Genomic DNA, 123,886 nt, shown 5'->3' on the forward strand with positions numbered 1-123,886 from the left:
TTCAATAAATCATTGATAATTCACCGAAAGCATTGCTCAGGATTATCTCGCTAACTCAAACCTCAATATCTCAATAAATCCTCGAAAGCATAAATCAAATACTCAGTAAATCAATAATTGCTTCCGGAAAGAAATCTGAGCCTAATTTCAAAGCTGATAGGTGCGGAGCTCAAAACTCAAGAAATCTCAATAATTTAATCATACTCAAATATTCGATTAAACTTTCGTACTCGTAAATCCTCATATAAACCGCTATTCGAAATCAATAATTCTCATAATATTTTCTTAATCAGTCACTTCCCGAAAATCATTTCCCAACTCAATAACTCATAAATAAATAGCTTAAAAATCTAATGAAAGCCCTCAGGAAGGAAATCCACTAAAAATCCTGCAACTCATAGAGCATAGTAAATCTCAAGAAATCAAGCTCAGAAAATCATAACACTCAATAATTCAAATAATAAATTAAATCTCAATTAGAAAATAATAATATACTGCATGCACATTTAATTTAAAATAAATGTCCACTCACTGTACTATTTAGGCGACCACGCTACCAATTTCTTACGTCGAGTAGTATCTCGGCACGTCGCCCTGTATATAATTATAATTCGTGAATAACAATCCGGAAATTAAATACAATTCCCACATCAAATCCTCATAAATTAACATTTCTATTTCTTCTATGATTAAACCAAGACTTATCATTTGCACCAATTCTTTAATTGAAGGTTTCTAGGGCAAAATTGAGAGAAATCCGATAGTAGAATTCTCATAAATCAATAGCCAAACTATTGAACTTCGGAAATTCCGATTAATATCCAAACCTCCTCCAATTTCCACCAAACAGCTATCCATAAATTCGTAACAATATATGCTATTCAATAGATCAAAACAACTCACCAGGAACGGCTGGACGGGCCCTCACGCACCCCCACAGGCGGCTGCCCTTGGGCCCCACGCGCCGCTGGTCAACCACCATATATGGCTACCAAATTTTACCAGCATCATCAACTTAACATTTCTAACAACTTTCTCAATTGTGACAAAATCAGAAAATGAGTAGAAGTACTTCAACAATTAAGGAGAAGTTTGAACCCGATTTGTGAATAGTGACCCCAAACTTCAAACCGTCGATTCTTTCTCCACACTTCAAATCGTTGCAAAATACTTGGGGAGCATCATCTACGTCTCAAGGCGCTCCCAAGGATTAAGATTTGTCGTCTGTGGTGGCCGGAATCGTCTGTTTCTACCTCAATCTGCTATAGTGACCGTCCTCTTCTTCTCGTTGCTGCACCTTCCACAGTTCAAATTAAGCTACCAAACGGACCCAGAAATGAAGAGAAGGAAGAGAGCTTTCCAACGACATCTTAAACGTCAAAATCCGTCGCCGGATGAAAGAGTTATGGCCGAAAATGGTGAAGAGGTCGGAGAAGAAGAGAGAATCGGGGAGGGAGAAGAGAGAGAGCTCGGTAAGTTTCCGAAAAATGGAAACTTACTACAGTAACTCGGCTATTTATAGACAAATTACTATAAACAGTAACTTCCATTTTTCGCTTATAACTTTCGCATACGAATTCCGATTTTTACGTACCATATATGCACGTGCTCGGTTTAACGTCCTCTACAACTTTCATGAAGGAAATTTCCTCAAATTTTAACCCAAACAAAAAATAAGCTTTTAGGGCCCCCTAAAAGATCGAAACGGAATCAAAAGTAAATGTGAATGTTGTTTACCGATCGAAAGACTAGTAAACTGGTAAATTTTAGTTCGGGACGTTACAAGGGGCATGATTGCGGTTCCCATCATGTTTAACCTTATTTGATCTCTCTTTTGGGTGGCCAGGTGGGTACCCAATTAGTTTGTAGCATGTCTCAACGAAATGTCCCATATCAGCACAGTAGGAACAGCTTGGACGCCCTCTATAAGAACCAGAACGACGATGATCTTGATCATTGCGTCATCTTTCTTGTGAACGTTTAGGTTTGGTTGATCGGGCTTGGTTGAACTGATTGTTTCTGACTGCCATGGCTACACTTGTATTGGAGTCTGTGGAACCATGTGTAACACTGAGAAGCCTTTGTTTTTCTTCTTGAGAAACAGAAGAATAAGCTTGATGGACAGAAGGAAGGGGATTCATCAAGAGTATCTTTCCACGAGTAGCACTATAAGATTCATTTAGTCCCATTAAGAATTGCATCAATTTTTGTCGATCTTGTTGTGCTTCACATGTACAAGACGATGCATCCGTATAAGAAGCCAATTCATCCCACAAACTTTTCAGTTTGGTGTAATAGGCCGAAACAAAGAGTTGTTCCTATCGGTGATAAGCAATCTCTCGCTGAATTTCAAATATGCAAGGAGCATTGCTTTGAGAGAAGTGCTCAGGGAGATCTTCCCAAACCTCATGAGCGGTGTAGTAGATGACACCATCAGAAATTTCCGGAGTAATGGAATTGATGATCCATGAGTGAACCATATCATTACATCGGGACCATGTAGCATGGTCATTTGGATGAGTCACTGCCGAGGGCGCCTTGATGGTTCCATTGACGAAGCCCAGCTTATTCTTGGCATTCAAGGCAATAGTCATTGCTCTTAGCCAAGTCGAATAATTGTCTCCATTTATGGCAAGTTTACTTACTTGGAATGGAAATAATCATGAATCGGAGACAATTAGAATGAGAGAAGAAAGGAATCGGTATTGATTCAGGAGAAGTTGATTCCTAAACCGATCTCCCCCCTTCGGAATCAAATTCCTGAGTATTCAGGAATCGATTCCTTATAAAGAAGTGGGACCTACACTCATTCTGATTCCTTCATGTATTAGTAAACGCATGAATACTTTTACCCGGAATCATTTCAATTGTTTTATGTGTTAGTAAACGCACGAATAAATTTACCCCGTAATCATTCCCTCCCATTCCAAGTAAGTAAACATGCCCTTAGTGGTTTAGAGATCAAGACCAAACTGGGATGATCTAAATGGTGGATGAAAAAGGGATTGGAACTGTCATTTGGAGCGTCAGATGAAGAGGAGTTCTTTTCATCTACCATGGTGACCAAACGTTGGGAAGAAATCGCTACACGAAAAAGTAAGGTGTGGCGGCTATGGAGTCAGGGTCTTCAGTCCTGCTCTGATACCATGAAAGAAAGAAGATTGGCTGGAATATCTTTGCATGAAGGTACAAACCTCATTCACAAAGTAACTAATCTCTCTGATCCTATAATCATGCTACAATAGTACAATTAAGGAGGTACAAATACAACAGGTATCTACATATCACATATTAATATGGAGGATATTTAGGATTAGTTTCCTAACACAAAAGAATCAGCAAGACGCTGAATGTCTTTAACCAGCATCTTCATTTTCCAAGGAGGGTCGCAAAACTTGTTGATACAATCAATAACAAACTTGAAATCGCCTTCCACCAACCACCTGTTACAGTTGCATTGCAGTGCATGGATTAAACCATATTTGAGGGCACTACATTAGGCAACTGTAATAGTAGTTGTCCCAAGCTTTTTAGCCCCAGCAATAATTGTATCTCCCAAATGATTACAGATAACAAAGCCAATAGCAGCCATCTTGGAATTGTTGATTGAACCATTGAAGTTAAGCTTCAAGCAATTTTCAGGTGGCGGAATCCTCTTTATCAAGCCATAATCCTTTTAAAAACCTTGGCTGTTGGGCTGATTGTGAGTTTTGTAGTTTCTCCAAGTTGCAATGGCATTATAAAGCATAGAGCTTTCAGAAGTATCAGTGTTCCTGAACACCCGATTATTCCTGGCATCCCATAATTTCTAGCGAATCATTAGAGGGATTTCAATCCACATAGAATCTTTAGAAATATTAACCATAAACTCCAACCAATTTGTAATCCTAGTAAAGATAGTTCGGACCACGGTACACCCATTAGTTCAGAACTATAAAATAAATTTTCAAATGATTGTATGTGACATTTTTTTTTTCAATTAGTAAAAGAAATTACAAATAAAATCTCCTAATATGATCTAAACCATGAAAATCAAAATTAAAGGCTTAAGCAGCAGATAGAGGTATAACGAGAGATTATTCAGAGCACCGCCGTGCACTTGCACCAACATAAATGAATGGTTAGATTGCATTAAATACACTTTTTATTTATTAAAAATAAAGTTGATAATAAATATCAAGGGTTGAGATTATTTTATAAGGGTTGGGTCACTTACACCGTCGGTGCATAGAATAATTTCCATTGTAACAAAGTTCGCCTCTCTCCCAACATGCTTGAATTCAATGAATTGAAATTGATTTGCCAAGTAATTAATGTCATGTACAAATAACTTGATACGTCAAGGGACTGATATAGCATCATTTATACAATCAATAAGGATCTTTGAATTTCCTTCTACCTAAATTTTAGAATGAACATGAATATGGGTAACATGAAGGCCTACTCTAAGGGCCAAGGCTTTTGTATGAAGGGCATTTGAGTGACCAATCTTTTTAGAAAAAGTTAATATAGGAAATCCGTGATCATCTCTTATAACAAATCCAACAAAATTTTGAGGTTGAAGATTCCGTTGAATGATATTAGTAGAAGAGAGCTTCCTTATATGTCTATCTATATAAGAATCATGAGATGAATTCATATTTGAATGATGATTATGTGAGTGATTTCATAAAAAGGTAAATTTTCACCACATTTCTACAAACCTTAATCAATTTAGGTTTGTAGAAATGCGGTGAAAATTTAAGAGGACATCAAGGCTGTTAAAGGTTGTTGTGTCAGGTATGGGTTGTGCTACTGTATTAAATGTGTCGAAATATGCACAATTAAGTACGATTCAATTTAAACACGTTGGGGAAATTCAACCTGTCCATTAACGGGTTACCCACTTGCTCCACACTATCCCGACATTGAAAAGTTGTACCAATATAAATTACAGTCGACCAGCATCACACATATAAATGATTAATGCATTGACTACTTTATCATAAAATTACATGAGAAAAGACTTCTCAAAAAGTAATAGGTACTAGTAGTTAAAAAAAAATCCATACAAAAATAAAGGGCTAATCGAGTCATTTTCAAGTTGGGGGTAAACCCAACCGTTTATAGTCTTGGAGGTTTGACACGCAAATAACATATTCTTTAAGAGTTGTTCTATTCATACCTCTAAATTTAATATTTAGACCTCCTCTAATTTTTGAACTATTTTATTTCTATTTTCACCATTTTGCAAAAAAAAAAAAAAACCATTTGCTATAATTCTATCCCTTTCTCTCTCTATGGCATGCAACACCCCGTGACTTCCTCTCTCCCTCCCTCCATCACCATTTGATCTGATCTAAAGACAAAAAAAAAAAAAAAAGAAGAAGAAGAAGGAAGAAACAAACTTTGATATGAAATTGAAAAGAAAAACGAATCATCTGGACTCTAACAGTTGGGCAATAATCATAAATGCTGATATTCTCAAGACCTCTATATTAACTAATTTGCTGTAGAAAAAAAATTCAAAATTCAACTTCAATTGTGTCAACTAATTTCAAAATTCTTGAGGAAAAACACAAAATTAGTTTTGAAACTGAGAGTTTAAAATCTCATCTGATCGTGAAATTGTTTAAATTTAATTTCCCTTTCATTTTTGTTGTTGTTTTTCATTGTAGAGATTTAATTTTTTTCTTTGAACAACCATTACAGAGATTGATATATAGAAGAAAGAGGTTAAGAGGTATAAACATATAAAAATTGGTAAAATAAGAAGTTTAATGAAGAAAAAAATGTAAGAACATCTTTAGCAGACTCTATTGTGGCTCCTTAGCTATTTTGGAGAGCATGTTTAGCTTTTAATCTATTTTAGCAGCTGCACCAGACTCCTAAGAGTATCTTTAGCAATACTAGCCATTTTTGAGTCAAATTTTAACTAAAGTAGCTAAAAAGTCATTTTAGCTAGTCACTTTAGAATTACGTCTGCATCAATGCTCTCTATTTTAGCTAGTTTTGAATTTATATTATTTTTAAATGAATATTAAATAGTTTAAATATATTTATGAATTACATAAAATAACTTAAAAGAAATGTTTTAAATTATAGAGAGCCTCATCCCGCTCTCTATATTTAAGAGCGAGATAGCTAAAAGTTATAATAAAGAGCCATTTAGGAGTCTGGTGCAGCTGTTAAAATAGATAAAAAACTAAACATGTTCTCTAAAATAACTAAGGAGCCACAATAGAGAGTATGCTAAAGATGCTCTAAGTAGCTTTCTATTATAACTTTTAGCTATCTCGCTCCTAAATATAGAGAGTGAGATGATGCTCTCTATAATTTAAAACATTCATTTTAAAATATTTTATATAATTTATAAATATATTTAAACTATTTAGTGTTCATTTAAAAAATAATATAAATTCAAAACTAGCTAAAATAGAGAGCGTTGATGCAGACGTAATTCTAGAGTGGTTTTAGCTAAAAAGTTATTTTAGCTAAAATTTAACTAAAAAATGACTAGCATTGCTAAAGATGCTCTAAAGAGGTCTAAATATTAAATTTGAAGATATGAATAGAACCACCAATTCTTTATTCGTGCAGATCCAATCATTTTAATTTTGTGAGAGGTCTGAATCATTATTAGGTCATATCAACATTCTAGTTGTCAGATGGGTTGTCACATTTACTACTCAGGTTTATGCACAGTGAAATCTCACCACCTGGAAAATACCCAACAGTAACATCACTTGAGAAACCCACACGAACAGTAACATCTCTTGACTAGTTCCTTCCCTAATTAAACCATCTTAAAACCCTAACAATCCCATTCCAACCCCTTCTAAAACCCTCCACCATTCTCCAGCCACCGAATCTCAACTTTCTTCTCTCTCTCTCTCTCTCTCTCTCTCACTCACTTCCATGGCCGCCTCTGTTAACAACATCGCAGCAACATTCGCCACCGTCCCAGTTACGTCGTCTTCATCTTCCTCAAATCCTCACCAAACAAACTTCTCAATTTCAACTTCTCACAAATCCATCTCCGCCTCTTGTAACCTCCGCAAACCCAATTTCAGGGCCCAATCGTCCCCCCTTCTCAGCCTTTATCCCATTCTCAGCAGGCGATAAGCTCCCGAATGCATCCCTCTCGTACCTCAACCGAAACGACGTCGTTAAATCCGTCACTCTCTCCAGCCTCTGCAAGGGAAAGAGAGTCGTTTTTGGTGGGCGTAACGGCGCCGTTCTCGCCGGGTTGCACTCGGTTCGTCAAACGACTTAAATCGGCGAGGGAGAAAACTGCGGAGGTGATCGCCTGCTTCGCGGTCAGCGACGTTTTCGTGATGCGCGCCTGGGGAGAGATCCTGGCCGTTGGTGAGAGAGTGATGATGTTGTGCGACGGTCTAGGAGAGCTGACCAGGGCACTTGGCGTCTCTCTCAACGGAGCCGTTAAAGCTTGTCTCGGCTTAGGTGTGCGGTCCAGGAGGTTTTGCCTGGCTTCTTTCAACGGGGTGATCACAAACGTTGACTTTGACGAAGAATCTGATTTCTTCCCAGTAATTGTTCATTGAGTCCAGTGGGCCTGAGCCCAAACCATTAAATTGCCATGGTATCACCCATTCGTTTGCATCCCCTTGATTTAAATAATTTTGTTTTCTTGTTTTGTCAGAGGATTTAATTCTATTGTTGTATAAATAATGTTCACATATTCAGTAAACTAAGCAAGATAATTATGCTTAATTATCATTAGATGTAAATTGAAGGGTGGAAATAAAACAACTCAACTTAAAATTAATTTTTTGCACCATTAAATTTATATCCATAGATAATTGAGCATAATTTTCTTCGTCAGTTACTGACGTGGTGAAAACCACCGATTGTTGTATTGAGATATTATACATGCTATTTTAGTTTATATTCTTGTAATGAAATTTTTTTTACAAATGTTAAAGTACGTTCTAAGTTCAAATTTTCTTCTCTAAAAATTGAAAAATGTATTTAAATATGGAATTGAGAGCTTGTTGAATAATGTAGCGCATTGCACTAGCAGATCATTGTATATAATATATCTTCATAATTATAATAATATATCTTCAATCTTTATGCCAATTTGCTACGAGAGTCTCGAGACTCTGAGCAATGTTCTTCAATCTTATTGCTACTCCTAAGACCAATGGGATATCCCAACTCGTTATTCAGTTCTAAACGAGGTTTTACTTGGGCCGGACAGAAAAAACGAAACATGGTATGGTCGTATGTATCCAAGTTGTCATAGCAACGAGATTAGTTTCCGGGAGGTGAATCTGCATCATCGTCTCCGCCCATATCTCTGAAAAAAGAAGAAGAGTGAAACAAGGGTAGACGTGATTAGTTGTCAGTATAATAATGCGATTAGGCGTAAATACTTGAATATAATGTTGCACCAAAAGAGTAGGGAAGCAATTAACTTACGAGAATTTGCCTTTAAACCAATCAGCCCATGATGAACCGGTTTCCCTAGCTTCTTGGGCGGCATTGGAAGCCTTGTGTCCAAAATTCTCCGCTGCATTCTTTGCCTTTCCCGCAGCGTCGCTTGCTTTGTCAATCATGTCTTTGTCTTCATCACCAAATACCGAATGAATGTGAACCGATATGATCAGCACCAATGCGAAAATGAACACGAACGAGGTCTTTGCCATCTTTTCTGATATTTGATTAGAGTTTCTTCCCAAATACAATACACAAGGCAATTAAGTTATCTGAACTACTTTCTACGGTAGAAATGGTGCATGATTTATAGTCTTCGGGTTACTAATCCTGGGGTTATAATTAGTCAATGGCTGGTGTGGAGGTGATAACAAATAGGGAGTTGAGAGGCCATCTTCACTTGCCCATCTCTCGCAAATATTTGTGTCAACAGGAATGTTCCCGTTTTAGAAGTAAAAATTGTAAGAAAAACGAAAAGTTGGGCGTGCAAATGTGATGGGAAGAAATTATACCAAATAATTTTTTAAAGAAATTATTTAAAATAATTTAGGACTACTACATGTTCATAATTTCTAACAATTTGATTGGTTCATGTGGTATTATCTTGATGATGATCGGTTATTTTTTTTTTTTTAGTTTTTCTTTTTTTCCCTGATACACGTGGTCATGACTTTATGATCGGGACTATGGAACGTGGTTGTTTCAAACCGCACAATAGTTACTCTCCGGTAGAGACCCTATGATTTGGTTATTGTCACATATTAACCTAAATAGGTTAGTTAAAGTAATTTGACACTGTTCATTGTCAGGGGATGTAGCTCAGATGGTAGAGCGCTCGCTTAGCATGCGAGAGGTACGGGGATCGATACCCCGCATCTCCATAGTTTTGTTCCATCTTTTTGTAAGTGTTTTTATTTTTATTTTTTTTGTTCCCGCCTTTCCTGATTCCTCACTCTTCTCTTCCAATTCAAAAGAAAAACCAGTTGGAGGTTCAGATCTAAATATTGTGGCCCTTAAATCTACAAATTTCAAAGTTTCCATCTCCAGGTAGATGATGATGACCCCAGTGACTGATTCATCCCAATGGAACAATTTGATTTTCTTGATGCTTCTGTGTCACCTTTCCAAAGGTCAGTGGATGGAGGAGAAACCACTTAATTTAATACTGTTTAATTGCCAATTACACTTTTGATAGTGAATCTGATGCGTTCTAATTACCTGTTTAATTATATGCTTTATCAGATTCAATGTATTAGTTGTCGATGAATTGCCTACAAGGTGATCGACGACGCGTACTTTTTCAGTGGATATGTTGGTATATTTACTGGATTTTTGTTTTAGTCCATGTAGGATTTCGTTTTATAACAGAAAAAAAAAAAAAAAACTTCAGACTACACAGAGAGACAGAAACACATAATATATTGCTTAATTTCTTGTAGAAATTCATAACCATAGATATAATAAGCACAGTGGTTAGTCCTTGAAACTGGTAACACATTCACACTTGGTACTTGGTAGGAAGCAGGAGAAACTAATAGGCAGCATGACAGGGCAATATTGCATATGGTTTTTACATTTCTTCATCAGATCTTCAGATTTTTCATAAGCCTGTATAGATTAGAAGGAATTAACATTATAAAAAACTTTAGAACTTTAAGTACGCATAAAAGAAGCTTGTAGAGTAATATATAAACTCCTAGTTGTCTTAGCTGACTTAACTAACATTATCTTAAACACATCCCATTAATTAGCTAAGGAGACACAAGTAGCCAGTTTCTTCTGGGAGCTTCCTTTTGAAGTAAGCTGTCCAATTTAAAAATGATTTGCCCGACTCGATCGTGGTTATTGTATTGTGTGTGATTCTTTAAATCTCTTGAACTACAAAAGCTGCAGAGTGCCTTAGCTAAGATCCAACAATCAGTGTCGCTAGCAAGCCTCTGGGGATCAATGAAGGAATGTGATAAGTAATTTAAAAGGTCGTGTATGGCGTCACACGACGATCCTCATCATCTGTTTTAGAAGAACCGGCTGAGCTCTATATAAAACTAGTTTACTCATAGGAAACCATTTGCATTGAGATCTAAAATAAGTGGATTAGATTTCATGTGGCGTTTTTCTTAGAAGCGGAAGTTAAATATAGTATGGAGTGTGGATAGACTATAAAAAATTATTAGGGAAAACATATAAAAATTAAAGAGATCAATATTGAACTGTCGCTGCCAGAATGGGGATGACATAATTGGGAGGGATTACGTGGAAGGGTTATGCTCCCCTAGAGTTTTCTCACTTAAAAAGTAAGTCCACGTGTTGAGATTAGCAGGTCAATAGACTCAATACTGTTCATTGTTTTTTGCCTTTCATTTCCACCATTTAGGTTGGCTGGTGAGATACTATTCACAAAAGGTCACTCTAGGCCTAGATGGTGGAAATGAAAGACAAAAAGCAGTGAATAGTATTGACCAGCCACAGGGCCGGTCCTGACATTTTGATGGCGTGAGGCAAATAATTTAAATGTGGCCTCACATAAAAAAATTCATATAATCGAACAAATTTATATATATATATATATATACACACACACACATATACATATATAAATTAAACCCCTACATTAATGTTAATGCAAGGAAAAGAAAAAAAAGGTGTTCAATTCCAAAATAATTTTTCACTTAGAAGTTGAAAAAAATAAAAAAGAACAAAATATATTTAACTACAAAAGAAACCAATGAAAAACAAAGGGGCAAGTACATTAATATTCAATTTCAAAATATTCTTTCCATAAAAGTTAGAAAAAAAAAAGACAAAAAAGTGCAATTAAACTAATTAAGACAAAAAATAGGCCACTGTGTTTTGAACCTTGATGTTGCAGACAACAACACATCTATATTACCACTGCGCTAGCGTGGCTGCATTGTAGTAGATACGCGAAAAAAATTATATAATCATAAACGAATATATGTAAAATAAAATAAATAAATTAAAAAAAAACTTGGCTGAGGCCCGTCGGAGAGTGGTGGCCTGAGGCGGCTGCCTCAGGCAGCAGCCCTCAGGGCCGGCTCTGACCAGCCAATCTCAACAGGTGAACTTACTCTAATAATGCTGGAAAGTTACCGAAACCCTGTTCATTTTCTTATGATTTGTTAACGAGTTAAGCCGCACGTGTCTTGAATAGACAAGGTAGGGTGTCCTATACCTAATGACTATTCTTGATGTAGAAGCTAGATCCTATTCTTAATGTAGAAGCTAGATCCTATTGTACGTGCACCATCTTAATTAGAAATTCTCGATCAAATTACACTGGATACTTTCAAACCTTCTGAACTTGGTTTGAAATTTTCATGCATTTCCATACTCGGAAATCCCAAGCCAGAACATCCCCATGACAAAGTTCATATACAGGGGTACCTATTGTGAACTCCTACTTTATCAAGTCGTTTTTGGATCCATATATAACTTGGTAGATCGATGACATAAAGGCACTTAAAAGAAGATTCTGACACATGCACTAGCTTCTATGCTTAGACACAAAGGGTTCGATATCATTACCATGGTTGCTTAAGAAATGAACAAATATATATACCATAAAATGAAGGAGTTATTAAAGTAGAACTCGATACCTCTGTTCATAATCAGCAATTCCTCTAGAGCTGCTTCCAGTGGCCCTGTAATTGGGTATAGCGACTTGACCAGATTCTATATGCATGAGATCCTGCACCAGAATCTCATAGTGCCTCTTGACTTCCTCAGCTGATTTTCCACCCACAGCCTTGGCCACATTGTGCCACCGGTCCTGCGTGTCCTTGTCGTACACAGCCAGGGCCTTCTCGAACCGCTTGTTCTGCTTCGGCGTCCAGGAGGAGTTGGAATTCCGCGACGAACTCAGGGATGCCATAACTTGATTAGGCAAAGAAATTAAGCAAAAATGAGAGGAGCTGGGATGATGCTGTGGAGTTTGAGAGTGGGGAAGTGAAGGAATGCAGAAAAGGGCTTTGGCTAGAGTCAATGAGTTAGAAGACTGAAGTCAAGGGGAGATGATGGTATGCGAAAGAGGTTGCCATGCTGGCTTTATAAGCAGGAGGAAAAGGGCCGTGGGATTGTGCAAGTTGGCGAATATTTTAGGACACAAACAAGATGTGATTCGCTTCCCTTGTAGATCAACGCTATGAAGGACAATAAGCAAAAAGTAGATAGATAGCAATAGCTTGTATATTTTCAAACCTCATTTGCCTTACTGCAAGTGGGATTTTGAGAATTTACAGCCTGGTTGGATTAGATCCCAATTAGTGTAGGTACGTAAGAGCTAGCTTCTAAGTTCCTTACCATTTGGACATCTTGTTATCTTTAATGTACCGTATTTAGACATGGCTAGATGCTATGCACGTAGGTATGATGAAAATCTTGAATGTGCATTATGGCTACGTCATATGTCCGCTCCACTAGTTACGTTTCAGAAACATAAAACTCTGTACACCCAAAATACATATTTTGTACGTGAATTACTTTTGTTTTCTATTAACTTATTACACAGATTTTGATTCTTAGACAAATCTATTGGTTGGACCAATTAAGTCTCTTGTAAGCATGACATATAGATAAGTGCTAGGACTTGAGAGTTTGAAGATAGATAAGATACACAATTTAGATGATGATGATTTGAATGAAACGCAAGAAGAAGAAAATGTTGTCTTGCATTCATCATCATTCAGACCATGTACTGCGTGCATGAAGGAAATTTATGACGTTTTGTTTTTCTCAATTGCTTGTTCCATTTACTCTTCCATATCTTTTATCATGTCAGAGTCGAACAGCAAGTTTCAAAAATGCTGCAGATCAGTGGGACCTCATAGTCATAGGGAAAGAAAGACAGTAAAGGATGTATAGATTTGGACGTAATTGTAAACATTGGTACTTGGAGATAGTTGTGATGAGCAACATTCCAAAATGGTTAATTACTTGCGGGATGGTCAATCTGAATTACCAAGTGTAAAGTGTTTGCCCTCTAGATTCTGTGTCAGTTTGCTTGCTGCAGTAGTCAAATGAAGCACATCGATGCATGCATGAAATCTTTTTGTTTGCTAGGGAAGATTAATTAATTATTTGCCTTGCCCACAGTAATTACCCAGTCTACCATTTACTGTCGGCAAAACAAAAGAACAACCTTTGCCAACATGCGCGAACGCTAGCCAGCAACACAGACAATCGAGTGGAGACAAACCCGCCCCGTTAAACACGACAAGAAACCCACGGAATCAACTACTTTCGACCTAGGATCAAATTTCTGAACGTATTAGCTAATTACTTTTCTCGACTACTTGGTAATATATGTTTGGCCATAATACTTGTGTACAGGGGGATCCACTTGAGAGGCTAGCTCAACCCAAAATTCTTAAAGTATTTTACCTACTATCTGTAGAAGTATCCACAGGTGTAGGTTTGGTTCAGCTGGCAAAATGTAGTGTTGTTTTGTCTCTGTCTTCAGGCTTTCCTTGGTTCAAATCTCTATGGATGTAAATCCTGCCACTCTTTCCCCCTTAACTTCTCTCTTTTTTTACCCTTTAGTTATTAGCATTTCTGCAAGTATATATCTTTAATATTTCTCCCCTTTAAAGGCAAATCTAATATTTTTTTTATCTCTCCCAGATTTTTATTGCCTTACCCGTAATTTATTATTTTTTTCTTTTTGCTCTTTCTTCATTTTCTTTTTCCTTCCTTTTTTAGTTATAATATTATATATTAATAAAAATTCCTTCTAAAATCTAATCTCAACATTCTTCGAAACTCTTTCCCCATTAACTTCTCTTTCTTTTTTCCCCTTTAGTTAACAGCATTTGTACAAGTATATATCTTTAATATTTCTTCCCTTTAAAGGTAAATCTAATCTTTTTTTTTTTTTTTTGAAAGAGCAGTTTTAAATACACACCTCACACTCAATACACCACCTATTTAATTTTTCATTTTAATATTAGACTAGATACACCACCCAAATGGCCTAAAATACCCTTAATCTCTAAAACCATGAAATATCATATTATTTGACTATATTAAGATTATTATTTAATATGATTATTGTATATTAGTATATTGAGATTTCATAATTTTCTTTAACATATTTTCTTCTATTTTTTGCTAGAAATTTTGGCACATCCCAACTGCATTATGACATCAATCAATTGGAATTTGAAAATATAAAATTTCGAGCATTTGCAAGTCCTTCAAAATTTAAACTTTCAATATAGTCTGCAAAATTTACACTTTCATGCACTACATGTTCAATATGTTACGCAAGATGAAAACTAAAAACTGATAGAAAAAAAAAACCCAAATGCTTTGCTTTCTCACTTTACTCACTCTACAATTTACTGGCTACCACCTCCAAAACGACGGTGGATCTCAATGAGATAGCTCTCGACACTACAAAAAAAATTCAATTGGCCACGGCGCAAGGCCGTCGTCGAAAGCCAAATTGTCGTCGCCAATGACCAACGACGACAGCTAGGTGACGGCAATGTTGCCGATGTCGTTGGTGGCGTCGCCATTGCTATTTGCGACAGCAATTTGGCCGTCGCATGAACTTTGGCGACGGTATTTACGCCGTCGCAAATAGCAATGGCGACACCACCAACGACATCGGCGACATTGTCGTCGCCTAGCTGTCGCCGTTGGTCATTGGCGACGGCAACAGTGCCGTCGCAAAATGCATATCATTGATTAAAAAAAAACCCGGCATGCAATTTTGCATACCAGATTTTTATTTTTGGAGCAAAAGAAGCCAAATAATAAATTTTATATAAAATGCACCAAAACATGAATACCATATTCAAATACATATATAGCTGATAACCCTGTTTGATCAATTGAACAACACTTGTCATCAACCAGAGAACAAAAGAAAATAGGGAATGCTTTCTAAGTACTTGGCAAAACAAAGTACAACACCTTCCCTAATATTAGTGATGATTTCTGCACATTTCCAATGAGAGATATTATTGATCGGTGCTGAAGATTGACAACAACAATTTTCTCCAGTTCTTCCACAACATGGTCAAGTTCCTGCCAACGTGCTTTACCAATGGTTGTAGCTGTCAAATCACTACCATCTCTACCCAGTGTGGTCACTGCACATGATCTCCGCCCCTGCAACAAGAAAAATTAAGGGATGCGTTAACAACTAGACCCTTTTTAGGAAGAAAATACATGTAAAATTTGGTCTGTTTCAGAAAGACCTTGATCAGATCCATGACCTCTAGGATAATAGAATTAGCCCTGCTCCACCTCATGGAAATAAACATCTTATTATTGATCCCATTAGTCATTCATAGTTACAATTATTGAATATAAAATCTAGACTTCAAAATCTAATTAAAGACTAAGTTGCTGAAGAGGTATTTTCACTCTGTTAAACATATGGACACATTATTATACCTGCACAGCTGCTACTGAGGCCAGCAATGCTTCACATTTATCAAGCATGACTTTCTCCATTCATTCTAACCATCTGCTGATATAAATATAAAGTTTCAAACTATGAGGTACATTCTTTTGTGAAACTTAAAGCTCACACAAATGAATTAGTCACTTGTAGATAGGTAAGCAGGAGTCATTACCCACAGAAGATGGAATAACAACTAACCTAATAAACACAAAGCAGAGTAACTACGACTCTGACTAGAAGCCAAAACAAAAATAAAAACTTAACCTAAACTACTCCGATTTCAATGAAATTTCATAGACACTAAGCGAATACACTAAACTGGACACTGGTAAATTTTTAGGAATTTTGGAGATCATTTGCTATGCTAAATAATTAAAAGAAAAAAAAAGACGGAAACCTGCGAAAACATAAATTAAAGAAATAAACAAGAAAACGATTTTAGGGTTTTTGGTTTTGAGAAAACAATCAAAATAAACAAGCTAGAGACAACCTATCCACTCCAAAAACAATCAAACAACAAAGCTTCACAACTTAGTGAACTTAACATATACACACATTGAAATAGATATGTAAATATGTTATAATAGATTTAAACCATATACTAAACATTAATCTAAGGCAAGAGATTAGCCCCAGATTAAGCTAATAGAGAGCAACAATATGAAACCCCAAAATGCAGAAAGAGGGAGAATATATAGTAGCTGAGAGAGTGCAGAAGTGAAATTAGTATACAAAACCTGCAATTTCAGAAGAAACTGACTAGCGACAAAACCTAACAAGAAATTACACAAAAGCAAACAAGAAATTGATTGCATTTAATTCATGCTCAATGCAAAGGAATACCAACACAAGCCAAGCCAAAGTGACATTACATAAAGTTTTAAAAATTTGTTTGCATTTAATTATGGATATGCTAAATTTGATAACTAGCTTACCTGCAGAATAGGAGTTGGAAGAAAGCGTATGTTGGTATTTGACATGTAAGACCTCTTTTGTCATGTCCTAATCCCAAAATATGAGATTAAGAACTATGACTACAAGATAGCAAAAAGAAAGCTGAAAGAAAGAAAAGAAAAGGAAGTCAAAGAAACTCATTTTCAAACTAACATTACTTTCTATGAAAGTTCAAATACGTTTCTAATTACAAGTATACAAGATCTAGTTGTTGACCTGTTGCCAAATATACAAGATCTAATTACAAATATACGTTTCTAATTCAAGTAAGTTCAACTACACAAGCTGTTGACCTGTTGCCAAATGAGTATTTAGAAAGAAAGACAAGCTTATAACAACCTGGTGGCACAAAATTTGGCTGTTTGGCTCCAGTTTTGTTGTAGCTGGTCAACAGTCTCTTTTCTGCGCAGGCGTGCCAGCACCGTTCGGGTGCAGTCGTTGGGGGTGTCCCTTGACTTGACTTCTTTTGAGCAACTGTAGACGAGGAGAGCACCAACCTCGTCGTGGGGGTCTTCTCTGCCTCGTGGTGAGGACTTTATCGTGTATCACCAAGTCGATACTCAACGTTATACGTGGAGCAGAGCGAAATCACCAGGAAGTAGAGGGAACTTGCCAAAGCGTGGCTTTAGCTTAGCTGGTTTGTGAGGGCGTTACCCTTGCTTGGCTGGTTTCGTAACCGTTGTGGTCGCGGTACTACAGTCGGCTCCCGAGGAGACTAGGACCGGAGCACTTTGACAGAGGGTTTGGTGGCACTGACAGTCGGCTCTTGAGAAGACTATGACTGGAGTGTGATCACCGGTAAGAGAATGAGAGGAGTTGCTCTTAGAGAGGGGTTGCTCTAGAGAGGCTTGGATAATCTTAGAGATTGTTGTTGAATTGTGTTGTTTTGGTTACTTGTTGTAGCCTCTATATATATAGGCTACCAAGCCATAGTGGTTAGCCTTAAACAAATCATGATAGGTTAGGTTTGAGCACTTAAAACACTAATGGAATGTTAGGTTTAAGCACTTAAACACTAATGGAATGTTAGGTTTAAGCACTTACTGCTCCAATTTTTCTGCAGCTATATCTCCACCAAGAACTCAAAATGGGCCTTCCACTTCTTCATATCAAATAATCCGCAATGAGTGTAGATCATTGTGGAAAATTTTCAGAGCTTTATTCCATGTGGTTAGGCCGGAAATGCTACTGGCCTCCTTACAGGTCCAGTTTTCCAGTTTTGCTTATGCAGAAAATTGGACTGATTATTTGAAAGCTTTCCACTCATAACTAGCTCTGGAACTCTTCATAAGAAATGATCCTTGGGATGTCTAGAAATAATCTGGAAATATTTAGCTCATTTGGGTTTCATTTGGTTAGTCTTCCGCCCCTCCTTTCTTGTTTAGCTCGGTTTCTCCTAGCCGAAGTAGGAAAATGTGTTAAAGTTGACTTTTCATTTCCATGCTTCTATCATTTCCTTTTCTTACAGCTCGCATAATCTTCCATAGTAGGCTTTATTTAGCCTCTAAATAATATATTTCAAATTTGTCGATAATATATAGCTTGAGCCACTAACTTTGACTCAATTTCTCCAAGACACACCTTATCAGGCCAAAATGCTCATTTTGGGTCTAAACACTGGCCTTTGAAAGCATGTGTATATATCCACACACAGATATTCACTTCCCAAATTGCTACCCAATTCCCCAAACTTCAGCCTCATACATGACACATCAAATCAAAATATCACAAATTATCACTACCAAAAACAAAACTGAAGCTTACCCAACCAAATTTTCATACAGTTACACAATTTTGTTCCCATACAAAATAAATCACCACATATTCATACAGATTCAACCATAGAATTAAGCGTTGGAGAATTAAATTGGAAGAGGGACTTACCATAGCAGCTGATGCAGGTCACTCTTGTTGTTGTTGTTGTCGGCCTGACACGATATGCTTCGAGTCTTGAATACAAGTGATATGAAATAGAGAATCTTATTCTGGGTTCTAGATTCTTTTCGCAACAATTTACAAAATTGTCTTTCGGCTCCACTCCTATACAATCTGCAGTCCCCAAACACAAAGTTACAGAAAATTCTTCTTCACCATACTTCCCGACAATACCAGCCTTCTTGGTTCTCTTTGTGTGAATAGCAAATCAGGAATCAAGGCATCAGACCCACGATCATCTTAATGGTTTAGAAAAATAAAAGCAAAAATAATAGCAGCATTAATAAAAGCTGCTCCTATCCAGGATTCAGTTCAATTGAGATGTCATAATCACAGAAACAAAAACTGCAGATTGTAAAAAATAGAGGTCCGCCTCCACTGTCTTTGAAGTTTCCGAATAATAGAAAGACAAGCCACTAATCACATAAACTACATGATAATTTGAATATGACAACCGAAAACAATATGCTCACAAATAATACGGCACACACTGAATAACAATAAAATTACATCGAATTTCCCTTTTCAATTCCCCTGTGAACTTAGCATGAAACTACATAAAACTGAGAAAAGAACGAAAACCCTGTGTAACCCACATGAAGTTACATTTCTTAAGGATTATAGTAACCCAATACTTGTTTTTGCTGTAATGAGGAGAACCATGTATGCTGTAATGAGCCCTTTGGACTAACAATTCATGTATTATGCATGTCGAGATTGTGCTATCTATTCATCTTATTATTGATCCAATTAGTCATTCATAGTTTCAACTGATGAATATATATATACAAGCTAGAATTCAAAAACTAATTAAAGACTGAGTTACTAAAGAAACTAAAGTATTTTCACAGTTTGTTAATACATATGGCCAATTTATTATACCTGCATAGCTGCTGCTGAAGCCAGCAATCCTTCACATTGGTCAAGCATGACTTTCTCTTACACTGCTACAACAAGTTCTAAAACCAAAACAAAGATTGAATAACAACTAAACTAATGAACATAAAACAGATTAACTACTCTGACCAGAAACCAAAACGATAATAAAAACCTAATCTAAACAACTCAGATATCAATGAAATTTTATAGACACTAAGCTAACATACTAAACTAGATACCGGTAAATTTTTAGGGATTTTGGAGATCATTTGTTATGCTAATTAATTAAAAGAAAACAGAGGACATAAACCTGCGAAAACAGAAACCAGACCCATAAAAGTGAGTCATGCCCGCAAACTCAACACTAACCCTAGAACCAATTCTGCCACCACCTGTATTCCCAGTAATTCACTTTCAGATAGGTCAACAATTAAAACCAAACCAGACCCATTTTAGCTATTTAAATCTGCATTCCTAATCCTACAGTGATTGGAGGTCCTGAAAACTCTTCCTCCATAATCTTCAACTATCAACTTATCTGTAACCAAATGAAACCAATCTAAAAAACAATCTGACTATCAATCACAATGAAACCCTACAATTATTGTTCTGAAATTCAATTTCATATATCTATTTGTTTATATTGGGAATTTAGGGGCTTACACTAAACAGTTGATTAAGCGGCATGAGAGAGAATTAGAACTCCGAAGATGCCGACCAAGAATCCTAAACTGAAACCCATCTTAGCTCTGGTCTCTAGCCAGCTAGAGCTCCCCGAAAACGGACTCACCGACGTCGTTTACGATATGCGACCCAATTGACTCTTTTGCAGGTGAGGGATCTAGATCTGAATGATACCCCCAAAAAATTTCCCCAATCTGGGTTTGTCGATAAGGAAGAGCTTAGACAGAAGTATTGGCGGAAGATAGGATTTGCGATGACGGAGAGATAGGGAGACAAGAGAGACGAAGAGATCGACCTCCGTTTTGAGAGAGTTTTTTTTTTTCTTTTTGAGCAGAGGGCGACTGTCGTGGTTTTCATACCACGGGAAGAATTGAAGAAACGCGACGGCATGTCTTTTACAGTTGCAAACTCTTAGTATTTTACTACGGCTAACTCTTGCCGAAGTAAACCATTGGGTTTGCCACGCCCAGTGGCGACGGCAGTTGTTACCGTCGCAAATATTTTGCACAATCGCAACCCCTCAGTTTTTGCCATCGCAAAAGAGGAGGCATTGGCGACGGCAATTGAAGGCCAACGCAAATTGGTGAAGCTAACACAATTCTGTAGTGCGAGATTACGTTGAATTGTATTCAATACAAGATGAAGAATACATATCTCAACTGAAGATTGTTGAACGAGGTCTTCAAATTCATGTCCATAATAGAAATTCAGGTGATGAAATGCGGAGAAGAAAGATATATTACAACGTATAGGGTTTAGAAAAAGAGACATAGAAATGCGCGATTCAATTTTTTTCTTCTTCTAATACAAATATGTCTATTTTGGTCATTTAACCTACTTATAAAATCTAATTTGAAATATAAAATAATAGGGATGTGTATTAAGTAGTTAGGGGTGTGTATTTAAAATTTCTCTTTTTGAAAAGGGGTTTGGATCTAATCTCTGTTTTATCTCTCCCAGATTTTTATTGCATTTCCCGTAATTTATTATTTTTTTCTTTTTGCTCTTTCTTCATTTTCTTCTTCCTTCTTTTTTTAGTTATAACATTATATATTAATAAAAATTCCTTCTAAAATCTAATCTCAACATTTTTCGAAGTATTATCAATAATTTTTTTTTTCCTCTAAGCCCTTTAGTTAATAACATTTCTACAAGTATATATCTTTAATATTTCTCCCCTTTAACGGAAAATCTAATCTCTTTTTTTATCTCTCCCATATTTTTATTGCATTGCCCGTGATTTTTTCTTTTTTCTTTTTGCTCTTTCCTCATTTTCTTCTTCCTTCTTTTTTTAGTTATAACATTATACAGATTTGCTCACTTAAGGGACAATTTTAAGGGATTGTAAGGACAAATGCATCTCAACCACATGTATTAAATATAAAAGCAGAAATTATAACAACTTAAAACTGTGCATTTATTTTCAGCCATCAGATTCACTTGTCCCTCACAATCCCTCAAAAACTGTCACTTAGGTGAGCAGGCCTTTAACATTATATATTAAAAAAAATTTCCTCTAGCAAGTGCTAAATTAGCCACCCCAACTTCACATCCTGAATCCACCACTGCTTGTGTAACCATTACACATTATCTGTTATAACTGTATTTCTTCATACACATTAGTAGATGAAAAGCATCTGATTGATTTGCATTATGAACAGAAATGCGCAACAATCAGCAGGAGTCCAATGCATGAGCGTTGTTCCATTTAGGCAAGTTGCATGGATTCTTGGCTTGAGATGCTGCAAGCATGAAGAAGGGTCGGTTGAGGCGATAACAATTATATGTGCTTAAAATCTTTAATAAAATAACCACCAAATCGATCTCTCTGGAATTTTTAGTCTCCAGTCTACTAATTCAGGAAAAGTTTGTAATATATAGTTGGTTCCTCTTAATTAGTTGTTATGGAATCTCTGTTCTTAATTCATTCGACTTCTATAGTAGTCCTCTGTATCTAGCTGGACCAATATGTATTTAGTCTAAAGATGGGCACTAGCAGAACAAGAACCTAAAGCTTTTGATGAACGGGGTCCAATCATATGCCCCAAAAAGCTGTGAGCTTTGAGGAATTGAGGAGGACCACTCTATGAGGGGAATTTCTGAATAAAGGGATCATATCTAGAATGAGTGAGTATTCTTTTGATTGCTGAATCTACTTGGAGAAAGAATCCTTTGGTGGTAGAATGTTCGAAAAGATAAGGAGGAGAAGGATGATCTCACTTCGAACCCATGGGAATTATGAAATCTTTATGCTTAAAAGAGGTGATATACGGTTAGTTGAATATGATGCTGGCATTGAAGAATTGAAATTGAATCTACAACTAATCTTTGGTTGAATTCCATGATAGAGTATATATGTTGCTTTCTACTTTGGAGGCAAAGAGTATAACGTATAGTTTGCTTGATACTCGTTATTTTTATTTTTCGATGGAACTTGATACTCGCTAATTACGACCATATGATCTAGACATTTTCTTTTGCTTGAACAGTGACTACAAGTTGCATGCAGGTTCTTCAGAACCATTCGGCTGATTTGCAGAGATTGGATTGGGCGCTTTGAAATGTGGTCTGGAAAATGAAAAACAAGGTGAGCCCATCACATAATTGCTGGAAACCATTTTTCCTATTCTGCACTTCACTATCTAAAATAGAAGTCCACTGTATGTGTTGAACTAGAAAACTTTATGTGGGAAGTAGCTTCCAAGTTTGTGCTTATGTTTTATTACAGTGATTTTGGTGAACATAAAATGAAATTGCTATGAGCTTCAATAGTAATTTCCTCTAATGTACTCATTTAGTTGCTTCAATTCCCCGCTTTGCTGCTCCACTACTGCTCGAACAACATCTTTGATCGAAATCATGCCAACTAGCTTGCCATCTATGACCGGTACATGCCGAATTTGATTCTCTGTTAGAGTTAAGAGATCATCATTTATTTTCCTTCAAAATTTTCTTATATTCAACCAAATGCTAGGTGACTCTAATTTATGTGGTAATTACAGAATAGAAATACCTGTCATAAGTTGCATTGCCTGAAGAATGTTTGTGTCAGATGTCACTGTTATTAATTTGTTCTGTCAAAAGAAAAGACTTTCTTGAACTTATTGGTAAAAAATGATTCTATATAGAATAGTGTGTAGAAGGTAAACTTCAAATATACCTCATTAGTCATAATCTCTCCAACCCTAGTGTACATGGGTGATCTGTCCTGTGCAACTATTTTCCTCACATAATCTGCTCAGTTATGCCACCATCAATAGGATCAGTAAAAATTCAATATCAGGTTGGATTCGACAAATTGATAAAACTATATGAAGTTAGTTCTGTAACTAATTTACCTCTTTCTGTGATGATTCCTGCAATATATTGTTGCTCTCCAGGCTTTAGTACAACTAATGACCCGATATTGTTTTTAGCCATCTGTAATTTCATTCTCGTCGATATATAAATTAGAAAAGGGTTCAGATTTTCCTACTACAGAATACAATACATTGACAGGAGACTCGAACGTACATTTTTTATAGCATCAATAACAGTGTCATTTGTGTGGCACCAGAGCCAAGGTCCAGTTTCTTCGCTCTTTTTCATCAGTACATCTTCCACAGTCACATTCTCCAATCCTTTTAAGGCTGGAGTGGTAACCCATTTACAACTTGAACCTAACCTTTCTACCCAAGCAATTCGTCTCCCGCGGGAATGCTCCAAAGCTGCAGCTTTGAGTATCTCATGGCATGATCTCACAGCCCTAGCAATTCCTTGCATTTTTATTCCTGATTTACAGAAGTGTTATGGAACTAAATCTTGCTCATTATGATAAACAGACTTTGCATATGTACAAGTTTATGAATTGAACTCGAAGAAAAATACAAATAAAAACTGCTGGAAATTTTTTGGTAAAACAGACCTTTTGGCAAACAAGAAAGCTGCTGAAAAATGATTGAAGCTTCCCCGATGAAGGATGATGGGGTAAGGTTATGAAGCAGAGGATGTAGCAGCAAGCCATGCTATCATACGGTCATCTCTTACTTGACAAAACCTACTTTCCTCATATTCTTTTCTTGAATAACTTCAGGAAGGAAATTTCATTTCTTTCGAGATTAGTTTCTTCTTTGCATCAGATTACTTGTTCAGGTGGGGACTGGATTTGATGTGCCTAAGTTTACTTCTTGCTTGATGAGGAAGGTGAAGTATTCTGATGACTTCAATTTTCAATTTCATAACAATGGGAATCATTTGTTGAAATAGTAGCAACCCATCTTAACACGTGCACTAAGCCGATGCTTTTGAAGGCAGCGTTCCGGCAAGTATATATACTTTGCATGCCTTTTGGAGATCTGCTAAAACAAGGTGGAGAAGCAGAATAAAATGCAAACATGAAGTAATTGAAGCCAAGAGATGCTAGACCTATTAGATAAGGAAACTCTGGCTTAAGCAATTGCTTAATTTCCCATTTAAGTCATAAACGATGCGTTAGGAAATACTTAATTGTAAGAGAGAGTAATGAAGCAGAAAGACCAAGAAAAGGTAAGGTATCAGATTCAACTTTAATATATACCAGACTTTACATGGTAAGCATCCATCAACTTCTTAAACAAAGCCAACCTTTTCATATCTCATTCCAAACAATTCATGGCAGACAAAAGGCTATCCTTTCGCTTCCGGTTCCCTTGGCGTAATAGTCCCCGTTCTAAAGAAGAACCAGAGCCACGCCCAACACCTAAAACCCAAAACCCTGCCCAGTCAACCACCACAGTAGCCCCTGAGAGGCCACCATTTCGGCCAGCAGGAAAAACTCCGGCAAAGGGCTCTCCTTCGCAAGCTCAGAGGCCACAAAAAACTGATCTTCCACCATCTCGTGCAGCCATTGAGTCCCCAAAGACTCAATTCCCGTCTCGTTTATCTCCATCAAAGAACTCACATCCCACCACTCAACAAAGCTCTCCCCCATCAGCTACCTCGTCTCAATCTCAACTATTACAAGAGGAAGCAATATCTCAGCCACAGAAACCTCGACGAAAAATACAAATCATATCTGAAACTGATTCCAGTGCTGAGGACAGTACTCCTAAAGAAACAACCTCTCATACTCATGAAACTTCCCCTAAGCGTGTAAAGGTATTTGCTTCATCTGATAAATCAGATTCTGATACCCTCAATGGAGATCACAAGCAGCTTTCGGAATCAGAGGCAGAGTCAAAAGAGCACAAAGAAGCAGAGAAAGTAGTGCAGGTACCAGCAGTAGAAGAAAAGACCAATGATCCAGGTTACACAGAACCATTGCAAGAAAGGGTCACTCAACTTCCTGCTGCAGCAAGAGACTCGGGAAATCAGGCCAAAGACCCACTTGGAGATGCATTGCAAGCAGTCCAGCGAAAGGAGAAGCAAGAACAGGTCACTGAACTTCATGCTGGAGCAACAGACCCAGGAAATCACACCAAAGACCCGCTTGGAGTTGCATTGCAAGAAGATCAGCAACACGAGAAGCAAGAAAGGGTCGCTGAACTTAATGCTGCAGCAACAGACTCAGGAAATAACACCAAAGACCAACTTGGAGTTGCATCACAAGCAGATCAGCAACACGAGAAGCAAGAAATGGTCGCTGAACTTCATACTGCAGCAACAGACTCAGGAAATCACACCAAAGACCAACTTGGAGACGCATCGCAAGCAGATCAGCAACACGAGAAGCAAGAAAGGGTCGCTGAACTTCATGCTGCAGCAAAAGGCTCAGGAAATCACACCAAAGACCCACCTGGAGCTGCATTGCAAGCAGATCAGCAACAGGAGAAGAAAGAAAATTTTGACAGAAAGGAGATGCTGGCCACCACCAGCTCTGATAAGAAACCTATCAAAACTGAGAGGAGCTCCTCAAGGGTGTATATTCGAAAGATGGTTGCATCGACTGGGGAACGACCTCCCCCAAATAAAGAAATCAGGGAAGTTGATAACCTGGCCATCGGGCAGCAAATGCTTGATAAGCCAGTTGGTGTTGTGACCTTAACTGGCAAAAACAGAGGAGCAGTAATGCTCTTAAGCTCAGAACCAGAAAAACGAGAAGAACCAGTCCACATATGCCACGGTTACAAGCTCAATCCAGATGATAATGAAGCTACTACTGATGGAGAGGTAAGCAATGAGGAAGAAATTTTCGAGGACCAGATATTCGAAGGATATCAACAATACATCAACAGCAATGTCCAGAGCATCAATAACTCTATTGTGTGCAGTAGTTCTGTCACGGAAAGGAATCCAGGTGTTGCTGTTTTTTCTTCAAACCCACCAGAATCCATCGATTCAAATAAAGAATCAGATTCCCTCCAAACACACAAGGCTCAAGTCATCCAAACTCCTGCTGATAAGCTTACTCATGAATCCACTGTAAGACGGCGATGCCTTGGAGGGTTATTCATGGAATCCAGTGACTCAGAACCAGATAATCCCGCCAAGCCTCGACGTCATGGCTGCCGCTATATTTGCAGGAAGGAAAGCAAGGAAACAGAGATTGGTGTTGTCTAATTAGGTACTATCTGGGCTCATAAGATCTACCAGAGAGATGTAAAAAGAAATGGCAGACATAACAGCAACCATGTTTGTACAAATTGAAAATAATAAGTTTATTGTGTCATCCTCCAGGCATACTATGATGAATCCATGCTAATGATCATAAGAAACATGCATTTGAGTATCAAGATTCACTCATACGAAGTTTCAAATATATAGCTTAACAGGGTTATTATATATAGTCTCTGGAAACAGGGTCATTATATAGTCTCTAAGAAGTGAAACACTGGAAGTGGTCGAACAACTAACTGCTTTCATTTAAACAAACAAATTGGCAACTTACATTATTATGCTTTATTGCCATTACACAACCTCGTGCGACTTCAGGTAACGCACTAGCTAATCACCAAAAAGGCATAGCCTACAGTGCTTCGATCCAAAAGAATATTTACAGTTCAGGTTAAGGGAAGATGAACATGATAGTCACATGATGAGAATTAATAGACAGTAATCATTCACAGGCTGGTTTTGTGTCAAAGCAGCTTAAGCAAATTGCGAAGGCTTGGAAAGTAGAGAGAGGGTATCGATAATCCATTGTGAAAATGTCTTTACCAATTTTCCCGAATTGCAGTATTACTTTCTCTTGTTCAGCCGCTGAGACATTCTGGGAAGGCTCTGCAGCAGCCACCAATTGGAAATTCTTTACCGAAGCCACTGTAACACGGCCCCTAAAATTTAGACACCAACACTGCAGCTGCTCATGCCATCTAGGAGCTTTGTTTTTCAAAATGAGCGGGTCACTCATGTCATCATGCTCCAGATCCAGTCTGGGGCTACCACAGCTCAAATTATCAAGCAGCTTCTTTCCTTGTGAAACTGGCGACAGGGAGGTTTGCTGATTTAGACAATCTTTTAAATCAGTTGGAGTAGGCGCAACACCCCCTTCCTGAACTGCTGAGATGGGGATTGATTGCATGATGCACTGCATTCTTCTTGGTCCCCTTGTTCGAAGGATATTGAGCTCATAAGATACCGTAGCAACATTATAACTACCGGTAGGTATCCTTGAAATTGCATGCTTTGAATTCATTTTTTTATGTGACTTCTGATTAGTTTGGATTGGAGCGCCATGTGGAGGCTGACTATCATAGATGGTAAACTTGGATCCCAGAAAATTAGACCTGTTCATCATTTACCAATCAATCACATAAAAAGAACAAAAGAATGAGTCCTGTCAGTAAAAAAAGAATCAATCATGGCAATAATAAAGATGCATTGAGCTTGCCTTAGTTTTCCGACATAAGTATTGCTTGCTCGAGAGAAATCATCTGCAGCCAAGGAAATCACAAACTCTGTACTTGTTGCCCGTCTAATTTTCCTTGCTGTCAACAGTAGCTTACTCATGTCCCCGGAGAGAGCTGTAGGTTTATACAGACGGTAAGTCACATGGATTTTAACAGCTAGAGGCCTAGATAACCTTTTAAAAAGAGCAATCAAAAGTAACTAAATTATTAATATCACGAATCATAGGAGAAGAAGCATTGAAACATTTACCAGGGCTTAGACCAAGAAACAGGCGATATGTGGAAGTTTCTCTTTCCCTCTGAATAAAGCACTGGATCAGAGAATCTCTCGGCCCCGGCTAGAAGATTATATGCAATGCAAGTAAAGAGTAAAGAGGAAAGTGAATAATCTTCAGTAGGTACATGGCAGACCTAAACAAGAAACTAATACTACTACTAGGGGATATATATATATATATATATATATATATATATATATATATATATATATATATACCTGCTTCAGTGAGATGGGGAAGGTAAGCAAGCCACATTGCTCCGGAGTCTTGACAATGTCCTTTGTAATCTCCCTCCATGATCTGCAAACCGAAGCACAAGCAACGACATCCCTCCGAGCAGGCCAGGAGATCTCGGCTTCTTCCACGCGTTGGATTATGTCATGAAGCAACTCAGGAGGCATGTCTGCCCATTGACTCTGCGGCACAGTTGATGGCAATGAAAATGGCTGTTCAGGTGCAATATATGCTTTGGTTCGGCGACGACGCATCTGCTTTCTCTCTGCCCCTCCAGGCTTGGGCTTCTTCTTCTTCCTCATCTCATCTCTTATGATCCAGAGATCGCGGATTATGCTTTTCAATGACATTTATGACGACCGCTTAACAGTTGCACGGCAATGTTGTAATTTTGGCCGATCTAGTTTAACACACACATCAATTGTTTCTCTTTCGAGCTTAAGAAATTCCAATTCACCGGGTAAGAAATCGGCATTTATTTACTGAAACTCCGGTCTGTCCACGCTGCAACAAGTATGAAACTTTTTTCAGATTTCAGCACAACACTGAATCTGCTCATCATACGAATGAAATTAGATCAGAACCATGAAGAATTGGACAATGTTCATCACGACAATGATACAACACTAGATCCGATGCCAAAATCTAACACATTGCTACAAATCGCAGAGAAAAATGTACCCGGGCAAATGAGTCTGGAGGCTTTTGGGAAATGTGACAAGGATGAGAGAGAGAGCGAGAGAGAGAGAGAGTATGTGAAATCTTGTTATGAATGCGAGAAATGAAAATGAGGGAATGGATCTCTGAGCAACTCTCCTTCTTCTTTCTCCCTCTGTGTCAAAAACAAAGCCTCCTTTTATGGTTATGGAGCGAAACAGTTGCGCCGCATCGGCGGTCAGGCCCTCACCACCTGAGCCACCACCGCCGCTGTGACGTTCCTCACCGCTGCAAACAAAAAAAAAAAATGCAAAAGGCCCTCTCTCTCTCTCTCTCGCTCTGTATCTCAATCCCAAAGCCTCTGTCTTTCTATTAAAACGCCATTTTCTTAACGACCTCTATTTTCGCCGGTTAGATTCCGCGGCTCCACTTCCGTGATTGCGCTTCCACTATTCCTAATTTGCGCCCCCGTTGTGATTTCTGTGACCCCTCTATTTATAGCCGTGGGTTTACACGGCTGTACCAGGCATACAAATTATCTGAAATTCAAATGGATATGAAAGATAAATAAGGATTTTTAATTAATAAAATAACTTGCATTCCTGCGTGCGCTCGCGCGTGTGTATTTTGTTTTTGAAAATATATATTTTGCATATGCATATTATTCTTCCTCCGTTGCTATGGATTTTGAAATGTCGATCACTCATGAGTGCAATATAATTTCCAAGTTGCATATTACAACATACGAATATTATAAAATATTTTATATACCTTTAGCAATCCTGTAAACCCACTCAATTTCAAGATGCCAACCAAGTTATACCCATTGTTAGGTTTGGTGGAAAAACTCTTTTGTAAGAGTAACATTTAAACGCTCCACATTTTTGAAAGCTCCATATTGTTGCCACTGCATATAGTGTGCGATCATGGATTGCAATGCTAGTACATTTTTCAAATTCATGCTTTCTTGCAATGAATGAAACATAAGTCATTCTGAACAACATTACACTATCCTTATCTGTCATTGAATCTAGTAGGTTCCTCTAAACTTTCATTAAACATAACATCACATCTTCTTGATAATGCGATCCCAAATCATGTGATTGTTTTCCTTGACCACTGAGATTATTTTTCTTCACCTGTATAGGAAACAAAATTAATGAAAACAAATTAAGGAATCAGACATATAAAAAGAAAGAAACAGAACCGAAGACAAAAGAGTCATGGGAGATATCTCTAACAAATCAGATGGATGCACATAATCACAAACAATCCCAATTTTTTTTTAAAGTCTTTTCGCAATAGAAAATAAGGATTCACATGAATGTATATAGTAACTGAAGAAGCATAGATTGTAACTTGCATATCAAAATAAGTAAAAAAGGATTTGTAGATCTCATAGTCTCTGTAGACCTTATGTCTAAGTATCTGCAAACAAATACAAAGGAAAAATTGAGGTTTTTATAACCTTAAATAGAGCAAACAAAGAAAACCTCAAAGCTGCACTAAAATAAAGTTATCCGAACCTCAATTCAGATAACAGTATTAAGAACACCTAAATTAATAAATCGCAAAATGCAAATAGATGGAGATAAGATCACAATCTAAATGGAAGAACAGAGGGAAGGAAAATAACCAAACCTCAATCTAATAATCTGTAATACATAAACCCAGGGAGAGAATTGTTACCAGACCATGAGGAGCTAGAAACAAATCAAACTGAAAAAAGGGCCAATCAAGAACTTTAGTGAGATCTATCTCTAACCAAGAGGAAAAATCAGCAACATCAACATGACATGAATGTGTAAACGTACAAATATGAAGGTAAAGCCAAAGGAACATCAGAATCGCTACCAAAACAGTAAACAAAATAAAAGGAAGACCAATATCGATATCTATGAATATCTAACATATCTAACACACAAAATGAAGAACCTCACCAATTTTGTTGGAAGCTCTTATCAGATACACCATGGAAGCCCAACTATAGATAGCCACTTCCCTTTCCTTGTTTTCTTCCTGGATAAGATTTTAGACGACTACCCTGTTCAGGAACAAATAAAAACAAGAAAAAGAAAGAAATGCTAAAATCATCGCACACAATTATAGTATCATCAATTACTAACCCGAACCAAAGTAAACAAAGAAGAAGAATATAAAATCTTTCTGCAAAAAACAATCTAATGAAAAAAAAAAATTATGCATACATTAGCCCCTCGACATGAAAAAAGAGAATTAAATTTAAAAAAAAAAAAAACTGTGCAATTGGGAAACCAAATGAGTTCAATAGAGAAGAACGAAGGGGTTACCCGGAACCGTAACTGATTCAATACCTCCAAGATTTAAAGAAAACCACATTAAATAAATCAGTTAGGAAATTCCAAAAGGAAAAAAAAAAACGAAACATGAACGGATTGATCATTCGACTGCAAGTCTCTAATGAAAACCAAACCTCAAAAGTTACCCAATGACAATTATCAAGTCTGACCTCAAGTGAATCTACAAACTGTCAGCTAATTTGATAATAATTTTCTCCTTTTTTTTAGGTTTGATTATGCTTTGCTTTTCTTTCTGTGTTTGTTTTTTACTTTTGCAAGAACTGTAAATTGGGGTGAGCACTGATGTAGCCATATGTACTTCCATAAACTTCCACGTCATTTTGAGTCTTCGCCTGCGTTGAGATCGTGCCCTGGTAGTTCCCCTGAAGTCTGGAGATCGTGTGAGACTGCGGCCATTTTTTTTTTCTCTTCTCTGCCGCAACATTCTCTTCCAGTGGTTTTTGTTTTGCCTTTGATTTTCAAAATTACCATCATATCCTTCATACAATATTTACATGTATGTGGAGTTTTAATAAACTGTGGGCATTACAGGTACTTCAAAATTTTAACCATTCTGCTAGAAATTGGCTTAATTAATAAAGATGTAATTTTTTTTTATTTTTTGATAAAAAAGATAATGTAATGTTAAAAAAAAAACAAAATTAATACAATAATGTTGATTGGCCAGAAATATCCCCATGCATCTCCATTTTTTCTTGAAATTATTTTTGTATTACACGATAATTTTTTCTCAGTGAGTCATTTGTGATTGAACTCATGACTTTTCACTTACAAATAAAACTTGTGACACTATCTAATGTGAGCTACTTTCTTCTCGTTTTTAAATGAGCTACTATCAAAGGAAAAAGTTGCCAAGTATGAGGCGCTATGAAATGTAAAGTTACAAAAAAAACTATAAATTGAGACGGTGTGTGATTTTAAATTTGTAAATTTTAAGTATGATAAGGGTTTATATTTGTTATGAAAAGTTATCAAAAAAATAATAATAATAATAATGACACAATCAAATAATATTTAATTTAATAATAAGATAATTTCCTACAATGTATGGGCCAAATTTTAAATTCGATGAAACTATTATGATAAATAGATTAAAAAAAAATAAAAAATAAAGGAGAGATAAAGAATTGGTTACAATTTAATTTTTTTTTATCATTATTTTCGAGTTTGGGTGGAAAGTGATTCTAAGATATTTATCAATAGTTACTTGGACAAAATAGTAACTCTATGAAGGATCAAAATTATAGTCAACGATATAAAACTATTTGCCCTTAATTTTGATTTTATTCATTTTCGTCGTGTTTTTTGAGAGGTTAATCTTGTAAATAATAAGTAAGCAAGTTTAGATAAAAATAGAGATGTTTTTATATGATTTTATTGTCTCTCGTTTTCTATGTTCTCAGAGTTCCATTTCAATCAACTGAAAGAAGGTTGTTGTAGGGGTGTTATTTTGAAAGTTACTTATTTATTTTTTACTTTTCTTGATTAAGAGTTCTGTAATGTTTATTTATTTATTTATTTTATTTAAAATATAAAATAAATAAATAATTTTTTTGCATAAAACCATTTAAGGGGAAAAAGGAAAGAAAAGAAAAGAAATGCTAGAACTGGGCCCAACGTTACTGATAAAGTAACTGGATCAACATCGTCCGGTCCACGAAGAGGTTGACAGGGAGCCGAAATATCCTCTCGAGTCCAACACGTGCGAGCAGATCACGTGGGGAGTCACTACCCTCGTTTTGTAAATTTCAAATATTTTAAAAATAACAAATTATTTATTCATTTTGCACCCCGAAACAAAAAAAGAAAAAGAAAAAATTGGCATTTGATCGTGTTGGGAAACCCAGGCGAGGAATATTTCTAGACTCTAGAGAGGCGAGTTCGTGTGAGCCAAATCGCCGGCAACAGTCATGCTTACACGTGTGGACGTCTTTTATCTCCGAGCTTTCCTCAAATCAAAGTGTTTCGCATACAGTGGAAGGGACATATGCATGCATGGCCGAAGCTGTGGAGGTTTATCAAATTAAAAGAGCAATCATTGGACCAGATTAGGTCACTAATTGTGCGGAAACACCGTTTGATAATCTCTTTCACATTCGGTCTTTTGGATTAGATGAAAACTACCAGTAATATAAAAAATGACTAGAGATGGTTTTCATTATTAAATTGCATGACGGAAGATAAACATCTCATCTTTCTTTATTTTTTCTTTTAATTTGCGAAAGATAGAGAGATCTATAAAATAAGCGATTAAGCATACATGTTTGTTGATTAGACATGTGGTAGTGGTTCCTATCTTTTTCTTTGGTTTTAATTCCCTTGAATTGATTGGAATGAATCGATTTTATGGGGATTGCTTGGAAGCTTATCAAACACAAGGGTCCACTCACCAGCTGAATTATAAGTCATATCTCATCAGTTGGTTGCAACATGGGGTGGGCATGAATTGGTAGAAGGAAGTATGTGTTTGTATGTTTAGGTTACTAGAGCGTCTCTCATTATATCAAACCAAATCTGCATGTCATTTCAAATTATGAAATGGAAACAAGTAGGAGTAACCAAAACACTAAGTCTACGTAGACGCATGTATGCCATATATGTACAAATGAGTATTCAACTGTCAATCTAATTCATATCTTGTTGCAAGTTGTTTTTGAGTCAAACTCGATTCTCTTATTTTTAAGAATGAAACTTAAGTTATCAGATCAAACGATGATGATAATATAATTAAAGATCTGCAGTCGAAAACTAAAGTATAAATTTTAAGTTAAAAGTTAACTAAAATTATTACGAGTGAAGTTTTGCCTACGAGTTTAGTGGAAAAAGGTTGTATACTACATATATATGTAGTTGATTTGTGTCTCGAGATAGATTAGGTTGGGTACCCATGACCCAATTAGAGTTTCCTCCGACATAGACAGATGACAGATCTCTGTCCCTTTCTCTAATTATATTCGTCGGCACCTTTAGAATCATAAACAATGCCAGCTACATGCGTACGCTTTATGTTAATGGATTTTTGTTAGGTCCTACTAAATAACTACATGCATGGATTATATGTTCAGGATCCAACTTCATGTCCCCCATTAGATCTTGCCTCTCTCCTTTTATCTGCCTTGAAGATAAAAAGAGACCGATCGATTGGGAAGCCACAGACATTTAACAAGAAATTTCGTTCAAATTAAAGTTAATTTTCATTCTCAATTGTTCTTAATTGTCTTTAGATTTAGATTCAAGGGCAAAGAATAACAAGCATTGTTTGCCTCTGTTATTCTCTGTCCTTGAATTGTCAAGTATGAAATCAGTTAACCACAACATGACTCATCGGACTAGTCCCGCTCATCCTTACCCTTCACAGGCACTATAGTCATGGGCCTAGCGCATCTTTGTACCCATGAGACCTGAAATCACCGCCTCGTAAGTCTCTCATTCAGATAGTTTTTGTTATTTGGTCTGATCTCATTCAGATAGTTAACTAATTTCGTACTCGTACTCTGATAAAAACTAATTTCATACTCAGTTGTACTTATCTGCAACGACGCCGGTATTGACATCACGTAGCAGATCACTATGAACGAGTTATCAGTCCTAATGGACTCGTGTCACATGCAAAAACAAGACTAGTGGACTATATATTGGTCACAGGCCCATCTTTTCCATTTGGGCCTTTGGACCTATCCCAATTATAGAGATAAAAAGAAAAATGAAACAAAAATCCAAATATCATGCATGGTTTTAGCTGTGCCGACATAAATCTAAAAACTGTGGGCTAAGCTACTTGCTATAGCTTTCATTCATACAGTGGAATTGTGGAAACATTTAAAAATTTGATCAGAGATAAGACCAAAGTGGAAAAAGATAAAGATATTGAGATAAGACCAGGCCAAACTTATCATATATAAAAGCTTAGTTTGTAAACAAAGTATACAGTGAACGCCTGTGTTTGCTTGAGGCAATAGATTGGAGGAGGAAATGGGTTCACTAATGCCAGGATGGAAATCAAAGTCAGGTAATTGTTAATCTTAAATCTTTGCTTGCTTCCCCAGCTAGCATGTACATATTTGCTTAGTTATTACGAAACTAATTGGTTTTCAGATATATACAAGAGGAATCATTCACTTACAAATGAGGAGATTGAAGCCTTCTGGAGATCAAATAAGAAACCAAACGAGAAACAACATATCATCGATGGTGATACCATCATCTGTGAGGTATACATATACTTGTGTTACGTGTGCTTAGTTAGTACTTGTACGTGCATCTTTTAATTCGTAAGAACATCTCCAAGTTCTCCAACGGCTTTATTAAACCAACGACAGGAAAAGGCCGCTACGGTTAGTAAGTCCGGCAAAAAATTTGAAAAATCAAGCTCTATGCCTCTGGCTAGAACCAAACTTGAGCAGGATCAGAAATACTTCATGCACGGTGAGACTGAAACCATGGCCAGCACCACTGACAAACTCGTAGATAACAACGGCTGGTAACCCTCTTTTATTGATTTTCTTTTTCATTATTTTTTTTTTCAATTTATTTGATTACTCGTGCATAATCCGGCGATGATCCGGTCAATTAATTTGCTCAGGTGGACTAGGAGCAACTGGGCATTTCTGAATGAACCGCCTCCATCTGAAGGCGCTTCTAAAACTAGTTACGCATCACAGTTTCACGTAGCCAGCTCCTCCGGCGGGGTCGACGGAATTAGTACTTAATTCATCAGTCCTCCTCCATAGCCTCATCCCCAAAACCATGGGTTAGTTCGTATGATCAAGATAATGAATTGTATAAACGTACTATACGTAGTAGTGATGAACTGATTATCGACATTGTCTGTATATATAGTATAGTACGTAGTGAATACTAAATACTAATATATGTATAAGAAATAGTAGGTACGAGCTGTGTCCGATTTAGTGCTTCACCACCAGCTTCTTTCTTGATTTCGAGGTTTTGTTGGGACTAATCATCTTACTAGCTACTCTGCATATGAGGGTTGTGTCAATTAAGTGCTCTGTCCTTTCTTCTTCATGCACATATGTATATATCGTGGAAAATAATAAGGGGTATGGTGTTTTCACTACAATATATATAGTTCATGTTAATTTTGGTAATATGAACTATTTAAGTCGTTGATGAGCACTCACGACCGATTTTTTTTAATTTTTTTTTTAATGAAGAATACAAATAATGGTTAAATACAACATCTCTGAAGACAACTAAAATTTAAAAGATCATGATATAAGGTATTAGAAACTAAGAGGCACGAGAGTTTGTAACATTTTGTGTGTGTCCAATATTTATAATTGCATTTATTAGGAAGTTTGTTTTTCTCCAAAAATGCTTGTAAGTAATGTGGTGGAAATAAGAGGAGAGCTTCGAACGTATCTTGAAGGAGCTTTTTAATTCTCCATGGTGAAGAAATTATATTATTTATGTTGTTAATGAAGATTTTGGAATCACTCTTAACTTGGATAAATTTGTATCTATGAATTAGCTAGAGCTGCATGATAACCTGCTCTAGAGGCTAGAATTTATGCAATAAGAATATTAAATTGACCAGTATGTTCTGAAGAAGCCAGAATCTGTTTATCGATTATATCCATCTCTAATAACAAATGCACCATTATGAACTGAACCATCAAAATACATTTACATAGTTAGATGAAGGAGGGATACATCTAATAAGGTTATGAGCTTTTTAGCACTTAGGTCTTTGATTGGTTGTTATCCACGGTGATTTTGTTCTATGTTAAACAAAATCTTGAGGTAAAGTTCCACGCTGTCAGTTTAGAAGTGGACTCGGTTCTTGTTTTTTTATTTCTTCATTTTCTTTACTTGGTACCTTGGCAGCTACGAATTTAGTGGCATAATTGTTTGCATTGTATCTCTCAGATGCATTTCCGTTCTTCACACATCTATCGTAAAGGAAACTAAACTGTAGATGCTCTTGCTAATATGGGTCTCTATTCTAATAGTTTAATGTGGTGGGATATATCCCCAGATCTTATTTGCTCTTATTGTTGGAAGGATTACTTGGGGTTGCCCAATTTTCGATTTTGTTAGTTTCACTTTCTTCTTGTATTTATCATTTGTTTTCTTTTCTGATTTATTTCTTTTGAGGAGTTTGGTTTTATGTCCTCTCCTCTCTCTTGTACTTTTTTGTTTTCTTTTCGTCGGAATAAAATTCAATAGGGGATGAGTCGTCTAAGCTACTTTTCTGTTTATTAAAAAAAAAAAAATCCTCATTGTCAATAGCACTCGAGTTAAAGGAATTGTATACAATGCAATGACTAAAATATCAAATATCGAGTCTAAAAAATAGAAATTTTGATGGAAATATTGAGGAAATTTCGATCTAAGTAAATTTTCGAAAAAAATGATAGAAACTGAGAAAGTAACATGGAAATCATTAATGAATTTTCATGAAATATTTACATGATCAATTACCTATAATATTTATAAAAAAAAGTGTTTGATAAAATTAATTGTATAATTATTATAGTAATTTGGAGTATAATAAGATACACTGACATGACAAAGGTATGAGATTTTTTTTTTTTTTGGAGTAAATGTGAATTTCATTAAACACATGTCAAGATGACCATTACATATCCTTCTGCTGCCTTTAACTAGACAGATCAAGAAATTGTAGTAAGAGAACTACTGCGATACATAGAGATAGACCACCTATATTCGAACTAACCGCTCTCTTATTAAAGCGAGCCTATGACTATGGAGACACTATGACATAGTACATAAGCCTAGCACCACACAAAATTAGATTTTTCCTTTGCCCTGCAAGCTAGGGCTAGGAGATTTTCTTGAGCACAAATACTACCCGATGCATTTAGAGAAAGTGAAGTGGGCCCCACAGCTGGCCCAACTCTTGATGACCCGCATTACTGCTTCACTAATGAAGGGCCCAAACCCATCTCTTCTTTCAATTGTAATTTCTGGCCCACAGCAGCAAAGTCCAAGCCATAGAGATATTTGGCCCAATCCCCATAGCTCTGAACCAGTGGTAGTAACACCACCGCTGTCATATCCCGGGCCACCGGCTTCGTGCACAAACCCACAGCTAGCCAAGTAACCGCCGTCAGGGAGAACATCAAGGGTCTTCTCCGATGCTACATCCTCCATGGAAGTCATTGAGAACCCAGTTCAGATTGGAGGCCAAAATCGGTCCAGCCACATTGATCTGGACACCCAGATCCAGCTACGCTCCCCCCAATCTGGCAGCAATCGCAGTTCCAGCCAAAACCAGCCCACCGTCAATGAAGCATGGTGACGGTTTGCAAACTCTGGACTATACCTATGTGCAGTTATGATTCTAGACGAAGCCAACCCAATTGTAAGAAACTCGCCGCCATAGTACAGACCATCACTGCCATTATCATATGCAGGGATCTGAAAATGCAACCCCCTAGGATCAGGCCACCACCACTGGAAACTGCTATCCCAGGAGGACAATTCTATTCTTGACAAATCGAAGACCATCGATGGGAGAAAGAGGATTGTACCCAAATGTGCTGGGTTTGGAGGCTGGTCAGAGGCGCTGTAAGTGTCACCGCCATGCTTTGGGGTTGGAAGTAGGCCGGAGCCACCATGTTCCTCATTGCCACACGAAGGCAGCGTTAGTGTTAGCACAAGGAGAAGCGATGCTGGGAAGGCTAGGGTTTTCATGGTTCTAGAGTCCACATACATTAGTAGTTTTGTTTTGCCTCTTATCAGGATGTCTTGGAGGAGGTATAGTTTTCCTTTCATCAAGATTATTTTTAAAATGGTATGAGATTCTACATGAGAAATCTCAAATATGATTTAAATAGGAGATTGAGAGAGTTAATTATTAATTATAATAATATTTTACAAAATATATATGTACGATAAAAAAAATCAGACTTCAAATAAATAGAAAAAGAAGTAGAAAATGGTCCTTAGAAATGCATAGAAAAGTTTTATTTTTATTTTTAATAGAGCCAAATGTTTACTAGTTAGCAAATTAGATAATTATAAGAATTATAAGCATGGAGGGAAAAGACTCAAAGAGCGATACATGACCCTATAAATTTTTAAAGTTTTCCTCTTAATTGTTATTCTGTTGAAGGAAAATCAGTTTTGTGTGCCTATTCAAACTAGGAGTAGTTACATGATTGTAATATGAGAGAATGTTCTAGAATTCCTAGTCCTATTCGGAATAGTTTTCTTTGTATTATTAGAACATATACTTTGTAATCCCTATATATAGGGCTCCTATTCTCAATAATAAAATACAATTCTCTCATCAATCTCTCTCGAATTCTCTCTTCCTTAAACACGTTATCAGCACGAGTTCTAACCACACAACAAAACAACCAAAAACCCTAAAAATTCTTCTTCACCACCACCGTTGCACCTAGCCCCTTCAAGCACCCGCTGCAGTTGCAGCTGCCCCACGTCACGGGCCCCTGCGCTAGTTGCTCTCACTCGCACCTGCGCCTCGCTGCCCCTGCAGCATCACAGCAGCTCCTGCTGCCCGTGTACTCTACTGCCCCTGCAGCATCCGAGTCTACCAGCTAGCTTTGCTAGCTTCTGCTATGTGTTACCAACCGGTAGCAACTACAAGGCTATAGCCCGCCCACCTGCTGCACACCACCAAGCCATCCAAGGCCTCCCCACCGAAGCTACATCAACCACAAGTCCAAGATCTCAAGGTTTCAAGCCCCAAACAAACAAGTAAGTTTTAAATTAAAGTTACCGCTTTTGAAATTTAATTTCTCCTTCTTTTTCTTCGGGGACTTGCAACCTCCCTTCTTCTACATCCCACATTTCTTATAATGTGGGTTCGATTCTTGAAAAACGGAATCGTGGGGATTCACGTTATTAACGAATTAAGAGCGTTCGTAAGACTTCGGACTAAGAGTGTCCGTAAGCATCGATTTATGACCATATAAACATCATTGTTTCGGTCTAATCCAATCATTCTTGGAAATCGATTTCTTGGTAGCATAGCTCGGAAATCTTATTATTTAGTTGTCGTGGAAGTTATTAACTCCAAAACTAATATATTTCTTCTTCTTGATTTCAAGATGTCGAAGCCGAAGCTTGACTTTCCTATGCTTGACTCAGCTGGCTCAGAATATCATAGTTGGGTCACGGACTTTGAGAACCATCTCACTTCAAAAGGGATCCTACCCGTAATTCAAACACCAAATCCTGCGCTTATTTTTTAGCGTACGGCTACAAATAATGCCACTGCTCTCATCTTGATGAGACGCCACATGGATAAATCACTCCGATTGGAGTACATGGTAATCAAGGATGCTAGAGAATTATGGGTTGCACTAGAAGAGTGTTTTGGCAATGTCAAGCACTCCCTCCTCCCCGACTTGAAAGTTCAATGGAGCAATCTACGATTCGCCGACTTCAAGTCTGTAGCTGAATTTAATTCAGAAGCTCTATGCCTCAAAACCATGTTGGGGTTCTGTGGACAACCTGTCACGGAGCAAGAGCTAATTGAGAAAACTCTCTCCACCTTCCCCGTCTTAGCAATCTTGGTATCAAAGCAATATCGAACCGAATACAATACTGGACAGATCATGAGGTTTCATTAGCTAATTAATGTTATGTCTGTGTCTGAAAAACATGATAATATCCTCGTGAAGAATTATAATTCAAGGCCTATTGGAACTAAGAGCGTTCAAGAGGCGAATTATAATAATGCACCCAAAGGAGGGCGCAAGGAGCGGAACCCTAAAAATAAGGGACAAAACGGACGTTTTGGTCCATATAACAGAAAGGAAGGAAACCGCCAAAATGGAGCAGGAGCACGTGGCAACAAGGGCCAACGTGGGAGAGGAGGACACATGGCCATCGACCATAGGGGTGGCGCCATTGTCCAACAAGGACGTCAATCTCATCCTCGTGCACAAGATGCATCTCAATTCAAGGGAGGAAATCGTAATGATGCATGCCATAGATTTGGATCTATTGAACATTGGTTCAAACAATGCAATGCAAGCAACAAATTGGCTGCACATTATAAAGCTTATAGAGAAGCAAGAGATCAAGAGGCACATTTTGCCGATGAAGAAGAAGATGATGGTGATGATGCCAACATCAATCTCACCATAGCGGACTTCAAATCTGACAAAGAATTGCACGGATGCTGCAGATTTTGATTAGCATAGTCCTTATTTTTATTTTCCAAGAATTATGTAATGACAATATGCCTTAGTCAATAAATGACATTTGTATTAACTCTTTCTCATGTGGCACATCCAATGAAGTATGATGTTTAGGAAAGTAATTGAGATTAGTGGTACTTAAGAGAGCCTCGCACCACCAACATCTCTCTCTACTTCCCTAGTCATATTTGATTGGAGTTACCAAACGGATAGAGTGACTACGATTTGTCTAAATTTGATTTTTATTTTGGATTAGACTTTGGAAACTTTGATGTAATCATTGGCTATTATTAATAAAGTCTCAATTTATTTTATTCAATGTCTTGGACATATTTTAATTTCGAACTTTATTATTTTTCAGTATGTTTCCCTGAGAGCTAGAATGCCTCGTGGATAGTGCAATTACACATACCATCCTTTGAAATAGGCAACTATTTTTATGGATGACGCCTTCTCGATCTTCAGTGACTATGATGGCTGGATCATCTCAATTGATTCATGGTAGAGGACCAGCCCAATTTATGTTGCCAAATGGCACAACTTTAAATGTCACCGAACCTCTTTATGCTCCTAGTGCAGGAAGAACTCTATTGAGCTTCAAAGATATAAGAGCCAATGGTTTTCATGTGAAAACACATTATGAGAATGGACAAGAGTTCCTTTGCATCAACTCTAATGACTACGGACATAAAAGAGTTTTAGAGAAACTTATGTGTCTTTCTAGTGGGTTATATGCAACCACTATTCGAATAATTGAATCCAATCATGTTATGAGAGATGATCTATGGGATTCCGACACATATAGGCTTTGACATGACCATTTGGGACATCCAAGTCGTGACATGATGATCCGTATATTAAAGACTTCGCACGGACATCCATTTTTCAGAACAAAAAGAAGTAAAAATCGGATTTTGGACCCCGAAGGAGCCCCTGGGCCTCACGGCGCCGTTCACCTCCAAAACTGGCCATCCATGGCCGGCGCCGCCGCCCCCCTGCGGCCCAAGGGTGGCTTTGACGCCACCACAGCTCATTTGTCTCCAAATCCTACTTCTAAGGTCCATTGTGACTTCATGGCTCAACCAAAATCCTCATTGGTTGTTTCTAAAGCCCATCATTCATTCTGCAAATCCTGCTCTTTAGCAAAATTAGGAGCGAGACCATCCTATGCAAAGGACACTAAAGAAAATATATCATTCTTGCAACGAATCCAAGGTGATATTTGTGGATCTATTCAACCACCTTATGGACCATTTAGGTATTTTATGGTGTTGGTTGATGCAACGACAAGCTGGTCACATGTCATGCTATTGTCCACAAGGAACGCTGCATTTGCTAAACTCCTAGCATAAATTATTAAGTTAAGGGCTCACCACCCTAATCATCCTATTAAGTCTATAAGATTAGACAACGCTAGGGAGTTTACATAAAAAACTTTTGATGATTATTGCATGTCCATTGGGATTGAAGTTGAACATTCAGTTCCTCATGTTTACACCCAAAATGGTTTCGCAGAAGCCGCTATTAAACGACTACAAATAGTCGCTAGAGCATTGGTAATGCGCACCAATCTCCCTATTTCTGCTTGAGACTATGCAATATTGCATGCAACTATGCTTATTCGTCTGAGACCTACTGCCACTCAACCATTTTCTGCTTCCCAGATGGTGACTGGATATGAGCCTAATGTCTCACACTTACACATATTTGGGCATGTAGTTTATGTGCCAATTGCGCCTCCACAATGCACCAAAATGGGTCATCAAAGACGATTAAGCATTTATGTTGGATATGATTCTCCAACGATTGTCCTCTACTTAGAACCCTTGACAGGCGATCTCTTTACCGCTAGATTTGCGAATTGTCACTTTGATGAGACAGTCTTCCCGTCGTTAGAGGGAGATAAGAACATAAATGTTCAACATGAACGACAAGAATTGTCGTGGTCTGTCCCCACTCTATTTCATCTTGATCCCCTAACCGCACAGTCCGAAATTGAAGTGTGGAGAATTCTTAATTTTCAGAACGTAGCAGAATTGATGCCTGTTGAGTTTTCTGATATCGCTAAAGTGACGAGATCACATATACCTGCTGCAAACATGCCTGCAAGGATTGATGTCCCTAAAATTAGAGGACATGATGCCATCTCAAGGATATCTGAGCATGGCGCCAACGACCCCACCCTTGGTGACGTTGTGGCTAGGCCCACGGCCCCTGTTAGGAAGCACAGGAGGCCCATAGGTTCGATGGATTCTCGCCCAAGAAAGAAAGCGAGTTTCGCACTGTACATACCGCCTATATCACATACCGCCAAGCATAAGCAACAACCTCATAGGTGGGCCCTGCGACATGATAGGTCCCGCTTACGATATGCATCCGGTAGACCGACACCCGAGCTACCTCGCCCTGGTGGAGGTCGGTCGGTATCTTGCCAGGAGGCCACCCTCCCATGCTCTCCAAGAGGCTTCAAGAGAAGTAAATATGTGTATTATGTCCCACATCGGAAATGTAAACTAGAATATGACTTCCTTTAGCTATAAAGGGAAGTCCTCCCCTTCTTAGATGAGGATGGATCCATGATCCCCACACTTATATCACTACAAAGGTCACTTGACCTCACTCATAGTAAAATATCTAAGTGGACGTAACCTTGCCTCAAGGGCAAGGTGAACCACTATACATGCGGTGTCATCTCTCACTCTCTCTCCCCATCATGCTTCTTAGTTACCGTATTCTTCAGTAGAAACATTGGCGCTAGAAGGAGGGTACCTATGTTTGGGTTTGAACCTCCGACCTTGAGCAAGGGTCATGTATGGGAACCACCAATCATGTAGGCACAAGACACCTCTGACTTGAAGGGTCATGTACGGGTACATGGGGTACATGCAAGACACCCCACCCTTAACCTCACCCAAGCCTTCGAGTCGGCGGGTACTATAAGCTTTCGAGTACATGAGCCTCCTAGAAGCCAGCGGGTACTATGATTAATGGGTACGTGAGTCACCGGGTACTTGCACATCTCCGTACCCTCAACCCCACTCCCAAGCCTTACCCTTCTCCGGGACTCTCATGAGTAGGCGGGTACGCACAGGACCCTGTACCCTTATTTCTACAACCAAGGTCCACTTTCAAAAGTTCCCGACCGGGAGTCTTTGAGAAGATCCCGCTCTTGGTCCAATTTCTAAATCCTTCCTGGATCCTTCAGCCAGTCACGTACAGGTACCACCACGGGTCCCCGCCCGGTACTTCGAAATTCTGGAACCAGGCCCTCCCTGCCAGCATCCTCATTTCCTGGAGATCATCACTGGTAACTCCATCACCCCACTGCTAGCTCCAGCTCGGCAACTCACCACGGGTCTCGGTGAGCATCCCTCCCACACCTCCCAACCTCAACAACTCTCACACGTCATGATTCAAACCCGGTACCCGAAACATATCTACTTCCTCTCGGTGATCAACCTGGTACCTCCTCTCAGTAGCTCATCCCGGCAGCTTAAGCAAACTCGAGTTTACACCACCAAGCCTACATACCGGTACCCGACATCCCTTACCGCAAGCTCTTCACCAACGGGTACTGTTGTCCTCAACAAGTTCCTAAAGCCCATACCAGCACCCGGCATCACGGAGACCAAACCCGGCGACCCCTCCCGGTATCCACTGCATGTCCCGGAAGCTCCATCTCATTACTTTGACCCATCTCGGTCTCGGAATCCCAATGGGATCCATTATCCCCACTCCTTCTCTCGGCACCTAATCATCGACACCTCACATTACCGGTGACACAACAAATCTCTCAATGACGACTTCTTGGTCAAGCGATCTCCGGTACTCGCTGCGCTTTCTCGGTTCAATCCCAGGAAAAACCACAGCTTCTATAACAAGAGTCTACCGGTACCCCCTACCTCCACGGGTACCCATGCCATGTCAACTATCATCGGTACCAGCTACCGAACCCGGAGTTAAGTTCCGGCACCCGCTGGCCTTCACCAACCCATGCTCTCAAGCAGACAAGTAGTACACACTTCAGGATTCAAAAAAAGAAAAAGAAAAAAAAAAGATGATGATTTGCTCTGGACACCCTGTATCTCAGTCAGTACCCAAGCAGCGAGCAGACCTCTCTCTCCGGCTCTCGGTCCTTCCCCTCATGCTGGTAGCAAGTTTGGCATACCGGTCCCTGAATCAATTCCTGGAATCGATTTCTCAAGCGACACCTCTCAACAACCAAAGAACTGAAAGACAATAGCTTACCCCGGGCACCCATGCTTCACCCCGGACAGTCATCTCGATGACTCTTCTTGGAAGTCCAATCGTGACACCAACTTCGCTTGCAATTGCCTGGAAACCGGGAACACAGCAACTAAAACAAAGCTAAGCTATCTCAACTTCTCAGCCTTAATTATACCATGAAACTAACTTATTCCTTCGGCATGTATCTCTACTACTATAAAGGGCCTAATTTTAGTGCCATAAGCTTCACCAAAATTTAAAATACCTAAAATACTATTATCAATTTTTATTTTTTATTTTTAAAGGTTAAAAATGTAAAATATATTTTTATTTTTAATTGTTAGGTAAGCATAAAATGAAAACAAACAAAATTAAATAAACAATTACATTATCACACGTTACTCTCTTCAATTATCCGTGTAAACACGTGGGTTAAAGGCTAGTATACATTATGACAGCTCACCAAGCATCGAGTGTATGTACTACACCACACATCATAGCATGCACAATTATAAATAGACATGTGTTCTTTGCTAGTCCCTTATGCTCATGGTCATCATTATGGTCAACTTCCTTTAAAAGTAGAGCTACAGCACATTTCGTAAGCCTGTGATCTATATATGCCTTTGCCAATACGTGTTGCAATAGCATGCTTTGGCTCTTAATTGATATTTTGTTCAACATGCACACGTCCAACTTAGGCTCTATGGCATAGTTCATAGATGTCAAGTATACATCTTACCATTATATAATTAAATATGATACATGGTATTGGCAGAGCACATCTAGCGCACATCAATATAGCACATTTGTTATATCTACATTTTACTTCTTCAATTCCACATTAAATTTGTTGATAATTACATGCCATGTCTACCCATGACTACTATTGCATGATCTCTATTACCATACAATTTATGTGATCAGTATGCATTATGCGCCTTGTCATGCCATGATCACAATTGTATACTCCATTTCATTTTTATTGAGCATGATTTTCAGTCACAATTGTATCCTCAGCTTCTTAGTTGTCGCTCTTCATTAGAACGAGATCACATATTAGCCTAATCTTCATTCTTGGCCTCACACATTTTAAATTACAATCCAAATGATCTTCCTTTGCTAATTAACATGCTAGTACATGAGCCCACCACTCATACCTCTCAAGTTTCATTCGAAAATTATATGTTCGGAGGCATCGTATGCTCCCAATTCTTTGAGAAATGTTCAAACATACATGTGTGCATAATTACATGATTCAATGAAGTCTCAACTACATACATTCAGTCCATCAAATTGCCATGAACTGTTACTAGCATCTAAGAGTACTCTATGTTTATTCATTGGTACTATATAATTAAATTGCCTCATACACTTCTAGTTTTCAACGCACTTTATCCATACAAACACATCCTATATGAGCATTGCCTCACCTGTCTCATGGGCTACAAAGTAAACTATTGATGTTACTTATTAACAAACTCATGTGCTAATCGATTACTTTATCTTGAGGTTCGATTATCCCTATTGGGAACTTCCTCACAATGGAATGGATGCCTCGATGGTCGATTGGTGCACTTCAAATAAAGTCTCACGATCAGATACCTCAATTCTTTTCACATTATTAAAATCTCGTCCTATCGGCTCCAGATAAGTCATTATCTTACTTTCTTTCAAGTGGAGCCAATGCCATGCTTTACATGCTTCGTTAATCACTTATCTAAGCATGCTTACAAAATGTGGTAATTTTAGTAGCATATCCATTATGCCTACATACTTGTATCATGCACTAATTTAATTGCAAACCAATTAAAATTACTACATATACATATGACACTAAATAACTGTAATGTACGGCACTTATAATCCTCGTCCCGAGCGAGGTACCCCAACGGGTAAGCCAAGGTCAAATCCTTGCAAAAAACCGCTCCAATCATGTGAGTTACCCCAACGGGGTCAGGAGGCTCATGCCCTCATGTGATCCCACCGGGTCACGAGGCTCAAGTCCTCATTCTACCTGGAGCCACGCCACAGGGTACCGGAGGCCAAAGCCACCGGGTACCCCAACGGGGTTACGAGGCCTAAGTCCTCATTCTACCCGGGGCCACGCCACCGGGTACCGGAGGCCAAAGCCACCAGGTACCCCAACAGGGTTACGAGGCCCAAGTCCTCATTCTACCCCGGGCCACGCCACCGGGTACCCCAACGGGGTTAGCAGGTTCAATCTCTCATTCTACCTGGGGCCACACCACCGGGTACAGGAGGCCAAAGCCACCGGGTACCCCAACAGGGTTACGAGACCCAAGTCCTCATTCTACCTGGGGCCACGCCACCGGGTACCGAAGGCCAAAGCCATCGGGTACCCCAACGGGGTTAGAAGGCTCAATCTCTCATTCTACCTGAGGCCACGCAACCGGGTACCGGAGGCCAAAGCCACCGGGTACCCCAACGGGGTTACGAGGCCCAAGTCCTCATTCTACCCTGGGCCACGCCACCGGGTACCGGAGGCCAAAGCCATCGGGTACCCCAACGGGGTTAGAAGACTCAATCTCTCATTCTACCCAGGGTCACGCCACCGAGTAAAGGAGGTCTACAGGCCCTCATTCAACCTCATTGGGTTAAGGAGGCTCAAGCCCTCATGTGACCCCACCGGGCCACGCTGTACAAGCCCACACGCTACCCCGTTGGGTACAAGAGGCATCAAGCCCTCACTCTACCCCATCGGGTACCAGAGGCACCAAGCCCTCTCACTACCCAGCCTGGTACCAGAGACCAGGCCCCCCAATGGGTACTGGAGGCCGACGCCTATACAATACCCCAACGGGTACCAAAGTCGTTGTACACTAGGCCTACAGGCCCTCATAAATCCTCTACTCAAGCGAGGTATCCCAACAGGATAACTACAGGGTAGCTCCCTTACGTAAGCCAAGGTCCAGTCCCTTGCATTATAATCCTTGCCCCGAGCGAGGTACAACCAAGGGGTTAGCCAAGGTCCAATCCCTTGGTTTTTGAGTCATCTCACCTCTCGAGCATTCTGTACACTTGGAAGACTTATTCATACCACTTATCACAAGGGGAGGTAGTACCCGACCGGGACTATCAATAAGCTTCACGCTCATACTTTTCGTGCTATGGTCTATTAATGGACATATTGAAATTTTTCACCTATTGTTGATTGCAACAATTAAATTTCTTTTACATCCCATTAATAAGACCATAGGACAAAACTCATACAACTTATCACCCACTCAACACGAGCGAACTCAAGTCCAAACTTTGATTTTACTAACTACATAACTTGGGGGACTCGGTGAGTAACCACACTCCCGATCCTAACATGTGCATCATATGCATACAACATATACATATCATTATGTATGCATCATCGCGTTCAGCACACATCTATGCATCATATGCACTTTGTTATACTTTCACAACCATATACAGTCTAGACTTATACGTCGTATGTCAACACTACATAATATGTGCATACACGTAATGTATAAACATACATCTCATACAAACATTCATGCACCTCGATGCATTTGACTCCAATGTCACCTAGATTGCCCTAACACAATCAATATGCTCTTTGTACACTCTTATCTTATTCGCATGTACTAGCTAGATGATGGGCCCCGTGGCACCAACCTGTCATGGAAACTTCACAAGACCCGGAAGAGTCCCTTCTTGCTCACGGAGTTGGGGGACTAGTATGGGTATGGCGTTCAACGATGTCATCACTCATACTTGGTGACATCATATTTAAACTCCCCAACCAAGAAGCGCCTCTTACTAGGGGACTTGGGGGACTTGTACATACCGCCTATATCACATACCGCCAAGCATAAGCAACAACCTCATAGGTGGGCCCCGTGACATGGTAGGTCCCGCCTACGATATGTATCCGGTAAACCGACACCCGAGCTACCTCGCCCTGGTGGAGGTCGGCCGGTATCTTGCCAGGAGGCCACCCTCCCATGCTCTCCAAGAGGCTTCAAGAGAAGTAAATATGTGTATTATGTCCCACATTGGAAATGTAAACTAGAATGGGACTTCCTTTAGCTATAAAGGGAAGTCCTCTCCTTCTTAGAGGAGGATGGATCCATGATCCCTACACTTATATCACTACAAAGGTCACTTGACCTCACTTATAGTAAAATATCTAAGTGGACGTAGCCTTGCCTCAAGGGTAAGGTGAACCACTATACTTGCGGTGTCATCGCTCTCTCTCTCCCCCCGTCATGCTTCTTAGTTACCGTATTCTTCAGTAGAAACAGGCACAAAATAATACATTAATCATCGATGTAAATAATCCATCTCATGAGAATATTTTGGATTATGGTTATATCCAAGAGACATCATAGGGGGACACTCCAATGTCAGAACCAATTTCAGAGAATAGAGAGATCTCCATGAATTACACTAGTGTACATGAGATGATGGATAGAAATTCTATGGTTATGGATGATGCATTTGCATATCATGTTGCAAAAAGAATTATAGAATATGATGATATCGAACCTCGCTCTGTCGAAGAATGTCAATGAAGAGCGGATTGGCCTAAATGGAAAGAAATGATCCAGGCAGAATTAGATTCGCTAGCAAAGAGATAAGTATTTGGGCCTATAACGCAGACACCCCCAGATGTAAAACCTGTTGGCCATAAATAGGTATTTGTTAGAAAGCGTAATGAGAAAAATGAGGTGGTTAGATATAAAGCCCGCCTCGTGGTGCAAAGTTTCTCACAACGCCCTGGAATCGGCTACGAGGAGACATATTCTCTTGTAATGGACGTTATAACGTTCCGCTACCTTGTCAGTTTGGTAGTTTCCGAAAAACTTGCCATGCAGCTTATGGATGTGGTTACAGCATATCTCTATGGAGATCTAGATTCAGAGATGTATATGAAGGTTCCAGATGGACTTCAATTACCCAAGTCAAGTGACTCTTAACCATAGAGCGCATTTTCAATAAAATTAAAACGCTCACTATATGGATTAAAACAATCTGGACGGATGTGGTATAATTGTCTAAGTGACTATTTGATTGGGAAGTGATATATTAATAATGAAATATGCCCATGCGTGTTAATTAAAAGAACAAGTTCCGGATTTGCAATCGTAACAGTTTATGTCGATGACATGAACCTAATTGGAACTCTAGATGAGTTAAAGGAAACTGCTAAATATTTGAAATCCAAATTTGAGATGAAAGATCTTGGGAAAACACGGTTTTGTGTCGTTTTAGAACTCGAGCACTATAGTGATGAGATTTTAATCCATCAGTCTACATATACTCAGAAAATTCTAAGGCGCTTTAATGAAGATAAAGCAAAGCCTGTGAGCATTCCTATGATTGGTCGTAGTCTTGAGCCCGGAAAAGATCCGTTTCGTCCAAAAGATGAGGACAAAGAATCATTAGAGGCCGAAGTGCCCTACTTAAGTGCAATAGGCGCATTATTGTACTTAGCTCAATGCATAAGACTGAACATCTCATTCGTAGTGAACTTGTTAGCTCGTCATAGCTCTGCACCAACACGCCGCCATTGGATTGGTGTAAAGACAATCTTTCGATACCTAAGAGGTACGATTGATGTGGGCCTATTTTATCATTACAAAGAGAAAATGAATGACGAAAATTTGGGATCGGAACCCAATAGGCAAAACGCCACCGTCCAAGGTTTTGGCACCGACCATGAATGCCGGCGCCAGTGCTGCCGTCGTCCCCCTACTCCCCTCCATCAAAACGATAATGATATTTTGATGGGTTTTGCTGATGCAGGGTACCTCTCTGACCCTCACAAAGGTCGCTCCCAAACGGGTTATGTCTTTACCATCGGAAGCAGTGCGATATCTTGGAGGTCTACAAAACAAACTCTTGTTGTTATTTCCTCGAATCATGCAGAGATTATTGCTCTACATGAAGCTGTACGTGAATGCATATGGCTAAGGTCTGTAATTAGACATATTCACAGAAGTTGTGGTTTGAAGTCTACCACGGATGAACCCACATGCATTTATGAGGATAATGCCGCTTGTATTGAGCAAATAAAGTTAAGTTTCATCAAGGGTGACAACACCAAGTATATATCGCCTAAGTTCTTTTATAATCAGCAACAATAATTACTTCTAAAGATTGAAGTGAATCAAATCCAATCAGATGATAATGTAGCGGACTTATTCACTAAGTCGTTACCTAAATCCACATTCGAGAAACATATGAAGAGAATCGGATTGAGAAGGTTATCCGAACTCTCATGATTGTAGCAATCAGGGGGAGTTATGATGTCTACATGCTCGATCTCGAAGAGTGAAGGACGTGTTGTACTCTCTTTCTCCTCCTCGAGCTTGTTTTTGTCCCATATGGTTTTTCATTCGAGCAAGGTTTTTAACGAGACAACGGACGAAGCGTCACCACCAAGTTTGAGCGACACAAGGGGGAGTGTTGAAGGAAAATCAGTTTTGTGTGCCTATTCAAACTATGAGTAGTTACATGATTGTAATAGGAGAGAATGTTCTAGAATTCCTAGTCCTATTCGGAATAGTTTTTTTTGTATCATTAGAACATGTACTTTGTAATCCTTATATATAGGGCTCCTATTCTCAATAATAAAATACAATCCTCTCATCAATCTCTCTCGAATTCTCTTTTCCTTAAACATATTCAATTTAGTCGGATTGGATAAGGACAAGGACTAGTTTTCACAAGCCACATATCGCGAGAGGTGACGATAATCTCAGAATTTGGGGAGAATATCAGGAATTTTGCGAATATTTTGAATATTTCTTGAAATATAGGGAAAATTTCGAATATTTCCGGAAATATCGCGAAATTTTAAAAGTTTCTCTCAATATTTTCTTGGTAAGTCAAAAAGAACCTACTAGGTATGGCATTTGATCAAAAAGAAAAAAGACTAAGCAGAACTTGCGGATGTGCATGGGCAGCGTGGCAAATATTGAATGAATCTGAAGTTGTGAACAAACATATGGAATCATGCTCCCTTGCGCTTCACACTATAGTCAATGGGCCCTAAATCCTAAATTCTTATTATTTTAATGGGCCCTAAATCCTAAATTCTTATTATTTTAATGGGCCTACCTCGTCCTTGTACCCATGGTTGAACTCACCTTTTGGATTGTTGCAAGTCTTCCATACTGCTTTCTCAAGCTGGAATAATAACAACATGTAAAAGTCATCTTTTGCCCCTCACCAAACCCTTCCCCAGCTCTTATATGCGGGTAATTCTGACCAAAGCTCCACCTAAAATTGCCTTCAAAATGAAGCGAAAGTATAATCAATAGATTTCCCAACCATACCTTTGCCATGTTTGCCATGTTAGGTAGATAATGGTGAAGAGTCTTCTCTTTAAAAAGTCATAAGACAAGACTAAAAGGTGAACGGTCTCACCATCATTGTCACCATCAAGAACTTCAGCACCACCAACAATGCAATTACCATTTCCTACAGTTTCTTCCATAAAATGGGCTCCTATATAGAGCACTTTGAGCACTAGCTCAGAAACAAAGCAAAAAAAAGTTCGACAGACTATTTGATTCAATCTTCTATATTTCACATTGTTGCAAGTCCACATTTCCTGCAATGGCCGCTCAGAAAAGCAAGATCTTGATCATCGGAGGCACCGGCTATATAGGCAAGTTCATTGTCGAAGCGAGCGCAAAGGCTAGCCATCCCACCTTTCTTCTTGCTAGGGAGACCACAGTCAATGACCCTGCCAAGGGAGCTCTCATTCAGAACTTCAAGAACTCGGGGGTCACTTTGCTCTATGTATATATTATATCCTAAGCTATACGATTCTCACTTTTTGGATCATTTTGTGTTTCCAATCGGTGTTAACTGTGTACTTTGAATTGCATAGGGGGATCTTTATGATCATGAGAGCTTGGTGAAGGCGATCAAACAGGTCGATGTGGTGATATCAGCGGTGGGCCACATGCAGATAGCAGATCAAACCAAGATCATTGCGGCCATCAAAGAAGCTGGTAATGTCAAGGTTGGTGTCTCTATAGCTTATACACAAAGCTAATAAAAATTTAGTTTCGTCGAGGCATTTCATCGAGCACCAGTTTTTTAGGCATTATTGATTATTACCTCAATTATCGTGTTTATTGATCTTCAGAGATTCTTCCCCTCGGAATTTGGAAACGATGTGGATCGTGTACATGCGGTTGAGCCAGCAAAATCTGCATTTGCAATGAAAGCCCAAATCCGCCGCGCTATAGAGGCTGAGGGGATACCCTACACTTATGTCTCCAGCAACTGCTTTGCAGCCTATTTTCTGCCCACGTTGGCACAGCCAGGAGCCACTTCTCCGCCCAGAGACAAAGTCATCATCTTAGGGGATGGAAATGCAAAGGGTATGTTGCCAAAAATCTCATCAAATTAAGTTCCTTTATACCCACATTCAGCTCCCAGATTCATGAAGTTTTTATAGTTGGGCCAATATGTAGAAGCTTAAGTTCGTTGAGGCATTTCGGTGGGGTACTAGAAGTTTTTGTAGTAAATGTTTCAATGTATTTTTGGTACAGCAATCTTCAACAAGGAAGACGACATTGGCACCTATACGATCCGAGCGGTTGATGATCCAAGAACACTGAACAAGGTCCTCTACCTCAAGCCTCCTAGAAACATTTACTCCTTCAATGAACTGGTTGCCTTGTGGGAGAAGAAAATTGGCAAAGTTCTTGAGAAGGTCTATGTTCCAGAGGACAAACTCCTCAGCGACATTCTTGGTCAGTTATATATATTACAAGTTTTTAACATTGAAAGCGACCCTTAAACAAATAATGAAAACGAAGCTATTGACGACATTGAATGATTCAATTTTTTCTTTTTTCTTTCAGAGGCTCCAATTCCGATCAATGTGATATTGGCAATCAACCACTCTGTGTTCGTGAAAGGAGATCATACCAACTTCGAGATCGAGCCGTCTTTCGGAGTCGAAGCCTCCGAGCTGTACCCGGATGTTAAGTACACCACTGTGGAGGAGTATCTCGACCAATTTGTTTAAGCATTATTAGATTGCTGATTAAGATGTTTGCTAAATAAAAGTACTAGCTAGCAAGCTTCTTGTGCGAGCGGAAGAGCTGTTGTGCTTTCTAATTATAATTGTTGTATGTTTTCTTTTATGAGGATTTGTACTAAGCTTGAATTCACCTCTTGGATTGTTTCGGAAGCCAAAGTTTTGGCCGAAGTTGTTTCTCTTGTGCAGTGTTATATAATGTTTCTTCTAACTTTATTTTCCGAGGTACTAGAATGTAGTTACGAGAGAGTTGAGGAGAGAAATGTGAGAAAAAAAATGACTTTTTCAAACACTAAAGTTTAAACTCTAAACAATATCGGTAAATTTAATATGAAGTTAAAATTATGCTTTTTGCTCTGACTCTTGCGCGAGAGGCTTCTCGACGGCGGCTAGCCTTGGTTGGTGGCGGTCTTGTACCTGTGACGGTGAAGGGTGTCATCTCTCTCTTCTCTCGTCTACTCCACGGTGGTGACGGGGTTGCTCGATTGCTATCTGTGTCTATAGGTTGCGGCCTTTTTCTTCTTGCTGTTATCAAGGTCAGTGATGGCAGGGGTCGAGGTTTTCTGATTGAAGAATTTTCAAGGTGTGGGGACTGAAGATAGTCTGGTGGTTGGGGCGGTGTCGGAGTCTGGAAATCAGCCTTTGGTTGGTGGTGACAGGTTGGTGTTTAGTTGCAGTAATGGAGGCACTTTTAGGCAGCTTTCTCTGATCTGCAGAGGCGGCGACTCTGGCAGTATTGTTGCTGGAAGTCTTGGATGGACCAGGATCGTAGCTCAGCTGCCGGAAGTAAGGGTGGTGCGGGTTTGCTCGGGGAAAGAACCAACTACGGGTTCCCTACCTTCGTTGGTGGGTTACACCGTTGTTGCTTTCATGGCGGCGGCGCCGAGTTGGGCACAGCTGCATACATGGTCAGTTCCGACGTCAAGGGCGGAGGTGGATTACGGCGATGGAGGCGGCAACATTGTGGAGGAGGCTGGTTTTCTCTCTAGGGTTTGCCCTAGTTTGGATGTTTGGGCCTAGCATTGGGATGCTAGGGTTTCTCTGCATTGGGCCTAGCCGGAAATTGCCTATTTGGGTCAGGCTAAGGGTCCATTTAGGACTGGTGTTTTTACTTTTTAGTTTAGTGTTAGGCTTTTCTGTTTTTGTAAAAAAAAAGAGGATAAGGTCCAAACTATTGTGGAGAAGGAGACATGCAAGGATCCTGAGACTGAACAAATGGAGGAGCTGCATTCAAATGGTGGAACTGTAGCAGGTACTGGTGCAACATCCTCAACTAGCAATATTTAATTTCTCCTTGGGTCGCAAGATCTAGTTGCTCGGTTGTCACATTTATTTTATTTGCTTTTAAGTTTTTAGGTTTTGTTAGAATAAAGGTGTTTGATTGTCCTTAAAAGGTGGGTGTACCTGGGAGTGCCAAGACTCTGTTTTCTTAGAATAGGTCATTTGTCTGTCCTAAAAGACAACTCTTTCTGTCAGCCTCTCAAGGGTGTGTTGTTTCTAGTACTGCTTGCTGAATTATAAAACTGACTGACCTCATTCAATTCAAAAAAAATTAATATGAAGAAATGACTTCTTCAAATATTGGAGTCAGTTAGCCAATACTGGTCTACTATCCTCTTATTGGAATGTATGAAAATGAGTGGCCTCTAAATTTTCTCATGAGCTGCTTATAAATTTAGTTCTCTTCTAACACAAAACTAAAAATGAAAAAAATGTCTCTATTTTCCGTTCCACTTATTATTAGCAAATCACTTCATTATGAATTTCTCGACCATAAATACGTATGCGTTTTCCGTCAATGTTAGGTGAAAAGTATGCACTAATTAAATAAAATGTCCTAAGATAAGAGACCACGTCGGGAACAGATCAACCGTCACAGCATACGTATGGACATACACCTTCGCCAGTTTAATGTTAGGAAGATGATGGTGAAAAGCATCATTAAAGATGTCACAACATAACTAAGACGTGAACTAGTCCACCATCAAATAATTTAGTTCCATAAAGTAAGTAGTACAGCAATATATTTTTATTTTCACATAGCCCGCTCCTATATATATATATATATATATATATATATATATATATATATATATATATATAGGCATGCACTTGACCACAAGGCACAGCTCAGAAACAAAGGAACTTCCATATAGTCTCCTAACTCATAATTATTCGGCCTCCACTTGTTCATAGATTGCAATGGCTGATCCTCAGAAAAGCAAGATTTTGGTAATCGGAGGCACCGGCTACATCGGCAAGTTCATCGTTGAAGCGAGCGCAAAGGCTAATCATCCCACATTTGCTCTTGTTAGGGAGACCACTGTCAATGACCCTGCCAAGGGAAAACTTATTCAAAATTTCAAGAACTTGGGAGTCACTTTGCTCTATGTATATATACAACCTAGCTACCACTGGCTCAATTGCATTCAGTTAACTGTTTTACTTTAATTGCATAGGGAGATCTCAATGACGAGCACGAGAGTTTGGTGAAGGTGATCAAAAAGGTGGACGTGGTGATATCAACAGTGGCTGGCAGGCCGCTACCAGATCAAACCAAGCTCATTGCCGCTATTAAAGCAGCTGGTAATGTCAAGGTTAGGGTCACACCGTCTCTAGCTTACAACTCAACGTTAAGTTTGAGTTGATTTGTCTTGTTTTCCATCTTTGAATATAATTTTAAGAGTGAGTGACGGTGACTAATTTCTTGATGTTACTTACTACGCACAAACACTACATGTATTTCCCCATTTGATATTATATTCATTGATCATCAGAGATTCCTCCCCTCGGAGTTCGGAAACGATATGGATAATGTAAAGGATGCAGTTGAGCCGGCCAAATCTGTAATTGAGAGCAAAGCCCAAATCCGGCGTGCTATAGAGGCCGGGGGGATTCCCTACACATATGTCTCCTGCAACTGCTTTGCAGGCTATTTTCTACCCACATTGGCACAGCCAGATGCCACTTCTCCACCCAGAGACAAAGTCATCATCTTAGGGGATGGAAATGCAAAGGGTATGTTGCCAAAAATCTCATCAAATTAAGTTCCTTTATACCCACATTATGGCCGGCCAGATTCATAATTGGGTCCATATCTAACAGGTTGAGTGCAAAGTTTTGGGTCCTTATTGTCTTTCTTTCTAATTTTGTTTTGGTACAGCAATCTTTGCCGAGGAAGAGGACATTAGCACCTATACAATCCGAGCAGTTGATGACCCAAGAACACTGAACAAGGTTCTCCACCTCAGGCCTCCCCGAAACATTTACTCCTTCAATGAACTCGTTGCCTTGTGGGAGAAGAAAATTGGCAAAGCCCTCGGGAAGGTCTATGTTCCAGAGGACAAACTCCTAAACGATATTATAGGTCAGTTTAGTAAGATTCATGATTGAGAGAAGGACCTTTACAGAATGAAAATGTCGATGACAATTTTTGATTCACTATTTTTGCAGAGACCCCATTTCCCCAAAATGCGATATTGGCGATCGAACACTCTGTATTTGTGAAAGGAGATCAAACCAGCTTTGAGATTGAGCCGTCGATCGGAGTCGAAGCTTCCGAGCTATACCCGGATGTTGAATACACCACTGTGGAGGACTACCTCGACCAATTTGTTTAAGCATTATTAGGTTTAAGACGTTCGCTAAATAAATTACTTGCTTCTTTTATGAGGACATATATTCAAATTAAACTACATGTTAATCAATACTTAGGACAATAATGGATTATTGTAAAGTATGATAGTAAATTTTGCAAATTTTGTATGAAAAATTTGACTTCTTCAAGCAGTGGAATCACTACCTATCCTCTTAATCGAATAAATAAAATTTGTTCACTCCAAATTTTCCTTGTGAACTTCTTGCGACTTTAATTCTCCTTGAACACCAAGTTGGGAAGTGAATGAAAATAACCCTCTACTAATTTTAGTTCAACTTTTAGTGAATGACTCCTTTATAAATTTCTCAAATACATAGACAAATTAATTAAACTTCTTTTGTGAAAAGTATGCATGAAAATTGTCATAAGATAATTGGCCTAGAAAAAAAAAATCTCATAAGATTCGAGTTGATAAAAGGTGAACAGTGCAACATCATTGCATATGTTCTTGATTATACCTTTGCCATGCTAATATTAGGAAGATGATAGTGAAAAGCATCATAAAAAATGTCATAAGATTAAGACGTGAGAACAGTCCATCAATAATTTAATTTTTTTCGTTGATTTCCATCAATAATTTAATTAGTTTTACCAACTGTACGATTACGATGCCATTGATTTTTTTTTTTTTTTTCAATTGCGACTCCTATCTAGAGCAGTTGACCACGTACAACTCAGAGACAAAGAAACTCCCTTATATAGTCTCCTAATTCATTCTTCTTTCTCCACTTGTTGTTGTAATTCCAAGAGTTTGCAATGGCTGATCCTCAGGAAAGCAAGATTTTGGTAATTGGAGGCACCGGCTACATCGGCAGGTTCATCATCGGAGCTAGCGCAAAGGCTAACCATCCTAGCTTTGTTCTTGTTGGGGAAACCAATATGCCAAGAGAAAACTCATTCAAAATTTCAAGAACTTGGATGTCAGTTGTCACTGTATATACGGCTATCTGTTTCTGGCCGAATTACTTTGTTCTTACATTCAGTTAATTGTTCTACTTTGATCGCATAGGGAGATCTTCATGATGGACTTGACTGTTTGGCGAAGGTGATCAAACAGGTAGACGTGGTGATTTCAGCTGTGAATCGCATGCAGTTAGTAGATCAAACCAAGATCATTGCCGCCATTAAAGAAGCCGGTAATGTCAAGGTTGGTTTCTCACTAAAGGTGGAAGAATTATTTTTGAGTTTGAGTTGTTTTTTCACCGTTAAATATTGATTTAAGAGTGAGTGACGGTGATTTTTTTTTTTATGACACTGATAATTAGGAGAACATGACTACTCAGTGATTTATTATCCCATTTGATATTATATTACATTCATTGATCATCAGAGATTCTTCCCCTCGGAGTTTGGAAATGATGCTGATCGTGTTCATGCAGTTGAGCCAGCTTTGCGACCAAAGCACAATTCCGGCGTGCTATAGAGGCGGAGGGGATACCCTACACATATGTCTCGAGCAACTGCTTTGCAGGCTATTTTCTACCCACATTGGCACAGCCAGGTGCTACTTCTCCGCCAAGAGACAAAGTCATCATCGTAGGGGATGGAAATCCAAAGGGTAATTAACCAAAATACACAACAAATCCAGCTCCTTTATGCCCACATTCAGTGGCAAGATTCATTGGGTCCATATATAGAACCTCTCATACAATCTGTGAGAAGAAAATGGAAGTTCAGTGAGGCATTCTATCGAACATGCTGAATCCAGAAATTTGAGTCCTCAATGGCTGACCTTGTTTACTTAATCTTGGTACAGAAATCTTTGTCAAGGAAGAGGACATCAGCACCTACACAATCCGAGCAGTTGATGATCCAAGAACACTGAACAAGGTCCTCTACCTCAAGCCTCCCAAAAACATTTACTCATTCAATGAACTGGTTGCCTTGTGCGAGAAGAAATTTGGCAAAGCCCTCGGGAAGGTCAATGTTCCAGAGGACAAACTCCTCAACGATATTATAGGTCAGTTTAGTAAGATCCAAGATTGAGAGAAGGACCTTTACACAATGAAAATGTGGATGACATATTTTGATTCACTATTTTTCCAGAGACCCCATTTCCCCAAAATGTGATATTGGCGATCAACCACTCTGTTTGTGAAAGGAGATCAAACCAACTTCGAGATTGAATACACAGTTGTGGAGGACTACATCGACCAATTTGTTTAATGATTATTAGGTTATTGATTAACATGTTTATTGAATATGTAGCCAAATAAAACTACTTGTAATATCCTCAGCTTATGCTTATATATCCTTTGTTTTGTCTCAGTACAATTGATGCCCCAGAAATGAAAATAACACCCAGCTACCTATTTACTTGAAAACCAGGGCAGTTGTTTTCCTTCCCCTTCACATTTACAATTTTCAAAGATGATCATGAGGCTAAAACCCTGTGAGCAGCTTGAAGAAGCTTTCATGCATCAACAAAATACTAAACTAAAAGACTCACGTCAACCGGAGTTTACTCTTTCTGATCACCATTCTCAATGATTCCGAGAAGACTTTTGCAAGATCAATTGGACTAATCCCCGAACCTGACTCTGAAATTGGAGTTGGTGCCGGTGCAGGTGAAGGTGAAGGTAAAGAATCTTGTGCAGTTGTTGTGCTCATTCGATGTTTCACAGCATATCCTATCAATCTTCTAGCCTTGATTCCTTCACTTCCCTCATCTGCTAATTACGAAGCAGAAGATGAACAGGTTACATTGATTTCAAGCTTCCAAGAAACCAATATGAGAGCAGAAAGGGTAAGACAAAATTTGGATATGTCAGTGGTTCTTACCTTGTAATTCCGAGTAGGGTTTCGAAGTCTCCGACAAAAAAATGAGCGTGGGGGTGATGATAGTAAGGGCAGCCCAGCAGAAGAATATCACAACATAAATTCTCCCACTCATTTGTGGAGAGAAAGCAAAAAAACTGGTTCAATGGGACGGAATGTTATGCTTGGCTTTGAGGGTTTTAAACTTTTTAATGCAATCATTTAGAAGAGAGAAAGAAGAGGGAAGACGACCTTGAGCAAATTAGCTGGCCCTGTCCAAATAATATTGTCATTATAAAATGCTATACTTCTTTTCATGTGAAATATTCTTATTGAATGATATCATATAAAGTCAAGTAATAACAAATTAACAACCAAACTTGTGCCATCGTTATTAAGTTGTTGGAGGGTTGTTATACCAATTCTGTGTCTGATTAGACATCTATCTGGCACCTAAAGCCCAGGTCAGAATCTCCCCCCTAACCCACTTGGAAATGCTTCCAGGAATTTTATACCATATGAATAATATGATCAGAATTGCTATTCGGAGTTCATGTAAAGCTCAACGGCAGACAAGTTGGGGTTATTGTCATTGACTATTTCGATGTTTTTGTTTGAATAAATTTTAGCACAAGTTGCTGCTGGAATTGAAAACCATACCATGTGTCTACAGAAACTGACAGCAAGAGCATGCGCAAATAGGCAGTAAGATGTCCTCAACATTCAGAAGTAACGCAGAAAGAGAACGGTAATTACAGGACAATATCAAGAAAAATCAGATTAAAAAGAGGCGAGGATCTCAAGTTATGCAAGTTTTAGCAGTTGTATCCTAATAGCATGCAAAATCGACATATCTATAACTTTGCAAGAGTTGACAAGGAAGGTGTTTAGAATAACTATAAACATTTGAACACTGCACACACTTCTTCCCGTTCTGTTTTCCTAACTTTCAGTCCACGGAGCCACTACTACTTGCAGCAGGCTTCCCTACATACCTCTGTAATAATCCAAGGAAATGAGTAAGTAGATTGCAGTTACATAAGCTCAGCATGACAACTCTTAGCAACAGAAAATATCTAGAAATTCTAAGCCACAAAGTGAATTCAAATGGACTTGGAAGGGGGAAGGAGATGGTTCAAGATAAAATAGGGTAATGTTGGGTGAACGATATTCTAGAGCTCTCACCTGCTTTCCAATGCTGAATGGAACATACTTGTACTTGATCATGTGCATGATTTGGCGCTTCATTGTAAGGACAAAAAGAACAATCCAATAACAGAGGAGTATGGGCCAGAAAACAGGGACATCAAATACAGAAAAGAAGGTCATCAGAAAGGCGACACAGAAAGCCTTTGTAATGGAATACCTGAAACCACATAAGTAAAACAATAAGTCATTTTGAGACTCAACTCATAGTCATGGAAACCACACACATACATGCATACATTATTGCATATAAGCACAGATGCTAATGTGTTTAAGCACTGACAATTCATTCACCAAATAACCATCTTGACTACTGAAGTTATTCACACAGATCCTTATTTGCAGTTTAGCTCTATCTAGAGCCGCTTCAATCTCCCCACTATCCATCCTGCCTTATTCCACAATCTATTTTGTCACTCCCTTGTCCATGAGGTGTCTCATCAGCTTGAACCACGTAAATAATTAAATTTCTTGGTGAATTTATCAGGCTTACTATTTTTAGAACAAGGCCAAACAAACCTCAACTTCTGCAGGTCAAAATGTCTCATGAGTAATTAAATTGATGTGCAAAGATCAACAAGTAACGGAAAGAGGATAAAAGCCTTGTCACTAGAAACAAAAATGTATTAACGACAATACAGAGGCCAGTCACATGACCTCCATCAGCAACATATAAGAATTCAATACTTACTACAGAAAACAAACTTCAGGCAAGGGGTAATGCGTATTCATTTCCCAGACACAGAAATTCACTGTTTAATAAGAAAAAATACTACCTTGTCACACATTTCATAATAACAATGAAGGCCATAGCAACACAGCCAGTTCCTATTTAGTCAATATGTACATGTAAGTAGCCACACATTGTAAGTTAGTCAGGCTATATATCATACTGCAAAAACCCAGAGCAGAAAAGGAATCACAACACTACATTAAGTCAAAGTAACATTTACAGGGGCATTTTTCAATTACCAGAACTTGAACTCAGGAAGGCGGCGGATGAATGGTTTAAACTCATCTGAGCCTCTCGTTGGCAATGCAGCCCCATCCAAGGCCTCAAGCTCCGGATCAACCTTTGGCGAGAGAAACCCAATCAACAGATTCAAGATATAAATTCCCAGGCCGTATGACACAATGTAAAACCCCTGAACCAAGTAAACTCGCAACACATAAATCGCAGCCACAGCAAGTGTTCCCAGCCACCTATGGACCGGATTAGGAGTCGAACGGTCCAAATAGTACTGAAACGTCCTAGCAAACTCATCCCTCCACTTGGCAAGAGGCGCCACTGCTGAGCCTGCATCACTTGCCACTCCTTCCATGAAAGTATTAGCCTCTAAATTCCCTGATCAACCAACAAAAGCAACCGAAAACTAGCTCAATTCGAAAGATTACATTTCGGTATAGACTCTCTATACTTTCATCTACACTATCATGATTTTTCATAAAGATGAAAATGTCATTAATACAGAAACAAAAACATGGAAGTCCTAATTCGGACCTTCCCCAATTCATATTCAGCTGAAGCAAAACCCTACACAAATGCACTTTGGGATTACTACCAAAATAAGAAAACTAGGTTCGAATATTATGGCAACAAGATCAATAATTGAATTCAGAGAAACAAAAAAAAGCGACGGGAAAGATGGAAGACGAGCTTTACCTTGGCGAAACGGCGACGTTTATGAGAGACGATGAATGGCGGATCTGTGCAAATTCGTAAATCTATATACTAGTTTCAAAGTGGAGAGGATCTCAATTTGTTTCCAATTTCTCAGAAATAAAAAAGGAAAAGCTTCAGCATCGAAACGCACCGCTTCGTGACTTTGCGGATCGGGTGGGTTGAGCCGGGCGGATTACCTATTGAAACCCAACACCCACTAATATAAAACATTATTATTTATTTTTTCTTTCATTAAAAAAAAAAAAAAAAAAAAAAAAAAAAAAAAACCCCTTTTCCACACAATTGAGTCAAAAAATTGAATCCAGTTTTTACCTTATAAACTTGGACGTGAGTCGAGCCGAATTGAATCCAACATTTACCACACAATCAAATTCAATCAAAATCCAAATCGGAGCAAGTGAAAGAGAGAAGCTGCGAGAAGCCGGAGCAGTCGGTGGAGGCGCCCGCCCAAGAGTCGCAACTTGCAACAAGGACCGTGGCTTCTTTCTAATCGAGTGGGGCTGTGTGAGTGAGAAGTTTTCAAGGGAATATGTGGGCTGATAATTAGTTAACGACTTGTTAATGGGTCCCTTATGTGGGCTAATAATTAGTCTTCCAGGCCTGCTTTGCCTGACGGGCCTGGGCTGTAGCCTTTAAATCAGGGATGCTATAGTAAATTTACTCTTAACCAGGAGACCGAAAAGCCAAATATGCCCTCCCATGGATGCGGGATTTTATAGAGTGCCATCGCGGTAACCATTTCTCTCTCTCTCTCTCTCCGGCCTAGTAGTTCTCATCTCGGAGACAGTGGCAGTGAGCTGGTGGGAGTAACAAAGAAGAAGAAGAAGAAGATGGGGACTTTAGGAAGAGCGATATACACCGTCGGATTCTGGATTAGGGAGACCGGCCAGGCCGTCGATCGCCTCGGCAGCCGCCTCCAAGGAAGCTACTACTTCAAGGAGCAGCGTAAGCGACGCCGTTCTCTAACCCTAGATCCCTCTTTTGTATGAATCTTGTGAAATTCGTTCGTATCGATTCTGTTCATTACTGATTTTATGGAGTCTGGTTGGTTCACATTTGGTGCTGATTTGAACATGGGGCAGCTCTAAGATTAGCATAAAGTTTATGGCTTTGCTGAAATTAGGTTTAACATTTCCTTGTATTACCTGGACTGTTCTTGGTTTCGTGGGTTATATAGATAATGTCTTAAATGTACGAGTGTGCTTCACTATTGGATTATAATCCACCAAAACTATACTACTTTGATCGTTACCATCTAGCGTTTACAGAACAAGTGATAGAAGATGGTTTCAATGTCAATAATTGTAGATGGGCTTTAGCGGAATCTTGAAATATAGAAAATTTGGGAATGGTTTTTTTTGAGTCTTGGAAGCCATTAGGTCTTCTTCCTTGTGGTGGTGAAGTGGTGACGGGTTTGGGGTTGGATGAGCAGTGAGCAATATGTTGCTTAATTCATAAGGGGGAGGAACTAGACGACTGAGAATGATAATTTTATAACATGCACCGATTTTGCCAAGCAGAACTTGTTCTTAGTTTATTTGTGACATTTAGGATTTTTTTTAGGTTTTGCCTTCTTCCTTCCATTCAAGAGGGTAGTGATGATGTTCTTTTGTGCAGTGTCTAGGCATCGGACTCTCATGAATGTATTCGATAAAGCACCTGTTGTTGACAAGGATGCATTTGTGGCCCCAAGTGCCTCCGTCATTGGTGATGTTCAAGTGGGAAGAGGATCTTCTATTTGGTATGGATGTGTATTGAGAGGTAAGAACTTCTTTTGAGACGCAGTGTCAGTTAAACAATATATGCTTTGGCACTTTTGAAAATTGCATGTTCTTTTTTGATGAGCTGATGTTTTGGATCAGTTCCATTATTTCAATTTGTCATTTATCCAGACTGGCTCAATATCACACTAATTGCTGTACTTGTTTCATGTTTTTCATAGTTTACACTTGTATCCTTTTCTCATTTGATATGATTGCTATCACTGCTGGAGTTCTAACTATTTCAAAAATAGTTATGTGTACTTAGTTAATCCTAGAAAAAGAAGACCAGTAGCAACTTGGTAAGAATATATTGCTGTATTGTTTGAGGTATTGATACAACTACATAATCATTGAAATAACTATGCACTTAGTTTGCTAGTTGAATAAGATGGATAAGGGTTAGGTTTAGAGCTTTAGCATTTATGCAATTAATAATCTGTGTAACTCGGGTTTATAGTCAATTTTGGGTGATCTCAGATGTATGGTTGCTTATGCATATTTATGTTCTATTCTATATCTATTGTGGACTTTTGTGATATTTATATATATGTCTTTTGTGCGTAGGTGATGTGAACCACATTGTTATTGGAGCTGGAACTAACATACAGGACAACTCCCTTGTGCATGTGGCAAAGTCTAATTTAAGTGGGAAGGTGTTGCCAACCATTATTGGTGATAATGTCACCGTAGGTGAGTAATGTGCTGACACAGGATAAATATTATCATAGGTCCATGTGATGTGAATTTCCCTGATGGTTTGTGAATACAATTTAATTGTCTAGGTCACAGTGCTGTTGTACATGGCTGTACGGTTGAGGATGAGGCCTTTGTTGGTATGGGAGCCACACTGCTTGATGGTGTCGTTGTTGAGAAACATGCTATGGTTGCTGCCGGAGCCCTTGTGAGACAGAATACAAGGATCCCCAGTGGAGAGGTATGTCTGGAAGCCCACCTACTGAACCCTCTTCTATATTTTGTTTATTTTCTCTTGGAAAGTATGATGATTGTAATTAGCATCCAAAGTAGCTCAGAATTTGGATATATTATAGATACCACCATCGGGATCACTGATCTACAACATATCATGCTTTGGATTCCAAAGAACAATAAAAATTAGTTGGACAAAAATTCGTTATGTTGTTTGAAAGAGAAGTCGGAGAATAACTACTATCTAGTTGAGGATAACTACTATCTAGTTGAGGATTTTAAAACACGCACTCTATGTTGAAGTGGAGTTGCATAAAGTAACACAGGGCTGGGAGTCTTTAAGTTTCTTTTCTTTCTTTCCCACCATTATGATCTGCCTTCATTTATCAACGTTATGGTCTGTTATTTACTATATCAAATTGTTTGTTCTTGTTTTTAGTTTGTGAGAGCTATGCCTGGAGCAAATGTATGATGTTTGATTATTATTTAAAAGTATACAAAGACATGCTAGTTATTTTGATTTTGAGTGCTAAGATTATGGTATAAATCTTTTGATTCAGCTGAAAATAAAAAAGAAAAAAAACAAAGTAATGGCTTAATGATTTGGGCGTCATGCTGTCAGATGCAGCTTTATATGCAGTCTGAATTTAAGTTTTATTTCTAGTCTACCATATACAGTTATTGAACATTTTGCTTCACATAGATTAGGCAGTAAAATATTGCAAAATGTATCACAGGTATGGGCAGGGAATCCAGCTAAGTTCCTGAGGAAGCTCACAGATGAAGAAATAGCCTTCATCTCCCAGTCAGCCACTAATTACGTTAACCTTGCACAAGTCCATGCGGCTGAGAATGGGAAGTCCTTTGATGAGATTGAGTTTGAGAAGGCCCTTCGTAAGAAGTTTGCTCGTCGTGATGAGGAGTATGACTCAATGCTGGGTGTTGTTCGTGAAATTCCCCCAGAACTTATTCTTCCAGATAATGTATTACCAGATAAAGCACTCAAGGCTGAAAAATGATTTCTTAAGTTGTTTTTTTCGTCCCTCAACTCAAATCTTGAGAGATTTGATCTATTAAGGAGTATTTGTTGTTAAGTGAAAATATGTGGAAAAGGTATCATTTCCTTTCCTAATAATACCCAACATGTTTTAGGGCAGAACCATGAATCTTTTCTAGCCATTGGATCCACTATTTCTGCGGCTTTTCAGAAACTATTATTTCTGCTTTGGCAGTTTGTATGTTGATGATAATTTTTGTATCCAAAGATACTTTTTTTAGATGCTGTAGTAGTTAATTTGTACATCTATCTATCTAGTTCTATTGCAACATGCAAATCAAATTCATCACCAGTTTTTGCATCGTCAAACTTCAAACCTTGACTCGGGGCTTCGCACTTGAGATGTTGAATGGTATTGCCAGGTGAAAGTATTGTTGTGAAAGAACATTGTAGACGGAACGTTACTAACTTACCATCATTTGTGGTCCATAGAGATCGCCTGCAGAAAACTTAACGTTAAGCCTACCAGCCAAAGGAAGAATCATCACTGTTAAGAATGTTGGAGCTATAATCTTGACCCCAAAACCTACTTTGCCTAGGCACCAGAGCTTGTGATGCTTTTGTTAGTTTAAGACAATCATTCATAGCAAAAGTATAAGCTGCCGCACAATGTGAGCCTATGAATCTTGTTGTACAATTCAATATAAGAAAAAGTTCTCGGGTATTGTAAGCGAAGATATTCTATTGCTAATGCTCCATTGATTTCAGAAAAAAAAAATTATCGGCTGATCAGAATCTTGGAAAGTTGAAAAGCATAGCTTTCCGTGATTTCGGTTGAAAGCGACGAAAATAAACTCTGCCCTGCCGATCAATCATAAACTCGGTGAAACGTGTGTTATCGGAACCGTTGTTTGTTTCCTTCGTCGCTTTCCTCCAACAATGGAGTGCTTATATTCCTGTTTCTTTACAGCCACTTGCAATGCTAATGCTTTCTCACAACAAAAGCTGATGAGTGTATGTTATCGGAACTAAGATTAGTAATTTGGAATATAATTTTCAAAAGTTCTAATCGTTGAGTTACCAAGATATGATCAAAATGTGAATCTCACAATTATTGATTAAAAAATCTTTATTTTAAAAGTCTTCTTTCAGAGTCTTCCTTCTTTGTTTTATCATATATGTCACTCATAAAAAAAGTGACAAGTGTGGATGAAAATTAGTGGTCAACAACCTCTAAATAGTTATTTGCCAACTGAGTTTTGTCGGTGTAAAAGATAAAAAAAAAAAAAAAAAAAAAAGGGTCATTGATCCAAAACCCTAAAATGAGGGAAAATTATCTCACTTACCCCAATAAGAGATTTTTATTCCCACTAACCCAATTTGAAATAAAATGACAAATTTACTCTCCATTTAATTAATGAATTACATCCATGCCATCAATTCTCTCTCTCTCTCTCTCTCTCTCTCTCTCTCTCTCTCTCACACGATGTCGGCCAAATCCTCGTCGGCGTGCCAGCCGTCCTGGTTCAAAGTCGGGGAAAGGCTATGTTCCGGCATGTCCTTCAACTCCGGCACAATCTCTCTCCCCTCTCTCACCGATCAGTGTCGAAACGGCGTCATCGTCATCAATTAGGGACTTTCTGCGGCAGGTCGGCGGCGACAGTCGCTCTACGTGGTCTGCCTCCTCTGCATCGAACATGTGGACAACAAGAAGGACGGGAAGCCGGTGCTCTACCTCGTCTTTGAGTACCTCGACATCAATTTGAAGAATCCGAGATCTCATCAATGTCACCACCGGTCTCGGGTTCCTTTTCGTCTAGTCCTGGACCGGGTTCTTAGCCCAATTTCGGTTCCAAACGACGAAGCTCTTCTGTTGGAGCTCCATGACACAGTCCTGGGTCTGCAACCGAAAGGAGAAGGGGAGGTGGGTGCCCTATTTTTTTTATTATTTTTTTTTAAGTAATGGGACAAAAGGAAAGGAAAACAAAATTTAATGTCTGTTGGGGGTCAATATCTTCGTTTTTTTCTTTAATTAAAGTTTTATTTGTCTAATCTTAGAAAGATTAGTTCCCATTCCGGCTACCGAAAATTCTATTAGGGAGCAATAAACGTCTATTGGGGGGCAATAGATGGCTAATAGACGTCTATGCCCCTTAATAGACGTCTCTATTGGGGGGCAATACATGGATGATAAAGGTCTATTGCCCCTCTATTGGAGGCAATAAAGGTTTTCAGAAAAATCCGGTGGGCGGCGGCCGGTGACCAGAATCCGGCGAAGTCTCCTATAGTTTCTCTCCCTCTCTCTCCCCCCCCCCCCCCCCCCCTCTCTCTCTCTCTCTCTCTCTAAGTAACAAAGGGGTGAGGGGTAAAATGGTATTAAAAAAATTTAAAAAAAAAAATTTCTTAATGGGATATTAGGGAAGACTCCCTTAGAGTGTATTGAGTAAAAGAGAATTAAAAAAACTTAATGGGGTTAGTGCAAAAAAAAAAACTCTAAAAATAGGGTAAATGGACAAAAACCCAAAAAAAAAAAAAACAAGGAAACACAGTTGATAATGAATATCGTAATTGTCTACAATAAATAAATAAATAAAAAGTGTTGCGAGACGAAGTGTTTTGAAAAATAATGCACCCATTTGAGGATGATCTACTTGTCTCATAGTTCTTTTAACCAATGAAAATACGTCGGCAAAAGCTTTCTCACAGCTGGACTGGACCTGCAGAAGAAGCAAGTCTCATGCTGCTTTTGGTCCTAGAGTCTATATATGGCTAAATACTGAGACACTGAAGTCCACCGAGTCCTAGGCGTAGCCAAAAAAACCCAGAGGAGCCCAAAAATGGGAGCAGAAGCGACCTTAGTCACCACCACCAACTCCAACAGCGGCGAGGCTCCTCTGGTTCTGGGACTTCAAGCCGCCGCCCTCATTGATCACGTGGCTCGCGTAGACTGGTCCTTGCTCGACCAACTCCCCGGCGAGCGCGGTGGCTCCATCCCCGTAATCATTTTAACTCTGCTTCTTTCATGTTTAGCAAACTTGGGTCTTGTCAATTTTGATGTTTTATGTCAATTTGGATTTCATGGCTTGCTTAGCTGCTACTCACTATTGGTGGGTTTTGTTGGGTTTTGCCAAAAGATTCAAACTTTGTGAAGAAAGGTTCAAGCTTTAGCTTTTTGTGACATATAGGTTGCAATTGAAGAGCTTGAGCATATATTGAAAGAGGTGAAGACCCATGTTATATCATCCCCTGATGAATCTCTGCCTATGAAAACCATGGCTGGTGGGAGTGTGGCCAATACTATTAGAGGGTTGAGTGCAGGGTTTGGAGTCTCCTGTGGGATCATTGGTGCATGTGGGGATGATGAGCAAGGCCAGTTGTTTGTTAGTAACATGAGCTCTCATGCTGTGAACCTTGAGAGGTTGAGGATGAAGAAGGGATCCACAGCTCAGGTTCGCTTTGCTGTCAGTTTTTGTTTATAACATTGGGTTACTGAGATTGTAGATTATTATTGCTAGGTGCTGAAAGTTTGTTGGTAATTGGTGTAATGCAGTGTGTTTGCTTGGTTGATGAGTCTGGCAATCGGACAATGCGTCCATGTCTCTCTAGTGCTGTGAAGCTTCACCCAAAGGTACATGCTTCTATTTGTGTCAATCTGTGTGGTGAGCTATCGTGTTTGCTTTGAATAGTTACCTGTCGTTTTCTTTGAATACTTTTTTGAATGAGCTTACAATAATTATTTAAATTACGTTTCACAGGAGGATGACTTGACAAGGGCAGATTTTAAAGGATGTAAAGTTAGTCTCTTTCATACTAGATACAATTTTGCCTCATTCAGTAATATCTTTCATGCCCTGAACTTGAACTGCCTCTTTTCTTTCAGTGGTTGTTGATGAGGTACGCCATATTTAACATTGAAGTGATTCAGGCAGCTATAAAGGTCGCCAAACAAGAGGGTCTTCTTGTGTCCTTGGATTTGGCCAGCTTTGAGGTACAAGTATTTCTCTTCCAATGCAAATCTTTCGAACAATGGATTTGACCAGTTTTTGCTTTGAAACAAGTTGAGTTTATACACTTGACTTGTTTCTTGGGTGAAGTTGTTATGACACGAGATGATGTCATCTCTCCATGAGTATTTTAGAGAGTATTCTAGACAACTTGCTTAATCAGAGAGCCATATCTTAAGGCTGTTTGGCCAACAAACAAAAAACTAATGGAGGTTATTCAGCACTGTAGCACTCTTTGCAATCCTCAACCAAAAGGTTAACTAATGGAGGGAGGAGGGCAATCGAAACCAATCCCTGTCCATAACCTCCTGCTGCATTTCTATGCAAGTAATTGAAACAAATTTGTTTCATTTCTGAAATCAGAAGCAAATGCATTGTCTGTAAATTGTGTTCTACTTTTGAATACAAGTGAAAGCTATATCTTTGACTATTTTTTGTTTCTTACTTTCTGTTTCGTATATAATCTCAGGGATGTATATACTTACGTAGTTTCTTACGTTATCCAGATGGTTCGCAACTATAAATCACCTCTTCTACAGTTGCTGGAGTCAGGGAACATAGACCTCTGCTTTGCCAATGAGGATGAAGCAACAGAGCTGCTAAGGTGACTTTCATTTGCTACAATTTTAACCAGTTAATACAATTAACCTACTTTTTATGATATAAAGTCAAGATCAGGCAATTAAGGATTTTCCTACCAGTAGATACCATTCTGGTCCATTTTTCTGTTCCTTTTTTCCTTTTGGCCTTAATTTTGTTTATTTTGTCCTTCAGAGGTCGTAATGGTGAACATGATGCTGACCCTGAGGCTGCACTTGAATTTTTGGGGAAACACTGCCAGTGGGCAGTGGTAACATTAGGCAGTAATGGATGCATTGCAAAGCACGGAAAAGAGGTTGGTCACTTGGCAAATACTTGGCCCAATGTTGTACTGATTGAGGCATTGTTGCCATTCAATGGTCATTTCTGAATTTTTTTTTTTTTTTCTTTTTCGTTTGGTAACAGATTGTGAGAGTTCCAGCCATTGGGGAAGCCAATGCAATAGATGCCACAGGTGCAGGCGACTTGTTTGCCGGTGGGTTTTTGTACGGATTGGTGAGGGGATTATCTCTAGAGGAATGCTGCAAAGTTGGCTCATGCAGTGGGGGAACAGTTATTCGCTCTCTCGGTGGTGAGGTGCCACCTGAGAGTTGGCAATGGATGTACAAGCAGATGCAGATCAAGGGCCTCCCTCTTCCGGACATCCAACTATGATCTTTACAAAGAGATTGTTTTTTGAGACCATGGCTACTAAAAAATATCTTTTCAAAGCAAGGAGCCGATGTGGTTGCATTTTAGGGTCTGGCTCAAATTCATAGACCAGGCTCGGTCAAATCTAGATCCTCAGAGTAGCTTTCCATTTTATTTTTTGCTGCAATTCTGTTTGTTTACAAGTGTTGATTAATCTGTTTAGTAATGCAAGGTTATTCTCAATATCCCGAAAACTCTTGTTGGGCGTTCAAATGAAGGCCGTTGCCCAATGGCCTTGTCTTCAAATTTCAACTATGAAGTATAAAACATCACAGCGTGTATCTAATATAATCCAAGTTAACCTGCAACCTCCCTCGGATAAATCTGTTATAATCAAAGTGCAGTTGCCCATCACGGTTCGGCATTTATGTACAGTTCTGCGTTTATGAGGCTACCCCAGTAGTGATTATGCTGCGTGGTAAATCCATCCACTTTTTAATTATATAAGACCTAGTTTTGGATTTTCCTATTATCAGTGTTACCTTGCTTCCTGGATCGAGTCCGGTGTTTTCTTAGCTCAAAAACCACATGTACAAAATAAAATATGATAAACTCAACCCAGACCAGATCAAATAACTGTATCTGAACGGTAAATATTAAGCATAAACTTGATCTAATCTGAGGCCACCATTAAAATGTTTGCACAAATGAGACCAGGTAAACTGCATAGCCTTGTAAGAGAAAAGGAAAAAGCAAAGGTCCAACAATAGATAGTCATCTTCCACAATACCATCCATAGTCTTAAGAAACACATGATAATATCTCATTGAAAGGATGGAAAGACAACTGCTTCTAGCATCTTCAAATATCCATTGGAGCTACATCAACCTCAGGAGCAGCACCCGCGTCAGCTCCAGCACCAGCACCCCCTTCTGCAGGAGCACCCTGCTCGGCCGGAACAGCAGCATCAGGTTCAGCAGCAGGAGCTTCATCCTGCCCCACAATCTCGAAAGCATCAATCAGCTTCTGAACATTGTCCTGATCCAATATATGGAATGCCTCCCCAACTCCCATCACAGCAACCGTGCATATGGAACTTCTGAGTTTTTCCCCCTGCAAGGTTTCCCTTGTTGCAATGAGTGCATCCTTGATCAGATCCTCCCGTGTAGAATCTGTGAAGCTCTGAAACCTGCGTTCCAAGTATGTCTTTGCAGCTTGTGAGCGAGATCCAATTGCAAAAGCCTGGTATTCAAAGTAGTTTCCACTTGGGCAGTTGTAATATAGATGAGCTCCAGATTCATCCAACCCACCTACTAGAAGTCCAACACCATATGGTCGTTTCCATGAGCGTTGAGTGCAAACCTGCCACCCACAAGAGTAGAAAACTAAGATGATGAAACAATCTGTGTACAACATGTAGACCAACATTTGATTGGGAAGATCTTAAGTTGCAATGTTTGAAATTTGATTCAAAACAGTGCCTTCAGAAAAAAAAAATAGATTCACAATTTACTAATATCAAAAGATCACAGCACAGTTAAGTTCAGACTCCAGACAGGTTGCTAATACATGTATTTTTATGAGCTTGACATGACATAATGTGCAAGAATACCTAAATCACAATCAGTGATTAAGAGAAATATGGCAACTAAAATAATTTACTATTCTATTTAGTCCATCCACTTATATCCTTGTGTAGGTGGAAATTACACATTAGAATAGCACAAAGTTAAAGCTTAAGAAACTTGAGCAGACATCATGTTTTGAATATTTCACATACTGCAAGTGCATTTGTCTATCATGCTGAAAGATTAGAAGATTCAAACATTGGAATACAGAAATATCTGTGCATGTATTCCTGTGCATACACATGAACACAAAGATAACAAATGCCAGCATAGAGTATACAGTGCAACAAAAAACTCCACAAGTTCACCAACATGTGGCCAACATTGCAGCAGAAAATATAACAAAAGCTATAAAATGAAACCTTAAAACAATGAGACAATGGGACACCCTTGATGTACAATATATGTTTTACCAAACACACTTTAACAAGTGCATTATCTGCGCAAGTCATGGAGCCATATTTTCGTTGAAAGATTACATGACAATGAGGAGTTCAAAGAAATAGCCAGGCTCATGAATTGCTCCCATGTGATTTAGGTTTCAAACCTAGCTATTTCCTACTGTTTAAGATTCCAGGGTTCAGCAGGGGACCTAAGTTTCAAGCTTGAGTCCTCATAGCAGGTTGGGTGATTCTGGGTAAAATAAAGATTACACATTGTATATATGTCTAACAAAGGACTACGGTATCGTTTATTGATCGCAAACAACCTTTCGATTAATGATGAACTTGGTTTACCTTGCTAGCACAAAAATTAGTTCAGTTTGTTTAGGTAGTTTACGAAAAAAGATAACACCTGTCAACTATTTCCAAAAGTTTATGAAAACAATATTCAGAATTATATGCAGAGATAAATAAGTCTTCAGACTTTAAGCTTTTTTATAGTCTATAATCCAAAAAATCACATTGAGAATTCAAATCACTTGTGCATACACAACCAAAGCAACAAAAGTCTGTAACAAATGCACAATCTGACACGACCAGCTATCCTACCAAACCCAGAAGTGTTCAACTTCTATAATCTACAAATGTAAAACAGATAGATTATAAAACTTCAACCTTGCATATCTGTTAATTTGTACAAGCAGACCTTTGACACAACGAGTACTTAAAGTAGCGAACTTTATAACTAAAACCCCCAGTCCAAATCACTCATCTAATTTTTTGGCAATCTTATGTATTCAAGCTCTGGTTTTCCAGTAAGAACACTATAACCCTCCCAAAACCCGAGCAGAAAGAAAGTCTACAATTCTATTAAAACAAGTTAAAACACCAAATTGACACACTATATTTCCTTTCTCACCTATCAATTGTCCAAAAAATAACCCCAATTCCCCGATCCAACAACCACCGCTCATACCGAAAACAACAACGAAATTACAGAAATTGACAACAGAAAGATTCAAAATTTAGGGTTTCCGAACACGCAACGCACCTGCGCCTTATCGGCGAGCTGAACGACGAGTCGTCCGACGGGCAGAGGCGACTCATAAGTATAGTTGTAGTTGATGCACTCGGATCGCATATACCGTGAGAGAACACGGCCGTCGGCGGTGAGTCCGGCAATGGCGACGCCGATGTGGTCGTCGACCTTGAAAATCTTCTTCTGGTGGGAAGAGAGCTCGGAGTTGGCCTTGTTGACGCAGGCCAAGACCACGTGGGTCTTAGATCGGAGGCCAATCGCCGCCGAGCCTTGCTTCACGGCCTCCATGGCGTACTCGACCTGGAAGAGCCGCCCGGCGGGGCTCCATGTAGTGACGTCAGTGTCGTACTGGTTCCTGAACATGGTTTAGGGTTTTCTTTTTTTTCTCTCTGCCCTAAATTTCTATTCTTTTTGCTTCACGAAAACCACACTGTGAGAAAAGATTTGGATTTTATTGTGGGGTTTTTCTTTCTGTTCAAGGCAAGAGTGCGACTCTCCTCTGTGAGATAAACGGAGAAGAGGGGTTTTTTTTTTGTGTTTTGCTTTTTCACTGTTCTTAAAATAGCAATTTTTTTTCTCGTGTTAGGCCCGGATTCAGACTTGGCCCAAGTTTATTGTCTTTCGAGCACAGAATTTTATATAGATCTTGGGCTTGAGTCTTCTTGGCCCAACTGCTCCACAAGTGAGAGAGTTTTTTTATTTTTTATTTTTTGAAGAAGCACAAGTGAAAGATTGGTAATATAAACACTGTGAAACGTCAATATTCAAGTGTTCCACATTTGAAAGATTGGTAATATGAAAGTTGATTTAATGATCTTTAATTACATTTTATATTCTAAAACTGTATATTATTTAAAGTGCAAAAAAAAAAAAAAATTACTAAAATTTGATGCATAGATGCATGCGGAGCACTAAATCTGTTATCTTGTGATAATGTCCTATAATGTAGTTAGCAATCTAATACTTAAATTTATGGTACCAACCTTTATCTAATTGATTATTTAGCACATTTTAATAACTCTACCAATGATTGAACATGGTTAACCACTGTAAGTGGTCTAGTGGTTCTTGTCTAGTTTGATGTACTCCCCAATCTAGGTTCAAATCTCAAAGTTGTCAAAGTGGTCAGACATTGTGCTGCAATGCACAGTTGGAGCATTTCACATGCGCTGAAGAGGTTTATCTTAATCCTAAAAAGCTATTAGTGATTTTTTTTTTTTTGAGAGATTGCAATAGTGATTATTGAAAAATCATGTACTTCTCTATGTGATTCAAGAATCTTACAAAAATGAAAAGTGTAAGTGCTCATTTTAGTGTGTGATCGATGCATATGCCTAAATGTTAGCATGCACGTGCAGTCTCTTCACTTGTAATGATCAGCAAGAATGAGAGTTAACAATGTTTCAATGACAGAAACAGTGAAACATCCCTACTAAACATATCTATCCCTAAATTATTTTCACTTTAAACAGCTCAAGAAGCACAGAGTCATCTTCTTCCCCTTGCAGAGTCCCCCACTTTTCCATTTCTTCAAATTTTCTATTCTACTTGGATCAAGTTCATTACATTTCCCTCCGATTCAGCACTGGGGTATCGTCAGATTCCACGAGCAAAGTTTGGTCTCTGCTGTGCCCGGTTGGTAGTCACCAAGTTAAAGAAAAAGCAAAAGAGCAAAGGGCATAATATCTAGCTAATATAAGCCTAATGATCACATGCTTTATCCTTTTGTATTGTCACATTATTTAAGTAATCATTTGATCTAAGATTTCTACAAGATTCCACTAAAGGTCTGTCTCCTCGATCCCAAATGGTGTATTAGTTTTTACCAGCCCTCTAATGAATAGTTAATGTTGCCAAGACAACTGTTTACTTGTTGTAGCAGGAAATTGCATAAAACTTTGCACATGGAATGTTATTCATGAAAATTAGAAAAACGAGCAATAAGTTATGAACGTTATGAAATTAAAACTTATGGACTTAACTTATTTATTTAATGAAATCAATCAAATCTTTTCATGTACCTCACGAAGCTCTTCTTTCCTCTCTTTGATGTGCAACGAAATCAGAAGTTCATTCTTCAATTTCTCACCAAAATGTCTCTTGCGTATATAGTTTTGAACTCTTTGTATCAAGAGGGCTCAAATTAATTGCTCGAGTACAGTGCTGATCCGACTAGTTGTAGTTGTTTGAGCCATACATGAACGAATTGGTGGCATCACAAAATACGTTTCTAATCCCACTTCACTGTTGTCTTAGTTTCATTAATTTAGAAAAGTGAAATCTACATTCCTCATTTTACAATCTACACTCCTCATTTCATTTTTTAATAGAAGTTTATATAAAAGACAAACTTTCAAGTTACTAAAAACAAAATTTAACGATCCTCTTAAATCTAAAGCTTCTATTGGTTGATATCTTGGAGTTCATAATATAGTTTGTTGGAAAGATCCTCTTAACTTTAATGATCTTACAGTTAAAATTCAGAAAAAAGTTAGCAGGTTGGAAAGCTCATACTCTCTCCATGGGAGGTAAGTTGACCTTGCTTAAATAATGCCTAATCATATTCTTTCTTGTTTTAAATGTCCTCGTAGTCTTTTTGACAGAATTAATAAAGAGTTCAGGCAGTTCTTATAGGGTAAGTCACAAGGTCATGTTGATTGAAATCAAGTTTGTCTTCCCAAATCTAAAGGTGGTTTAGGGGTACGTTTACCTAGTCATTTTAATAGAGTTGCTTTAGCCAAATTAGGCTGGAAAATCTTAACTCAACCTCATAATTGGTGAGTTCAGTTAGTTACTAGAAAGTATTTGAAACATAATCACTTTTTAAGCATATGAGTAAGAATTCTTCTTCTGCTGAGGTGCTGACTTCAATTCTCTACACTGCTTGGGCTATTTGGAATTGCAGGAATAACTTAATCTTTAAGCATCGTCAAGTTTCTCCTTCTTCTTGTGTTTTTCAGGCTTCTGTGATAAGCTCTAGCTATCTTAAAGCTAATCCTAGAACATCTCATCCAAAGGTTTCAAAATTCTTTTATATCAAATGGCAGCCTCCTAATGTGAATCAAGTTAAGTTGAACTTTGATGGTTTTGTCAGAAATGGGATGGCCACTATTGGTTTTGTAATTCGAAATGAGGATGGTAATCCTCTATTTGCAGCTAATAGAAAACTTAGGCATACTTCTGTACTTGTGGCGGAGACAATAGCTTTACGAGCCGGTTTACACACAGCTCTTTTGCATCAGCATCCCAATTTAGTTGTGGAAGGGAATTCCAAGCTCTTATTGGATTGTGTTCAAGGCAGATGTTAGATACCTTGGCGCATCAGGACTCTAACTAATGACATTAAGGAGCTCACTCTTCAATTTCAGTCAATCATTTTCTGCCATATTTATCAGGAGGCCAATTTTGTTGCAGATCACTCGGCTTCAGCAGCTCATAATTCTACTACTCCTTCTGTATGGTTTTTTTGTTTGCCTATTTCGGTGTCTCCAGCGTTCCAGTTGGATCAGCGGGGGGGGGGAGTGTTTGTAGAGGCTTTGTCTTTTAGTTGTTGTACTTTTTCTGTCATTAAAAACAAAAATGTAAATTATTAAAAAAGAAAATATAAAGTATAAATTATAAAATGAAGAGTGCAAATTTTATTCCTCTTAATTTATCCTCTTTATAATTTTTACATGTTAATAAAATTCGAACTCATCTCATCAACCTCTGACGTTAGACTGTTCAAGCACGAAATGATGGCGTGCAAGACTGCTCTTGCAAGCAACCGTTGGGTCCTAAACTCCTAATGATTCAATAATAATTCATAATTTCATCTTTTCTGTGTGGACCATAGTCCAATAAGTTCCTTACCCAAAAATATAACAAGTAATTAATAAACAAAAATAAATGTCCTTAAAGTACGAGGCCCCTCGTCATTTACCATTTATTTAACTTCCAAAACCACCCTCCAATTACGAGAATATTACCAATCCAACCCTGCGCACCGTGTCGGTGTCCAAAACTAAAGCGACGCGTTCAACTTCGAAACAAGAGTCCCCAGGCTACACGACGGCACATTAGCCACTAGCCAGTCATTTTTTTTCGATGCAAGCGAGAGTCAAGCTCACACTCCTCGCCGACCTTTTGCTCCCAAATCGCCGACTTAATCGATTTCCGTACTCCGACAGTTAAACCGCACCATTTTCCACAATTCACTCGCTAAAATTTATTCCCTCTCTTTCTTCTCCTCTCACTCTGTAAATTTTGGTCCGAAGAGAGAGAGAGGAGGAGGAAGAAGAAGAAGTGAAGAAGTTCAATTCAATGGAGTACCAGACTTCATCTGTGGCTCTTTCGCAGAAGCTCTCCTCCGGCCACTCCATATACGACGGCGTTTTCACCTCTGCTCCCTCTAAGTTCACTGTATCGTCTTTCTCTTCCCGGCTCGAAGACTACTGCGAGATTTTCGGCGGCTCAGGCGCCGCCTCCTCGATTCCGGTTCTGGAAGTTCCGGAGCCGAATGAGCGAAAAGCTTCGGTGGATTTTCGGAGCTCGAAGCTTGATTACTCCAATGTCTTCGGTGGCCTTGGCGATTCCGAATTCGCAGTGCCGTATGAGGAGCTCTTTGCTGAGCCGAAGAAAAGGACTAAATTTCACAAAGAAAGCAGCAGGTACATTATATTTCAGAACTAATTTACTTCGAGTCTGTCTGCATTTTTTTTTTTTTTAAGACTTGTTCTTTGGATTTGTTCTTACAATTAACTTGCTGCGGAAACTAGATCCGCGCCCAGAAATGTCAATAGAATTAAGAGTTGTTAGAACGATTCTAGCCTAAATTGAATTTTTGTTTTGTTTTTTTTAATAGGAGACAAGCTGAAAGAGTGTCACCTCCAAAAGAGGCAAAACGATCATGTTCAGAGGAAAATATTGATTTACCAAATGAAGCAGCTTATGAGTCATTTGATGGTGTTAAGAAGTTCAGCATGTCATATAATCAAAGCAACAATAGAAGCAAGAGTTTTGCAGGTGTGCATTCGGTTCCAGCATATACCTGCTTGGTTGATGAGACCGCTCCCTTGCGCGCCACCGAAGGAGATAAATCGGTGTCAATGTCAATGTCAATGTCGTCGGTAGCGAAAGAGAGAACAACGGAGGGCAACCGGTCCGTGAAAGCCATGAGAGACCAACCAGCTGGTGATGCCGGCAAACAGGCTTCTGGAGGAGGAAGTGTCAAGGCTCAGAACAATTCTAATTGGAATAATTCAATTGATGAGTTATTTAACTCGAATGAAACGGGGCAAGGAACTCCTCCTTCAAGCAGTCCTCCATTTTCAAGTCAGGTTTCTGAAGGTGATAAACCAGTGTCGTTAGTAGCAAATGGTGTTAATGGTGTCGAGAGAAAAATGGAGGGCAACCATCACATGAAAGCCGCAGGGGACCACCAAGCTACTGATGCAAGTAAACAGACCTCTGGAGGAGTTGCCAAGTTTCAGAACAATTCCAAGTGGAGAAGTTCCAGCTCAATCGATAAGTTATTTTATTCAGGGGAAATTGCGCAAGAAACTCGTCCTTCAAACATGCCTCCATTTTCAAGCACGCGTTCTGATGGGAAGAGTGAATTTGAGAAACCAATGGCTTCTATGTTTGGGGTTTTTAATCGTGATACTTTTGAAGGTGCTGACAGTGTTTCCTCACCGCCATACTTCGATGAGGAAGTAGAGACAAACTCTGTTGCAGCTGCATCTGTTGCTGCTTTGACAAAGGCAATAGAGGAGGCTCAAGCAAGTATACAAATGGCAAAGGAGTTGATGGATAGAAAGAAGTTTGGTCCTCAAAATCGAGTCAAATTGAGCTTTGACAACAGTATGAAACCTAAGTCAAGAAAGGGCGGTAAATTTGCAGACAAAGCTAGCATATCCAAAGAGACGAAGACTCAGGAACTGTATGACACAATGGATGTTCCTGTCCATGTTTCCGCTGAGCCAGAACAAGTTACTCCAGTATTTGAAAATGCATCTATAATTAGTGATGTGATGGGAACTGGAGAGGAAGTACGTGAAAAGGAAATTGCTGATAATGCAAGCATATTTACAAAGAAGAAGACCCAGCAATTACAAGAAGAGGTTCATGTCTCTGCTGGGCCAGAACAAGTATCTGTAGCACTTGAAGACGCAGATAAACTTAGTGGTGTGATGGAAACTCGAGAGAAAGTACATGGACAGGAATTTAAACCAACTCCAACAGATCACAGGCATGAAGAAGCTGATGACTCAGAAGCAGCAGAACAGTTTTATGAATTTGCTGACACAAGTGAACAAGATGTATCAGAAGCAACAGAACAGTTCTATGAAGTTGCTGACAGCAGTGAACCTGATGTATCAGAAGCGACAGAAGAATTTTATGAATTTGCTGACTCAAACGGACAGCATGATACAGTATTAGAGAATCAAGAAGCCAACAATACAAGGAAAATGTTCCGATCTGTAGATAATGATGAACAGGAGAAGAAAACGGACATGGAAGCCTTCGAAAATCCAGAGCAAGTTGGCAAGACATTAAAAGCAGCTACAGAAGAAGAACAAAGAGAAGTAGAGAATATATTCAATATTGTTGGAGGGGTTTCTGAGTTTGATGAAAATGTGAATGGATTAGCATCATCTCAAGAGGGTTCTAATCAGGAAGATAATGAGAAGCCACAGGAAGCTCCCAGAGAGCATGAAGAAACTGCAGAGCTTACAACAACACATGTAAAGGAAACATGTGAAGAGAAACAAAATGGAGATGACAAGAGGTTTGAAACTCAGGAATTACAGGAGACTGAACATGTGGATATAAAATTGGTGGCTCAGGAGTGGGTTGAAAATGAGAAGATTGACAGGGAGGCTTGCATGCTGGAAGAAAATGAGACGGAACAAACATATGCCCAGAGTGAAGAAGACACTGACAGGAGTCTCAATGAAGATAACAAGGAAGAAATCATCGAGACAGTGAATGACTTATATGATAAGGAAGATTTTGAAAAGAGACTTAAAGATGACAGCAAGTCTGAAGGAAATGAGAAGCTTCAAGACACCAGACCGAATGAGAAGATACTTGAAGAGGCTACGTGTCACAAGGAATGTGAGAATCGCCAAGAAGAGAGTTTTGAATTTGTCGAAGCTGGGAGAATGCAAATACTGATGGATGAGAGCACAGAAAATGAGAAAGTGCAGGTGACTCAAGAGGATCAAAAGAACCTGGAATGCAATTTTGAGGCAGCAGATAACCTGTATGAGCAGGGTGTAAGTGGGGACCTAAACAGCAAACAGGGATCTGCTAGACATGTAGATTGCGACCATGTACTGATGGATGAGAGCACAGAAAATGAGAAACTGCAGGTGACTCAAGAGGATCAAAAGAACCTGGAGTGCAATTCTGAGGCAGCAGATAACCTGTATGAGCAGGGTGTAAGTGTGGACCTAAACAGCAAACAGGGTTCCGCTAGACATGTAGATTGCGATCAAGATGTAGAAGAAACTCAGAACTTACCAACAAACAAAGAGGATGGAGGGGTGAGAGAAGTTGCTGAAACTTCGATTCAACTCGAAGAGAATGAGCACCAGACAGAACTGGTTGAAGAGGAGAATGGCATGGCAGAGAAAGAGATATGTGAAACAGATGGCTTGACTCCAAGTGTCAAACTTCCTGAAGAATGTGAAAGTGACATGAGCTTTGTGCAAAAGCAAGATGACAAGATTGGTGGAGAGTCCAATGTAGACTACAGTGTAGGAAGGCAGGTTGAAGAATGTGAAGAATTGGGAGATATCAATAGTGATATGATGGGTGCTGAAGTTGCTGTGAATCAGGAAAGGAACGAGAATGGTCCCAAATCTAGGAAAAGATGGTTTGATACTAATGAAGTTTCGGAAACTTTCATTAAACTCGAGGAGGATGGGAATCAATCAGAATTAGTTGAAGAGGAGGGTGTTATGGAAGAGAAAGTGATATGTGAAATAGAGGGCTTGGCTTCAGGTGTCAAACTTGCTGAGATACTGAAGCAAATGGAAGATGTAATAGAGATCCATTCTTCGGACAAAAATGGGACAAGTGTATATGGGCAAAAGCAAGATGCCCAGCTTGCCAGAGAGCCTGAAGTAGCCTGCAACGTAGGAAAGCATGTTGAAGAATTGGGAGATATTAATAAGAACATGATGGGACCTGAAGTTGCTGCTGTGAATCAGGAGGAGAACGTGAATATTACCAAGTCTTCTCACAGGAAAAGATGGTTTGACAATGGCAAGGATACAAAAGTAGCTCAGGCTCCTCATATATTTGGTAGAAAAGCAGGAAGTGTGCTACTGGATAATGAGACGGACACAAGCCTGTATACAAAGATAGATAAGGAGAATCATCATAAATTCATGACGAGTCAAAGTACAGAAGTAAATGAGGACAGCCAACAAGCAACCTTGAGGCCGAAAGAGAGTGACACCATTCATAGTTCACGGAAAGAATCGGAACAAGAAAACAATGAAAATCCACAAACAACCTTGTCTGCAGAAGAGAGTGAAACTGACCATAATTCGCAGGAAGTGGAACAAGAGGGTCAAGCAACCCTGACAGCAAAAGAGAGTGAAACGAACTACACTTCTCAAAAAGAAGTGGAACGAGAAAAGGAGAATCAACAAGAATCTCAGACTGCAAACGAGTTTGAAATTAGTGCTAGTTCACAAAAGGTAGTGGAGCTGGAGAAAGATCACCTGATTCAGAAAGCAGAAAAACGAAGAGAAAGGGAAAGACAAAAAGAGAAAAGAGCTGTTGAACGAGCAATTCGTGAAGCTCGTGAAAGGTCATTTGCTGATGTCAAAGAAAGAGTGGCTGAAACTCGTCAAAAGGTAATGGCTGAGGCCCAAGGAAGGTTAGGGAAGACTTCTGTGCAGGCTAAAGATACTTCATTAGCTGAGCAGGCTTCAAAGGAAGCCAAACAAAAATGGGAACGTGCTGCTGTTGAAAGAGCAACCGTAGAGGCTCGGGATCGTTTCTTAGAAAAAGCATTATCTGCGAAAAAGTCGGTTCCAGAGAAATATTCTGGTGCTTCTACAGAAGGAAAGCAGGCTAAAAGATCTGCTTCTGAGAAATTTTCTGGCGCTTCTAGAGATAATGGGGCAAACCGGTCCTCTGTGAGTTTTCCTGTTAGAATACTCTATTCTTCATAAGCATAAAAAAGCTTTTCCTGTGGCATCATAAATTAATAATTTTTAAAATTCTCGCAGGATCTAGAGTCCAAAGGCTCACTCTCTTCAAGCGCATCAAGATCCCCAAATTCTTCAAATCAGTCTGGTATGTGATATCCACTGTACATGCATGTAATTATATTCATTGACTTCATTATTGTAGGATTTTCTTAACCATGCAATTCTTTGCTATACTGAAAACTATATTTTTCTTAATGAAGATCCTTCCCCAGCTGAGCGGTCTGCTGGAACTAATGGTGAATCAGCTCAAAGGAGTAAAGCTAGGTTGGAGAGGAATCAACGGACAGCAGAACGTGCGGTATGCTTCCGGATCTTTGCTTGGATAAGAATAACCTGATATTGTTTGGATTTAAATATACATGGCTGATAAATAATGAGCTTTCATCATGTATTCTTCTCGTCTCCTTCAGGCAAAAGCTCTCGCGGAGAAGAATAATCGTGATCTTCTTGTACAACAAGAGCAAGCTGAGAGAAATGTAATATATTTTTGTTAGGAAGTAATTTTTTTGCAAACACAAAGCTTGTTCTCACTATTGTGAGTTTAATTTTCTGGCAGAGATTAGCGGAAGTGCTTGATGCCGAGGTCAAAAGGTGGTCAAGTGGGAAGGAGAGAAATTTGCGTGCATTGCTCTCAACACTACAATATGTATGTGCTCTTTCTTTCAATTCATATTTTCATTGATATTACTGTTACGAGTCCCGTTCACCTGCTTCTACGACTTCAAATCTTTTCAGGATATCATAGCATGTGGTTTCATGCTCTTTGTTCTTTTCTTTTTCCCCTACATTTGAAATTCTTTAATAACCAACATAGAGACCAAGCAGATTAATTTTTCAGTTAGCTGGTTTTGACTGAATGGTTATAACTCGCAGATCCTTGGGCCTGATAGTGGTTGGCAGCCGGTTCCTCTTACCGATATTGTTACTGCTGTTGCTGTAAAGAAAGCTTATCGTAAAGCTGCACTCTTTGTTCATCCTGACAAGTTACAGCAACGGGGTGCAAGCATTCAGCAGAAGTACACTTGTGAGAAGGTGTTTGATCTTCTAAAGGTATGTTGCTGATCGGTCCTTGAATGTACAGTTGTACTCTAGAAGCATGAAGTGATACAGATAGTAGGGTGTCACAGACATGATGTACAAGGAGATGGGAACCATAGATAATTACCAACTGGACCCTTATTACAGTTGCAGAAACACCATAGCTTTGTCCATGATTATTAAGTTGCAGAAACACCAATATCTTTTGAGATTTTATAGGAACTTTTGTTTCTTATTACAGGTCTCAACATCTTGAGATCTTATCTGTCTTTCAAAAGATTAAGACGAAGATTTTTAATCTCAGTTGTATTCTTTCTGGTTTCTGTTTGTCTCCAGGATGCTTGGAATAGATTCAGCATGGAAGAGCGATAAACTGTTTATTTTGTACATATGAAGAAAGACGAATAAAGCATACCATCTCCGGAGAACATGGCAAAATACTTCACCTCCCAAGCCAGCCGCAATTGTTCATCTTGGAATAAATAGTAATTAGGAAATGTATTTTAGGCATTCTTTTGTTTATGTAGCAGCTATAGCTAGATTCATGCTGCAACTCCAAGAAGCAATTGCACCGAACAGGACTGGCACTGTTAAGCTTGTCCTCATTCAAAGAAATGAGAAATAGCTTATGCTCTGTGACTCTTTCCTTTGTTAGGTACATGCAGAGTAAGATTTAGCATGTGCTTAAAAGCTATTTCCATAACGTCCAAGTACTTCATAGTTCAAACTTCAAAGTAACCACAATGATTAAAGTTTGCATATTCTCAAGCCACAAACAACATTACGGCTACAGTCTTCCACTAAACTCAGAACCTAGTTGTGCTGAAATGCTCTTATATTCCTGTCAATACGACTGGGCTGATGGGCAATTACACGCCAAGCAGATGAAGCATTATGGCATTCTGTGCGTGCATGCGATTCTCAGCTTGTGGAAAGACGATGGAATTTGAAGCCTCGATCACTCCATCAGTCACTTCCACTCCTCTTTCTGCTGGCAAGCAATGCATGAAATATGCGTTTGGCCCTGCTAACTTCATAAGATTCTCATCGATCTGTAAAAACAAAGCATGCAATATTAATCAAATAAAATACTCAACTACCAACCACTGAAATACTACAAAAAATTACACTTCATATGCAGTATGTAACCGACTTTTTATGCCAAACAAATAGAATGATGCATCCCTTCAAAGTTTTTATTTGCAGGGCCAAACCAATAATGTGAATCAAATTCAGACTAAAGCTGTGTTAAATGAAAAGTTCATGGCAAAGGATTCTTAGCACACAACAATGTATCTCGGAACTTTTGGAACTTCCAAGTTTCACGGTGTATATAATGTCAACCAAAAAAATTACTATCCCTGAAAGTAAATTTCCTTCTCTTGGATTTATGGCCCTTATCCCTGATGAAGTGAAAACACCTTGGACTGAGCATCAAGTATTATTTATCAAGCATTCAAGTGAAAGCACAACCGAATTCTTCTCAACAGATACCAAAATGAAGGTTTAATATGATAAAATCACACACAATGTGATTGAAATGGTTTTGAGAAAGCATGTACCTGAAATCCTTGAAATACTTGGTGGCGATACGCAGCCTCTTCCTTTTGCCCCATGCTGGCCCACACATCTGAGTACACAACATCAGCTCCTTTGACTGCTTCCTTGGGATCATTTGTAATCTCAATCTTGCTGATACCAGCCTGTTGTGCCTTCTCAACAGTTTCCTTATCTGGTTCAAAACCTTTAGGGCAAGCACAAACAAAGTGGAAAGGAATAACAGAAGCCATCAACAGCCAAGAGTGCACAATGTTGTTTCCGTCTCCAACATAAACAACCTGAGAGTTGTGTAGAATTCACCACCAAAAAACTACATTCAGAATATATAAGCATGTTAAAAATAACCATATTTAGCAAGCAGATCAGTAGACCAACCTTAGTTCCCTCTAACTGGCCAATGTGTTCAATAATAGTGAGGACATCAGCCATAATTTGACATGGATGGTTGTAGTCTGTCAGGCCATTGACAACAGGCACAGATGCATATTTGGCCAAATCAAGGATGTCCTGCAATAGAACAGGTAAAGTAAAAAAAATTGTAAAAACATGCTTTATAAGGGCACAAGTTCGCAAGTTTCCATCCTAAGAATGCTTGGCAAAGCAATTGCCATAGTATCACCTTTACTAAATTCCAAACATCAGAACTCACCAGCATACCTGATGAGCAAATACACGTGCCATAATAATGTCATTATAGCGAGATAAAACTCGTGCAACATCCCGAGTTTCCTCCCTCTTTCCCATCTGGATATCATTAGGTCCTAGGTATATAGCATGACCTCCTAGCCGGAAAAACCCAGTCTCAAATGAAACACGAGTTCTCATGGATGGCTTTGCAAAGATCATAGCCATTGTCGTCCCCTTAAACGGGAGATATGTCTTCTCTCCTGATTTTAGCAGTGCCTTCACTTCCGCTGCTCTATCTAAGATCTTTAGAATTGTGGATTTGTCAAAATCATTTATGTGCAAAAAATCCTTCTGTTCGGCTTTTGCTGGAAAACAAGAAAACAGAGTCAGAAAATACTATATCGTGTCTTTACTTGCAACATGTTCAAACAGATAGTGCGCTACAATATCTTTTCAAGTAATATCTGGCACCAATTCACGACTCGTCTAAGACAGAGAGTTCGTAAGAGCTCAGAGATTTCTAAAATGAGTTTAATCTGAATCTATACATGGCAAAAATACAATTTTGTTTAACACAGTTGACTTACTTGGTATAAAATAAAAGTAATCGCACGAGTACAAACTATCACTTACACATGATATTGGCAAAATCCTACCCAGCCACCCATTTGTTTTACTATCACTATCACTTGCACTCAATTTTCACTCAAAAAAACCCTAATTTTCTAAACAAGCAAATCTTCCAACTAACATGACAGATACTCGCCTAAATTATCCAAGAACAGCACCTACATTATTCAAAAACCCCTCGATTTAATTATCATTGAGTAATTCATGTCCATTCCCTAATCCAAGCACTTCACTATCGCAACTTTGTATCGTAAAAAACTGTGCATGTCTTATTTAAGCAAGTAAGCAATCAGATTAAGAATCAGAGGCGAGACTCGACCTGTTCCAGTTGCCAAGGTTGAAGGCGAAGAGGCAGTAGAGGAGGCCTGGCACGAGATTCGTCGGAACGAGGCCGGAGAAGAGACGGAAATGCTGGCGAACTTGCCGGAAAATGGAGGCGATCGTTGGAGGCTCTGGCCGGAGAAGGAGGAGGGAGAGGCTCTGTCTGATCGGAGTAAAAGATGAGAGGAAGAAATCGCCGCCGCCATTTGGTTTGAGTGAGAATTACCGAGTGTCTGCGCTGTTCAAGTTTTCAGGGGTTTTCAAGTTTCAACAGATCCGCATCAACTGAAGGGTTTAGGATTTTATAGGGTGGCTCATAACATAGCCCGAGCTATGACCCCAGTGTGGATTTACTTATCCACCCTCAATCTATATAAATTTCCGTCACACTAATACAAAACTGTTTATTAATAAAACACTATAATTTATAGTTCATGCCTCTGGTCGAATTTTGATTTGAGTCCATATTTTCTTTTTATATCTTTGTAATTAGTGTAGAGTAATTGATCGAGATTTAAGATACATAGAAATATAACGGTATGTTTTTTAGAATGAATATCATGTTGATATATTGATAACTCAAGTCAGAAATAGTCATTACATATCAATCATCTACCGTCATAGGATAGATAAAGACTTTGTGGTAATAGCATAATGATACGTAGACTAGGTCCAATCATTTAACGGTTCCATGCTCATAAAGGAAGCCTATAGACTATTAACTACTACATAATAAATAGGCAAGTAAACTAGACTCGATAACGCTCTCTAAAAAACTAGAAGCATGGCTCCTTAACAAAGTAGGGAATTATTGTAATTAAAAGACTAAACTAAAAAAAGAGCCTAAACCCAAGTTCATTGAGGCCCAATTGGAAGCAGCCCAAAGGAGAGTCCCACTCAAAACCCTAGCAAAATGGCCCACAAACCGACCCAAGTCTCCATCTATGTGCATAGTGGCGACAGCCACGATCCCGACCACAACGATGCCGCTGCGGCTCCACCATGACCACGTCATTCCAATCCCAGATACCGCCGACGAAGCTTCTCTAACCATCCATGATCCCCTAACACTGAATCTCAAGCAAAACCTGAAACCAAAACAGGTTGGAGTTCACCCAAAAGCCAGTATGTCAGAGTAGCAAGACATCGAGCAACTCTTTTATAAGAGCTTGTGAGAGTCTTTTATTTAATTGTAACCGATAGCGATAGCAATTATGAGGCACCCAAAATCTGAGACATAAATGTTCTTGTGTTTAGGCATGTAGCCCACGTTGAGAAATACCTCATCAACTTTTATCAATTTTGTAGGAGTTATCTTCTCTCCTTTATATTTTTTCGTTAAAAACATTACAAAATAATAAGATAAAAATAAAACTTAAATGACAATATATATACACCAAAAAAAAAAGTTTCTAGCTCAATAATGAGTTACACAACTTAATATTTATACTTGATCACAAATTACATATTCAAAAGAAACATAAATAACATTCCTGAATGAATAAGCACACCCTCATCAAATCAAACAACAATTTATTTGAAATTCTCAACACTCTCACTAGCCCCGCGCTTTTCAGCTTCTTCTTCCTAAGCAGACCCTTTTCTCTACAAGCATCAACAGCCCCTATAAACATGTCCTCCAAGCTGTATTTGAACTCAAACCCTATCTCTTTCAGCTTTTTTGAATAAAAATGGATACTTGTCAACTTCTCCTCAGTGCCCTCGAACCTGCATGTGCGCACATTTATAATCTTCTAATTCTCAGTTAACTGTTCATCGGCTTAGTAACAGTACCGGCTCGAGCCGAGCCGATAATGTGAAATGACCGTTTTGCCCTTCATTCTTGCCTTAATTGCATTATTTTGTTTGACCTGGGTATAAAAAGTGTTTGAACGAATGAACGCGATCTTCTCTGTCTCTTAGTTCTTGGCTGAGCTTCACGCGTCCGGAGGTATTGTAATTGTTGGGCGATAGGTTCTGCATGTTACGTTTTGGTGAAAGATTGTTGGATATGTATCTAATTTAGTATTTTTGTGACAGATTCTTGCGTGTGTGACTGATTTGGGCGAGGAGAAGGAAGGCAATTCTGGTGGAAACGGGAGAAGAATTCACAACGAAAGAGAGTGATCAAATTTCCCAAAGGTGATGGAGTGGTGGAGGCGATGCTTTTTCTTTCTGTTTGTTTTTGCTTGACCTCTGCGTTTTTGGGAGAGATTTAGGGGGAACAGGTTCTGCATGTCGTCATCGTGTTTATTTTTCTTTGATTTAGACTTTGTTTGGTCCTTGCATACGACTGATTAGGCGTTTTTTTTTTTTGATGAGATGTATGTTTTCATTTCTTCTTAGCAAGGAAAGGGATGATAGGTTTGGATTTTGTTAGATCAAAAAGGTGTTGGGGGTGATTAGCGTGATCTTCTCTGTTTCTTTCTGTGTTCGTTCTTGGCTGGGCTCTTTGCATCTAGAGATATGCAGTTGTTGGGTGATGGGTTCTGCATGTCATTGTTTTGTGCATTGTTGTTCGGTTGGACACTTATTTGTTGGGTTTTTGTAAGATATTGTTTGGTGTGTGTCTGATTTGATGTTTTTGTGACAGATTCTTTGGTGTGTGATTGATTTGGGCGAGGAGAGGAAGAGTGATTGTGGATGAAATGGGAGAGGAATTGACAGTGAAAGACTAAGGGGTGCGTGAGCTATTCATTTTGGACTGATCTGAGTTTGGGTTTGTTTTGGGTTGCTTGGTGGAATTTGAAGTTTAGTGATCCTGTTGCAAGGGGGTGTGCAAGGAGAAGAGGCAATTGTTTATAGTGATTGATTGCTATACATAAAATTCTTCTTCTTTCTTAATCTGCTGTTTGAGTCTGGCTTGAAGTGATTAAATTTATCTTTGTGAGTTGGAATGAATTTGTTTTGTAGTATTTAATCATTTTGAAGAACAAGTTTTTCTTTTGTTTGCTTCTGGTATATTTGAATGAATATTTTAAGTTCCATATCGGATTATTTGAAAAAGGTAAGAGGAAAAGAATAGAACAAGGTCGGAATGTTGCGGACTGCAGTTAAATTTTTTTTTTCCCTATTATTTTTATATGTTTTTCTTAGATACTTTACTTCCAGATAGAGGTGAGCATATGGACTCTTGGTTAATCTTGAAGATGACAGCTAAATGAAATAATTTGAATGAGTGGTTGTTGAAAATATGGATGCAATCATTAAACTAATCAAAAACTAATGTTCATACTGACAAGGCATACCGGACATGCATATCATGAGGTTGATTGTAATATTTTAGTGGTAGGATTTAAGTGTGCCACTGATATTAGGTTTTGTTACTTATTTTTCATTTGTGGTATTCTTTTTCTCGGTTTGAAGTAGTAAAGTTCCTCTGTTCTTGAAAACCGAAGAAAATAGTAGCAGAAGTTGTGGATAGCATTTGAACTTTAGTGATGGTAAGTTTAAAAAAACTTTTATCAATTTTTGTTTTGTTATATCCCGTTTGCTCATTGCTCAAAGATTGGGGAGGCTGCGTGCAGGAAAAAGGATGGAAACCTCGACGCACAATTATCTTATCCAGTTGGGACGCTGAAGAATACAGCCTGGTCTCCCTCTCTCCCTCAATGTACAATGCTAACAAGATGTACTTTATTCTTCAGGGGAAATGAAAACCAGGTATATTTGAATACCCTTTGTCTGATTGTGATTTTCAATCTCTAGAATACATGGCTGACACAATATGGTTCGTTAAGAGTTTGCATTTTGGATCTGCACTTTGGGGTATTGCTTTTCTCAAGTTTGAATTTTGTTTTTCAAGTTCTATATTGTTTATTTTTTAATAAGTGAAATTTGGTGTGTGCAGCTTAAGACTTATCTTCTAATGCAATGACTTTAATCCAACAAAAATCCCATGTTGTTAAGGTACACTAGAGTGTATTACTGCACATTACAGCTTTTGTATCTGTCCCTTCCAGTTTTTGTAGCTTCTCTTTCTTACCGTCTTACTTGAGAGCACAAATTTTCAGTTTTATTCTTTCATGTGGTTGTCATAATTATCGGACAAGCTCTATTTGTTTGCAGTAATTCATTGTGAAAGCTGAGTAAAAGGTTTCTTTGATTGGTTTAAAGGTGTCATGGATGATATTGCAGTGTCACCACCATGTGAGTTTAAAAGTGCCTTCCTTTACAGGAATCGTCACGACTAATAATCCACTAATGAGATTTGATGATTGTTGCAGCAAGTAATAGAAATGCCCACCTACATGATAACCGCCTACAAAGAAGGAGATGCAGGATCTACACTTAATGCCATGTTACAGAAACTGCAACATGCTACGAATTGGGTCGATGTTGTCTTAGAAAGTCATGTATTCACTAACCAAAATTACCATTTATACAAAAAATTGTTGATGGGCTATTAACACTAATTGTAACCATATCTCATACTTATTGTAATTGTGACAGATAAGGACACATAATTGCTTTTGGACTTGGCTGCAGCACATGAATCATCTTGAACAGGTAAGCCCCTAATTCATGATGGATAGTGAAGCCTTCAAGCTACAAAGTTTTCTGCACTTCAAGCATAACAATATACATAATACCCTTATTTCTTAGCGTGATCGCAATTTAGCAAGTAAACATCGAGTTTTTTGAATAGAGCTAGAGGATAAATTATAATATTCAAGCTAAACGTTTCCCTTCATGTGATATTACTTGCCTTCAGGTGACTTAATGTTAGTTTTGGTGGATGTTTATATATTGTCAACCTGTAATTCTATTTTTTTTTTTTATTCTTTTTGAATTTTTTTGATTGTATACAGTGCTAAAACCAGTAATACATCTTTATGATTTCCTTTTGTATCTCTACAGCTGCCTCTGCGTTCAAATATGACAATAGCTGGTGCAAATGCCCGTTTCTGTTGCTGGTAGTCACTATTAAAAGGTGAGCAATTTGGTGTTGGATGCAAAGTGTCCTTATATGTTCTGAACTTCTGATCATTGAGAAATAGCACAAACAACCAAAGAAATTTATGGTCACTAACTACATGATAGCATGATCATTGAGAAATAGCACAAGCAACCAACCCAGTAATGTAGAGATTGTGACTTATGAATATCCTTATAGTGAATGTAGAAACTCAGCTCAAATATATATGAAGGTCTCTTCTGTAAGTTGTCTCAGACTAACCTGCCTTCTGTTTTATCAGGGTATCGCTAGGGGTGAATTACACTTTGTAAGAGATAAAGCCTGTTGCCTCCAACGTAAAAGATTCTGAAGTTAAAACAATTTATTTAGAATGGTATGGTCCTAACACCCCAAAGATTGTCAGGAGAAGAGCTTCTGTACACTCACAACTGGTATTTCTCTCCCGACATTTCCCATCAATTTCCTGCTCTTTGTAAATTTCTGGAAATTGAGTATGAATTTTCCTTGCTCTCGATTTTTTATGCAGATTTTGAAGAAATTTTATAAGCAGTGTGATCCTGGTCAGTGCTCACTGTTTCAGTCTCCTTTTCTAAATTTTATTCCCTGCTGAATTACTATTTGTGTTGCACAACTCAGCAAGCAGAAAAACGACTGAAGCAACATGTCATTGCAACTCTTGCACCACTTTTTGTATAGATAGAACTGCAGCAAGCAATGTTTTTGGAGAGACTTGAACAACTAGAACGACTATTTTTTGGAAAATGTTCGAGCAGCAATTGTAACCAAGTTGACCTTAAACTAAGATAGCCTATTTTTTGAAAATTACTATAATGGAAAATGTTGCCAGTAGAAGCTTTGATAAGATCTCAAAGCTAGGGCATGATCCAATTCATCTTTTGTTTTAGATCATCTGCAGTGATGATATTGTACTATTTTGTCATATTGCACAATTTTGTCTGAGATCCTTGATTTATAATGTAGCAGTGGTCTCAAGACAATTGAAAACTATTTTGTCGTCTTTTTTAGTTCTATTACATACTTCTAATTCATTGATAACGGTAGATCCCGCAGCAAAGCGCGGGGATTTTTTGAGAAGCTGTTTTAACAGCATTTGTAATATACATTTGAACATTTTCAGAACATCTATATTAACGGTAATGTTAGCTTCTGATATGGAGTATAAATCGATGTATTTTTGAGATGATGTTAACATCTATATTAATGGTAATGTTTGCTCCTGATATGGAGTATAAATCGATGTATTTTGGAGAAGCTGTTTTAACAGCAGTTGTTTTATATATTTGAACTAAATTTTCTATCTTTTAAAACTTGCACAATTCGTTCCAAAACCCGCAACAACGCGCGGGCATGTATGCTAGTATATACAAAGATTAACAACTAATTAACCAGCTTAAGTAACGATATACAGGGTAATCAGCATCGATTGGCTACCTTTTAGGAACATTATACTCGGGGTATTTTTCTCTCAAACAATATCGCAATGTCATAAATTGTAGCATCATGTGAAGAACAATGTAGCTGCCCTCGGCTTTCGGATGCTCGTACAGGAATAGTTAATTAATTGTTCATCCACTATGCCCAAAAAACCCAAAAACCTACCAGTACTTGGAAATCTCGAATCCAAGACACCTAGCTACTGATTGGATAGGCATCCACTATGCTAGACTAGCTACATTGTGAGATAGAAAAACTAACATGTGTATATTAATTTGTTAACTACATATTTCAGAATAAAAAAATAAAATAAAAACTCAAGTGGGTTTAGGGATCTACTTAGCTCCAATGTGGCTCTGCCATTGTTTGCAGGAAGTCAACAAATTTTGAATTTATATACATGTGTTTATGCAAGAGATTTCATATATACACCAAGATGTATATGCAAATCGATTGATCGAATTGCATGTGTATTGTTTTGCTTTTGCACCTTTTTTTTATTTGCATGTTTCATAATTTTTTTTGAACTATGATTCAACACGATCTGATGTTGGGCAACAACTAATTGTAATCTAAGCATGAGTAGAATGAACAATTTTTTTTCTTATCTTGACTGAAGAAAAAAGATTTGTTGTTTAAATCTAAGCATTTGTGTAATGAAAAGAAAAAAAAAAGTGAAATAATTTTTAACCATAAGATTTTGGAAGTGTAATATGGTCTTTTTCTTAATAATTACATGATATGACAAATATATAATGTGTGTATCTGACATGACATGACATGACATGACATTTATAATTAAGACTACAAATCTTAGACCTTATTTGAGGCCAACAATCATTTTCCTTTACAGAATAAAGTCAACTTGCACAAAAAATATGAAGTTTAAAGCATAGAAAACGTTAAATGCACCTCATATGATTAAGGCAATGCTTATCATTGGAAGTAGGATAATTCTCAACCAGAGTTGACATTAAATTTACCTTCTTAGGATGTAAATAATTTATCTATGTGATAAAAGATTTCTCACTTAACCATAACTTATCAAAACTAGAACAATTAGTAAGATGAAATAACTTGTGAGTTGCATCATTTGCTTATCGGAAGGTGTGTTGATTTTGGATAGAAGGAATAGCTTCAATATATATTTATATATATGAAGAAATTTCTATTCATTGTTTAGAGACATGTGTTTCAGGGGCATTATTCGATCAGGAGCATCGGTCTCAACACAACGGACCATCTTTATGTAAACTCTGTATTGCAACTTTAATATAATACATTACATTCTTGTGGTCTATGACAAACTTCCGAAATAGTAGCAATTGCCAACAAGTCCTAACTCCCAACTCTTTACGACATTTTAATTTTCATAAAAATGTTTTTTTTTTTTTTTTGAGGAGAAAAGAAAAAATTACAAAGAAAAGCCCCTCGGGCAACCAAAGCTAAACTTGTCCCAATAAAGAGCAGGGAGAGCCGAAGCAGGGAGACACTGCAACCAAACTCTAGGAGGCGTTCCAGAACCCGCAGACGTAATAGCATCAGCTAGAAAGTTCGCTTCCCTAAAGACATGAGAGAAGAGATACTAGCGAAGGAATTAGCAATAGAAGCTATGTCTTTAAGGGGAGAGTGTAAAAGCCAAGGAGCTTCACACTTGAGGTTGACACAGTTGATAATCAGGGACGAGTCACCCTCCACTAATAAATGGTCCAGGTTGAAGCGCTTAGCAGTTAACAGGCCATCTTTAAGAGCTGTACATTTAGCCGTAGGAACTGTGGAAGGGCCAATTGATCTTGAACCAGCCACAATAGGGTCACCAAAATGGTTTCTGATAACAAAACCCGCAGCAGCCAAGTTTGACGAAGAAACTGACCCATCAAAGTTGAGCTTGACAAAGCCTTCAAGCGGGGGGTGCCATTTAATGACTTCACTTAAGGTAGTGGATGAAGCAGCAACATGGGGGTTCTGGGTTCTGTAGGCAGCGCAAAAGGAGGCTGAAGCATGCACTACAGAAGCCGGGCAAAACCCTGACGCTCTAAACAGAACATCATTTCGAGTTTTCCATATTTGCCAGCAGAGAAGCAAACATCTTTCCAAATCATCAATTTGAGCATTCTGGAACATTGAAACAATCCAATCATCAAAACAATTAAAGGTCGTAGGGTTGTGATTCAGATTAGAAATAGTCCAAACATCCCAAACTTTTGGGCACGACCAAAAAATATGATCCGAGGTTTCCACATCATTGTTACACAAACCACAGACAGGATTGATATTAGAATTAAAGCGAGAAAGTCTTGCTCTAGTTTTTAGTCTATCCCTAACAAGAAGCCAAGCAAAGATTTTAGCTTTTGGAGGGAGATTAAGCTTCCAGATTTTGTTCAGTAAATTTGCCTTAGGATGAACATTCTGATTGCATTGAAACCAGGTGGCTGACTTAATGGAGAATTTCCCATCAGAAGCCGGCCCCCAAACAAACTCGTCTTCCCTGTCAGAAAATGGAAGATTAACAAAGGAGATATCTCTAACAATAGAAGAGTCTAAATGTAGATTTAGTTTATCAATATTCCACACACCATTATCAAAATAATCCAAAACAGACTCATCCAGATCAATAAAGGGTCTGGTATTCTCATCAACCAGCTGAATTAAGGGGAAATCATAGATCCAATTGAAGGTCCAAAATTTTATATTACGACCATTCCCAATAATCCATCTCATTCCTTTGAGAATAATATCTCTAGAATCCAAAATACCCTTCCAAGCAAAAGACTGATGAGGTTGCTTAGGAACATCAAAAAAGGAGAACTTCCAGAGATATTTTTTCCTAACTATCTCAACCCACCAGTTATTATGGTCTGTGATGACTTTCCAACCTAGTTTGGCTAAGGCTGCTTTGTTAAAACAAGAAACTGGTCGAATACCCAGCCCTCCCTTAGACTTCGGAGAGCAAACTTGCTCCCAAGCCACCGGAGGAGAGGTAGAAGAGCTACCCCAAAAGAAATTCCTCATTTCCTTGTCAATGGATTTGGAAACCGAAGAAGGGCATTTAAAGCAAGAAAGAACATGGTTAGGGACAGCAGAAGCGCTGGACTTCAGAAGAGTGAGACGACCAGCCCTAGAAAGGGTAGAACTCTTCCAACCACTAAGCTTTTTAGAAATCTTAACAAGCAATTCTTTAGCATTGTAGTTGATAGAAGGCTAGATCCTTCTCTAAAGTAGAGCAACGGTTCCTAAAGTTCCCAAACTGTTCTTTACTCCAGTGGGTGAGGTGAAAACAAAAAGCATTAGAAATAGACTTAAAGTTCTTAATAGGGTCGGAATCAAGAGTCTGACACCAAAAATTCCTGACTAATTCCGAAAAATCTGGGTGAGATTGCCAAAAGGCTTCAAACTTGAGGCTGTTGGTCCTAATAACCCTAGTCGGAAGAGTAGTTAAAACAATAGGTCCATGATCTGACCCAGAAATGGGGAGATTTTCTAGAGTAGCAAAAGGGAATAAATTCAACCAATATGGGTTTGCGACCACTCGGTCCAAACACTCAAAAATAAGAGACTCATCAGAATGTTTATTCGACCAAGTGAAAGGAAGTCCTTCAGCAGGAAGGGAGCAAACATTAATGGAATTCAGAAAATGAATAAAATTGTGCATATAAGCAGAGGAGGGATTATTGCCTCCAGCTTTTTCTTCAGAACAGGTAACGTTATTAAAGTCACCCATGAGGATCTAAGGATCATCAGAATTAGGTTTAAGAGAAGTTAACTCATTCCATAAGTCATTCTGCAATCTTTTGTCCGGGTATACATAAACAAAGTAGTGAACCATCTGGAATTAGAAATTGGATCTGTAATTTTGCAATGAAAAAACCTATTGTGCTTAACAATAATATCCACAATGGCGTTAGCAGAATTCCAACACAAAATAAGACCACCACATTGTCCAACGGAAGCAACAAACTCAATATTATTGAAATGCAAAGACAACAAAGAACTAAGTTTATTTGGTAGAGAAACATTAGAAAGCCTGGTATCTAAGAGAAACAAAATATCTAGGCGCCAAGTTGTGATTTCAAATGATGAGATTATAATCGATGATATGTGTAGCGAATAAGGGAATTAGAGAATGACATGTTGAGTTGTCTTTTCAATTATGCTTTCATTGGATATAGAGAATGACAATGATATGTGATGAGTCATAAATTAGAGAGATCCCTCAATATATTTAGCAAATAGAGAAATTAGAGAATAATGCCCGTTTAGTAGGAATTTAAACACGAAAATTGTTAGCCCCAAATTTCACTTTTTTTTTTCCTGCATAAAAATTGAACTTTCCTGTGCTAACTGTCCAAAATGGAGAAATATAATTCCAGAAAATTAAAATGCCGACATTTTCTCAAATTTCGTGATTTTTTTTCTCCATCCAAACACAGCTTAATATTGAAGCACCGACCCCCTTAAGGCTATGTTTGGTATGGTTGGGCTTTTCAGAAAAGCAGGATTCTGCTTCTTTCTGAGAATAAGTGGCTGAAAAGCAAAGCAGCTGAGTGTTTGGTAAATTGACTTTTTATAAGAGCTGTCAGTGGCAAAAGCAATGGCAAAGTGTTTGGTAAACTCAAACTGGCTTGTGTTTTTTGTTTGTGGAATGACCAAATTAGACATGAGAGATTATTTTGCCTTGATTGTTTGGTAATACAATGTTGTTCAAATGCTTTTGTTATTATTTTTTATCTTTATTATGTCCTTATTAATTTTTGTTAACTTTCAATTTTTATAAATCATGGAGACCATATGATTAATATTGGACAATTTTAAAAATAAGAAAATTTGTAATTTCAGTGAAAAATGATTTCAAATTCAAGGGAATTTTGAAATTTTGTTGGTGTAGTTTTGTGTCATGGATAAATAAGAAATAGACCGTCAAATTCAAGGGAAATAGACCATCAAATTCAAGGGGTCCATCTTCTGAGGTAGGGGTCATCATGGACCGGGCTAGGGCCGGCCCTACCCTAAATTTTAGGGCTTAGGGTCAGGCCGGGCTGGGCCTAGTCAAAGTCAACAAAATTTAGGGCCGGGTAGGGTCGGGCCGGGGCTTAAATATGCTAACCCTTACCCGCCCGAAAAGCCCGATTCGCTAGGGCCGAAAGGGCCGGCCTTCCGAATAGGGCCTTATTTTGTATAACAAAAAAAAAAAAATACATTGTATTTTTTCCTCAAAATGTGGCTAAATGATTATATAGGTAATACAAGACTCATTGTTTTTTGTTGAACATATTTAATACATATATATATATACACACACACACATATATAGAAATTAACTTATAACATTTATTAATTTAGTTAAGGTGGTTATATTCAATTAACTATCTCTCTAAATCTATCAATATTAATTGTTGTGTAACAATTAAGGAAAATAATAGTTAAAGAAAACAAAGCCTATGTAATAGAAAATAATATATAAATTTTAGGGTAGGGCTTTTAGGGTCGGGCCGAGCTTGGCCTTTACCGGCTCAATTGGGCCGGGCCGTAGGGTAGGGTCGGGCTTCATTTGCATGGCCCTTACCCTACCCTATTTGAGAAAGGGTAGGGCCAGCCCACCCTAATGTAAGGGTCGGGTCGGGTCGGGCTTCGGCCCTACGAGTCGGGCGGGTTTAGGGCGGGCTTAGGGTCGAAGGGCTAAATGATGAGGCCTATTCTGAGGGAGGCGTGGTTATTGGTGGGAGAACAGTTGTGTAATTTGGAGAATATGGCTGACCGATCCATGAGGCGAGTCCTGTCTGCGGCAGCAGAAGAGGTGGTGATAGATGGGATTGAAACTAATCCTGATCTGGGTCGTGTACGACACTTTCGGGTGGGGAAGGTTCTCACGACGAAATCGCTGAATAAGGAAGCTTTTTTCAGGAAGATGAAAGATTTGTGGCGTACGAGAGAGTCATTTTTGATGTGTGATGTGGAGGGTTCTGATCGATTTTTGGTTGGGTTTAACTCAGAAGTTGATAGAAGGAAAGTGTGGCATGGTTGCCCTTGGACCTTTGACAATTCTTTGGTGGTTCTTGCAGAGACAGATGGGCGTGTAGATTTAAGGGACGTTTGTCTGGAGGAGACGGAAATCTGGGTTAGGGTGAGAGGACTTCCTCCTCTGTTTCTGAATAAGGCGATGGGGGAAAAGATTGGGAATAGTATGGGGAGTTATGTTTGGACTGATGAAGGTAAAAATGGGGATTTCCTTGGTGGTTATCTTCGAATACGGGTCAGGCTTAAGCTTTCCTCACCGTTACCTCGGTGGGTGAAGGTCAGAGTCGATGGTGGGCTGGCAAAGAAGTTTGACTTAGAGTACGAACGACTGCCTTTCTTCTGCTTCTTTTGCGGGCTCTTTTCTCACGTTAGTTCCTGCTGCCCGGAAAAGTTGGATAATCCGAGTTTGGAAGTTAGTTACGAGAGGTGGAAGACAGTGATTAGAGATGTGTACAATGTCAGAGTGGATGGGGAGCTCAGAGGGCATTCTTTTGGGTTACGGAAGGGCACGCCGAAACCTGGGTGGGTGTGTTCGGCTCCCGAGTCTCGACTTGGGGGGACGGTGCGCAGTTGAGAGGAGGCGGCGATTGAAGAGTGTACTGGACTTGGCTGTGCTCCTCGACAATCCAAGCGCAGAAGGATTGAATGGGACCTAGATATCATGGCGGAACTAGGTGGTGCAGCGACCGAAGTTTTGGTAGGGCAGGCTGCGGTATTTCTATGTAGGCAAGAAAGGGAAGAAGTTGAGGATGGAAGGACGGAGACTGAGTTATTGCAGGGTTTAAATGATGATTTAATGCTGGAGGTTTGTGAGGAGCGTGATACAGGGAATTTGGGTTCTCTCAAATTGGGAGAGATTTGCGAGCAGTCTCCAAACTTGAAAGGGAAAGCAAAGGTGGAGGATTTATCCTTGATTGATGCCTCGGTGTTTGGAGTTAAGGAGGTAATTGGGCTCGGGTCTGATGGGCTAATTAGCCATACGTCCATTCGGCCAACTTCTGGGAGGAAGAAAGTTGTTGGGTGTGCTGATCATAAAATGAATGTGAAAGCGGGGAGGAAAATTAAGGGGGACGGGCCTAGCGGTGTTGGCTCTAATGTTGCTAAACGAAGGGGCTTTCCAGTTGGTGGTAGAAGAACTAACTCCAATGGCTCTTCAGGTACAGAGTTGCGTAATATGCTCGGGAAGAAAACCATGATGGGCTCCGGTGTTTGGGCCCATCACGAGAAATGATCATTTTGAGTTGGAACGTGCGGGGATTGGGGGACCCGCACAAGTTCCATGCATTAAGAAAATTGCTTAGAGCCCATAACCTTGACATTATGTTGGATTCAAATTTGCTCACTACATTTATTTTGTGGTGATATCACCAACCTATTAAAACTTGTCACGTCATATAGAATTAATTGAATACTTAAAATATAATTTTTTAATAAAACATCATGATAAACTATAATTATGTTTTATAACACATGACAGTTTTGTATTGAGTGGTCGTGAGCAAATTTGAATCTGATTATGTTTGTCATGGAAATGAAGAAAAAGGAGATGGAGATGGTACGAGACTGTAATTCTTTGGGTTTTGCAAGATGTTTTGTGGTGGAAAGGCAGAGAAACCAGAGTGGAGGGCTTGCGTTGGCTTGGAAGGACCATGTCACGCTGGACGTGGTTGGGCATTCTATTGGCCATATTGATGCAGTGTTAGTACAGAATAATGTCAAGACGAGGATTGTTGGGTTTTATGGAAACCCTACTACACAACTGCGGCACTTTTCTTGGGAATTACTTAAGAGGATTTCTAGGGGTGTAGATGGCCCGTTAATTGTATTAGGAGATTTTAATGAAATTACTCAAGTTGAAGAAAAGTATGGCGGAGGGGATAGATCTATGGCTTAAATGAATCGTTTTAGAGAGGCAATTGATCATTGTAATTTGGTAGAAGTGAATTTTGAAGGCCCGGTTTATACTTGGAGTAATGGTTGGTTCTTGAAAGACTTGATAAAGCCTTTGCCAATGGAGAAGCTTTCCGTTTCTTTAACAAGCTACAAGTGTATCACGTCGACTTTGGTCCATCAGATCACCTTCCCATTTTTCTTACCACTAATGGGGAGGAGTTGGGGAAGAGACTAGGGCGGAGAAGGATATTGTTTGAAATTTTTGGGCTAAGGAGGAGGGCTGCAAAAGGGTAGTGCAGCAGGTTTGTGAAGATAATGTCGCTGCAAATGTCAACGTGAGCACAAAATTACTCAAATGTATAGCGAGATTAGCTGGGTGGGGTAAGAAGCAAGTGGGAAATATTCCTAGAAGAATAAAAGAATTAAAAGAAAGTTTGAGTGAGCTGCCTTTTGATAGCACCTTAGCTGATGTTCAACAAAGACGGAAGGTTGTGATGAAGGAGCTTAATAAATTGGAGCGGCATGAGGAAGAGATTTGGAGGCAGCGATCTCGGATTAATTGGTTGAAGGAAGGTGATAATAATACGAAATTCTTTCATAGTTTTGCAAAAAATAGGGGGAGTCGCAATCGGGTCTCGGGTTTGTTTAATATGGAGGAGGAGTGGGTGCAGGATAGGAGTGCTATTAAGAGTTTGTTTGTGGAGTTTTTTACTATGCTGTTTACGACGGGTGGATGTAATCATCAGGAGGTGATTTTGACAAGGTTCAACGATGGGTTAATGAGGATATGAACAAGAAGTTGTTGGTTCCCTTCAAGAAGGAGGATATTGAGTTGGCTCTTAAATAGATGGCTGCTTCTAATTAAGTCCCCAGGATATGATGGCCTCCCTGCACTTTTTTGTAAGCAGTACTGGGATATTGTTGGACAAGAGGTTAGAGATTTTTGTTTGGGGGTGCAGAATGATGGCAGAGAGTTGGGGGATGCAAATCACACTTTGATCACACTCATTCCGAAGATTCCAGAGCCGCAAAGAACATCATATTTTCATCCTATTAGTTTGTGTACTGTGCTTTACAAGCTGATTTCTAAAGCTATAGTTAACAGATTGAAAGGTGTGCTTGACAAAGTTATTTCTCCCACACAAAGTGCTTTTGTACCGGGTAGGCATATACATGACAATTTTATTGTAGCCTTTGAGACCATGCATTCATTCGGAAAAGTTCTGGAAGTGGGGTTACACATCTAGTTTTGAAGTTGGATATTAGCAAGGCATATGATAGGATATTAGCAAGGCATATGATAGGGTAGAGTGGCATTTTCTTGAGAAGATGATGGTGAAGCTTGGGTTTGCAGAGAGGTGGGTGCAATTAATTTTGCGGTGTGTCTGTTCCATTTCGTTCTCTGTTCTATGGGAAGGACATCCTACTGGCTTTTTTAGACCAACAAGGGGTTTCAGACAAGGGGATCCCCTTTCTCCTTACCTCTTTCTCTTGTACTATGAGGGATTATCGAGCTTATTCTCCCAGGCGAATATGATGGGATTCATCCATGGAGTACAGGCCAGTAGTAATGCTCCGTCAATTTCACATTTACTCTTTGCAGATGATAGTCTTGTTTTTGCCCGAGCTGATAGGCAGGAGGTAGTTAACTTAAAGCATATCCTACTTCTCTATGAGTCAGCGGCTGGGCAGAAAATTAACTTTGAGAAATCTACAGTAGCTTTTGGGCCTGGAGTAAGGTCTAATGTGAAGCTGGAATTGCAGCAAATCTTGGGTGTGCAAATTGTACCGTTCCATGAAAGACACCTTGGGTTACCAACTGTTGCAGGTAGAAATAAGAAAGAGATGTACAAGAAGCTGCAAGAAAGGTTGGATCATCACCTAGTGGGCTGGCAAAGTAAGTTTTTGTCTAAGGCGGGTAAAATGACTCTCATTACCAAAAGGTGTACAAAAGTTGTTTCAATCGAAGATTACAAGGTTTTGGTGGGGGAAAGGAGGGGGGAGAGAGGGTTGCATTGGTGTAAATGGGAGCTTCTTTGTCGGCGTAAGTGGGAGGGTGGTTTGGGGTTCAGGGATTTGGAGCTCTTTAACCAATCATTATTGGCGAAGACTTATTGGCGTATCATGCAGGCACCTCACTCTTTGGTGGGAAGGCTTCTCAGAGCTAAATATCTCCTGGATGTGGAATGGATGAACGCAAGAGTGGGTAGAGGTTCATCTTTAGTTTGGCGGGGTCTTGTCTGGGGCAAGGATGTTCTCGATCTTGGCATGCGCTGGAGGGTAGGCAATGGTGATCTAATTAATTTGAGAAGTGATAAATGGCTCCCTACACCATCAATGTTTAAGGTGATTTCTCCCATTTTGGTACCTGACCCTAGAGTCGCTGACCTCATTAATTCCAATCATGAATGGAAGGTTGATCTTATTTATGCCCAGTTTCTTGAGTTTGAAGCAAAAACTATACTTTCTATCCCATTGCCTAAATATGGTGGCCTTGATAAGTTGATCTGGCCGGCACTATACTAAGAATGGGAGATTTACGGTAATGTTGGGCTATTGGGTTGCTACGCAAGAAAAATCAAGGAAGGACGGGTTGATTGCCTCCAGTGGTAGTGCGAATGGGAGTAATGGGTACAGTATGGGTTGGAAGAAGCTTTGGGGGTTACATCTTCCAAATAAAATAATTAAAGGTGTTTCTGTGGAGGGCTTGTAATGGGTTTATTCCCTGTGCAGCTGCTTTGAAAGGTAGACAAGTATGCGACAGTGCTGTGTGTAAAGCTTGTGGGTGTAGAGATGAAACTGTAATTCATGCTTTGTGGGAGTGTTCGGTGGCTCGCAAAGTTTGGAAGTGTACCTTTTTGGCTGAGGTGTGCGAAGTTTGGAAAGAAAGGAAATTTTTTGATTTATTCATGCACGTAGCTACAGTAGCAAGAGATAATGATCTAGAATGGTTTGGGGTGGTGGCATGGCAATTATGGCATGAGAGGAATAATTTAGTGCATGGGACAACGTTTGGGACCAGAGGCTTTAATTGAGAAAGTGGAGTGGTGGGAAGTTTATTTAAGAGCTTGTGGGGATCAAGAATGGAGTAAGGACAGAACTACACATCATGATGCAGCTTTACGTGGGCAACAAAGGTGTGCATGGAGGTGTCCAAGGCCAGGAGTAATTAAACTAAATGTTGATGGTGCGCTGATGCCTCATCAGCGGGTTTTTGGCACCGGCGCGGTTTGCAGAGATGAGGAGGGCCTGCGTGATGAGGAGGGGGCCTGCATTGGTGTACTGGCAGTATTAGGGATTGGTTACTTGAGCCCGCAAACTTGTGAGTTTTTAGCCTTAATAAATGGGTTGCATTTTTGTCTTCAAGCGGGGTTTTCACACTTGGAGATCGAAGGTGATGCTCAGAACATTTTTACCGCTCTTAACTCTCCACAGGAGGATTTCACCTCAGATGGTGCATTAGTAAAGGAAGCCAAGGTTCTTTTGAGTCATTTTCAGTCCTGTAGTTGGGGTTATATCCCTAGAGAGTGTAATAAGGCTGCTCATTGTGTGGCCAGAGCTGGCATATCTATGTCGTTCCCTACTTATTGGTGGAGAATGACACCAGATTGGCTAAATCCAATTCTAGTCAACGATCTAAGTTAGTGAGTTATGTTGTTGAGTCTTTGATATGGAGTGTGGTACTCTTCCTTCTAGTTTTGTAGTGTTTAATGAGGCCACTATATACTCCTTGATGTAGTTCTTTATTGAGGATGAATGAATTCCCATTTTGATCAAAAAAGAAGAGGAGGGAATTCAGAAAAGAAAAAACTAAAAAGCAAAGCATATTTAGGGTCGTCAACGGGCCGGGCCGGGCCCGTCCCGGCCCATTCATAGCGGGCTTGGGCCGGGCCTTGCTATATTTTTAAATAATTGCGGGCCGGGCCGGGCTTTATTAAAAATCAAAGGATCCAAGCCCGTCCATATAAAGCGGGCCTTGCGGGCTTTTTCGGGCAGGGCCGGGCTTGGCCTTGCAAGCTTTTTTGGGCCGGGCCTTGCGGGCTTTATTTATAAATAAATATTTAAAGACACAAGTATTTTTTTTTTTAATCAAGCTTTGGAAATTCAATGGATAATGATCAAATACAACCAAAGATAACAATCTATATAACTATATTGTACCAAAAAAAATCTATATTTATATATAGATACTAATTTGTTGATAAATAAATTTTTAAAGACACTAATTTTTTATAAATCTATATTTATACATCATATACTCCAAAGAGCTACATATAGCAATTCAAAGAAAATGAGAAACCGACCGTTGGATGAGTTTATTACAATAAATTATGAGTGTGGTAAAAAATTTAGCCAATTTCACCGTATTTTCGAATCCGATCGGATTGGTCAACCGTAGTCACTTATATGTTTTATTGGTTGACCGATGCCGTGACAACTGCGAAACGTGCTTATTTTTTCACATCACGTTTGTATATATTCCATCAATGGATGTGCGTGGACATAAGATAAAAAAAAATTAATTTTAATTACAAACACATTGGTCTATACCAATTTTATTCCTATAGTTGTATGACTTATACATTGCATTTAAATTGTTTAGGTTCATTCTAAAGCAACCATGAAGTAGAAAATGAATTCGGAGAAACCAACCGCTCGATGGAGAGATTGTAATGTTTTATGGTGGTTGTAGAAAATCCAGCCAATTTGGTTCTCGTTTCAAATTCGATCAACTAGGTTAAACGTAGTTACTCTTATAAACCTATATTTATATATCATACACTCCAAAGAGCAACCCCTATCAATTCAAAGAAAATGGAAAAACCGACCGTTGGATGAGTTTATTACAATAAATTATGAGTGTGGTAAAAAATTTAGCTAATTTCACCATATTTTCGAAATCGGATTGGTCAACGGATATGTAGAATATATATATGCACATATTTTATATAGAAGTATAATAGTGTAAGAACTTCCACACACACACACACACACACACACACACACACATAGATATATATATATATATATATATATCTCTCTCTATATACACACACATATATATTAATATATATATATATATCTATATATCTCTCTCTCTCTCTCTCTCTCTCTCTCTATATATATATATATATATATATATATATATATATATATAAACACACACACACACACACACACACACATATATATATATATATATATCTCTATATATATATATATATAAACACACACACATATATGATATATTGATATATATATATATATATATATCTATATAAACACACACACAAATATATATCTATATGTGTCTATATATATATATATATATATATATATATAAACACACACACACATGTAGATATATCTATATATATAACACACACACACATACATATATATATATATATATATATATATATATTATATGTATATATAAACACACACACACACACACACACATATATATATATATATAATATTTTGCGGGCTTTTAAGGGCCGGGCCTTAGGGGCCGGGTCGGGTTTTTGCGGGTTTTTTTGCGGGCCTCCATCGGCCCACCAAGGCGGGCTTTTGCGGGTTTTTTGACGAGCCGGCGGGCCTCCATCGGCCCACTTGATCCGCGGGCTTTTTGATGAGGCCTAAAATTTAGGCAGCTTCAATCTAAAAAGACATTGTTTGTAACAAACTAGGATATTCATGTTTAGGGCAAGAAATGCTAATTGGAAAGCAGAAAATAGCAAAAATCCATTTTCATCTCAACTGTTGTGTCATCTCCAAATCCCAGTAGTCTCACAGCAGCTGTGAGCAAACATAGTTTTTCAAACTTATTTAACAAAAATAAGGGAAGTCAACGCCTCTTTGAATGGGCATCTGTAACCTAACATCAAAGTTTAGGAAATAATAGTGAGAATTCTTTTCCCTATGTTGCCTTGTATTTCCTAGTTATCAACAACTTCAATGAGGGACGGCTCATAGTCAGCAGGGGCCTCAAATCCATGCAGATTGATCATAGTTGCAGCAACATTGGCAAGACCACCACTCGGAAGATCCTTGCGGAACCGAACACCAGGTGCCAGTCCAGGGCCTCCAATAGCAATGAGAACCTTAACAAAGAAAAACAAAACCATAAATTAAAACCTGCGAAAGTGGACAGTAATTTTGATGACTGAAACTTACAAGATGCAATGTCTATACAGATGTTTGCTGAAGCTAAAGGCCGAAACTTTCATTTCCTAAAGATTGAGTAACTTACTGGTTGAAGAGTGTGGGAGGTAAGGATTTGGATGTTGCCACTCTTGTCAAGAAGAGGTTGCCCGGTCTTATTTCTCTTCACCATATCCTCGGTATTACCATGATCAGTTGTAACAACATAAATTCCACCCACTTGCTCTACCGCATCAAGAATCATCTGCAACCAGAAAAGAGTATCTCAGTAAGATACGAAAACCTTATCAAGACAGACAGGGATTGAAAGGACAACATATGCCAAATCATGGGACTCAATAAGACAGAACTGGTTTGATAAAAAAAAAAAAAAAATGAAAAATCAAGACAGAACTGGTGACACTACAATAATCAGTAGGTTTCTTTTCATTTTTCAACTTGATTAAATACAAAACCATCAGATATCCATATCAAAAATTCGTCACCATTTCTTCAAAACTAACTTTAAAGAGAATTACAGAAAACTATAGCAAATCATACCTTGACAGCTTGATCAGCAGCCTTGCAAGCAACAATTGTGGACTAAATGTCACCAGTATGCCCCACCATGTCCCCATTGGGTAGGTTAACACGTACCTAAATATAAAAGAATGTAATTATATAGCACTCTGGATAAATAAAATCTGCCAAAAATACTTGCATATCAGAAGGCTATTTTTTATTACCTGTTCAAACTTCTTGCTCAGAATAGCATCCCTTGCCTTTTCAGCAATCTCCAATGCCTTCATCTTTGGCTGGATGTTGAATGAGATTCCACTATCACTTGGAATTTCCACATATTCCTCCATTTCAGGGTTAAAGCATCCAGAGCGATTCCCATTCCCCGGATGTTCTATCAATCTCTGGGGGTTCTACAAGGTAACAGGTTGGAAGCTTCAGCTCACCATCATACTGAAGCATACCAGCATAACGGATTTTAGGAACTCAAACTCTATCGAATTTATCAAAATCTGCATACTCAAATGCCTTAGCAGCCATGACCATACGATCTGCTCGGAAGTTGAATGTTACAACAGCATCACCATCAATTATTGGGCCCACAGGCTTTCCACTGTCATCAACAATAACAAAAGGAGGTAGATACTGGTCATTGGCATTTGGTTCTGCTCTCAATGTCTTGATAGCTTCAACAACATTCTTAAATTTATAGGGGGGCTTCACCGAGAACTTGGGCATCCCATCCTCATTTTACAACCGACCAGTCATTCTGTACAATACAAAACATCAATCATATAAACATACTTTATTGTATGGTTAAATTCATAAGGTCAACTTCACAACCATATCAAGTACAAATATTTGAGTATGAATCTTTCATCCATAGGGTCGACTAAACAGTTAATGATCCGCATGATGTGGGAAGGGTAGCCAACATGTAAAGATGACCTGGAATTCTAATCCAGGTGCTACTGCAAATGGGGGATCAAAAAAGAAAACAAAGAGAGCGGCTACAATTAATACTTCAGCTACACATAATCCCATTGAGGGATGGAACAGAATAATTAGCTACCAGAGAAGTTCATTAATTACCATGATACATGATACAAAACTACACAAAAAAAAATTTCAAAATTCATTAATGGTTCATAAAAATTTCAAAAATAAGACATCATCTATTTGTGAGTTGAATCCAGTGAAAAATGATTTCAAAACTTGATGCATCCAGTAATTTCTATTCTACTAATGGTTCAAGAACAATGCTGATTATGTTCAACAAGGAAAACTCGTAACACCACTCAGTAATGGCTAAAACATAGAAAGACTGAACTCACACCCTAGGAGAATGTCTAATACTGTTGATCTAACTAACAGAACATGGAATCAAGCCTCTTTTTTTTTTTTTGTTAATATTGACCCGAACAAGGGCCTTCATTTTGATAAAAGTTCAAAGCCAGAAAGCAACCAAAATCCATTCTTGTGAAAACACGTCAAGTATGATACTACTCCTTCAGCCACAAACATTCTCAAATTTTCCTCTGTGTATTCAATTAACCTCAAACGGGCCAATTGAAAGTGCATCACAGCCCATACAAATTCACTTAACCATTTTGATAATCATTCCCATAACTACAAAAATCAAAACAAATATAACAACAATTTGATTAAAGATAAGAACGAAGCAGAGGGAGAGAGACTGACATGCTCCTCCTTCCAGATCTCCCAACTAACCTGAATATCCAAACTGCCAAGTAGCCTTGCTTGATTGAGGCTTCGATTTCTAACCCGAAATCGTGATGAGAGGCAAGTGAGGCAGCGTTAGAGGGAGAGAGAATGATGTGATCAGAGGGAGATCGAGAGACTGATGCGGCATCTAGATATGGAGATCGATAGAAGCCGCAGCAAGCTGAGTTACCAAACGACGTTTCTAAGCGGGGACGCAGTCTAAATCCACCAATCCGCTACTACGGTATATAAAAAAAAAAAAAAAAGCCTCTAATAGAATTGCCATTTTCATGGGCCACAAGCCCACAACTTCTAATCAAGAACAAAAACATTGGATCAGCGGTGATCAACCTATTAATAAAGTTTTGATGGTTCCTAATGACATCCCCAAGCCCACGACCTCCCACAAGATGATATTGTTCCGTTACAATTTGTAGAATTCACAAATGGATGAAATAAAGAGAGTGATTGAAGTGAAATATGATGTTTAAATATGAGTGACTAAAGTGATGTTTTTGAAATTATAACTAAAGTGGTGAGTAAGTCAGATATGAGTGATAGTTTGTGATATTTTACCTTTCATTTTTTATGTGTTTAAAATGTCAATACACACATAATTACGAAAGAATTTATGAAAACTATTCTCTAAGTGAAATTGGAGTATGTGTGATAAATGATATATATATTAGTCTTTCAGTCAGGTTTTGGATTTAGTTTGTACACTCACAGTTATAGTCTTGAGAACTAGTATGGCATTAATGCAAGTAATTAAAAAAAAAAAAAAAATAGGCTACGTGGCCTTATTCGACATGAGCATGCAATTCTTAGAGTAATTATTCAATGGTTTTGGACTACTCAGTGCTACTACACAGTGTCTTTTGCAACAAAATGAGAGCATCGACGTATATCAAGCGAACAATATATCTTCATGGATAGTGAGTCACGTACCCTCTAACATTCATACGTACGTTAATCTCAAATTACATAGAGAAAAGAAGAAGTTGCACTTCTCATTAGGCACACCGTACACCTATAAAACCAAACAGTAATTTATTTGAAGTTCTCAAACAAAAGAGATACAAATGTTACCAAGACTGATAAAATTAAATTAGCCTGTGACTTTGACACCAACGACACTGCTCTCATCAACCTCCTGCTTTTCAACTCTTTCAGTAGGAGGAGGAAGCAAACCCTTTGCTTTACAAGCATCAACAGCTCCTACAAACATGTCCTCCAAGCTGTATTTGAACTCGAACCCTGTTTCCAATAATTTCTTTGAAGAAAAATGGACCTTTGGCAAGTTCTCCTCAATGCCCTTGAACCTGCACTCACACCAATTTGTCAATTCATAATGTTCATTAACATCTATATGGGGTTATTGAGGCCGGAATTACAATTACTTACGTTGTAGGAACATTGTACTCGGGGTACTTTTCCCTCAGCAATTTCGCAATTTCATGAATCGTAGCATCATGCGATGAACAAATGTAGCGGCCCTCTGCTTTCGGATGCTCATACAAGTATATATGAGATTGGCAGAGGTCGTCTAGATGAATGAATTGGCCTTGCTTTATGATCGAATAATGACTTTCATTTCCTATTAAAAGTAATAACAGAATGTAAGTTAACTAATTGCCAATTAACAACAATGTGATGTAGTGGTACTGTAGTAGTAGTACCAGTGAGTGGCGAAAGTCCAGTAATGAGGCTCGGCGGCATGGCAGGCATGAGAAATGGACCGATTACGAGAGTTGGGATAATGGTGATGAAATCAATGTTATTTTCTTTGGCAAACTTCCATGCCTCTTGCTCAGCTAGAGTTTTGGATGCAAAATACATCTGAAACAGAACAATAAACCCATCCACAGAATTAGAGTTTTGCAAACAAATTAAGAAATTATCTAAGACATTGATCAACATTCATGTTCTTAGTTAGTACTTACCCAACCAGTCATCTTCACTCTCCGGCAAAATTCGACATCACTCCAGTTGCTTTCGTCGTAGACCGGCTTTTGGGTCTCTTCAACATTGACAGATCCAGCCGAAGCTGTAAACACTAGCCTTCTAACAGTCTTTGCTTTTAGACATGCTTTCATGATGTCTAGCACCCCATTTATAGTAGGTTTGATCACTTCGTTCTGCCAAAGAAAACAAATGTCAAGTTTAAACCACATTTAATTATCATATAAAATCAAGAACCACAACTAATAATTCTCAATAAGAACTACAATATTGTAAAAAGACACTTGCTGATGTTCATCTTGTACAAAAAGAAAATACTAATTAGTGATCCTATACCAAAATTTCAATTTTTTTTCTCGAAACAACTAAAAAATCTTCAATAAAACTCTCATATCATGTGACCGAAAAAAAGAAAGATAAAAGACGGTCATATCACATTATGGTCTAGAGTTTTGTACTCATATCACATTATGGTCTAGTTTTTCCACTTTTTGTACCCAGAACGTAGCACGACAGCTTTCTCAAAGATCTTTATCCACATTTATAATAGAACATGTGGAATGTCCATTATTGAATTTTTAATTGTATGATGGTGTTCATCTTTTGTCTCATCATAAGTTTGACTTTTTTGATCGAGTACCCAACTTTTTGATGCTCAAACAAACAAGATATTCCGGCAACGAATTATAACTCCACCACCACCGTCAACGGTTGTGTTGTGATTTCTATTACTCTAGAGAGTAAGTTGATTTACATACCTCAGGGTCCTTGGACTCAAAATCCATAGGAGTGGCGACATGGAACACTCCGGTGCATCCCTTGATGGCCTCGTCGAAGCTTCCCTCCTCCGCCAGGTCTGCCTTCCACAGCGTCAAGTGAGTCGCCGCCTTTGGTAAGTCCAGCAGATGCTTCACCTTCTTCTTATTAGCTGTTAAAACAATTTACCAATTTACTTAATCAAACCATGATGAGATGAACATTGAAATGATGAAAAACATTAAGCTATAGCTGCTATATAGGTTGCACGGACCAGGGTCTCGCACGGTGGCTCGGACAGTGTAGCCGCGGTCTAGGAGTCTCATGACGAGCCATGAACCTACGAAACCGGAGGCGCCTGTCACGCAAACGGACTCGGATTCCGATGCCATTGCTTGGAGATTAATCTAAGGATATATAGAGGTGACGATCGGAGACTCCGGGAGAGAGGGAAGTTGGAAGAGGAGAATGTTTAATGCGATCTTCTTAAATCTCAAGGCGACTAAAAATATATTTATACTGATGAATGGAGAGGAGTGTTTTATTAGTTTATTACCCAGCTAACATTAGCAGCCTAACACGCTCGTGCTCCTGTTTTGGTATCGACCCAGCTTCCGAGCTCGATCACGTGGTCTCCTAACGGTTGATGCACGTGCGTGGTTGTTGATACTTGACAGCCACCCCAAATTAATCTCATCGTACTTACAAGTTGACACCTTTGTAACAATCGCTAGCTTTTGATCAAATAGGGAAATATATTAATGAGAGCAATAACTAGCCCAGATTAAAACAAACAGGCTTTATGAAGGGTAACCCACAAAGGGGTACAAACAGAACGTAACACCTACTCCTACAAAGGAAAAACAAACTCTTTTTTTTTTTTTTTTTTTTTTTAAAAAAAAAAAAACCCCACCCCATTCCCACCCTTGATGGGGCTCGAACTCTTGACCTCTGATATATGAGACCAAAGCCTTACCACCCCACCAAACACACACACCCAGGAAAAACAAACTTAATAAAACACATTACATAAAACAATGGGCCCAAAACATGAGACCCAGCAAACTGTAGCCTAAACAGGAAGCCTAGCCTAAATCGGTGAACACCGATCACAAATTCATCGCCATCTCCATAAGGAACAACATCATCTTTGAGGGGTGTTGTAGTGGTTCCACCACCGCTTTCTCTCCTATGCTCTCTACCATGAAGCTGCTAACCTTCGCTCCGGCACCCAGGGTGGAATCTCGAGGGATCTCCCCACTCCTTTGTCTTTGAAAAAGACGGGGTCGATCTAGAGTCCAAATCACCGTAATCATGTCTCGGGGACGTTTTTCTAGCAGCATTGAATGGGTGTAGCTTGCTGCAATTAGCAGAGGAGAGAAGGGTTTTTGGGTTGAGGTGAGGTGGGTTGAGGAAGAAATAGAAGAGAAAGGATGGGAGGAGGACAGAGAGGAGAACTTTGGCAACAGACGACATGGGTATGGAGATGAATCTGTGGAAGGGATGGTAAAAACAAGCCGCAAAGCAAAGACAATGGGCACTGGGACTAGAAGCCCGACAGAGAGCGCGCTCCCCCGTCCCCCAACCGAAGATCTAGACCCGGATGGATCTAGTTCTCAGCAAGAGAGAAGGGGGAGAAGAGGTTTCAGATCTACTTTCTCTCTCTAGATTATAGAGAGAAGGCAGAGCACAATCGCTAGCTTTAAAGCAGTGATATATGTATGTGACCTTCATAACATCCACCACACAACTAGTTATGTGGAATCATACTGTGTGATTCCAGATTTATATAGAATTATCTTGATTGTTTTGCGATACGACTTTTATAACGTAAAAATTGATTTACGAACTTAATTAGGGATTTCGATTTTAGCAGCATAGTAGCTCACCTATGAGACAGTTTTTGAGAGGAGTGTTTCTATTGAAACCTCTAAATCTGCTCATTTGACCTCACTCTATTATCAATTATTAAATGACATATATAAACTATATAAAATGACTATTAAGGACAATAATTATACAAAAAAATATTATATTTATTTTATGTAGTTTTCCCAATTCAATAATATTAGATTGTATTCTTTATTATTTTCCTTATCTATTTTCATTTTCCAATTTCACTGCATACTCATTAAAGCTTTCATATATATTCAATAAGAATTAAAAATTTGAGTAAGATCATGTGACATAAAAATGTATGATATATCTTTAAAAAAAAAAATGTATGATATATATGTTAAATGCATATTGGTGAGGAGAAAACAAAATAAATCCTATTATGATTTATGACCTAAATCTAAGTCTATTCATTATATTTGCAAAAAAAATAAAAATAAAAAAGAGCTAGTAAATAAAAAAAAATAAAAAAAAATATTTAAATAATTAATCATGAGGTACAAAAAATAGAGAAAAACATAAACATTAAAAAAATGATTTTTTTTTTTCTGCACAGCTAAAATAGAAAAAAAAAACAAAAAAAAACCCAAATAGTTCATGTTATTTTCTTATTGATTAGAAATTAATTCTTGAAACTCAATACTTTGTGTTTGGTTTTTATTTGTTTTTTAATTTTTTATTGGAAAAAAGATTTATGCATGTTGTTTGATTAAGAAATGTATATGTGGTTAAGATTTATAGAGTAATTAAATCATTGAAATGACTAAGTTTTTTATTTTAATGATAATAATTTGTTTGTAAATTATATGAGTGAGGTTATTTGAGGAACTTTAGTGAGGTTTAGTGAGTAAATTTAGTATTTAAAAATTTGATAAGAGGTGCATAAAGCAAAGAGGTCAAGTGAGTAAATTAGGAGGTTCCAATAACAAAACTCTTTTTGTTATAAACTAGAGAAAAATATAGAGATAGAAGAGAGAAACAGAGTATGGAGGAGGTAGAAGTGTCTAGTTTATTCTCATTAGACCCCTTTATATAGGAGTAGTGTTTACATCATAAGGACATAATTAATGAGTATTTACAGTGGACAACCACATTTATATAATATTTATAACACTCCCCCTTGGATGTCCACCACTAAATGATATGGTGTTGGACGCGCTTAATGTTGCCTCGTCAAAAACCTTGCCAGGTAACAAAAACCCAGTGGGATAAAAACAACCCTGGTCGAAGGAGAAAAAGAGTACAACGCGCATATGTCCTAGGTAGCATAATTTTGACTGCTCCCCCTGATGAGAATCTCCCCCTGATTGTTGCAAGCTTCAATCATGTATATAATAAAATACATGCACCATGTATATTGGATATGGTGTGTCGATCACATAGGTGAAACTATGTGTGCTTTGCATAAAGGGAACTCATCATGAATTGCAATTCCTGCAAAAGTTAGGGTAATACCCTTAAAACTATGATAATAAATCTTACCTCAAGTAGAACCAATTTCATACGCTCAAATTATAGATAAAGATATTAGCAAAGAATAACAATATAAAGGAACAACAATTGACACATTTACCTTTATATAATATTCCGAGCATTGAAATTTATGTGTGGCATACTTAGCCATAAATATCAATTTGGGTAATTGATAATTTCATATAGGCTCAATATGAGCTCTAGATAAATTCATAACTTCGCGAAAGTTAGAATATGTTGCAACATTATGAGTGTGATTCGAATTCGATTTTCTTAGTCTTGTCATAGTACTCATTGAGGAAATAAGTCACTTTGACCATAATTGAATGAGTATGTATGAGCTTTAGACTTTTGATTCCATGAGTGAGCTTTAAGCTCATTCATTAATGGACTTGCCTTTGGCAATATGAATCGGTCAAGGATTTGATTAAGCAATATGCTTATAATGACACATAGGATTTGGGGATTTGCTTTTAGCAATTTTCTTTTAAGATCTTCATATTAACCAAGAACAACATGCCATAAGTCTCTCGTCAATATAACACTGTACTTATAGAAAAGTTGTCGCTTGGAGAAGAATGATAAGCCCATGTCTCTATAAAGTGACTTGTGTCATAGTGATTTTAATTCACTAGAATGAACACCCTCTTATATTTTAGGGGTTATAAAGTCCAAATATATCATCACGTTTACAATATTCAAATTCATTGGAATTGCCTCTTTCCAATTTGGCCAATAGTATGATTTGTCGACACAATGAAACGTGGTAGTATACAACCCTTGATGATATTTAGTTGCAACTACAGATGAGATATCATCAATGATCATCAATTAGAGATCTATCACACATTCAAAATATATGCATGCATTAGCTATAATAAGCTTATTCATATTCGGTACCCATGCCTCTTGTAGGGCATTTGTTGTCTCTCAAGGACAAATTAATTAAAGAATGTGGATCTTTGTATAACCTCATGAAGAGCGTTATAGGGTTTGTATAATCTTCCCTTATAGGGAGCTTGATTTGAAACATTGGACTTGATGGATATATCCTACCTAATGCACGCCGTTACAATAGTGTTTCCTCCCCCTAACGGCGGGAAGAACATCTAGTTTGACCATTCGCAAAATATGCGTGTAAAAAATTTGGATTGGAAATCCATTGGTGGGTGACGAGCCCAAACCAATTTTTAGGTCAAAAACTTGTCTTTAATAAGTGTCACTTTCTCAATTTCTCATAATTGATTGAGACTTTTTCTGAAGATAATAATAAGACATGGTGGATAAATATCACACACCAATTCATATCGTTTTTCATAATATTTCTCCCCCTAATGACGGGAGAATTGTCTTATTAAAGTGACAACTCGCAGATATGCGATAAATTATAATGCCCTTATTAGGAAGGTATGCAACTGTTGTTGTATTATACAACAATGTAAAGTATGTATGTAGATGAGTCTACATGACATAGTAGATAAAATAAAGACACATTGGTCACGCCAAAATAATTTTTATTTGGCTCAATGAAATTTTTAATTCATGATATAGTATACAGTAGTATACTCATAGTTGATTAATACAACTTAATTTTGGTGAAAATTTCATCACCAAATATATGCAATGTATTCCACATAGGTAACATAATACGAGCTCGATCAGTTGGAGCCGACCATCAATCAAGATCTGCAGCTCTTGAGATGATTGTTACCGTAGCTTATGGAAGCATCAATTGTGAAAAATTATCAACAATTGCAATGGATCATATCCATAGTTGCATTATATGCATGCAAGACAACTATGTTTGTCATTATATTTATCATGAACATTCATGGTTCAAAATGAATTTATTAATGAACACGTGGTTCATATTATTGTTTGACACTGAAAAATGTCAAATTGATATACTCAAATTTCGAGTTTGGGACAGTAGTTCATATGGGTATAAGCATATACTCCAATAATAATATATTTAGGGATCATAGCCCTCATACTCAAAACATTTGGTTTGAGTCTTCACAATTAGAAGCATGTTCTAAAAGTGGAGTGAACAGAGGTTCACATGTACTCATAAAGAGAAGGGACAAAGGTCTTGACATAATTGGAGATCAAGAAACAAGATGTTTCGATCTATTTGATTGTATAACAATCAGTGGAGGAACTTTAAGTCCACATGTAATTGGATCAAGAAACATGTAGTTTCGATCTTATTATAAAATGATAATTTTATATTAAATTATCAGATAAGATAATAAGAGGAAATTAAATTGAACTTGTCAAACTCATGAAAATACATACCTCAATTTTATGTGAAAATATAATTGATATTGTTGATACCAATATGTGAGTACCATATGCCAAAAATAGAGGGGTACTCATTTAGAGTCAATAATTGATACATGCATTAATATAACATTATAACAAAATAATTAATAAAAACTGTTGTAGTCTAATTGGTTAAAATATTTGGTTTGCATCCAAAAAGACCTGGGTTCAAGTCCCAGCGATGGAAAATAATTTGGTTATTTTTTTTCACACGACATAATCATATGAGGTAGATATGACAAAAATAATCATAAATAATAAATGGTAATAAGATGAGTTACTTAACAATAAATACCGGATGGTAATAAAATTGATAATAAAATGAGTTATTAATAACAATAACTACAAGATAATGGCAATTAAAAACATTATCATGATAATTGTAACTCTTGCAACAAATACAAATTCAGTTATCAAAGAATTGTAATAAAGATAATTTAAACATAATAAATATGATTAAACAGATAAAGCTAATGAAACATAATTATGTTTAATCGGTGCCAAAACATGAGCTTAAAATGACTAAACAAAATAAATATAGACAAAAAAAAAGGCCTAAACATAGGCTTAAAATTTATCGGTGTCAAGAAAATTGGCGCTGATCATGTCATCAACATGTTTTTCCATTGTCGACAAAAAAATCAGAGACTTTGAACTTGTTATCTTCACTGACAGATTCTCCACATAATTTTAGTTGGGAGGTAATCATATGTTTAGCGGAATTGAAAATCAGTGACAGATTTAAAGTTCTGAAGGCGCAAAATGCGTCCATTCATATCGTGCTCTAGATAGAACAATGGTTTTCTGGTGAGCAAATCAATCAGCCAATGCTTGCCTAATCTCAAGTGGATCTTTCACCGTAAGGTAATCATCTTTTAGGATTTTATCAAGATGATAACGCAAGAAAATCATAGGCTTGGCGGGATCTTGCACAGATGACTTATTGTCAACTTTGATGACATTAATTTCCAAGGTTTTTTAGCCATAAGGTGAATTTCAGCATCAAATAGTTCTTGCCAGAAATTTTAAGAGGATCATAGTCCAATTTTGTTAGATGCGTCATCTTTCTACAAAGAGAAAAGATGAGATATATTAGGATCCATAATTATTAGAACAATATGTTCTATGAAAAATTCATATACGAAACAAAGGTTTCGAAAAGTTCATAAATATGAACAATGGATCCCATAGGGAACACACGAGAAAAACATTCGTGTGATGTCTATAGAACCATAGGTTCTAAGACTACTCGGTCAGAGGACTCGAGTCTTGAGCAATGGAACATGTAGTTCTCATTGTCGTATATGAAATATAAATTTTCAACAATTATATTATATAAAAGATACATACAAATATATGTAAATGATCGCATAAAGAAAATTGATATTCATCTAGGAGAGAAAAAAGAAAAACTCATAGATCATTAGCCTTGGTCGTAAGCAACTATGTTGCACCATAAGGCTTGCGGATCATCATGGAGTTCAAAGAAGAAGAAAAAGAAAAATAAGAGCAAATTCGTGCTGATAACGTGTTATAAACTAGAGAAAAATATAGAGATAGAAGAGAGAAACAGAGTATGGAGGAGGTAGAAGTGTCTAGTTTATTCTCATTAGACCCCTTTATATAGGAGTAGTGTTTACATCATAAGGACATAATTAATGAGTATTTACAGTGGACAACCACATTTATATAATATTTATAACACTTTTGAGATTATATCATTAGCCAAAATATTGTTCCTAACACGGTTAGGATTTAGGAACAGTTTCAGTTTTTTTTGTTTTTTTTGTTTTTGTTTTAACGACAGATTTATGAATTCGTGTCAAGACCACCATTGACTTAGGTTTCGATTTCTTTCTTCTCTCTAATTTTGTGAGCTGCAACCCATTAATCCATTACCTAATCCATGCAATACCACCTACCACTTAAAAGTCAAGAATTTTAGTCATCTCAACAACCAGTTTTAGGAGATTGGCTAACATGACACGTCAACCAATCAAATAGGGAGAAAGAACGATGACCGTATGCCCTAAAGGAAAACTTTTATTGCAAAGTTGCAAACATATTCATTAGAGTTGGGCTTTTTGGTCACAAACTTCCAGAAGCAAATGATGGGATTTGCCTATGCCTAATATTTGAAATGCAAGTGTTGGATTTGTGTGCAGATCCAGAAGACAAGAATTATGTAGAGAGGATCTAGTCTAGACTCTAGAGAATGTAAAAGATTCGGGCCAGAGGACCGGATGGCCCAAATACTGTTCCTAACATGCTTAAAAGCAAAGGTGAGCCGAGTATCTGTTGAGTTTTGGGTCTAGGACTTTAGGCTGTGTTTGTTTCACATATTTTGGGCGTTGGGAAAGGAATGTCATTCCTTTCTTGTGTTTGAGAGTAACAATGGAAGGGAAAATGCTTCCCAGTGGAAAGGAAAAAGAGGTGGAAAATGATTCCCCCAACCCACCCAGGATCCACTTTCCCAATGGAAAGGAAAATGATTCATTTCCTTTCCACAAACCAAACAGAGCCTTAGGGTATCGTTACATAGGCGATTGTCCTGGGTTGCAACTGGTAATATTAAAAAATTGTAGTAAACAATGAACAAAATTAGAGAGAAGAAAGATAATCGAAATCTAATACGAAGTTGATAGTGGTCTTGACATGAATTTCATAAATTTGTCATTGAAAAAAAAAAAAAAAAAAAAAACTGAAACTGATAGTGATGCTCATTTAATGGACAGTTTTAAGAGGCTATAAGCCTATAAGGGACAAATAAATTTCGGCCCATGTATTAATTTCAAAAACGTAAATTATAATTACTTAAAACTGTGCATTTATTCTCAGCTGTTAAATTCCTTTACAAAGTGATTACTTCAGTGTGATGACCTGGTTTTCTGTTATTTAAATTTGGTATTTAATAATGGACCAGTTGTACGAATGATTGTTATTGTGCTTTATTCGTAGGTTGTATGTGGAGTGGAATGGTTTTCGTACGTATAAATATTTGAATTTCACTTTTTAGGGGGTCATGTGAAGTTTGACTTTTTATATGTTGGGATTCTCGGAAAACTTCCTTCA

The 123,886-nt window shown here is 38.5% G+C and overlaps 15 protein-coding genes, 2 long non-coding RNA genes, 1 other non-coding gene and 1 pseudogene across 22 annotated transcripts; 11 read left to right on the forward strand and 8 right to left on the reverse strand.

Annotated features, from left to right (window-relative positions):
• The first annotated feature begins 7,112 nt into the window (after nucleotides 1-7,112).
• Nucleotides 7,113-7,544, forward strand: LOC112171730 (peroxiredoxin-2E-1, chloroplastic). Its single transcript, XM_024308869.1, has one exon. It carries the CDS (start codon nucleotides 7,113-7,115, stop codon nucleotides 7,542-7,544), a length of 432 nt encoding a protein of 143 aa, XP_024164637.1.
• A 1,703-nt stretch (nucleotides 7,545-9,247) lies between these two features.
• On the forward strand, nucleotides 9,248-9,320 carry TRNAA-AGC. The gene has a single exon. It is a non-coding gene; the product is annotated as a tRNA-Ala (tRNA).
• Nucleotides 9,321-9,858: 538 nt separating this feature from the next.
• On the reverse strand, nucleotides 9,859-12,490 carry LOC112173926 (protein RADIALIS-like 6). Its single transcript, XM_024311610.2, has 2 exons — nucleotides 12,057-12,490; nucleotides 9,859-10,047 (listed from the first exon to the last, which is right to left on the reverse strand). The coding sequence occupies exons 1-2, from the start codon at nucleotides 12,329-12,331 to the stop codon at nucleotides 10,023-10,025; spliced, it is 300 nt and encodes a 99-aa protein (XP_024167378.1). The 5' UTR covers nucleotides 12,332-12,490; the 3' UTR covers nucleotides 9,859-10,022.
• Nucleotides 12,491-22,924: 10,434 nt separating this feature from the next.
• On the reverse strand, nucleotides 22,925-25,112 carry LOC112172556 (CBS domain-containing protein CBSX3, mitochondrial). The gene is made up of 6 exons (XM_040508712.1): nucleotides 24,228-25,112; nucleotides 23,837-24,093; nucleotides 23,662-23,743; nucleotides 23,484-23,557; nucleotides 23,337-23,397; nucleotides 22,925-23,231 (listed from the first exon to the last, which is right to left on the reverse strand). Exons 2-6 carry the CDS (start codon nucleotides 24,083-24,085, stop codon nucleotides 23,089-23,091), a joined length of 609 nt encoding a protein of 202 aa, XP_040364646.1. The 5' UTR covers nucleotides 24,086-24,093; nucleotides 24,228-25,112; the 3' UTR covers nucleotides 22,925-23,088.
• Nucleotides 24,908-26,959, forward strand: LOC112172554 (serine/arginine repetitive matrix protein 1). Its single transcript, XM_024309946.2, has one exon. It carries the CDS (start codon nucleotides 24,953-24,955, stop codon nucleotides 26,837-26,839), a length of 1,887 nt encoding a protein of 628 aa, XP_024165714.1. The 5' UTR covers nucleotides 24,908-24,952; the 3' UTR covers nucleotides 26,840-26,959.
• LOC112172555 (tubby-like F-box protein 5) lies at nucleotides 26,667-29,758 on the reverse strand. Of its 3 annotated transcripts, XR_005801692.1 has the most exons (6): nucleotides 29,322-29,758; nucleotides 28,625-29,144; nucleotides 28,379-28,466; nucleotides 28,110-28,242; nucleotides 27,168-28,005; nucleotides 26,667-26,790 (listed from the first exon to the last, which is right to left on the reverse strand). XR_005801692.1 is itself a non-coding variant. In XM_024309947.2 (5 exons), the coding sequence occupies exons 2-5, from the start codon at nucleotides 28,988-28,990 to the stop codon at nucleotides 27,336-27,338; spliced, it is 1,257 nt and encodes a 418-aa protein (XP_024165715.1). In that variant the 5' UTR covers nucleotides 28,991-29,144; nucleotides 29,322-29,758; the 3' UTR covers nucleotides 27,062-27,335. The 3 variants fall into 3 exon arrangements, 2 of the variants coding, with proteins under 2 accessions (XP_024165715.1, XP_024165716.1); XM_024309947.2 differs by lacking the exon at nucleotides 26,667-26,790 and having other exon boundaries at nucleotides 27,062-28,005; XM_024309948.2 differs by lacking the exon at nucleotides 26,667-26,790 and having other exon boundaries at nucleotides 27,062-28,005; nucleotides 28,625-29,191.
• Nucleotides 29,759-35,502: 5,744 nt separating this feature from the next.
• On the forward strand, nucleotides 35,503-36,716 carry LOC112174689. Its single transcript, XM_024312486.2, has 4 exons — nucleotides 35,503-35,645; nucleotides 35,732-35,847; nucleotides 35,956-36,116; nucleotides 36,219-36,716. Exons 1-4 carry the CDS (start codon nucleotides 35,609-35,611, stop codon nucleotides 36,343-36,345), a joined length of 441 nt encoding a protein of 146 aa, XP_024168254.1. The 5' UTR covers nucleotides 35,503-35,608; the 3' UTR covers nucleotides 36,346-36,716.
• A 16,811-nt stretch (nucleotides 36,717-53,527) lies between these two features.
• LOC112168914 (phenylcoumaran benzylic ether reductase Betv6) lies at nucleotides 53,528-55,225 on the forward strand. The gene is made up of 5 exons (XM_024305847.2): nucleotides 53,528-53,811; nucleotides 53,903-54,037; nucleotides 54,164-54,401; nucleotides 54,573-54,776; nucleotides 54,888-55,225. The coding sequence occupies exons 1-5, from the start codon at nucleotides 53,626-53,628 to the stop codon at nucleotides 55,052-55,054; spliced, it is 930 nt and encodes a 309-aa protein (XP_024161615.1). The 5' UTR covers nucleotides 53,528-53,625; the 3' UTR covers nucleotides 55,055-55,225.
• Nucleotides 55,226-55,387: 162 nt separating this feature from the next.
• Nucleotides 55,388-58,734, forward strand: LOC112171731 (phenylcoumaran benzylic ether reductase Betv6). Its single transcript, XM_024308870.2, has 6 exons — nucleotides 55,388-56,318; nucleotides 57,263-57,457; nucleotides 57,526-57,663; nucleotides 57,844-58,084; nucleotides 58,230-58,433; nucleotides 58,520-58,734. The coding sequence occupies exons 2-6, from the start codon at nucleotides 57,269-57,271 to the stop codon at nucleotides 58,684-58,686; spliced, it is 939 nt and encodes a 312-aa protein (XP_024164638.1). The 5' UTR covers nucleotides 55,388-56,318; nucleotides 57,263-57,268; the 3' UTR covers nucleotides 58,687-58,734.
• Nucleotides 58,735-59,480: 746 nt separating this feature from the next.
• On the forward strand, nucleotides 59,481-60,890 carry LOC112171732 (annotated as a pseudogene).
• Nucleotides 60,891-62,172: 1,282 nt separating this feature from the next.
• Nucleotides 62,173-64,838, reverse strand: LOC112174661 (protein RER1B). The gene is made up of 5 exons (XM_024312460.2): nucleotides 64,684-64,838; nucleotides 64,351-64,547; nucleotides 63,660-64,032; nucleotides 62,667-62,847; nucleotides 62,173-62,478 (listed from the first exon to the last, which is right to left on the reverse strand). The coding sequence occupies exons 3-5, from the start codon at nucleotides 64,007-64,009 to the stop codon at nucleotides 62,431-62,433; spliced, it is 579 nt and encodes a 192-aa protein (XP_024168228.1). The 5' UTR covers nucleotides 64,010-64,032; nucleotides 64,351-64,547; nucleotides 64,684-64,838; the 3' UTR covers nucleotides 62,173-62,430.
• A 264-nt stretch (nucleotides 64,839-65,102) lies between these two features.
• Nucleotides 65,103-68,338, forward strand: LOC112174522 (gamma carbonic anhydrase 1, mitochondrial). The gene is made up of 5 exons (XM_024312304.2): nucleotides 65,103-65,316; nucleotides 65,989-66,132; nucleotides 66,699-66,824; nucleotides 66,917-67,068; nucleotides 67,799-68,338. The coding sequence occupies exons 1-5, from the start codon at nucleotides 65,202-65,204 to the stop codon at nucleotides 68,078-68,080; spliced, it is 819 nt and encodes a 272-aa protein (XP_024168072.1). The 5' UTR covers nucleotides 65,103-65,201; the 3' UTR covers nucleotides 68,081-68,338.
• A 2,413-nt stretch (nucleotides 68,339-70,751) lies between these two features.
• Nucleotides 70,752-73,546, forward strand: LOC112170425 (uncharacterized sugar kinase slr0537). Its single transcript, XM_024307716.2, has 8 exons — nucleotides 70,752-71,054; nucleotides 71,244-71,507; nucleotides 71,609-71,686; nucleotides 71,814-71,852; nucleotides 71,939-72,046; nucleotides 72,569-72,666; nucleotides 72,837-72,957; nucleotides 73,068-73,546. The coding sequence occupies exons 1-8, from the start codon at nucleotides 70,896-70,898 to the stop codon at nucleotides 73,314-73,316; spliced, it is 1,116 nt and encodes a 371-aa protein (XP_024163484.1). The 5' UTR covers nucleotides 70,752-70,895; the 3' UTR covers nucleotides 73,317-73,546.
• Nucleotides 73,547-73,920: 374 nt separating this feature from the next.
• LOC112170426 (proteasome subunit alpha type-1-A) lies at nucleotides 73,921-76,859 on the reverse strand. Its single transcript, XM_024307717.2, has 2 exons — nucleotides 76,355-76,859; nucleotides 73,921-74,654 (listed from the first exon to the last, which is right to left on the reverse strand). The coding sequence occupies exons 1-2, from the start codon at nucleotides 76,703-76,705 to the stop codon at nucleotides 74,154-74,156; spliced, it is 852 nt and encodes a 283-aa protein (XP_024163485.1). The 5' UTR covers nucleotides 76,706-76,859; the 3' UTR covers nucleotides 73,921-74,153.
• A 3,539-nt stretch (nucleotides 76,860-80,398) lies between these two features.
• LOC112171733 (auxilin-like protein 1) lies at nucleotides 80,399-87,226 on the forward strand. Of its 2 annotated transcripts, XM_040508897.1 has the most exons (8): nucleotides 80,400-80,991; nucleotides 81,186-85,479; nucleotides 85,573-85,639; nucleotides 85,755-85,852; nucleotides 85,965-86,030; nucleotides 86,111-86,200; nucleotides 86,428-86,604; nucleotides 86,929-87,226. In XM_040508897.1, exons 1-8 carry the CDS (start codon nucleotides 80,645-80,647, stop codon nucleotides 86,962-86,964), a joined length of 5,175 nt encoding a protein of 1,724 aa, XP_040364831.1. In that variant the 5' UTR covers nucleotides 80,400-80,644; the 3' UTR covers nucleotides 86,965-87,226. The 2 variants fall into 2 exon arrangements, with proteins under 2 accessions (XP_040364832.1, XP_040364831.1); XM_040508898.1 differs by lacking the exon at nucleotides 85,965-86,030 and having other exon boundaries at nucleotides 80,399-80,991.
• Nucleotides 87,227-87,273: 47 nt separating this feature from the next.
• On the reverse strand, nucleotides 87,274-90,016 carry LOC112172706 (ornithine transcarbamylase, chloroplastic). The gene is made up of 5 exons (XM_024310165.2): nucleotides 89,729-90,016; nucleotides 88,810-89,144; nucleotides 88,528-88,659; nucleotides 88,155-88,430; nucleotides 87,274-87,644 (listed from the first exon to the last, which is right to left on the reverse strand). Exons 1-5 carry the CDS (start codon nucleotides 89,934-89,936, stop codon nucleotides 87,462-87,464), a joined length of 1,134 nt encoding a protein of 377 aa, XP_024165933.1. The 5' UTR covers nucleotides 89,937-90,016; the 3' UTR covers nucleotides 87,274-87,461.
• Nucleotides 90,017-92,839: 2,823 nt separating this feature from the next.
• Nucleotides 92,840-95,573, forward strand: LOC121050277. The gene is made up of 8 exons (XR_005802541.1): nucleotides 92,840-93,393; nucleotides 93,581-93,639; nucleotides 93,799-93,879; nucleotides 93,957-94,085; nucleotides 94,183-94,239; nucleotides 94,591-94,663; nucleotides 94,929-95,079; nucleotides 95,175-95,573. It is a non-coding gene; the product is annotated as an uncharacterized LOC121050277 (long non-coding RNA).
• A 14,161-nt stretch (nucleotides 95,574-109,734) lies between these two features.
• LOC112173349 lies at nucleotides 109,735-112,620 on the reverse strand. Of its 2 annotated transcripts, none has more exons than XR_002925538.2 (5): nucleotides 112,409-112,620; nucleotides 110,905-111,446; nucleotides 110,720-110,815; nucleotides 110,268-110,423; nucleotides 109,735-110,118 (listed from the first exon to the last, which is right to left on the reverse strand). It is a non-coding gene; the product is annotated as an uncharacterized LOC112173349 (long non-coding RNA). The 2 variants fall into 2 exon arrangements; XR_005801312.1 differs by lacking the exon at nucleotides 112,409-112,620 and adding an exon at nucleotides 112,379-112,393.
• A 685-nt stretch (nucleotides 112,621-113,305) lies between these two features.
• On the reverse strand, nucleotides 113,306-115,628 carry LOC112173668 (bifunctional dihydroflavonol 4-reductase/flavanone 4-reductase). The gene is made up of 6 exons (XM_024311351.2): nucleotides 115,395-115,628; nucleotides 115,123-115,292; nucleotides 114,346-114,540; nucleotides 114,082-114,241; nucleotides 113,807-113,999; nucleotides 113,306-113,724 (listed from the first exon to the last, which is right to left on the reverse strand). Exons 1-6 carry the CDS (start codon nucleotides 115,510-115,512, stop codon nucleotides 113,511-113,513), a joined length of 1,050 nt encoding a protein of 349 aa, XP_024167119.1. The 5' UTR covers nucleotides 115,513-115,628; the 3' UTR covers nucleotides 113,306-113,510.
• Nucleotides 115,629-123,886: the final 8,258 nt, after the last annotated feature.

The sequence above is a fragment of the Rosa chinensis genome, chromosome 6 (genome assembly GCF_002994745.2).
Source record: "Rosa chinensis cultivar Old Blush chromosome 6, RchiOBHm-V2, whole genome shotgun sequence".
NCBI lineage: Eukaryota > Viridiplantae > Streptophyta > Magnoliopsida > Rosales > Rosaceae > Rosa > Rosa chinensis.

Coding starts and splice junctions, on each gene's coding strand:
- LOC112171730 (XM_024308869.1), top strand. CDS start 7,113: ATGCATCCCTCTCGTACCTCAACCGAAACGACGTCGTTAAATCCGTCA.
- LOC112173926 (XM_024311610.2), bottom strand. CDS start 12,331: ATGGCATCCCTGAGTTCGTCGCGGAATTCCAACTCCTCCTGGACGCCG. Junction 10,048..12,056: donor ATTGCTGATTATGAACAGAG/GTATCGAGTTCT, acceptor TAATCTATACAG/GCTTATGAAAAATCTGAAGA.
- LOC112172556 (XM_040508712.1), bottom strand. CDS start 24,085: ATGCAAGGAATTGCTAGGGCTGTGAGATCATGCCATGAGATACTCAAA. Junction 23,558..23,661: donor AGGAATCATCACAGAAAGAG/GTAAATTAGTTA, acceptor ATAACTGAGCAG/ATTATGTGAGGAAAATAGTT. Junction 23,232..23,336: donor GGCAATGCAACTTATGACAG/GTATTTCTATTC, acceptor TAACTCTAACAG/AGAATCAAATTCGGCATGTA.
- LOC112172554 (XM_024309946.2), top strand. CDS start 24,953: ATGGCAGACAAAAGGCTATCCTTTCGCTTCCGGTTCCCTTGGCGTAAT.
- LOC112172555 (XM_024309947.2), bottom strand. CDS start 28,990: ATGTCATTGAAAAGCATAATCCGCGATCTCTGGATCATAAGAGATGAG. Junction 28,467..28,624: donor TCCCCATCTCACTGAAGCAG/GTATATATATAT, acceptor ATAATCTTCTAG/CCGGGGCCGAGAGATTCTCT. Junction 28,006..28,109: donor ACTTATGTCGGAAAACTAAG/GCAAGCTCAATG, acceptor AATGATGAACAG/GTCTAATTTTCTGGGATCCA.
- LOC112174689 (XM_024312486.2), top strand. CDS start 35,609: ATGGGTTCACTAATGCCAGGATGGAAATCAAAGTCAG. Junction 35,646..35,731: donor AGGATGGAAATCAAAGTCAG/GTAATTGTTAAT, acceptor ATTGGTTTTCAG/ATATATACAAGAGGAATCAT. Junction 36,117..36,218: donor CTCGTAGATAACAACGGCTG/GTAACCCTCTTT, acceptor TAATTTGCTCAG/GTGGACTAGGAGCAACTGGG.
- LOC112168914 (XM_024305847.2), top strand. CDS start 53,626: ATGGCCGCTCAGAAAAGCAAGATCTTGATCATCGGAGGCACCGGCTAT. Junction 54,402..54,572: donor AGGGGATGGAAATGCAAAGG/GTATGTTGCCAA, acceptor TTTTTGGTACAG/CAATCTTCAACAAGGAAGAC. Junction 54,777..54,887: donor ACTCCTCAGCGACATTCTTG/GTCAGTTATATA, acceptor TTTTTCTTTCAG/AGGCTCCAATTCCGATCAAT.
- LOC112171731 (XM_024308870.2), top strand. CDS start 57,269: ATGGCTGATCCTCAGAAAAGCAAGATTTTGGTAATCGGAGGCACCGGC. Junction 57,458..57,525: donor TGGGAGTCACTTTGCTCTAT/GTATATATACAA, acceptor TTAATTGCATAG/GGAGATCTCAATGACGAGCA. Junction 57,664..57,843: donor AAGCAGCTGGTAATGTCAAG/GTTAGGGTCACA, acceptor ATTGATCATCAG/AGATTCCTCCCCTCGGAGTT.
- LOC112174661 (XM_024312460.2), bottom strand. CDS start 64,009: ATGGAAGGAGTGGCAAGTGATGCAGGCTCAGCAGTGGCGCCTCTTGCC. Junction 62,848..63,659: donor CTTCCTGAGTTCAAGTTCTG/GTAATTGAAAAA, acceptor ATGTGGTTTCAG/GTATTCCATTACAAAGGCTT. Junction 62,479..62,666: donor CATTCAGCATTGGAAAGCAG/GTGAGAGCTCTA, acceptor GGATTATTACAG/AGGTATGTAGGGAAGCCTGC.
- LOC112174522 (XM_024312304.2), top strand. CDS start 65,202: ATGGGGACTTTAGGAAGAGCGATATACACCGTCGGATTCTGGATTAGG. Junction 66,133..66,698: donor GTATGGATGTGTATTGAGAG/GTAAGAACTTCT, acceptor TTTTGTGCGTAG/GTGATGTGAACCACATTGTT. Junction 67,069..67,798: donor CAAGGATCCCCAGTGGAGAG/GTATGTCTGGAA, acceptor AATGTATCACAG/GTATGGGCAGGGAATCCAGC.
- LOC112170425 (XM_024307716.2), top strand. CDS start 70,896: ATGGGAGCAGAAGCGACCTTAGTCACCACCACCAACTCCAACAGCGGC. Junction 71,508..71,608: donor AGAAGGGATCCACAGCTCAG/GTTCGCTTTGCT, acceptor GGTGTAATGCAG/TGTGTTTGCTTGGTTGATGA. Junction 71,853..71,938: donor CAGATTTTAAAGGATGTAAA/GTTAGTCTCTTT, acceptor CTTTTCTTTCAG/TGGTTGTTGATGAGGTACGC.
- LOC112170426 (XM_024307717.2), bottom strand. CDS start 76,705: ATGTTCAGGAACCAGTACGACACTGACGTCACTACATGGAGCCCCGCC. Junction 74,655..76,354: donor AGCTCGCCGATAAGGCGCAG/GTGCGTTGCGTG, acceptor TGTGGGTGGCAG/GTTTGCACTCAACGCTCATG.
- LOC112171733 (XM_040508897.1), top strand. CDS start 80,645: ATGGAGTACCAGACTTCATCTGTGGCTCTTTCGCAGAAGCTCTCCTCC. Junction 85,853..85,964: donor AACGGACAGCAGAACGTGCG/GTATGCTTCCGG, acceptor CGTCTCCTTCAG/GCAAAAGCTCTCGCGGAGAA. Junction 86,031..86,110: donor AAGAGCAAGCTGAGAGAAAT/GTAATATATTTT, acceptor ATTTTCTGGCAG/AGATTAGCGGAAGTGCTTGA.
- LOC112172706 (XM_024310165.2), bottom strand. CDS start 89,936: ATGGCGGCGGCGATTTCTTCCTCTCATCTTTTACTCCGATCAGACAGA. Junction 88,431..88,527: donor GCCAGTTAGAGGGAACTAAG/GTTGGTCTACTG, acceptor CACAACTCTCAG/GTTGTTTATGTTGGAGACGG. Junction 87,645..88,154: donor AAGTATTTCAAGGATTTCAG/GTACATGCTTTC, acceptor TTGTTTTTACAG/ATCGATGAGAATCTTATGAA.
- LOC112173668 (XM_024311351.2), bottom strand. CDS start 115,512: ATGGCATCGGAATCCGAGTCCGTTTGCGTGACAGGCGCCTCCGGTTTC. Junction 114,541..115,122: donor TTGAGTCCAAGGACCCTGAG/GTATGTAAATCA, acceptor TTTCTTTGGCAG/AACGAAGTGATCAAACCTAC. Junction 113,725..113,806: donor GAGTACAATGTTCCTACAAC/GTAAGTAATTGT, acceptor GTGTGAGTGCAG/GTTCAAGGGCATTGAGGAGA.